At 39.8% G+C, this 116335-nt stretch overlaps 1 protein-coding gene across 49 annotated transcripts; it reads left to right on the top strand.

Annotated features, from left to right (window-relative positions):
- Positions 1–14080: 14080 nt before the first annotated feature.
- Positions 14081–109213, top strand: LOC120540417 (inter-alpha-trypsin inhibitor heavy chain H3-like). Of its 49 annotated transcripts, none has more exons than XM_039771156.1 (31): positions 14081–14110; positions 15278–15484; positions 15983–16143; positions 23506–23610; positions 23779–23941; positions 28080–28190; positions 29081–29209; positions 37012–37128; positions 37246–37414; positions 40441–40566; positions 42834–43015; positions 47664–47849; positions 50716–50855; positions 54860–55035; positions 57490–57576; positions 62361–62396; positions 66518–66541; positions 68067–68090; positions 74715–74738; positions 76279–76305; positions 89661–89693; positions 92662–92694; positions 93517–93549; positions 95688–95720; positions 97864–97893; positions 98557–98574; positions 101112–101216; positions 105246–105423; positions 106110–106258; positions 106384–106480; positions 108779–109213. In XM_039771156.1, exons 1-31 carry the CDS (start codon positions 14096–14098, stop codon positions 108909–108911), a joined length of 3051 nt encoding a protein of 1016 aa, XP_039627090.1. In that variant the 5' UTR covers positions 14081–14095; the 3' UTR covers positions 108912–109213. The 49 variants fall into 49 exon arrangements, with proteins under 49 accessions (XP_039627090.1, XP_039627089.1, XP_039627095.1 ...); XM_039771155.1 differs by having other exon boundaries at positions 97861–97893; XM_039771161.1 differs by lacking the exon at positions 66518–66541 and having other exon boundaries at positions 97861–97893.
- The last annotated feature ends 7122 nt before the right edge of the window (positions 109214–116335 follow it).

Here is a 116335-nt window from a genome sequence, read left to right as displayed (position 1 = left end):
CTCTGTGTCTGATTTAAAGTCCTCTTCAATTATTTTAGACAATAGTTCAGCTACGAATTTCACTGGGTTTGGACTTTAACGATTCTCAGGTAGACCTTTGATTCTAATATTATTCCTTCTGCATCCATCTTCCAAAGCAGCAAGTCTGTCTCCAAGTTTTTTGCATTCGGAAATCGCAGCTGTTGCTTTTCCATCAGTGTTAGATGCCAAATGTTTGGCTGTTTCAATTCGAGTCGTAAATATCTGCTTAACGTCTGCCAGCTGATCGGCAAATTCTCTCTGTTTAGACGCATTTTCCTGAATGTGTTCCTCAATTTTTCCCAGCATACCTTTAAAGGCTACATCAAAGTGATTTATATAGTACACATTTTTCCAAGTCTTTATTATCCAGCTGCAGCTCCTGCATCTCCAGCCGCAGCTTCTCGTTTGTCTTCTCGCTTGTCTTAAGCAAGCCATTTATTTCTTTCTTTATATTTTTCTGAATGTCTTTCTTGAGCTCATTTATGGCCATTGCCGTGGCCATTGTTGCGATCATTACCTTTAGTTCGGACAGATCCGTAGGTGAAGTGGCAAGCCCTATTACAGCCGATGCTTCAAGCTCACGAGGAGTAGATGAAAGCACGGACTGCAAGGCCATTTCTAGTTTCAAGTGATCTTCTGGAATCGGTGAGCTATCGTGACCTGCATCACTTGCACATTCGCTCCCATTTTCGCTCTCGACAGGAGATGATGCAGCGAAGCAGGGTCCTGGGGAGTCTATGCTTTAGCCTGTCTGTTCCACGTCAGTCTCTGAAAGGCTGTACTTTGCACTTGAACTTAGTGCCTGTCTAGACTTGGATTTAGCTTTAGATTTCTTTTCCGTTTCTGTCTGACCCCCTTTCTTGTTACTCATGTTTATATACTGTAGTAGAAACTCCTCGAGTTGGGTAAATACTGGATACCTCGGGATAATAAGAAATAAGAGAAAAAAATAAAGCCGCTGCTAACGGAGCTCTGCTTCCGACGTCCATCCCCCGTAATGGACGAGACCACTCCACTTTAATTAAAGGACAAGTGTCCATATGTTAGTGCATCAGAGTGTCAATCCGGTTGCCACTTCCCTGTTGTTTCAACAGATGGTGCATCTGTCACTCTAACAGATGGCACTTCACAATCATTAACACTGCTCTTATGAAGGAAAGAAGCACACATAGCAGGTCCTTTGCAGGGCTCAATTGCATAACCAAGCAGAAAAGAGTGTGCTGCGTGCGATCCAGTAACAGAAGCCAATAAATAAACATTCAACTCAACTTTTACTGTCATTCATCCACATACATAGTATATGGTTGGACGAAATTTAGTTAATTACAGTCCCCAGTGCATAGGCAAAACAACATACTTTTTTCCACACACCATTACCTTACCAAGACCAGTGCGACAGGACAATGTAACAAATCAAAAGAAGCAGGACAATATAGCTTGAACAATACTCAATATCCATAGTAAAGTGCAGAGTGTAAAGTGACAGTGCATCTTTGTGAGAATGTTACAGGGCTATGGTACTGGGTGACAGATGGCTGACAGTTTGGAGAAAGTAGATGCTGTAGGAGTTGGCTGTGCAAGTCCTAATGCTGCAGTATCTTCAACCTGACGGCTGGAGGTCAAACAGTATGTGTGACGAGTGAGAGACGCCTTCCACAATGGCAGAGGCTCTACGCAGACAGCGTGTCCGAGAAATATCCTGGATTGAGGAGAATGAGACCCCTGTGATCATCTCAGCTTCCGTCACTATGCTCTGTAGAATCTAGCACTCATGGTCTTTGCTGTTCCCAAACTACACAGTGATACAGTATGTCAGGACACTCTCCACAGTTCCTCCGTAAAAGGTGGTAAGAATAGGTTGTGGCGAGCCGATTTTGCTTCAGTCTCCACAGGAAAAAAAAAAAGACATTGCTGTGCCTTCTGGACAACAGAGTTGGTGTTGAATGTCCAGGAGTTCATCAGAAATATACACATCAACAAACTTGTTGCTACTGACTCTCCACAGCAGAGCCATCGATGAGCAGTGGGGAACAGTCAGCCAATGTTCTCCCGAAATCGACAAATATTTCTTTATGTATAAAACACAAGGAAGTAATCACAGGTGTCAAATTTATTTTCTGTGTCCCTGTGGCTCTGATGATCAGGTTTGACTCTTTTTTTCTTTTTGTGCAGTTTATTGACATTGGAGTGTTTTGCCAAAGGAGAACTCCTGAAGATTACTTGCGTGTGGAAATGTAGGGATTTAGGAATTCAGGTTTCTGCCCTAACCAGGTTCTTCACCTTAACCTGAATTTGTGTTTGCATGTAAATGCAGTCATTGCCCAAACCTTATGATAAAGCAGAAGCTGCAGAATTTTTGGAACAAACCTACAACTTTGCTTTCAGAGACGTCTAGAAAAAGGGGACAAAGCGTTTAAATTGCTTGGGCCTTTACTGATGACTGAATTGATTTGCACAAAAACAAATTTGATGTGAAACTCAATGTTTGCATAACAAAAAAAATTTGTGAAAGAAATTGCATTTCACTTCTAAGGAAAATCGAGCCATTAGAACATCAGTGTCATGTCTCTATGCTCCAGTTGTTCAAGGTTGTGTTTCTTCTCCTAATGTTGTGCCATTTCTTTATATTAATGTTTCTTTTGTCAGTTATGTACATTATTCTTTGTGTTTATTTCGTTATGTCCCACGTGTTTTGTGGGTGGGGCGTCCTGCCAATTACTAACCTCCATCCTAAATATTGACGGGCCTTCCGTAGTTTCTGGTGGTTCATTTCGAGCACGCTTAGGTAGTGGAGTGTCTTGTGTTTTGCTATGCCTTACTGCTTTTTGTACTTGCCTGGATTTTTGAACCTGCGCTCTGTTTTTGAATTCCCCTTATTTTTCTGTATTGGGACTTGGCTTGCGGTGAATTGCCTCCCCTTCTCAGTCAATTCCTTTCGTGCGGTTAGGAGCTTCTTGGATTACATAGTCTTTTGTTAAAATAAACCTTTATTTTGCAAAGAGACTTCTGGGCCTATTAGTTTCTAGTCTGGGTTTGGATGGTAATTCCCACCTAGAGGGCAAATTTTGAAAGTATTTTGGGACTTCCGAGTCACGACAATTAGAACAATTGAGACGAGAGCAGGCCATTCAGCCCAACAAAGCTCGCCAGTCCTGTTCATTTAATTCTTCTTAAATAACATCAAGTTGAGTTTTCAAAGTCCTTAAAGTCTTACTGTCTACCACACTATTTAGTAGCTTATTCCAAGTGTCGTCTATCGTTCTTTGTGTAAAGAAAAACTTCATTATGTTTGTGCGAAATTTACCCTTAACAAGTTTCCAACAACTGTGTCCCCGTGTTCTCGATGAACTAACTTTAAAGTCACAGTCTCGATCCCCTGGACTAATTCCCTTCATAATTTTAAACGTTCTTAATCTTCTTTTGTTTTAACTGAAAAGGCTCAGCTCTTGTAATACGAGATAGAAGATGTTTTGTCCACATTTGAATTCTGCTAGTGTCTGCCAGTCATTTAGAATTTAAATGAAGATCTCTAGGGAAAAGGAAAACGACAGGACTCATTTCTTGTTAAATGTAGACGTTTCTTCGAGTTGGCAGATGTGTTCTGGTAGTTCGATACCCACTTTGCCAATTGTGATAAAAAGATTGCCGATTACAATCCTAAAGATGTATCAGAGACCGAAAGGAAACGTTAAGCTTCATCTTGCTTGAGAGAGAGCATATCCTCGACCTCCTGCAGAAATCAACTTGGTGTTTGACAAGGAATGGTGGGAGAATAGGTGGTGACCTCCCATGTAGTGAGTTTTCCTGTCAAGCAGTGTGCGCGATGGTGTGGTTTAGCGTCTCTTCACATTGACAATTTGCAGCCTGCCTTGTTTTTAAAAAATGAAGGTGATATGAAGTACAGGTAGAAACAGAACAGATGACCACCTGCAGCACAGGCAAACACAGAACTGTCAACAGGGCTTTAAGAAGCAATAGTCCTTGTTTTCCACCCCAAAATACATTTAAGACTTCCAAAAAGACACTCTTTAGTGAGTTTTATGTTTTGCAATTGCTAAATCTCCTGCACAAATACATTTTCTTGTGTCAGTTTTGCAATTCAAAACTTGCCTGTTTTGCTCATCAGCTTGCTTAAATGACAAATTGGAGGGGTCGGAGTGATTCCCCTCTGCTTCCCATGTATCTGTGAGGGCTAGGCTGAGGGGGGCCAGGGCTCAAGGAAACAGTTTTGTTATAAAACATTACAAAACACCTGAGGTACACATCCATACTTGAATTTATTTTCTGATAACTTTATAGGGTCTTGGGCACTGAAGCCTAACCAGGCAGCACCAGAGCAGCCCTGGGCAAGTGCCATTCATTTAAGGGACACATTTGACAAAGCCAGCGTAGAGTCACCCATCGACTTAATCTGCAAATCCTTGGGAGGAAAGTGAAGTCCCTGAAGAAAGACCACGCAGATAAGAGAGGAACATGCAGACTCCATGCAGAAAGCCACCTGGTCATGATGTGAAACTGGGACTTTGGAGCTATGAAGCAGCAGCACAAACCATGGTTGAGGTTTACAAACACAGAGCACTTTCATCAAACATGAAAGAATACTAATGGAAGTCGAAATCTAAAGTGAAGAAGCAATCAGTCAAATGACAGCACCTTTGTCAACAGAACAAATACATGCAGACTACTGGGAATGCCATAACAATAATTACAGGGAAGGATACTTAGAAAGTAAGACCAAGAAAATTCTGAAAAATGCAGTACCACATAGCGTTCGAAACTGCGGTTTTAATGAATGTACTAAATTGAATTATGAAATGTCATGCACTAAGATGTAATAAAATTAGAAAACATATTTTACAACAACTTGCTTCTTTCACTTTTTCAATCTAATCTAATCGGCCATAATTTTCCCTCTCAGTCACCCCTATTTACAGTGTCATTTGCAGTCACTGTCCACCAGAGGGCACTGTCGTATTGTTACTGATTTACTCCAAGCAGAGCTTTAAAGAAATGATACTGGTGGCAGTGGGGAATATACAAGTAACAGGTAGAAAAGAATAAAATTAAAAATAAGCTGCCAATAGCCCTTGCACTGGTTTTGCTACACTAGTGCATGTCCCTTTGTACAATTTACTCTCACTTTATAGCTGGAGTCAGCGCTGGGCAAAGCTCATACAGTATAGGCTGTTGGGGGCAGTATGTGCCCCTTGATTTACCAGTGTTTGTAACACATGCCCCTTAATTTTCATAAATGGCACCCTACACTCCTAAAAATGCTGGTTCTTTAATGGCAGTTTATGGTTCTTTATTGGGTGGTGTGGTTCCTTGTGGCTTGATTGCTTGACAAAGCACCATTGCATTAAGAGACAAGCTCTTTGCATATGAAGTTGGTTCTTTGTGCTTTGACAAGCTTCCTAATCTGTAGAAAAAAAAAAACAACCCTGTAATCCTTAATGTATATTATGCTACCTACCAGGACGGAGTGGTGGCTCGGAGGCTAGCAAGGTTGCTGGTTCGAATCCTGTAAATGCCATAAGTGACTCTATTCCATTGGGCCCTTGAGCAAGGCCCTTAACCTGTGGGTATGACGTTACTCTACATCCAGCCCTTCAAGCAGGTCTTCAAACTTACAGGGAAAACTTGTGGCACTCCAGCCACTGTTAAAAACCTTGCATTGTACCAGTGTGGTGCTGAGGTGTCACCCTCTGCACTAGGGTCCCAATCCAGGTGGTGTGGTGGGCGCAGCAATGCATTATCAGTGCAGGCTCCCAACCTCACTAGCAGGACACTCACAGATTACAAAAATCGGGACTTAGCCCGTGTCATTGTAAGCAGCGAGAGTCCTTTTAAAATCGGGACTTGTTGGTATTTCGCATCTCTAATATCCTCCAGTCATGGTTATTTACTCTGCGGAGCCTGTTATGGATCTAGATAAAGAATGTGGATGGACCTTTTGGGATCCACAAATAGCTCCCCTATGGCATTGCTCTGAAGAACCATTCTGGCACTTTTATTTTTCAGAGTGTAGCCGGCCACATGCGTCCCCAAATGGACTGAGTGGCTCTGCTTGAAGTACTGTATTCAGTTCTGGGGGCTGCCAATTAGTTTATTTTATGTCAATCTATTTTTTTTAATTGATCCATCTATCCATCCATCCTCAAACCTCACACAGACACACCAGCAACCTGTGATCTCACATGCTTATTGTTTTTTAAACCACTGGGTTGCTGTTGTTGGGTATGTAAGTGGGTCTCGATGGGTCACCTAAGTGATCGACAGTGCTATGGCATATTTATTGCTGTTTGTACCTGTGCTCAGTTTAACAAAGGGATCCCCATTTTTACACTCACTCATTCAATTCACCAAAAGGCCTTCCACTCTCAAATTAAGAAGGTAAAAGTGGGTCGTGAGTCAGTAAAGGTTGGGAAACCCACCCTGTCCAAAACTATGGGTCACGACTCAAATTAGCCAAGTTCATTAAATTGTGAGCCGAGTGACACCTGAGTGATGGGCCATCCCCTCTTTTGAGTAGGATGTATTGTGGGAGTATTTGAAGCAGTGCATCATGGAGAACCTTGATTTCCATGGCACGAAAATATAACAAGTTAGTCAATGTGGTGTCACCTTCAGGTGTGCTCGGCGACTAAGGTAACTGATATGAACATTGGAGCATTTCACATTCTTTATTTTGTTAGTTTTTTTTTTTATTAAATACTTATGTAATGTGGACTCATATTCAAATGTAATAGCGATAGCAGAATATAATTACATGTGTTAGTAGATGACATTAAATAAGTGCATTTTACAATGTATCTCGTATAATGAGTTAAAAATGGAGCACAAAGAGGCTGGTGCCGGCTCAAAAGATTTCAAACACAGCAGAGTCCAATTCAAGTGATGTGAAAATGTCATCAGCTGATGTGTGTCAGTGGTGGAGGATTTGTAATGGACTATTGTTCAGATTTCCTAAACATAACATTTTTGAAAGGATATCTAATAGGGAAATACTCAATAATTAGCAATTGAAAAATATCTAATAATACAAAATGACTGATTCTGCCATAACATCATTATCAGTATTACTTTATTAAAAGAGAAAAAGAGCAGAAATAAGTAGATATTAAGTTTAAACACAGTAATTTGTAAAAATGACATAAATAAGTACAATCTTGGAAAGGAATTGATTTAATGTATAATGGGAATACATACGGTACTCGATGGGCAAGAAGATCAGGGCTGTTTATGTATTTCTGGGACTGAAAGATCAGGGTCTGGGTACCGGAGATTAGGGGCTTAAGCCACTGAACCCCCACCTCCCGACAACACTGTCCATTTCTGTTCATACCACTTAGGGCAGTTGTGCCTTTGCTGTGTTATCGATTAGTTCAGACACCACTTAGGTGCAGGTTGCTGATGTTGGTTCTTTACGTTTACTTATTTGTCTGACGCCTTTATCCAAGGTGACGTACAACATTTATGATACAATTGGTTACATTTCTTTTGGTTTTGCTAATTGGAGAACAGTTGAGTGAAGTGACTTGCTCAGGGTTACATTGATGTCAGTAGTGGGATTTGAACTCAAAACCTCAGGGTTTTGAAGGCCAACGCCTTAACCACTAAACCACACCGCCGTATTACAATAAAAATCTGCAGATAATATTATTCAATCAATTCAGCCTTATATGTGCTCACATAAGTGCTTTCTCCTTCCATTTGCTTCCAGAGAAATTACTTTTTTTTGGTCCTCCATTACCGTATATACTTGTGTATAAGTCGGGTCTTGAAACCCGAAACATCAGAAATAAAATCAGGCCCCGACTTGTACGCCCATTCAAAAATATGACATCTTTTTGCTTCTTCCTATCTCATACCAGTTTCTCCGACACAATGAATTTTGTTGCACCAGCGCAGTTTCTTTCGCTACTTCAACGATGTTTAATTTAAAACCGGTTTCATATTTTCTCTGATCAAACACTCCATCGTAGATAAGGGATGCTCTTACGATAAAGTGCAAATGTCATTTCAGAATAGTTCGGGTATTACCGTGTGGTCACGTAGGCACAATCCATAGGAAAAAAAGGCAGTGTGCTCCGTGGTTACTCTCTCAGGTGGGCATTAGCATATCATAATCTCTTGGACCAATAGCGTCAGTTTTCCGCATTTGGCTTATATAACCGACATTATAAAATACCGGAAATTATACGGTAAAATGAAGTCCCGACTTATCCACGGGAGAACTTAAATGTGAGTATATACGGTAGTTAACTTACCGAAAGTACAAGGTGAAGGTGCTGTTGTGTGAGCGGTTTGCATAAGGCATTCGAGTGGCTGTCAGACGAGTAAAATATACAAAATATACAAGTTCAAGTAACCACTCTCAAAGTAAAACTCACTCCTACTTGGAGTCGCACAGAAACGTTTCTCTGTATTAAAGTGCACACGTTTGCAAATTCAGTAGGAAATTTTGAAACATCTGAAAACTTTGTGCAGTGTGATCTGTTTGAGATATCTAAACAAAAATTGAACCGTCACATTGCCACATTTTAGCAAATAGAGCATACGAAGGGCTGGGTCATTTCATGTGGACAGACAGACATGCATGGGCTTTCACAATAGGCAGTTAATAAATACTTGCCACAATGTCACCTGTCCTCCCGCGGCCAGTGAAACAATCAAACTGAGATGACTGAGAAGCAAAGAGGAGAGACTGACCATCAAGCTTGTGAGGTGAAGGGACTGCAGTGCTTGAAATGTCAAAATGAACGAACAGAACAAGAATGTGCCTATTTCCGATTTGAATTAAAGATGAATAGGCTGGGGGTGTATATGTAGTGCCATGGAAATAATGTGAGCTAAAAGCAGTTTTGGTGGCCAAGGGCAACTCAGCGTGATCTTTGTTATAGGATACGTCAGTGGTTCTCAACCTGTGGGGCGGGCCCCACTAGGGGGACGTGCAGTAACAAAAAGGGGATGTGAAGATGTGAAAAAAAGAAAACAAAAATCAAAAATATGAAATAAACATCTGTTGAAACCAAAACAAATTAACTTCAACTACATTCTTATACTAGAACAATAAATATAGAGTTAGACAAATGTCGATAAAAGGTATAAAAGGTAGGTATAATAAAAATATGCATCTACATTTCAAAAAAATGTTGGGGGGGGGCGCGATTAAAACTGTTACGAAAACTCGGGTCGCAAATACTTAAAGGTTGAGAAACGCTGGCATACGTTATGCATGTAACAGAGGCACAAATAAGATTTTTGCGTTGTCTAACCTGATGAATTGCTCCTCATAACTCTGTTTTAAGGTAATACAATAAATTTCAATCTACCGGTAGTATGAAGGGCTGGTTTGGACCATTGAGAACAATGAACTCATCAGAAAGCATCAAAAGAGTGAGCCAAGCAGTAGACATTGAGCACGATGTTCGTCAGTAGCAATAAACATTCCAAACTGGATTCTTCACCAAATTGTTCATTCACATTAATCCTAATCCCCAATAAACAAATAACACATGCATTGTTTAGGAATAATTTACCTCCTTACATAGTTTATTGAATTATTTAATAAAAGCCAGGATATGCTTTGTGGACTAATTTTGAAAAATATATCACTATATTAATCGTGAAGCTTATTTGAAAAATGTTATTTGTGACCAGGTCAAATAAACTGTTGTGGAAGTAAAATGAGACTTAGGGCGCATAAAGAGTTTTGGTATGTTTTCTACACTAAAATGTAGTGTCTATCTTAGAAGTAGCATAAAGGGTTAATAAATGTCAGAATCCTGTTCAAGCAGATAAAGGTCAAGGGAACATCAAAGACAAGAATGTCCTAGGAGAAGGTTGATGTCATATACAGGATGTTCTAGCAGGTTTAAGATGCCCTGCACCCAGCAGACTGGACAGTTGTCACATACACAGAAATGTCAAGGGTAATGGCGGAACGTGAGATGTGTGAAGAACAAGAATGTAGAATAACAAGACTTTTTTTTTTGGAGTATTTAAGCTAGCTCTACTCTCTGCCCAAGATATATAACGTCTTTAAACCAATGAGATGGATATACTGTATAAGTTAATGAACCAATCAGAGTAAATGTTAAGATTAATACAGCACTATTCTGTAAATTCAATTGTCTATGCATTTGGCCATTTGACCACTTACTGCCAACCTCTGCCTGGGGCACTGTCCCTCAGTCGATTGTTGTACAGACCCATTGAACAAGCTTCCTCCTGCCTGGTTCCTGACTCAAAAAAGTCCTGGTTTGAGGACAACATTTCTTTCTTTAATATATTTCGAATTGAATATCTACTACACACCATTTCCATTGTTTTGTTTTAATTACGTTAGTCCTGATCAGGTGTCATGAGACAAGTGACTCAGTGAAGTGACCTTTCATTCTGTCCTTTAAAAACTTGTGTCACCACACTGCACCCCACCAACTTCTTCCTCTCACCCTCCCTAAAACTTACACCAACACATGTGCAGTGGCACTGGCTACCCCAGGAATTCATTTGCTGTTTTAAATGATAGTTGTCATTTAATTAGCACCTGGCTGTGCTTACCTGTGCATCCTGCCAAGTATAGGTATAGAAAGGTATAGAATACAATTAAAAATATTTAATATGATAGCATTGTGTGAGGGACAGCTGGGATGTCCTCAGCTGGGAGGGACCGGGGAGATAGCATGCACAGAGCATTGTTTCTCCTGGACTGTTAGATGGTAGCCCACCTGGGGGTTGCAGCAGATTCCCACAGGGGACCATGGGAATTGGAGTTCTTCGACTCAGCTCTGTTGGGTTCCATGGGTGCTGCCAGGTAGTGCTGCAGGGATTGGTGAGCTGTTCTTTGTTGGGCTCCCACTTCACTTGGATTTGCTTCCATACCACAGCTTTGGTAGGCTACACCAGAAGTGCTTCTGGGTGTAACAAAAAAGGAGCTGCCTGCCATACCTCCCAGAACCAGAGTCCGGAAGACGGAAGACAAAGCTTGCTTGGAGGAGTGGAGGAGGCAAAGAGAAAGAAGAAGACGACGGTATTCCAGAGCATTGCTGTTTGCATAATTTGTATTGTGGTTGTGGTGTGGGAAATGCTTATTGGAAAGGTTTCCCACAAAATAAATCTTCTTGTTCACTGTGATTTGTGTCAGAGCCTGTTTGTGCCAGGTGTTTGGGGAGATGGAGCGCCCCCTGGTGGCCACAATTAATATATTTAAGAAGGTAAGTTTAGTAAATTGAGAATTGCTGTGAAATTTTTAAATGATTAGCATAGATACTTAATTTTTTAAAAGTTTAATTTAAATAAAAAAAATTTCTTTATCAAATAATATTATCAAACACATGGCTACTTGGGTATCAGACTAATCCGAGGCCAGCTTCACTATTTATAGTGGCACAATTTAGGGGGAGGGGGGTGACTTTTTTTTTTTTTTAAACAGTACATGCCCTAAACACTTGGACTCAACACAACTGTTTGATTTTATTGTTTTATATTATTTTTGCATACTAATGAAGTTTGGTCTAAATGTATAATGACCCACATGTCGGGTCAGATCAGGCTGGTGAGCATGCACTGGCACAGCACATTGCCACACCTACTACATGACGAAACACTTTAGGGACAATCCCCCAGGCAGAAACATGGTCCAGTCCCACCCTCCAATAATGACCATCTATCTCCCACAGCTGGGTATTACATGGGCACCCCCTTGGCCTGGTCCAGCCACTCGGGTCCTCAACAATGAGGATCCTGCAAGCTGGATCACTTTTAGGGAATTGCGCCACATGGCCGTAGTGCCATAACTGACACTCCCTGACAGTGCAGTAATGTGCCTCTTTGGGAATCCATGAGCAACACAAAGTCAAACCAGTGGTACCCAAGGATTCTTCAAAGATACATAGTACCAAAGGAGTCCAGTCTTCATCTCAAGTCACTGGATAGCATCCATATCTCATAACAATATAGCAAGACAGGAAGCACCAGGACTCTAAAGCCTTGGACCTTTATCCTTTTGTAAAGATATTGGGAGCACCACACACCCCTTTCCAGCGACATCATGACCCGCATGCTCTCCCAATCTGTCTACTGACTTCATAGGAAGAGTCACCAGGGACATGAATGTCACTGCCAAGGTAAATAAACCTCTTGACAATGTTGACACTCTCTCTGCAGACAGACACACTGCTGATGGCCGTGCCCAAGAGGTCATTAAAGGCCTGGATCTTGGTTTTTACCAGGACAATCGCAAGCCCAGACACTCGGACTCCTCACTCAATCTCTCGAGAGCCCCAATCAGAGACTCCATTGACATCGCGAAGATCACAACATCGTCAGCAACGTCAAGATCAGTGAATCCTTCTTCACTAATTCTAATGTGACAGTTGACCCACATGTTGCGTTGTAAAATCTCAATTTGCAGCACACTCCGCAAAAGAATTAAAAAATTATTGTCACAATCACAAATGTAATTTTACACCCCTAAGGTTTAACCCTACTATTGAGGCACCACAGCCAAACTGACCAATCAAATTTCTTGGCAGGACACACACACACACACACACACACCTTGTGAAACACTATGGCTTGCTGTCTTAGGACATAAGTGACCTGCCTGTAAGTCACTTTAGCTGTGTTGCTTGTCATCAGTGCTTTGAATATTTGCAGTGTTAATCCCACTCTGATTTCAACCAAAACCACACAAATGTTAGATGACAAAAAGTTCATTAAACTTTACTTTAATGAAATGTTCCCCACTGATGCCTCCCCCACTTTGTCCTTCACTTTTTCCTTCTAACTTATGTAAACATTTCTGTTTACCGATACTTGATGGATATTTTCTTTTCCCAAAATACTGTAACAACCCCACTATTTACAGTTTTCACAATCTTTTTTTAATCATGACATTAATGAAAAGCCCAGATTTTGTCAGTATATGACAGCACAGTCCCCACTTCATTGCTGCTTTTGTGGTGCAGGACCAGTGAGAATTGCTGAACTGTGGTGCCAGATCACTAACAAAATGGGCTCTCCTGGACCAGTTTTATTTTTTACTGCCTTAACCAATTACTAAAGGAGTAGTAATCTGCCTCATATTACTATACAATTGCCAATATCTACTGTACATCCAACTAGAGAGAAATGGGGGTCAAAGGCCTGTATAGCAGGAAGGTGTGCTCTCGTAATTAATGGTCCAGCTGGATCCATACACACCAAACTGTACAAAGGTTTTCCATTCATTGACAAAACACACAAACGTGGGTCAAACACAGGAAAAAAGAATTGCAATCCCTATTTGTCTACTTGTCCAACTTACATAATAGTAAAAGCTCTCCCTCATCTCTTCTCGTTCATCTCTCAGGCAGTCCTGACCAGTTTAATCCTCTCCTGATTCAAAGGTCTACTGGTCTTAGAAAAATCTTAGAATGTCTTATATTTCCACCAAGGTCAATTATGGTTAATAAAATCTTGAAGTGACTAAACCACAGTGCCCTCCTGGGGAGCCTGAGGGTATTGCATCTCTGAGTCCTTAGCCCTAAAATAATGATCCTCTGTGGTTGTTTTCTAGCCTGTGATCAAATGTTGCCACCTAATGGCTGTAGAATGACATTATCATCTTTCTGTGTAAAACAGATTTGTTGTTTTTGTAATTATATGGAGATTAGCAGTGACCCAACCCATTATGATTTCTTGGTTTGTTTATTACAGTGGTGTAGTTGGCAGGATTTTCCAACCGGAGATGGGGAGACTAGTAAACCTCATGCATCTGGTGAGGTTCAGGCTTTGCGAGTTTAGGTGGGCAATCAGCAGACCCAATTTGCTGTGTTGGAGGCTCATCCTGCTGCATGGATGGCTCTCCATGAAGACCAATCATTTGTGCCCTCCCAGGTATTTGTGCTGCTCTGTCCCAATGAACATACAGTGTTACGTCATCACTGGGATTGTACTGATTGGGCACACATACTGGCCCCATTCCTAACAGTTGAGGCTCAGAGGGCTTATTACGACATTGGCTGGGAACTATGATCAGCTCAAGGTTGAGATTCTGATCTGATATTGTGCTACTGCAGACCAGCAGATGAGGCAGTGTCAGGTGTGGTGCTTAAGCCCCGAGAGGCTCTTGGGGAAACTCGGATGCTGGCTCAAACCATGGACCAAAAACCATTGAGGAGGTGTTGGAGTTAGTTTTATGCTCTTCCTGAATTTCTTCCCTGACAAGTCCACGGTCCACAGCTAATTGTGGCAAAATATGGAATTACAAAGTGAGGCTTTCGAGTGACTTCAGATGGTGAGGCAAGTCAAGTGTTTGGAACAGCCCAATGATCACCAGAAACCCCAAAAGGGTTGTGGCTCATGTATTGAGACACAGAATCCGTCACCCTGACAAATACCCACCTCTGTTGCACTGTTTCAAGAGCGGCGAGGTGGGTCACATCATCCCCAACTGTCCACATCTTGATGAACCGATGGACTGCAGCTGGTGCCAGAGAGGAAGGCATTGTTCTCTGACCTCTACTAACCCTCTCTCCCTTATGCGTACAGGTGTGGTAGTGGTTAACCCAATTAGGGGCCGTGCATTTATCGATTCTGGAAGTAACATTTCCATTGTTGATTGCCGGTATGTACTCTCACAACAGTGGGGCTCAGGAAGAACCAGTCTAACACGTACTGTATTCACCCGGTGGTATCATTCCACTGCACAGACACTGTTACTGTTATGCAGAACCTCCCCTACCCGGTCATACTGGGGTGGGATAGATCCAAATGAAGCAGTAGGATAGCACAACTTCCAAAGTCAAAAACAATGATTGTGGACAGGTAAATCCCATCCCAAGTTGTCTTCAAGCCGTATATTTCACTGTTTGTTTATTATAACATCTGTGCAATTGTTCAGTTTGTAAGAAGAATGTGGAGTACCTACAGGAAATTCAAGAGGATGAAGGATGATCACACAAAGTCCACAAATAAAGTATCTATAGTACATCAGGGGTCAACCCTGCCACTGCCGCTAATAGATAGTGGTGCTTGCCCCCATGTCATGCTGCCAGCCAAAGCAAAATCTTGTAGCATTGTTAAAAATGTATTTTTGATTTTGTAACACAATATCATTAATGCTTAACAATAGCATATCAGGTACTCTGACAAATACAGGCTGGTTTTAACTGTAGTTTAAAAGTTAAATGCTGTTAACTAAATAAACACTTTTTAACCATTGGGCAAGACTAAACATTCCAAAATCTTTTATTTTATTTACTTAAAGTTCGTTTGGGAAAGCAACTGGCAAATCATTAACTCCATTCTACATACAGGATTAAATAAAACCCCCTCAATTGCTGGCACTGTTTTCTTGTGGCATTTGGAAAGAAGACCCCAAGTAGTCATGAAGCTCATTTTTGGGATTCTACTTGTTGGTCTGTGGACTCTGAAAGCATCCGAATCTGCACGACCACGGAGGGACGTGAAGGAGGTAACTTTGGAAACTTTATTCCTGATATATTTTTATTGTATGCCAATTAAGTACAAAGAGTTTAGTAAGGCAGGTGAGTGGACTCCCAGTGACAACTTTCAGGCCTTTATCCTCTTCAGGAACCTCATCTCACACATCCAGAAAATAAAATCATTTTTATAAGCCGATGAAATGGGAAATAAAGGAAAAGATTGGAACCCAGGCATCAATAGCTACTGATGCCAATTGGGATTTTATAAGGTCTGACCAAATTTTCTAGTTTTTTATTTGCAACGTGAAAAGACCTTAAATAAAGTTGTCCCCTCCAGCAAAGTCTCCCACCATTGATGTAGATATGTCCCAACATCTTTCATGTTTGGGAAGCATCACTGGAAGTCTTCAGTTTTTAGGTATTGACTTCTGCTTACTGACTGGGATGTTGTCTTCTAGGTGATTTGTGAGCACCTTCATGACTGTTGCTTCTCCAATATTCTGTATTTATGTTCTGCACACCTTTAGGGTGATCTTGACATCTACAGCTTCAATGTGGACTGCAAAGTCACGTCTCGATATGCGTACACTGTGATGGTCAGCCGAGTAGCGAACCGAGCCACTGTGTCCAAAGAAGTCACCTTCGATGTGGAGCTTCCTAAAAGCGCCTTCATCAGCAACTTCAGCATGTGAGTACACGTTTTTGAGTTTGATTTCATTGCACCCTTCCAGGAGCTGTTTGGTGATGTCTGTGTGTTAAATGTACTAATGATGTTGGGTCATCGAAGAAAAACTGTCGGTTGATGAGCCCAGCCTTACAGGTGCTGTCTTTGTGATGGAATACTCCAAAAGAAAGTCAAGTGAAGTGGATGTGTCTGATTGATGACAGACCAGAGAGAGTTTAATGCGTCTGGAGAAGTTAACAACTAAAAGAGGGCTGCCAGTAGACAGCACAATGTCTCACTTCATTTATCCCCGCTGTTTTTCTCCATTGTATGTGGGTGGGCAAAAAGGTTAAATAACTAACTCGGCTGGCACATGTAGGCAGTGGTGTCTACTAAACTGGACATCTTGTGTAAATAACCATCTGCCTGTCTGCAGAAGGGGCTGAGTGTCACCTGTCACTTTGATCTCAGAGTTGCGCAACACAAACATTGACAGCTGAGTCCAGCATTTCAGAAGAGGGCACAGAGGGCTCTTCTGGTCTTATGAGAGGTCAGTTCTATTGATGCTTGAAACGCTTGTCAGCTTTAATAAGAGAATTGTACGCATACTCTAATTGGCTGATACATGGTAGCCGGGGTGCAAGGCCAGCACACTAATTGATGCCGCCATTCTGACCACCGTCAAACCTCCCGTATATCCTGACTAGGTAATTACTAATCCACTTACAGTACATATTATGATAATAGTTTCATGAAACAATACACAACATTTTTAGAATAGAAGACAAAAATTATTAACAACGAAATTATTCAATAAATACATAAAAATAAGTTGCAGGCTCTATTGCAGGCATAGAGCTGGACAGTTTGACATTTGTGGTAGAGCGACGGGCGCTGAGCAGGCTCCTGTCAATCATGGAGAATCCACTGAACAGGATCATCTCTAGACAGAGGAGCAGCTTCAGCGACAGACAGACTGCTGTCACCATCCTGCTCCACTGACAGACTGAGGAGATCGTTCCTCCCACACACCATGCGACTCTTCAGTTCCACCCGGGATAAACATTAACATTATACAAAGTTACGTGCATGCCCATTGTAGGGGGTGTGGCATTTAAAGGGCGCTCCAGCTGCCTCAACCCGACACGGAGGCACAACTCAAAGTACACAGGACTTTTAACTTTATTTTTCTCGTGGGAAACTCCTTCCTCCATTTCCCACAAGCCAAACAGAGTCCCCAAGCACAGCACAATGCACAATTCTTTTCTTCTTCTTCAATTTCTTTTCCCCTCCTCTCCTCCCAGCAAGCTTCACCTCCCTCCTCCCAACTCTGGCTCCCAGGGTAGTGTCTGCTGGCCCCTTTTATAAGGCACTCAGAAGTGCGCCAGGTGCTCGTTGATGCATTTCTGGCAGCACTTCTGGGTGTGGCGGAAGAACTGTCCATGAGGGCTCACCAGCAACTGCAGGTGCCCCTGGCGGCGCCTACAGATCCAAACAGAGCTATATCCATCTCCAATTCTCATGGAGACCTGCGGGAGCCCAAGGTACCACTGCAACCCAAGAGGGCTGCCACCTAGCGCTTCGGGGGAGGTAATGCTCTGTCCACCCTTCCTCCCTGGGTCCTTCCAGTGTGAAGGTGTCCCGGCCGGGCAGGGGCCCCGGCCATCCACCACAGGGTACATTTGCATAATATACATTTTTGGTCAGTGATACTTTTACAAATGAGCTTAAAAATGATAGTGAGAATGAGATTGTTTTCATTTAAAAATGCTGTTTTTAAATGAAAATGTAGCAGTATGGATCTAGAAGGAAAAAAGAGGCAGTAAGCAGAACTAGTTATAATAAAAACGATAATACGACTAAAAGGTATAAAAGAAAACTGATTATTTAAACAACACATATATAAAAAAAAAAAAAAATTGTACACATTTAAGTGAAAATTAATTGACCAAACTAACACACAAAGAGTAGCAAAAAAAATGTGGGGGCAGGACAAAAAATTAGTATACTAGTAAATAAGTGTGGCGGATGTGCTGCATAGCGATTCAGCTCCTCATCTGACAGCACTTCCTGTTGTAGTGGAAGTGCTGTCGACCATCATTCTGGAGCTGTCCAGGCCATAGACATATATAGGTAGATACCGCATTCACTGTGTTGCACAGTCCACACACAATATGTCAGCACATCCGCCATATTGCGAGTGGCAAAAGTGCCATTTAAACTAATACAGGTAGACGTGGAAACCGTTTTTTAATATGAAAAAACAATAACGTTTAAAACAGTATCGTTTACATACAACAGATTTTGGTGAATCGTTTAAATGCAATTATTTATATCCATTTATACACTAATAGTGGCAATTATTAAATACTACTACTACTAGTAATAATAATAATACTAATAATAATTATTAAATCATTCCTCCCGTATAAGTAACATTTCTCAGACTGCCTTCTTCCATCTCCGAATCATTTCTAGACTTTGTCCTGTTCTTACACAACACAGTACTGAAGTATTGGTTAATGCCCTAGTGACCTCACGTATAGATTACTGTAATGCTATTCTATCTCGCATACCACAAAAACGTATCCATCGCTTACAACTTCTTCAAAATTCTGCTGCCAGGATAATAACCTGCTGTTCTAAATCCACTGAACATACTACACCTATTCTCATTCAACTTCACTGACTCCCTGTTAACTACAGAATTCAATACTAAACACCGCTCTGAACATTTAAAGCTCTCCACAACCTCACTGATCTCCTCCAGACTGACACTCCTCTCGCTCACTCAGATCCTCATCTGCAGCTCTACTTTCTGTACCACACATCAAACTCTGTGCTATGGGAGCTCGAGCGTCTCTCATAGTGCTCCTCAACTATGGAATTCTCTTCTCTCTCATATAAGTCAGCTTGATTCAGTAACATTTTAAAACTACACTCAAAACTTATCTCTTCAAACTGGCATACAAATTGTGACTTTTGCACTGTTACTGCCTGTTATCTCTGTTTGTTTGCTATATATTGCTTTTTGATTTATCATTCTCTTGTTTTAATTTTACTAATGTTGTTTAATTTTATTGTAAGGTGACCTTGAGTGCTAAGAAAGGCGCCTATTAAATAAAATGTATTATTATTATTAATTATTGAGATGAAAACTTGACCAATGTCTGAAAGTCAAAATAGTAAGACTGCAACTGGCAGTCTGGTCTTTCTTTTAACAGTGAAATGATACACTCAATGACAAAAATAAACAATTTTATTGTACACAAACTGGCTTAATAATTTCTGAAAACATTTCACTCATTCCTCTCTCAATCTCTCTCTCTCTCGCACACACACACACAATGTGGTTACTTAAATATATACAGGATAAGATCTAAAATCCTTGAAACAGAACTGTTTCCGTGTGTTGCCACTCTGTAATTTGAGAGTATTCAGTCTGGCAATATGGTGCAGCCTTAGTTTGTGGAAGACAGACACAACTAAAGACATGAGCATAAAATGATGGTTGTCAATTTCAAAATGTGTTTCCTCAATGTGCTCCTTGAGAAACAAACACATCATCTGAACCAATCTCAGCCCGAACAAACTGATTGATCAAAGATGCACTGACAGCTTGCCCTAATGTCGACTGTCGGATAACACGCTCAGCTAATTTGACCACCTTGACTATACCCTATGAAAGAATCATCAAACCTCCTGTGTTTTTTAATGTGAGCAAGTGGTAGCTTTGATCATATGATGCCAGTACAGTATCTGGTACCAAACTAGCACGGCACACATTACAGGACAGCTTTCTCAAAATCCCGTCTAAGGGCTACCTGACCTCCCACTGCTTCCTGAGGTGGATTTATTTGGGAAACCTTCAAAGTTTGAGAAATGTTAACAGCTAACAACAATCTACATAGTTAGTGACTAAATATGTTTAGCCAAAACGTTGTTTGGAGGCTCACTTGAGCACATGAATGCATAGCTTTGCTAGCTTAGCCTGGCGTAGCTAAAGTTAAGATTATCCAGCCCGTTATATCCTAACTACAGGGTAACGGGGGGTCTGCCGGAGCCAATCCCAGCCAGCAAAGTATGCGAGGCAGAAAACAAACTCTGGGTAGGGTGCCAGCCCACCGCAGGGCTAAAGTTAAGATTATAAAATGGGATTTTCTAATGGCCAAATATAACCAAAACAATTGTTCAGCCTTACCTATGAAATGTAATCCCCCGGGATCTGGTTTGGAGCGTGCAGCGGTTTGTACAATCCCAAGCAGCACATGCGTGAGGCATCTTTATCCATTACTTCACTCCACAGCCGTGCCACTCGCAATATGGCGGCGACGTTGACGTTCGATACTGCTGGTCTTGCGGTGTCTAGTAATTCTATTTCTATGCCCAGGACTCTAAACAAATCCAAGTCATATTATTTGATCTACTGCTCTGTACTTGTCATATTTCTATTGCACTATTATATTGTATTGAGGATTACTTGTGTTTTGTTCTGTGTATTTTATTGTATTTACCCCCTTTTTTTGACACCCAATGCACACCAGCGTACCGGGAAAGGGATTTCTCTTTGAATTGCCTTTCCTAAGGTTTCTCAAATTTTTTCTCCTACAAGAGATTTTTTTGGGAGTTTTTCCTTGTCTTCTTAGAGAGTCAAGGCTGGGGGCCTGTTAAAGCCCATTAAGGCACTGGTGTGATTTTGGGCAATTCAAAAATAAATTGTATTGTATATGTCGTCAGAAAAATGCAAGTCTGCACGTGAACTGTCAGATTCTTTTCGTGGGAGATGCTGTTCCTTCTATAAGAATTTAAATACCGGATATTTAACATTTTTAAACTACAGCGGATTCAGGAAATACTCAGATGCCATCATTTGGGAAACCTTCAAAGTTTGAGAAATGTTAACAGTTAACAACAATCTACATAGTTAGTGACTAAATATGTTTAGCCAAAACGTTGTTTTGAGGCTCACTTGAGCACATGATTGCATAGCTTTGCTAGCTTAGCCTGGCGTAGCTAAAGTTAAGATTATAAAACGGGATTTTCTAAAGGCCAAATATAACAAAAACAATTGTTCAGCCTTACCTATGAAATGTAATCCCCAGGGGTCTGGTTTGGAGCGTACAGCGGTTTGTACAATCCCAAGCAGCACATTATTCATTACTTCACTCCACAGCAGTGCCACTCGCAATATGGCAGCGACGTTGATGTACGATGCTGCTGGTCATGCGCTGTCTAGTAATTCTATGTCTATGGTCCAGGCATCCCCTGGTGGTGGCCACTTCCTCCCACAGGGTTGAGCATCCCGGCTCTGTGGCCCCCATGCAACCTAAGAAGGCTGCCCTCTCACGTTCTGGGGAAAATACTGTCCCTCTCCCAGTCCTTCCCGTCTCCCGGCGTCCCGGTAGGGCAATGTCCCATATATATATTGTCACAAACTTGATCATGAGCCATAGCAAGGTTTTGGGAAGCCACCCGTATATTAATTTCCTGGCTGCAAAATTGCAAACAAATAGATGATAGCACTGATGTGCACAAATCAGAGTCCAACACAGAACTGAGGGAGTAGGGGAAAGGTAAAGGCTTTTAAGGGTGTGACAGATAGGGGGCACTGTTGTCCCCTTGAACCCTCAGACCAGATACCAGACACCAGATAAAAGTCCAAATGATTAATATAATAATAAAATACACAAAGCACCCATTCCACTCCACAATACTCAATAAACAATCAATAATCACTATCCTCCAACTCCCAGACGCGTTGTCAGCCTTCCTCCCAACTCAGCTCAATGCTCTGGGGTTTCCCACAATCCTTTATAGTCCTTGACCCAGAAGTGCTTCTGATCCCTCAGTCCATGTGATTACCCAGCACTTCCGGGTCAGGTGAAAACTCCTCTTTTTTTTCAGCCCGGAAGTACTTTATTTCTTTCATCCTTGTGACAGGGAAGTACTTCCGGGCTATACAGAGAATACACGTCCTTGAGCCCCCCTGCAGCATCCTCTGGTGGCCCCCATGGTATCCAGCAGGGCGGTGAAGGAAAACTCTAAGGTCCATGATGCCCTTCTGGAATTTGGGGCATCTCCACGCTGCAGGGAGGGCTTCACCTGGCGGCTTGGGGGTATTGGCCAGGACAAGCTGCCGGCCATAGTCCACAAGGTCAAAATAGGAGGTGACATCAAAGGGGCCGGGATCGGAAAGGTCGTCTTCACTAGGTTCACATCCGGAAGTGACATCACCAGGGCCAGGTGGAATTTCCCATAAATGGTCTGCAGGGAAGCGAGAAAACGAATCATTGCACTCTGCCACATACCGGTCAGATTCAGAATTGTCCTCGGTCAAGCTCTTTAGCTGCCTCCCATGAGTGGATATATATATATATATATATTATATTATATGAGACAATACAAATGCAATAATATACTCGAAGGTATACTCGAAAATGGGCGCAGAGGTAAACTGACTCCCCACTCCTAACGTCAGGCTTCCTCCTCCCCTCTGTCTTCGCTTTGAACTTATAAATCACTGATGCAAGCGAACTATGATTCTTAGTGCAATCAACCAGAATGTTCAAGCAAATGGATATGGCGGATTGGATGATGACTGACTGTTCAAGCAAATTCTAGAAAAAAACCCAATCTAAATCCGTTAAGTAGTTCTCTTATGAAAAGCAGACAGACAGACAGACGTATGTTGGATTTTATATAGTGAGAGATTATATACTAATTTTGGATGTTGTCCTATTTGTTTTTGTTACTCTTTACATATTAGTCTGCTCAATTTATTTTCACTTAAGTATGTACATTATCATATTCATTGTATTTAGAATTAAATAATAAATTCTCTTTTCAATATCTTTTGGTCTCATATTTTCTTATAATTACTGGTTCTGCTTAGTGCCCCCTTTTTCTCTCTTTGTCAGTATTTCTGTGAGCAATGAATTATTATTTGAGCAATGGTTTGTTAGTATATTGTAGCATGGATGTGACTGAGACTACTGAAGCATGTAGATATTTGGATGGCTTTCAGTCTTTCGTGTACCTAAAACCCAAAATATACTGTCATAGTTATCAACTGTAAATCCCTTGAAATGAGACTGGCTCATTAATTATGGTGAGCTGTTCTTCCTAAATATCACTTGCTGTAATTAACACGAAGGTATCTCCTGGTTGGCCCCAGGATGTATGGCTTCAAGGCTTATAGCATTCTGAGAAACAGAGCAGAGTCCGGTCAGCTGTTGGAAGTCATGAGACGCTCGTAACCTCTGCTGGTCTAAATATGGATACTTCTGGGTTTAGGAGCAGGGGTTGCTTTCAGGTACACAGCTAACAGGTACATCATACAAGTGGTGGGCTGAATCCATTGAAAGCTGTTTGTCTTTACCTCTGAAGGACAATGGAAGGAAAGACGTATGTGGGAGTGGTAAAGAAGAAGGAGGAAGCCAAGCAGCAGTATGACCGAGCTGTGGCGCGAGGAGAAAGTGCTGGCCTTGTCAGGTAGGTGTAAATTGAAATCGGGCAAGGAAAGGGTCCTTCCATTGTTTTGCTGTGTTTAATTGCTTTGTGGCATCATTCAGACTCTGTGAAACGTCTCCTCAAAGTGACACACAGCTTCAATGCACAGTACCCTGGATCATGTAATTGTTTACTCTTATCTGTTTGTAGGGTCTCTGGGAGGAAGCTGGAGGAGTTTAAAGTGTCTGTGACCGTTGCTGCACACAGCAAAGTAACATTTGAGCTCACCTATGAAGAGCTGCTGAAACGCAATTTAGGAAACTATGACATTGTCATAAAAGTCAGTCCCCAACAACTGGTGAAAAACTTCAAGGTACAGTACTTATTAAATTCTGTTTACATTGGTCTTTGGCAAGAAATTTGGCAGTGCATTGGAAAAATATGCATACATCACCACCAGTGTGTCTTTTACTGTCATGGTCTACTATCGGACGTCAACTTTCTGTTGTGCTCAGACTATAAAGGCTGACTCCAAAAGGGGAGCAGTTCCTGATATTTCTCCTTCATGGTAAGAGAAGGTAAAGAAGATGGATCAAAGACTTTGTAACATTCATTCCCTTTCCCATAATGCCACAGGAGAATTGTAGGAGACACATCAGGCAGATGCGTGTAACAACATGTAACTAAGGTTACATCCACTCTACCACATTTGTACTATTTGTACAAAACTGTCTTCGTCCACACCGTAGCTTTCACTTCATTTACAAAAGTATCAGGGTCCATACTGAAACACCTGAGACGCATGTGCTAGTGATCTTCATCTACACTGGGCATGTGCACATCGACGGCAAGCTCTGAGACGGGACCACACGTAGTGAAAAACTCGGAGACCTCTGAAAATCTGATCCCTGTGTGCTTTATGCACTTTCAAAAGTATCAGCACGTGCAGGGGCCTCTGGGAGGACATTCAAAGTATAGAAAAAGAAAGACAGCTGCAGCAAATTGCCACCGTGTCACGAAAATGCACTGATTGCATTTGAACAGAACAGTCTTTAGAACTGGCAATGGTAGTCTGTTCATTAAATAAAAACACAGCAAATGTAAAAGTTACACTGATTAGCTCGACGTTCGTTTAAGAGAGCATAAGCAGTCCACAGTGACCAGAGTCCATCTTGTACCAAACATTTGTAAAACTAACTCAATAGAGGAAATAAATAATGAAATTCGCACCCCCATGTGTCTGCCTCATTAGAACACTCTAGACGAGAACAGGCCATTCAGCCCAACAAAGCTCGCCATGTCCTATCTACTTATTTCTACCAGAAAAACATCAAGTCAAGTTCTGAAAGTTCCTAACATCTTACTGTCTACCACCCTACTTGGTAGCTTATTCCAAGTGTCTATCGCTCTTTGTGTAAAGAAAAACTTCCTAATGAATGAGCAAAATTTACCCTTAGCAAGTTTCCAACTGTGTCCCCGTGTTCTTGATGAACTCATTTTAAAATACAAGTCTCGATCCACTGGACTAATTCCCTTCATAATTTTAAACACTTCAATCATGTCACCTCTTAATCTTCTTTCGCTTAAACTGTAAAGGCTCAGTTCTTTTAATCTTTCCTAATAATTCAACACCTGTATCCCTGAATCAGCCTAGTCATTCTTCTCTGGACCTTTTCTAGTGCTGCTATGTTCTTTTTGTAGCCTGGAGACCAAAACTGCACACTGTACTCCAGATGAGGCCTCACCAGTGCATTATAAAGGTTGAGCAGAACCTCCTGTGACTTGTACTCCACAGATCGTGCTATATAACCTGACATTCTGTTTACCTTCTTAATGGCTTCTAAACACTTCCCTCAGATCCTTCTCCTTTGTAATTGTGCTGTTCTGCCACTGTTTATAATGTATGCTGTTCTACTTATGCCATTTATGTCATTTGTATGTGATGTTGTGTTATGTTATAAGCAGCTCCAATGCTATGATGTTCAATTACTGTACAAATAATTCTGATTCTGTTCACAACTCGGCTGTAGGTGCTTCCCACTACAGTTGTGCTTTGGTCACGGTGGCTTCTTGTTTATTACATTAATCTACATTCTTCATGAAGCCTTTGGCAGATGAGAAGTCTTCATTTTCATTGTTGGACATGTCCTACCAATCAGACCTCTTGTAAAGTCCCTGAGCTCTCACTTTAATTGCTTCACTAACTAAAGAAGGACATGTCTGACACTCTTGCTCTGTGCTGTCATTTCTTTAAAGACTGCTATATTGCCTGCTGGGTGTATATATGTGCTCTGACTAGCAACAATCCTAGGTGACTAAACTCAAGTAGGAGCCTCTCTTCCACTAAATGAAAAGAAATTTGCTAAATGAAGTGATATAAAAAAAAAAAATCTGAAGCCAGTCATTTTGTTCTACTAATTTATATTTAATTTAAATGCATCTGTTCAGTTTTGTTCTCATTTTCACAATATAGTTTTCTATGATTAGTCAATTGCTATAGAATTACAGTACATTTAAATACTTTACAATTCCATTTTATAAAATAAACCTCTCTGAGAAAATACCAAGGTTAGTGAACACTTGGCAATTAAATATTATATACAGTATAAAGAAGAATTCTGGCTTAACATGATGAACCAGATAGATAGATAGATACAGTGGTCCCTTGACTTACGAACTTAATTCGTTCGTGAGGGCTGGTTGTAACTCAAGTTGGTTGTAAGTCAAGACTATTTTTCCCATAAGAAATAATTGAAATACCCATAATGCGCTCTGAACCTCCCACAGCAACACTTACTTAACCTTTTCATAATAAAAAAGGGTTGTATAATGCACATAATTTACCAAAACACCAATAATTTTTCTAATGTACTAACCAAAAAGTTATAAAAAGTGCCTAGCCTACCAGAAATAACAATTTTATAATGTACTCACCATTTAATTTGACATCTTTGGGCTGCAGGAAGGGAGGAGGAGGAGAATGAAACGGAAGGTGGTTATTGTTTAGAAGGAGCCTCCTTATGCAAATCTTTTCTTTGTAAAATTGTCGAGATGGTGGATTTCGACATGCTGTACATATTAGCGAGATCAGTCACAAACGCCACTCTCATATTTCCGCATACAATTTCCTTCTTCATTTTGATTGTGATTGCTGTTTCTCAAGTTAATAATGACAGTGACAAGCTGGCCATGTTGTGAATTGCTGTAGTAATACATTCCAAAGCAAGCCGGTGCTGACTAAGCCTGATGACATCATCATGTGCCGCGCCAGCCCGCTAGCTAACATCCCTTAACAATCGCTTTCTTTACCTTCGTTACCTTCTCTTCCTTCCTTAGCAATTATGCGTCTTTCTTGCCATGGTCTTAGTGAATTATATATATAGATAAATCACTGCACTGACCGAAATTACGTCCACAAACACATGTATCTGGACTCCGACTGACGCTTACGAACGCTCTCGGCTGTTTGTTTAAAATCACACAAGCGGATACACGTGACCGCATTCGGGTCGTAACGCAAGATGTTGGTCTTAAATCAAAACACAAATTTTGGTCGTAAATCAAGTTGTTCGCATGTCAGGCCGGTCATATGTCAAAGGTCGACTGTAGATTGATAATGAAAGGTACTATATGAGATTGTTAGATAAATAGATAGATAGATAATGAAAGGCACTATGTGAGATAGATAGATAGACAGATACTTTATTCATCCCCTCAGAGAAATTCAGGTGTCCAGTAGCTCAAACATATCAGCAGAAATTGTTATAAATTATTAAAAAAAATAATTGCATGATTTTTAGTCAGAGGAAATGTCAACCTTGATGACTGCAGTGCTGAGCCCACCGCATGAAGATGTCAGATTGCACAATTAGAAATGGCAGGACATGACAAATTACACGACTTCGTAACGACTTTTCAGCCCTGTTTCATAGTTCCAAATTATTGTGAGCTCGCCTTTTTTCTGATAACCAGTGACATGCTGCTTATCCACACTGGTGCTTTTAGAATGATTTCCAGGTATGACAAGTTTAGTCGCTATCTCTGCCTTCTTTACTTTTTTCCATTCTTTCCTGGTGCATAAAACTTGAGACATCAGACGGTAAGCTGCTCTTCTGTTTGCAGGGTCTAAAACAGCCACGCTCCTTATTCCTCATCATTGCAGTAGATGCCTTGCACTTCTGGCTGTGTGCTGTTTGTATGTCAGCTCTCAGATACACAGAGACCACCCCTACAACTTAAGATAAAAACAGACCTATTTGATTTTGTCAGGATGAGGTGCAGTCTGCTTAGTTTAAGTTGCTGGGGATGTCAAATGATGCAACTGGCAGTCACAGGAGCAGATCGCAATTACATTCTGACTCACTAAATGTAAATCAAGTCTGCGATTTAAAATCTCTGGAAAAATCATGTAATGTGACAGGGCCTTTACTTTAAACTGCTGGTAATACTGTCATAAAAATTCCTTCCTTGAAAAATTCAAAAGCCGTAATTTTATTTTTATTTTTTTTCAGATTGATGTAGACATCTCAGAGTCCCAGGGAATCAGCTTTTTGGATGTTCAGGGGAAGTTCCTAACCCAGGAGTTAAATAATGCCATTCAGAAGACGGTCACTGAAGACAAGGTATGGCCCAGTCTTTATTTTCAGAGGTGATCAATCCAGATTTGAATCTGATTCTCTTGGTCAGCTATTGCGGGCTGTAAAAGATAAGGCAACACCCAGAGAAAGAGTTGAGGGGTCAAGTGGTGATCCCCATACACTGCAGAATAATAAACAGAACAATTAAATGAGCAGCATCCTTCCAGACGTGAGTCTATAAAAAGACTGTCATTCAGATGTAGTCTTGGCTATTATATGGATTCTTTCTTGCAAGGGTGGGGGTAGGCAGGTCTTCATGGATCATCAAATCTTCTGAGTTCCATTTGAAGTAGGAAATTGGAATGTCTGAGTTCCTAGTCGGAATTTTCAAATGGAACAGCCCCCTTAAGTCAGATTTCCAACCTGGAAACTCAGGGCTGGTCTGTTAAGCTTCAGTTTGTTCGACTTCAGATCATGACGTAAATCCAAAATGGTGACATACGCCACAAACTTTAGTGAAAGCTGTAATATGATGCTGTTTATCGGCACTTGTCTATTTGTGCCAGAAGTAACGGTGGAGTCTCCATCTTGAAGGACGGCCTTATTCTATTACCTGTAAGGTCTATTCTTGTTATTCATTGTTGTCGTCCTCTACTGGCATTTTCGTAACACTCCAAAATAAGACAGATGTGGAAAGCCTGCTTAAACAAAGTCAGTCATTGTTATTTTATTTCTTTTCATTCAGATCTGTTTAGACAAAGGAGAGAAAAATATTAAACACATGTTCTGCCTCAGTGTGTCTGGCTTGATCACTTCTGCAGCACATCATGAAGTTGGGATTCTTCTGAGTGGAGGGTTTTAATTGTAAACAATATACAATCTCTTGTGGAGAAAAGCTCCAGGAACAATTAGTAATGTGCTTTTTTAACTTCTAGGCTCATATTTCATTTGCTCCAACTATCGATCAACAACGAAAATGTCCAGAATGTCAAGAGTCTATTTTAGATGGAGAATTTATAATTAAATATGATGTGAAAAGAGAGACATCAATCGGCAATATTCAGGTAAGTCGTTTTGTCTTGTTTTATTGTAGTATTGATCCAATGACTAAAACATTTTCTCTTTTACACTTTGTTTGAGACATGAATCACACAGTACTGGGCATTTCTGAAATGGTAAACAGAAACAGGATCACAGATATCTGGTTAAACTGGGATTAGATTAAAGGCACAAACTTGCCAGTTATTTATTTCCTTCTGCTTTGCCTGCCTATTCTTTTAACTCTCTATCTCACTCTTTCCTAATCTAAATATATTTTGTGATCTTCTGCCATACTGAAGATCAAAAAGGGGGCAGGCCTATATAAAACACATACAAATTGAGGTCTAGGCCCCAGGAATAACCCTCTTCTTAGCAAGCTTATCCCCAGCTGAAGAGGCAGCCTTTCCAGTTTACACGGCCCCAAAAATAGGACGAAAACTAATAAATAATAAAAACCTCAAAATGTCCACAAAAATAGAGAAGATGAATCCTGTTAAAAACCTCCAACTCAAAAAGAACACAAACTTTTTAAATATTTAAAAATTCAAAAAGACTCCAAAACTATAATAGAAACAAAAATAGAGCAAAAACAGGTCCTTGAGATCCACATGAAGGAGACAGGTCTGATAACATATAATATTACTTGAGAATGTTGACATGCTAGAAAAATACAAATTAGAAAAATAAATGAATAACACCATATTAAATAAACTAAAACACGCTGAATAAAAACAAAAGCAAAATTAATAACATACTATTTAAAATTATATTTACATAATAACAAAAAGAAAAATAAACAATAAACTAACAGCCCCCAGTCTCAGGCCTCTTTCCTGTACTGTGTAACTCATCTCATAGCCTTAGTTTGTAGGAAGGCTACACAGAATTAACATTGGGTTTGATTTGTTGACTGCCGTCACTACATCACAGGGACTTGATAATGCTGAAAGAATATCCATTCAGGCATTGTAGTCGATGACTACATTTTGGAGGACCTGGCTTGGTAGGACTTCCCACTGCCTAAGGCAGGCATCATGTTTCTATGTCTACCATGCCAGGAAATGGGACATTTTAGCAGGAAACTTTTTTTTTAAAGATAACCACTAACCAAGAAGGGGGGAAAGGAAAAAGAAACGGCAAAGCAAAGGGCTCGGCTATCTTAGCGTAGGAAGACAGCAAAGGTGAACTTCATAGAGGGATGTCCGTTATTTGTGGGGTGGTCACCCAGACGTAAAGAAATGGTGTGGTGAATACCCGAGAAGATGTGTGGGTTTTGGTATATTGACCTGATGGATCCCCGAAAGATCCCATTGGTGAGTTGCACTCGCTCTCTCTTCCTTGGAATATCGAGAAAGCAGCCATGTCCATCTGCTGACTGTTTTTTCACATCATTCAGTGAGAACTTTAAGCCAGGATATTCATCGACATTTCACCCTAACTGTGTTTAATCATCCATCCATCCATTTTCCAACCCACTGAATCTGAACACAGGGCCACGGGGGTCTGCTGGAGCCAATCCCAGCCAACACAGGGCACAAGGCAGGAACCAATCTCAGGCAGGGTGCCACACACAAACACACCCACACACCAAGCACACACTAGGGCCAATTTAGAAATGCCAATCCACCTAACCTGCATGTCTTTGGATTGTGGGAGGAAACCCACGCAGGCACGGGGAGAACATGCAAACTCCAGGCAGAGAGGACCCAGGAAGCGAACCCGGGTCTCCTAACTGCGAGGCAGCAGCGCTACCACTGTGCTGCCCGTGTTTAATCATTTCTTTCTTATTTTTCTCTTTTTTATCTATTTTTGTCAATTTTGTCATTTGTATATCGGACCAGGAATTAGGGGTTTTTTTGCGGCATCCATGAGAAGTGGGATCACAAACCAATCACTGGTTTCTTGATTACAATGCACTTTCATATTTAATCAATTGTACCTATCATCTGGTTTTCTTTTGAGTATTGGCAGGAACAGAAGGGGGTAAGAAGGTTCAAGGACTGGATATTTTTAATGCTAGTATATCTTTAGGAAATCACCCACTTCTCTTACAGGTGGTGAAGTGTAGTGATTGTACCTTATATAATTTGATTGTTACAAGATTGGCTCACAGAATTTTCCTCCTCTTTCCTTTCCTTCTGCCTGGATGACCATATTTCATAATGTAGAGTTATGTTCCCCTGAAATCTTAATTATCTACAAACCCAATACCCTACTCCCTGTACTCCCTTGCCACAATTTCACATTTCATATCCCAGACAGTCTTCTGCACATATTCTGGTTCTGCTCTTCTGTTTTTGTTTTCATTTTGGACCTTTACATCTCACTCCTTGCCTTCTTTCCTCCTCTACTTTCCCCCACTACCAGCAGAACTTAAGTGTTTAGGCAGTCCTGCTGCTAAACATCTTCTTGCGTCATGATCAAAATTCCTCAAGAGTATCTTGAATTAATAAAACATTCATGAAAACCATTAGTGCTGGCCTGCCGCTGTTGAGTCTGCTGCTCATTGACACTTCTGTCAGTTCAGTGCTCCCTGGCTCAGGATGGGACGGAGGGTTTTGGGGAGTGTGTTCTGTACAATTCTGTTTCATTTGCTACAGTGGGAATTCTGAATAAACAATTGATCACAAAAATGAATAATTTGGGTAGATACCAGCAGATACATCCAGAAGCACAACTGAGAAATAAAATAACACGCTGTCTTAAGAAACAGCAATTAAATGAGAAGACAGAGCATGAAGAATCAAACAAAACTGCATGTGGCTTTTACAGCAATGGCAACAGACTCTAGCAAATATCTTGCTGAATTTTGCACTCTGCACTTTTCCTATACTTTTTATTTACTTTTTAACTTTCTTAAACTGGAAAAGCAAATCAAATATTTTAAAAGAATTTTAAAAGAAAAATAATGATCCCGACAGGGAAAGTGTTTCATCTGAAAACTGACATGCTGATTGCTTTGGATGCGTTCTACCATTAACACATCCTCAATGTCTGCATTCATTCATTAAATTGTAGAAAATTTTAAATTGTTGATTGTGCAGAGCTTTGCCACACAAATGATTCTTTTTTTCCCCCAAAATGTTTATCAAACAGCATTTTCATTTGTCTTCTGGCCTATTGAAAAGTGTATATGTTGTATGAGATCATTTCCTTAACAATATTTCCACCTCCATAACCATGCCAAAGAATCCAGTGCAGCTCGAAGTGTTTGAAGAAATTGTTATAATTCATAAATGAATACCCTGCCTACCAGATATGAGATGGCTTCCTCCCATTTCTGACCTAAAGAGCCATCTCTTTCTCTCAATTTCCATTTCTCTTTTTACCACGCTTCTTTTAACTTTACCTGTTTGTGGGACAAATCTTGTAATCGATATTTAACCCACTTCCTATTGTCCAAATGACTTGACATTTTGCACATTTAACTCACTTCCTTTGACAATACATGAATCAATAATCGATTCACTAATTGATCAATTAATCCATGTTAATTAAGAAATGAAATTTTCATATGAAGAATAGTTAAAGATTTCACCAATAGATGGCGCTAGTAATGGATAGAAATATTAAAGGAACTGTTAAAATATTGAATAGAAAATTATACTAAAACAAACCCAAGACTAAAAAGTTGAAAATAATATATATAAAAAAAATACTTCTTAAAAACCCAGCTTATATTAAGTCAAAATTTGTACTAAAAAGTAAAAGATAAGTCGCTCGTACATCACTCGTAAAATAAAAGTGTGGACAATTTTCATCAATCAATAAAATCTTAGCAGTTCTTTTATTTTACGAGTGATTTATGAGAGACGTATTTTTTACTTTTTAGTATACTTTTTAACTGAATATAAACATGGTCTTTAAAAGTATTTATATATATATATATATATATTTTATTGTAACTCTTGATTTTTTTCTTCTGTCCATTGATCCCTGGCAAAAGAAAACTTATTTTTTTTATTTTTATATTGTTTGTAACAAAATGGCTGTTGAATATTTTTCAAAACATAACATATTAATCTAAGCACAAAAAATTTTGCAGCATACATGAATGAGGCCTTTAGTTTCACAAATTTACAACTACCTTCTCCCCTAATCCTTGTTCTGGTGCTATTTAGTCTCTGGTTTGTGGCCTCATCCATGTTGATTGTGAAATGCATTGATGGTATTGTTGAATGTGATGTCACTTCACAAATACTATTCAAGATTGTCGTGCAGTAACATCAGTGCTTATACTTCCGATAAAACATCTAATAACCAAGCTCACTATCATGCCAGATATTTACATTTTAATTTATTTGCTTACCTAATGCTTTTATCCAGAGTCGCCTACAAAAGCTGACATAGTTCATTAAACATCAGTCTGACCACTGTTTAGGGACAAGAGTTACAGGACAAGGATCACCACAAGTAAAGAGTTCGGAACAAAATACAAGCAAATTACATTTCCTCAGATACATACAAGAACCTTTCATTATCAATTAGACAGAAATTCACCAGTAAAGAGAGTCTTCAGATGCTTCTTAAACACATTGAGGGAGTCAGAATGTTGAATGGAGGTGGGCAGCTACCTCATTCCACCAGCCAGGAGGTATACATGAAAAGAGTGTGGATTGAGGTTTAATGCCATGCAGAGGTGACACCACAGGATGCCACTCATCAGCAGACCTAAGCCGTCAAGAAGCAGTGTAAGACCTCGTGAGTGTCTCCATATGTAGGTGCTTACTTGTTAATAGTTTGAGGTGAGCATCAAAGATCTGAATTTAATACATGCAGCTACAGCAAGCCAATGTAGTGCTCTGAAAAGAGGAGTGAAACATGCCCACATCGACAAGTTGAACATCATAATCTCATAATTTTGCTTATCAAATGGCTAATAAAATATATTTATTGGCACCAAAACCAATAGCAGAAAATATAAGTGATGCAAAGAATTGCACAACCTGGCTGGGTTCATGCAGTCTTCATTCAGTCCCAGGTGATTGTTCCCAGATGGCCCAGTTCCTTAGTTACAGATTACATATCTATAATGAAAACTGAAAAGAAAGATTTTCTTTTTGTCCTAAAGGTAAGACATAAAATGATATACAAGTGACCATTTTTGCAACTGAGCTGAGCTCTTTATAATTAAAACTCTTTATAATTAATTAAAAGCTACATGAAAATGTACATTTCAGCAGCTCAAAGCTCCATTGATCCAATAAGCAGCAAATTAGCTGTGAGAACTGTTTTGAAAATAATCTAACAAAATGCAACCATACTCTCCTTCCCTTTTGCCCAAAATAAGTGCACATACTGTACCTGCTATGCATCATGGACAGTTTTTCAAAACACAAAAAATGATACAGAGCCATTATCCTACATGCTCAAGGTCAATTCCTATGGGAATCAAAAAGCTGCTTGAACCTGAAAACAGACTGACTTTACAAATTATTCAAAGGTTCCACTTCACTCTATAAGTATGTAAAATACTCGTAACTCTGCTTTGCCTTTTAGGTTTCCCAGAATACACTGTACTCGTGTTTAACAGGAACACGATTTTCAGACTTAGGCCTCTTATCTGACACCTGTCAACTGAAATTGTTGAAGAATTCCTCATACACACACCCAACAAGAAGTCATCAAATAGCAGCAAAGACCGCCTCCCCTACAATGTGTAGTAGGATTTTTAAAAATATAATTGCATTAGCTTACTATTGCATGAAAGTAGACTCACAATCACAATCATAACAACCCCAAAACTACTATGACTGGGAGTCCCAAAGCACGTACAGTATGTGCCAAAAGTGCTTTAGAAAATGAAAACTAGAGGTGGAAATTCCATCAAAAATCCCGAATAGATACAAAAACGGCCACAAAGAATTTGTATAAAACTAGGGGGCTCTGCTCCATGCTCGTTTCGCTCACCCACCCGGATAACCAGTTAACCGGATAAACAGTTTAACAAGATTGTTATTTTCATGGGAATTGTTATATATGCACAATTTTCACTCTTACTTTAAAACTTTTTCTCTCTAATAAATAAATCAACTTTTTCGAATGTTTGTCCATGCTCTTTCTTCTTCGCTTAGTTGTTGACGTGTCATCTAGAACGTATAAAATTATTGTCCTGATAAAATTTATAAGAACTGAGAGTGCAGGAAGTGTGTCTGACAAAAGCATTCACACGACTGAGGTTAGATGACCGTGGTCTTGTTTGAAAATTGTTGTAAGTAGGGAGTGACTTGAAAGAATCTCATGTTAAAAGTCTTTGTCTCACGGGACTTCATACTGTACCAACGTTTTTGGAATCTTTTAATTGTCGCTGGCAATACGAATTAGACGATCTACAAGTCTCTGATTTAAAGTTTATATCTGAACAATATATTCGATCTCTTTTCGCTGTTCCATTATTTCACAGAGTAATAATTTCCATTTGCGCTAATGCGATCTTTACTATCCTTTTTTTTAACACTTTCGAATTTTAGTACTTTCATTACCGCTAACCTGCTCTGAATGTGTACTGCGCCAACATTTTTGAATTCTTTATGACATTCTACTTTGTCATCTACTCTATGTCTTTTATTTCTGGCCCTGGGTGTGGTTAAATCTCTTGGCACAAAGTCTCGTCTCACGGGATATATAAGTGTCTCTCTGAGAAAATCACGTCTCGTCTCCTTCCAAGATTTTTTTTTATAATAGAGAGATAATTTTTTTTATCACAAATATGCTCTGTAAGTACATAAAGCTCTACGAAGCACACAAGATAAAAAGGAGTGGTCAGCAAGGGCAATCCAAAGCAAACAAGGCCCAAACCACAAATCAAAAAACAAAGCAAAAATAGTCAAAAATCCAAAGAATCAAAAAAGCAAACGCACAGCAAAAACACAAGTAACACTCAAGAACTCCCTAGCACATTTAAAATGAACCATCAGAAACAGTGGAAGACCCTCCAGATTTAGAAGGCAGAATGCAGTTCCTGGTGGTGATTGGCAGGTGGCCACCCACAAACCATATGGAGCATTACACAGGCATCGAAAATATGCAGAAAATAAACAAAAGTAATATTAATATACCTCAATGACTCAAAAGTAATAGAAAAAGACACAAAAACAAGACTTTAAACCTCAGCAAGGAGAGGAACCCTGGATGAGAGATTACAGAAACTGAGAAGTAGGCAAATTAGGTGATAATGGAAGCAGTAATCACATTGATAGTGACTTTACGTTTTAATAATATAACAACACATAACATTCTCAAGTCCAGGTCAGGGCTATCCTAGTAACATGACATTATAGGGCAGACATAAATGATTGTTTTCATTCTAACTAGTAATCATCTAACATTAAAATACATAACTGCAAATGTTTTAGTTGCTCCCTAAATAAGTCCAAGACATGAAACTATTTGCACTTTGCATAGCTCATTCTCCATTGCAGTGTTCGTGGATCAGTATAGTGAAGATATTTTGCCAACTGTATCATGCATAAAATAAAATACAGATGACTAGTCTGAAAGAAGTGCTAATTGACCAATCAAATTTTATATAAGGTTTCAATAGTACCTTTTAACACATTGCACAGAGAACACCCTTACTAGGTGATTCACAAGGACAGAACACTGCAGAAACAACAAACCTGGGCTGATGCAATCATGGAGGTAGGTGTTGCTCCAAAACCAGCTTCTAAGTCACTTGGCCATCTCCTTGCAGGTAATTTACAAGACGTGTCAGTCGTAGGTGATTCTCAATGTGCGCAAGATGAAATGACGCTCACAGCTGACAGCTATTTGGGTAACTTTCAGCATGTATGAATCTTCGTTTTATTATTATCTTCTGTTTCAGATTGTAAATGGCTACTTTGTTCACTATTTTGCACCAATCCATATGCCGAGGATCCCAAAGAATGTGGTGTTTGTCATTGATCGAAGTGGTTCCATGTATGGCAGGAAGATAAAACAGGTAACCTTAATAAATACAAATTTCTTTCCTTTAAAGAAGCAATTAAACCGCACGGGCCAAAGCTCTGATATGTGTTCTACATTTCTCCTCATCAGTTGTTTCCTTTTCATTTGCCAGACACGAGAGGCGCTGCTAAAAATCCTGCAAGATGTTAACGAGCAGGACAGTTTTGGTCTCATCACATTTGATCACTCAATTACTCCGTGGAAATATAAGTTGGTTAAAGCTACTCCGACGATGATAGCAGAAGCCAAAGAATTTGTAAAAACCATCAGAGACAGTGGAGGTAATGAGTAAAGAGATCATGAAAGAAAAAAGAGTTATTTAAAAACTATTATCCTACTGTTTCATTAATACACCAAAATAATGATAAGGTACAGGTCTGTGCATTTTGTGACATTTATGAGGGAGATGTCATTAGGTTGAATTATTTTACAGAAATCTGTGTTGGCAGCAATAATTAATTTACTTTTTAGGTGACAGTAAATGTTAATATTTGAGTTCTAACACCATTAAAGGTATGAATGGTGGGATGAAACTAGCAAAATGATAACAATAACCGATAATCTTTAATTGGATCAGGGCAGTGATGGAAGGCAGATAATCCCTTGATTTGTCGTGCAACCCACTTTCTAACATCCCCACTTTGCACGCAAGTAAATTTTTCCTTGAGCCATTTGAACTTATAGTGCCATTACATTTCATCCTCTACCGCTAAACCAGACTGTGTTTCAAGCAGGGCTTATTTAATGGTATTGCTACAACAACATATACTTGATAAAACACTTAGCTCACGATGAACAGATTCCAATCCAAACTAAGCCATTGTTACCTTTTTTACACAAATCTTTTAAAACTAATATTATTCAAAACCAGGGCTGCTAAAACAACTGTCTTCAGCTATCGACCCCCAAAGCATTTCGAAACCACAAACCCGGCAGAACAACATTCTTGTTTTCATTTTGAAATCCAAAAGTGTAATCTTTAAAAGATTCTTTGCAGAAGTCAAACAAATGTCCTCTAATATAATGACATGAGCCATCAATACTGTATATCCAGGCTCATTTTGGTTTAAAACTGTCATGGAATTCTAAAGTCCAGCCATTCCTGAAGAGTGATGTCTCTTGATTGCACCTGATTGTGTGTGAGAGTTCAAATGTTCTTCTAGTCACCACACCAAGTTTTCTTTTAAAGTTACTCTGCTCCCTGTCCCACATTGTTAACCTCAACATCTTCCTGGAGACCCAGTGTCAACCTTAATTGTTCAGAAACATGTTTAATATTATTTCATCAGCTTGGTACTTCAGAATTTTATGAGAACAGTTTATAAACAGGATTTTAACTGTTCTGATATGTTTCAGATGTCCTTTATGGAAAATGACATACATTGGGGAAAATAGAGATCTTGATTCACCATTAAGATGAAAGATTAAGGATTTACTTTATTGAAACCTTTGAGAATGTTCAATTCCTCAATTAGGTTCCCAGTTTGCCTATTTATTGTGATTGTGACAAAATAAATATTTTCTTATTTTTAAACATGTTAAAAAGGGTATGCATGCCGTAACTGTTGTGTGAATTGTGGGATTGGGTTAACTGTTTTGAAAATGGGAACATTAAAAAAAAAAAAAAAATGTATTTACTTCATCGATGAGACATGTCAGTCAGTCAATCAGTTGCAAGGCAGGAAAACCCCGGGCAGGGCACCAGCCCACCGCAGGACACACACTAGGGACAATTTAGGATCACCCATGCACCTAACCTGCATGTCTTTGGACTGTAAAAGGAAACTCACGCAGACACGGGGAGAACATGCAAACTCCACGCAGAGAGGACCCAGGAAGCGAACCCGAACCACCAGACCACTGTTTGTACAGGTAGCACATTCAGTCATAAACGGTGGGCACACAGGCGCATGACTCTGCGGCCATTTCAGCAGCTTGGACTGACTGCCGAGGATGTGCTTGTTAACAGAAGCGACTATCGGGCAAGTAAAAGAAAAAAATACAAGCTGAAGTGACCTCTCTCAAACTAAATTTGACACAGCAAACTAATCCATTTGTTGAAATGTTTCTGTTAGGGTTTAAGGAACAGTAATGTGAAAGAGAAACTTGGCAGGGCAGGATGTATTTAATTATTGGGCTGCTTGTTATTGACCATTTACATTAGCTATGGCCTCAAAGAATTAAAACGTTTGAGGAAAACAGCACACCATTTTGTCGAGATTTAATTCAGTAACATAGTGAATCTTTTGGTGGAGAGCAGCAGCTCTCTGGTCACCTTGTAAACTCCACACAAGTTTTGGGTCTTAAATCTCCAGTTATAAAACACAATTAAACACAATTCCTTTTCATATGCTACTGATTGGTCATGAGGGTATTCAGCTAAATCTGTGCATTTACATGCGGCCCATGTTCACATCTACCCAATTCTTTATCAGAACCCCCCAGCTCTCTTCTCCTCTCTCTCTGTCTCACTTGCAGTCACACAAGCACCTACCACAAGATGGCAACCTTGTTACAGTTTGCAGCCAACATGGCTGTGCATCTGAGTGTCCAGAGGATGAACCTGTAGTTCAGTAAATAAACTGTACACCTCTCTCCTGCCCTCACTAGGTCCATTCTTCAATGCCTTTTAGGATATTCTTTCAATGCTGCCTACACAAAGGACAATGAGTTCTAAAGTAATTGTTGTAGTGGCAAACACATCCTACAAGACAGTCGTCCAATCTGCATCTTCATTGTCCTATCTATCTATCTATCTATCTATCTATCTATCTATCTATCTATCTATCTATCTATCTATCTATCTATCTATCTATCTATCTATCTATCTATCTATCTATCTATCTATCTATCTATCTATCTATCTATCTATCTATCTATCTATCTATCTATCTATCTATCTATCTATCTATCTATCTATCTATCTATCTATCTAATGTACAGTAAGAAAATCCAGTGGTGTGATGGCCTCAGCCAAGCCGTTGACACAACTGCTGTCCTGACACTCTCAGTGTGATCCAGTGCATAAATGTTATGCCTTCACAAATGAACTCCTAAGCGGACTGCAAAGCTATTTTTCCCACTTTGTTCACAGACTAAACAGATATGACATATATTGCAAAGATTTGAAAGGAAATCCCTTATTGTTTATGGTACATAGTTAAGAAACCTTTTTTTGAAAATTGACTTTTTTTAGTGCAAGGACATCCATTTGCCAAGCTAAAGGTCTTTTCCTAATACTCTTAAACACTGTGGAACCTTTGTTTATATATCAATCCTGCCAACATGTTGCTCTGTTTGCCTTTAGCAACGAATATCAACGATGCAGTTCTGGAAGGCATACAGATGCTGAGAATTGCCAAGGAGGAGAGACAGGTGCCAAAAAGAAGCTTGTCCATCATCATCTTGTTGACCGATGGAGATCCCACCTCTGGTACGTGTTTACTCAGTGAAAAGCTGGAGAGGCAGACGAATCTACTGCCAGGTTGATTTATGAGAAAACCTCTAGTATATGCGGGAACTGATCAAATTACCGCAGACAACACTATGTGAAGTCGCACGTTGCCATACTGTTCCATTCTATGGTCCATCATGAGGCTATGTGAGTACAGTTTCTGCCATTTTCTAAAATTGAATGCAAGCTTGCTGTGGTAGAATAATGGTGAAAGTAACATTATGAAAATGCATAGTGAGGAAGAGTTGGTCACTTACAAAAATGATACATTGGGGGATCTGAATTCAATTGCGTGTAAAAATTCAAACTCATTGTGGTTATCCTAACACTAGCCAAATGACTTACTGTAAATACGGCAGAAGGAATTTGGGTAACCCGAATTGTTAAAGTCACCCAGACTTATTTACCTGAAAACTGGGAACAGGAACAGCTTTGCTAAGCCAAATGACTTAATATTAGCTTAACAAAACTGAACTATGTTTATCCAGGCTCAAACATACATCCATTATCCAACCCGCTATATCCTAACTACACGGTCACAGGGTTCTGCTGGAGCCAATCCCAGCCAACACAGGGCGCAAGGCAGGAAACAAACCCCGGGCAGGGTGCCAGCCCACCACAAACAGACTCAAACATTACATGATAATTTCCTATCAATTAAGTAAATCCAAAAAACAAGTCTTTGCTTTATTTTTACATTTTCATTAAACATCTGAGTCACCTGATCACTAACCACAATCATTATTAAATAGCCAGTTCCACCAAGGTTATTAATATGGCCTCCTGTCACCACAAGGACAAGAAAAGCCTGCTAGTGTGAAGTAGCATGTGCCGTTGGTGGGCACCCAAAAGTTCTCTCATAACCACACAGATCTCAGGCTCTTAAAACACTACCATTTATATTTTTCTGATATTAAATAAATGGGTGTAGATTGCTAAAAGTCTGCAATATTATTTTCAAAATGTGTGGTACCTTAATGCAAATGAACAAGACTTATGCCAATAAGGGATTTTATGCCACAAAAAAGAAACCATACTGATCAAATCTTCAGGATCATATCCCAGTATTCCAATTGTCTTTTACCCCTACGGAAAAAAAAACCCTTTGATTTTTGCAGCATTGCAGTGTTGGCATCCTATGCCAATGAGATGCATTTACTTTTTGTTAAACATAAATTTAACTTAATTGTTATGGTATACAAGCCAATTATGTCAATCGCACTAGAAACAGATAGCATAAAGCCTCCAAACATGCGCATGCACATGTTCGATTGAATCAACTTCACTTAGCTGTAAAATGACAAATTAAAAACATATTCAGTTTGAGTAAAGTCAGCCTAAAGTAAGTGTGGCACTGTCAATCCATTCATCTTGTTTTAATGTAAATTATATTTCTGAATGCAACACCCAAGAAATTTAAGTCAGTTGTACCGGAAAGAGGTACGTAAAGCCTGAAACTGTATTCATCTTGAGTAATGAACTTTGCTGAGTAAGGCTAACATATCTCCTGAGTGTTAAAGCAAACCTTTCCCTCTAAGTAGTCTGTGTGGCATACTGTACCTCCACTTACACGAGACGTGTTCTTGATGTTGTTACACAATGATAGATGTTGCTACCATATTGTTGTACCACATCGTTTCTCAACCTTTAAGTATTTGCGACCTGAGTTTTCATAACAGTTTTAATTGCGCCCCCTAACGTTTATTTTTGAAACCCTAATAAAATTTATTCCTATATTTTTTGCTGCCGATACACCGTTACAAGTTTTATTATACAGTACCTACTTAACTTGTATCGACATTTATCTAACTCTATATTTATTTTTCTAGTATCAGAATGTAGTTTAAGTTACTTTGTTTTGGTTTCAATAGATGTATTTTTCATATTTTAAATTCTTTTTTCTTTTTTTCACATCTTCGCGCCCCCTTTTTTGTTACTTCGCGCGCCACAGTTTGAGAACCGCCGTTGTACCACATATTCGGTACATTCTGCCTGCGTCCATAAGCTCTTTAGCTCACACAAGAGACCACTGAACACACGCTACATCACTTGAAGGCCTCCGTGTTTTGTTATGGGCATTGCTCACGATTTCTTTTAGTAGGGACAGCTGTTTTATGGCTTTTCTAGTATGATAGAACAGACTGTCCGTGATCTTTGTTTTCCCTTACAACTAAACAGTGTAATAATTCATATGACATGGGATTTTAATGTGACTAAGGATGCTCACCAATGATTTCTACCATCAGGCATCACCGACCTTAAACAAATCCAATCAAATGTAAAGGAAGCCATCAAAGAACAATTCACACTCTACTGTCTTGGTTTTGGCTTCGATGTAAATTATAACTTCCTGGAAAAAATGGCCTTGGAGAATGGAGGAGTCGCCCGGCGAATATATGAAGATTCTGATTCTGCCTTGCAACTCCAGGTAGGCATCTAAATGATTTGGTTTGAAGAGCTAAATCATCAGAACAGGGGAACTCTCTGTGGAAGTTAGATACAAAATGACTAATTTATTCCTAAGGACATTGGCATTCTTGTTTCTGCAGTTTGCGTATTTCTCAAAAATGTGTGAGTCCATAGCAGTGCACTGACCTGCTAAGTTTACTAGCACAAGAGAAAACTGTAAGCCATAATACAGTACATGAAATCCTGTTACTCTTCTTGGCTTTCTTTGCATGAACAATTTTAAGGTGGCACCTGTCAAATGATCACAAAAGATGTCCTGCTTATCTAAAAAGTCAAGAAAAAGTATTTATAGCTCTGAATTGTACAAAATAACCACATGCATGAGAAATAAAAAGTAATTAAGTCATAACTAGCTGCATATAAACATACGGCAAGTACAAAGGGTTAACTTTATGATATAGAAAAAAGTACACGTGGAAAATAAAAGAAAGCAACATTAATCCATCTCACCAGCCTCTTGATATCTTAAGAAGGACTAGAAGTAATGATAACGGACTCTTTTTTAATTCTACTTTTTACCTGCCTATATAGCATGTATACAATTAATATGTAGATGGTGTTATCTGAATGTTCTGATTTAAAGGTTGAAGGTTTCATATTTGTTTAATGCAAGTGTAGCTGTGTTTTCCCAAAATTACCAAAGTTCAGCAGCTCTAGCATACAAAATGGGATTCAGCAAAATCCTGACACGTCAAAATAATTCCACAGACAAAATTGATATAGGAAAAAAAGAAAAGCTCTTGTTAAGAGAAGTTCAGTTTAAAGCTTAAAATTCTTGTTTAATTTATTTAAGTTACAAATCACGTCTAAATATATCAGAATACTGTATGCTATTCCACTTCTGCGTTGAAAATGGGTCTTTTAAGTCCCAGTGCACTGGGACAAATTCTAAACAAGAACTGACTCAATTATCACGCTGATAGCAAGAACGTTCTCTCTCATACTAACTTACAGGGGGAAAAGACTATACCATTGTCTATGACTATGAAAGAAATTGATATTCTATTCAAATTAAGCAAACACTAACTCAAAGCTTTAACTTTCTAAGATTGGTCCTTACATCAAGTTTACACGTAACACATGACATTAGGCTGTCATCCGATAACAGACAAAAACAAAATCACTTAGAGACAAACAGGTCAAAAGTTCTGAAACATTTCCATCATTTAAAAAAAGCAATACCTTGTTAGCTGCTTCTACAAGCTGACAGTACATTTTGACCTAAAATAGTTACCCAATACATATGAAAAGCTCTACTCTTTGTATTTTTATTATATAAGATATTATTCCTTGTTGAAAAGCCATATGGGTCTAGGAAGAAAGGAATTTATGGATTGGTTTGTGTGGGTCTTTAAACTGTCTTTTCTCTCTTATTTACTGAAGTTACGTTTTGCATGTCTGCCATGAGCTGAGATGATTTCCAGTTTCTTTAACATTGCCCTCTGACACACACTTGGCCAAATCATCTGTGTTAGTTCCAATACTTTTGGCTGCATGCTTGGTAACTTATGGGAGCTTTTTAAAATTTGTACTTGTTAGGTAACAAAGCCAAGCAATAGAGCTAAAAGTGATGACTGACTGGATCACGATAAAACACTTTAAGTAGTCATGGCTTATGCAGGAGAAATAACAGCTGATTGTGTTTAGAAAGGATGTTTTGGTATTAATATTCTGTGATGCATGAGTCAGTATCTTGCACCCCAAAGACAAGGTTGAGTCTCAGTACTTTAGTAAAATCAGTTTTATTCAACTTGAAACAGGAACAGCAGGGTTATTTATTGTAGTGGCATCTACCATTCAACTGAACACAGACACAGCCAACAGGTAGGGTCAGGGCCAGTTCAGTTGCCAAGTTAGAATGTTCCCTGCATCACCCATTGGGCGACCGGCACTTTGCATGTGGCAGCGGCCAGCTTGTAGTTGTTTCTGTGGTGCTGCGAACCTGCGGTTGCCTCGGCAAAGGACAAGCAACCCTCGACAGACACGGCACTCGCTCTTCTGCATGTCATCCCATTGGGGAGGGTCTCAAAAGTGTTCAGAAGTCTCACAATTCCAAATAAGATTATTATCTAGGTGAATTCCTAACTATTTATATGAGTCACTATTTCTACCTCCTCCACAGAACGAGTGGTAAACTTACAGATTTCTGCCTCTTAAAGTCAACAGTCATTTGTTTAGTCTTTTTGACATTCAGAGTAAAGTAATTCTTTGTCCATCAATTTACTGAGCAGTGTACTTGGTTGCTGTCACTTCGAGTTATAAACTCTTCTGGCTACACATTTTGCTCCAGCTCTCTGCAGATTAATGAGATCAAACTGGGATACTTAACCATTTCATTTATGGAAATACCAGTAACCGCGTACTGCACGATAATGTGCAGTGAATCCACGTGACTTGAGCATTCCTAGTTTTCATCCTCTTTCTCTGTACGTTTATCATTTGTTTGCTCAGAGGTTGATGCGCTTGCTGCTTCCTGAGCAGCTCTTCTTTTCTCCACCCTAGTGGCCCACTGCTTCTCTTCTTTTGTTGGCATCTTTTTACGTTAAAAACTGATTAAGTTAGTATTTGTGTTGCAATTACTTAGTATGTTTATCTTAATTTTTCACTTAAGCTGGTACTTAAGTCTTCAATCTTCCTCAACAATGATTAAATATATGAAGAGGTAGGGGAAGTGGCCGCGAAGGTGTTAGAGAATGAGAACGATGCACGTATGCATGCGCCGCACAGCCGCCCTGCTGCGTGCCGCAAGAGTTCTACAATAAAATAAATAAAAAATAAAAAGAGTAATAAAAATCATCACCCGAAAGCGGATAGTAGACATCACGTAGTATATGTGTACCAAATATCAGGTCAATCGGTGAAACGGTTTGCGAGCGACAGGTGATTTAAAATCCTGGACAGGCAAACGAACAGCCACAGTAGCGTATAATATAAGAAGATTGGAGAATACATGGACTAGTTTAACACAACAAGCCTAATTTGAATGTGAATACATCACAGGCAGTAATGAACACATCTGTTTATCTTGAAACATGCACTTAATATACAGTGATCCCTCGCTATATTGCACTTCGACTTTCGCGGCTTTAATCCATCTCAGATTTTAAATGTAAGCATATCTAAGTATATATCATGGATTTTTTGCTGGTTCACGGATTTCTGAGGACAATGGGTCTTTTAATTTATGGTACATGCTTCCTCAGTTTGTTTGCCCAGTTGATTTCATACAAGGGACGCTATTGGCGGATGGCTGAGAAGCTACCCAATCAGAGAACGTATTATGTATTAAATAAAACTCCTCAATGATATACGATATGCTTCCCGCGCGGTGCTTCGCACACTTCAAAGCTCCAACAGCCCGTATTGATTTTTGATTGTTTGCTTTTCTCTGTCTCTCTCACTCTCTCTGACATTCTCTTCTTCTGACGGAGGGGGTGTGAGCAGAGGGGCTGTTTGCTTAGAAGATACAGACGCTCCTCTAAAAAATGCTGAAAGGCTACCTTCACATTGATCCCTTCATTGCGGCAGCTTTATCCCGGTGCTTCATTTACTTAAAAGCCCTATTGATTTTTGCTTGTTTACTCTCTCTCTCTCTCTCTCTCACATTCTCTGCTCCTGATGTGCACTCCTTTGAAGAGGAAAATATGTTTGCATTCTGTTAATTGTGAGAAAGAACTGTCACCTCTGTCTTGTCATGGAGCACAGTTTAAACTTTTGACTAAAGGATGTTATTTCATGTCTAGAGGGCTCTTATAATGTTTAATAAGGTTGTAAACATTTTTTTCTGTGCTCTAACTGCAAAAATATTAGATTTATAAATAAAGAATCCTACTTCGTGGAAATTCATTTATCTGTCTGGAGCGGATTAACCGTGATAAATGAGGGTTTACTATATAACTGTGCGGAGAATATTTATAAACAGTGTGGAGAGTTTCTAAGGGCTTAAAATATATAAAAATAACCATACAAACGTATGGTTTCTCCTTCGCGGATTTTCACCTATCGCGGGGGGTTCTGGAACGCAACCCCCGCGATCGAGGAGGGATTACTGTATTCTGAACATAATTAGGGTTAGTCTCACTTTAAAATGGCTGTGCAGCCTTATTTTCAAGTAAACTGGTTTCTAAAACCAGTGCTGCAAAGTTCCTTATTGTAAGGAAGTAAATCTCTTTACTCAGTCTGCATTTGTTTTACTGAATGTCTAGAGTGTCTAATAGCCAGCAGTAGCGGGAATTAAATATCATTTACAAATGTGTGTATAAATGAGGAATTTAAACATAGAAGGAAAAGGTTCAGAGTAAACTAACTGAAGCCTCTCTTAAAAGCACACAAGAAAACAACAAATACAGTTTTAATGAACATGAGGCATACTGTATGGAGAAAATGCATTTTTTCAGCAATCATTTTTGATGTTTGGTAGAATGCTTTACATCAGTGACTAGTATGAAAGGTACTATATAACAAATATTGATAACACATTAGAGATTATTATAGACAGTGTGACACACCAACACTTGGCAGAGGTTGTGAAATGTTTACTGTTCTGTGTATCAAGATGTACAAAAATGAGATGGTGTTGATTGCTGTACCGTCCTTTCTTCTTTCAGAACTTTTACGAAGAAGTGGCCAGCCCTTTGCTCACGGATGTGGAGTTGCAGTATCTTGATAATGAAGTTAACAGTGTAACACAATCCAAGTTCAAATTTTTTTACAATGGATCAGAAATTATAGTGGCTGGACAAATCACTGATAATAATCTGGATTTTCTGACAACTGACATCAAAGCTGAGTCTGTAAGTTTTCAGAGAAATTCTCAATTCAGTCATCTTTGGTTAATTATTTAATTGCTTTCAGAAACATTATATTTAAAATAAAACAAAACAAAACAAGAAATTTAAAAGTAAGGTGCTACAAGTACAGGAATTATAGAAATATGGAAAATCTACTATAAAGGCAATTATGTGAAAGATATGGCTGAGGGGCTATCACTGTTACACTTAATTTCAACGTGTTTTTATGTGAATCAGAATTAATAAGGAAAATTTAAGTGGTAAAAGATAGTATCATGAGAAAGCAGGATGAATAATGGTGGTGGCAATCCAATCAACTTGGAGGATGTAGCAAAGCCCCAGACATACCTACCAAAGACATTGTCTCAGGTTCATATAAAGTCATGTTATTTATTTGACAGAGTACACTTGCAAGCTTCCTCTAGTCAGCCCACCCCAGGACAATAGGAGGCAATACAATCTAGCACATTGCTTCCCCTTCTCCTTGGCAAGCTTTTTCCACCTCCTTCAGGACTACCAACTCTGCAGATGAGGCAGACCTGGCAATATTTTTGGTTTGACAGCACTGCACTCTTGAAGCAATTCCATATCAGGCAAAGAAACCATTAAGCAGAAACCTAGCTGCTCATTAGCTCACCTCCTTCAAAGAACACAACGTCCTTGATTGACAGAAATTCAAATCAAAGCAAGTAAAAGGGCAGGCAGGCCGTTCTTCTATGCTGAAATCAATGGTGGCCTTTCTTAAATATTAACTCCTTCAGTGTCTAAGACTAACTGAAACCTTTACTGTATCAACATGCACCAGGATATAATGTTTATTTTCATATATGCTCATGATTGTTTTTGAATACTAGGGGGCTCTACCTCCTGCTCGCTTCACTCGCGAACCCCTGGGTGGGTGCTACGCGCTAGCAACTTTGTGTCTCTGCCACTCGCGTACGGTAAAGCAGATGTACAATTGAAACAGACTGTTATTTTCATGTGATTTGTTACATATAAATAATAGACCTAACTGTTTTACATTACAGCGAGTAATTAACCATAGTAAAATGTAATAAATTGAAAGAAAATTTGTTTCATATTGCGATAGAGGTATTCGTTGTGTTATACATTTTCGTTCTGTTTGGCTTTGAAATTAACACGCAAATACATTTTAAGCTTACACTTTTACTGTAAAACTTCAGTAAAAACAATATTTGGAATTAACTTTTTGTCAATATCGCATTGAATTTTGATTCCGTGTTTTGGAGTTATATCGTGACAATGCAACATATAACTGCCCATGAGTGAATATCGTTTCTTTCTCACTAATAAATAAACCATCTTTTTTGAATGTTTGTCCCTGTGATTTATTAATTGTCATGGCAAAAGCTATTCTAACAGGAAACTGTAAATGTTGTAATACGAATGGCATATCAAGATCTTTGGTGTCTAATGTTATCCGTGGAATATGTATTACATTACCTTTCTTGTCGCCTGTTAAAATTGTCAGAAAATGTCAGAATTGTTCGATCAATTTTGAATACAACTAATCTTGTCCTATTGCATAGCCCATCACTCAGATATAAATTACGCAATAACATTAGGATACATCCTCCTTTCAACAGTAATTCAGCTGGTGGAAGACCGGACAGTGTTAAAGTTTGTAGATATTCTACGGGATATTGTAAGTTGATGTTTTCATCTTCCACATGATCACCACCATCTGTTTCAGCATAGTCTATTGATACGCATTTTAACCAATTTGTCGTGTAACCGATCAACAATTTTTGTATTAATTCATTGTACTTCATCGTTTCTCGGTGCTAGGATTGCCTGTGTACTCATTTCTTCTGTTGATAACCCATCAATAAGATTTGGACATAATAAGTCTTCTTTTATTGGGAACTTAAAGTGAGGAAAATGTAAAAATTTATAAGAGCTGAGAGCGCAGGAACTGTGTTTGACAAAAGTATTAACACCAATGAGAGGTGAGAGGACTGTGGGCGTGGTTGAATATGGTTGAGAGCAGGGCTGGACTTGGAAAAAAATCTCTTGGCGATAGTCTCGTCTCTTGTATAATTGAGAGATATTTAAGAATATACTTTTCTATAATAGCTTTCCACAGAAGTACATAGATAAGAGACTTGAGATTAAATGAAAGGAGATTTGTGGAAAGATGTTACTTAATGGAATCCAGACAGTAAGTGTTCATATCGAAAACTGATCTACAGAATGAATGCTCTTCTACTGGCACTTAAAGGGACAGTGCACTGCAATTATATGCTTCCAATCAAAAAAAAGAGCAATGCAATATTTATAGTGACAGGCAACTCAAGTGAATATATTGCGCCCATATTCTGCGCATGTAGAAAAACCTCTGATCTTAGTCATGTAATGATGTTGTCACTGATCGACTGACCCATGTGTAGGAAATGCAGAAAACAGAAGGTAAGGGCACAATGTTATATTTTCAACTGATTTGCTGTGTCTTTTTCGTGTGTTTTATAGAACTGACATTTTTTAGTTATTCATTTTTTTAAAGATTTCGATCTAAATGCCTTGCAAAGCTGTTTCTAACATTCAGTTCATGAAACACTGAATACGAGCAAATATTAATTGATGGCTAACATATATGGAATATGTAACAGGACTAATAAATTACACCAAAACATTTTTACCTGAAAAAAACACATGTTGCACGTTTTAGAAATCTAGAGATCAGTTTTCACCTAGCTCTGTGCTTTCTTACTTTTAAACTTGTTTCTTTATAGCATTGTCATAAAGCAGAGGTTTTCCAGAACAACATGCATGGCAGGCAACATGGTCAGGGTATTCAACTCCCATTTATATGGCAATTGACACTGACCGCAGATTTCTATCCCCACAGGTGGAGAGCGCTTTGATTATAACCACCAAATCCCCCATTGCCAACAAGGATACAATCAGCGAAAAGCAGGAGTACATTTTTGGAGATTACATTGAACGTCTGTGGGCCTACCTGACCATTCAGCAAAAACTCTCAAAAGCGTAAGAAACGTTTTACTGGTTCATGTCCTTGTCAAGATTACTTAATGGACATAGTCAGCTATAAAAGTATAATCCACTTCATCTAAAGTCCTTCAACACCAATTTTTCACATGGTAGTGTGTTTGTGAACCACCCTGGTCCCTCTCCCTTTGCCTGAATTCAGCTCAATTGTCTGACATAGGGGAGTGGGAATTTAGTGTGATTAAGCAACTGAGTGGGTGGGGAGGGGTTCCGTGAGATCACCAGAGCTTCAGAGTGTTAGATGAATCAAGCACAATCAGTTCTTTTCGTCCTTGGCGGATTGATCACGATCATAAGGACGGAGGATTGTGAGTTCGTCCAGGATCAGCAGCAATTCACCTGCAATGCTGCTACTGTGAATCAAGCCTGATCGTTGGAGCGTTGTGGGTTTTGGTGGGGGTGGTTTGTTGTATCCGAGTTTTGGGATGGTCATTGTTTTGTTCATCCCACCTGCAATGCTGCTACGGCCCCCCGGTTGGGAAGTGCTGGTATAGAAAATTGTTTTCCGTTGTTATTTTTTAATAGTGCTGCATCTCTCCAAAAAAAGAAATTTGTATTTTTGTAGGGCCAAAGAATAGGCCGTATCTACACAACATTCAACAGTATATTCTTACGATTATGAATTCTACCTTAACAAATACAGAAAAGGTATATGGATAGGCTGCTATCTCTAGAGATGACAGCTTGGAGTTGCTGTTTGATGTCAGCACTGAGTGTAAATGTGCACCTGTTTCAGCAGAGATGTTCACTAAAAGGCGGCACAGGTCCAGTATCCTAGGTTCAAATCCTATGCTATCTGCGTGGAGCTGGCATGTTCTTTCAGGCCATTATGGTTTATCTCTGGATACTTCAGTTCTGTTGGCAGTTGAAGCTGCTGCCAAATGTGGATGTAATTAACTAGGTTTACATCTAGATTAGCTTTTACCTTGAGCCCAGAGATGCTAGTGTAGTTTATGCCACCTCAAAAACCTGACCTGTACCAAGCCACTTTTAGATTTTGCTTTTAAAGGTAAAGTATAACAGTGCGATATGTCCACTTCCTAATCCATAATTGGTGTTTTAGCACTCTACTTTTTGAAAACCTAGCCCTGAATCTAGGAGGGCAGAGAACACTGATGGGCATTGTGGACAACTGTTTCAATATAATTGTCATTTAGATAAGATTATAACTGTTAGATTTCATTCTGTGATGGGCACTAAGGTGGGTTTCATTTGATGGCCCAGATATTATGCACTTCTGCCTAATTTTCAGGTCCACTTTACTCTTGGGCTACTTAATCAGAAGATAATTCTTGATTTTAATTAGATTTCATTGCTAGTTTGACGTCTTGTTTTTATTTATGAATTTAAAAACTGCTAGATATATGAAAATTAGCAAGCATTCTAGTGATAAGTTGATTCATTTGTGTAGATTATCCCTAGTAATTTAGTATTTGCCCCGATTTCTCAATTCTTATGTCAGTGTTATGTGGTGACTTCAGTATAACACATAAAAAGTGAGGCCTAAAAGTGATGATAAAATGAAAATGTGCTTCGGGCTATCTGTTGTATTGGTGACTGCTTTCATATCCGTCTTTTATTTCTCCTTGGAGGCCTACAACACCTATTTGAATTGCTTTTCACAATTCAAGTACTGGTTTGTAAAGGTGATTCTGTTTATGATCTGCAGGAGTCTCCAGGGTGGAATAAAACACAGGTGTGGTCAAGCAGGGAAGAAATCAGTGTCCATATTACTCTATGAAAGGGTAAAAAGAACTAAAATAAGTTTCCCATCTAACTAGTAGTATTAGTTAAAGAACAATAATTCATCAAACTTTTATAAATAAGTAAGACCTTGGAAAGGATTTCATTTATTGCATTAAGGAATCATGAATGGTACACATAGAGCAATTGTTCGTGTATGTCTAGGATTGAAAGATCAGAGGCTGGGCATCTGAAATCGGGGGGCTTAAGCCATTGGAGCCCACCACCTCCCAACACACACTGTCCATTTCTAAACCCGTCTTCTGTTTATATCAGTCAGGGCAGTTGCACCTTTCCCACATTATTAATTAATTCAAACACCGCTTTGCTGCAGGTTGATGACGTTGGTTATTTACAATAATACCCTGCAGATAATATTGTTTAATCAATTTAGTCTCGCATACACTTACATAATTGCTTTCCCCTTCCATTTATATCCAGAGAATGGACTTTTATGTCCTCTATTTGTTATGAAATCTAAAGCAGCAGGAAAAGGGTGTTGCCATGTGAGTTGTTTGCATGGGTGCTCTGCATGGCATTTGACTTGCTTCCATAGGACATCCGAGTGGCTTTCAGATGAGTTAAAGAAGAAAACATATACTAGTTAGTGAAGTGACTTTTTTTGGTTACCACAGTGAGTCAATTGTTAGGAATGACCTAGAAAATTATTATATAAGCTGTGCAAGCTTGTGCTGTAAAAAGCCCGGGTTCCTAGTAACTATTGAAATCGGCAGAAAAAAAATTGAAATGCAGAGTCGGCGGTTTTGTTGTGCTGACGTGCTCGCCTCCATTGTCTATCAGCAGCTAAATGAGTTTCTCTTTCCTCTCCAGTTTCGTTTTGCTGATGTGCTTATTTCGCTTGGATATTAGCAGCTAAATGTGTTTCTCTTTCCTCGACGGTTTTGTTTAGCGGATGTGCTCACCCCCTTGTCTATCAGCGGCTAAGCGAGTTTCTTTTTCCTCTCCAGTTTCGTTTTGCTGATGTGCTCATTTCGCTTGGATATTAGCAGCTAAACGTGTTTCTCTTTCCTCGCCGGTTTCGTTTAGCGGATGTGCTCACCCCTTGTCTATCAGCGGCTAAGCGAGTTGTGCCTCGCTTGTGTTTTAGCAGCTAAGCAAGTTTGTCTTCCCTTGGCGGTTTCACTTTGGCGACGGAGTTGCTTTATTTCAGCTTCATGCTGTAGATTCACACTTGTTTCTTCTTCTGACTCGTTAACTTGGGGCCGCCTTGCTGGCTTTATGAGCTTCATGCTGCAGCCTCGCACTTCTGGGTCGGACAGACAGACACATACAGTTCCACGCGTAGATGTTTATATATAAGATAGAAGATTACATTAGGGTAAAACTGAAACAGTAAGCTAATACCTAGTTGCAGTCACACAGAACATTTGTCCATTTTAAGGAGGACAAGTTTGCAAATTTTCCAGTGCCTTTCAATTAAAAATTTTGAAATTGTGAAGTGCACATCTCTTTTAGATATCTGAACGAAAATTGTCTCAACAAATTTTGTGGAAGAATACATGTGCCACATCTCAAAAGATGGGCCCATGGGATAGAGAGTTGTTTCAAGTGGACAGACAGGCAATCAGACAGACGGAAATGGGCTTTCGCAATCGGTGCATCACACATTATATTTGAATGCACCTAAAAATGATTTGGTCTAGTTACACCTCAGAATGATTTTTGTCCTCAATATAACATTTTCTGAGTCACATAATCATTTCTGAGTCGCAGTGTGGTCAACATCTACCATTGCAGCCTCAAGGGCAGGGCAGGATTCACGTGTGTACAGCGCAGCAGTCAATCACATGGCCCATCACAGCCCAGTGCATTGGATTTCTGAGACAGCATCCCTTATCACTTGCCACCCTTCTGAGCAGGGATATTTAAAATATTTGAAAACTACATGGGCCATGTACTTGGCAGCTTTAAGAAGACCACTAACACCGCTAGCTGATCATAAATCAAGGTAGCACGTGCTGTTTAACATTTGGTAAAAGATTTGAATTTCTTTCAGAGGTTTGACAGCTTCAGTAAATATCAGCTAACTTTCCAAGGCACAATTAATAGGCTGTACTAGCAGTATTTAAGGAATAATGGCTCCTCAAGAAAGGGAAATCTAAAGAGCTCTAAGGACATTAAATAAAATGTAATGCCCTCTATTTAAGGCATGAAATTGCTGTTTTATTTCAAAAGAACATGTCCATCTTGTTAAGTGTCTTTGTGCCGTCTAATTGCAGAGTCACTGCCAGCAAGGAAGATAAGAAAACACTTGAGGAAGAAGCCCTAAAACTTTCCCTTTCATACAACTTTGTGACTCCACTGACCTCAATGGTGGTGACAAAGCCCGAAGATGAAAGAAGAAATCAAAGTTTGGTGGCTGACAAACCTCAGGAGGGAGAGGCTCATGAAGACGGTAATCTTTTTTATCTCTAGAGCGTTATCTCTAGAGTTGTGTGAGTTATGTGTTAGTCTTTACAAACTTATCATTTCACTATTTGCTTGTATTATTTTAAATATCAGTACTAAAGTTAAATATTAGAGAAGCTGCATCTGTTGTCCTGGCTGGTTCCTGATAGTCACATTATTTCAGTGACTAAAATCCAGACACCCGTGTATAGAGCATAAACCAGCTCTTTAATTTTTTCTTTAAATCTTTGTGTGGCTCACAGTATATCATAGTCATGTTTTATGCACATCTGTATTTGTCTTCCTCTGCTTACATTTTAGCAATTTTGATATCATATGGCAATGCCATCATTTCAGAAAATCACAGTTTTGCTATAAAGCATGCGGTGTACCTTTCAGTGTGCCTCGTGTGTCACTCTCTATTTAAGAGTTTTGTTTTCATTAGCTTGATGTATAAACTATCCTTTGTATAAGGAACAGCAAACTCAAAGTGTATCAAAAATGTAGCATTTGTAGCCTGAAAGGCACCCTTGAGCCACCCACAGACCCAAAGAAGACCCATGCATGCCAAGAAATGTAAGGATAAGAACGATTCTACTATATGGTGAGGATAACTGAATGGGGAGAACATACCATATAATGATTGGGATAATAGTAAAAGACACAATATGACCCTAGCCATGAACTACTGTTAGGTGTCCCCAGGAAATTTTTTTCTGGAGTCCTAAACATCACATAGAAGCCCTAAGCTCCCTTTGATGACCCCAGGAGCTCCTACATTCTCAAACTTGACCACTTTTTCAAAGGCCACCAAAGCATCACCATTGAAGCTCAAGTGGACAGAACCATAAGGTACATAACCCAAAATGATCATCCTCTATAGTTTGACTTTCATTCTTTAAATTTCAATTTGGTTTTGTTATGATCTAGCAGAACTGGGACTGCTGTGAATACTTTTAATTGAAGGACTGGGAGATGAATGTGTAAATGTAGTGAAGCTGAGTCAAACTCAAAACCAAGACGGCAGTTTAGAAGAGTGCCGTCAATTTTGAATTTCTTCTTCTTCTTTATGTTTATGGTGATTTTGAATTTCTTTATAATATTTTGTCCACAAACTTGCCCCTATGATGACACTCTGCGTGACTTTTGACACTCTTTCAATTAGTTGCCACTATGATGCCGTCCAGAGATAAACCGGATGGCTTTGCAATAATGTAAATTAAAACAAATAGGAATCCAGTAAAAGATACATAGAAAATATTATAATTGTTAAGTTCTCAGACATTCAAAATAAAAAAAAGACCAAATCCAGAAAAAAATAATAAAGCTTAACAAGTATTAACAAGTATCCTTATATAAACTTAACAAAGAAATTATGAATACAAGCCTATTGGCTGTGTGAAAATGCCATTTTACCTTCTCGCCTTTAGTGCCTAAAAAAGTATTCACCCCATTTTTACATTTTATTATTATACAAGATTGATTCACATTGGGTTGATTTTGTCTTTTTTGACATTTGTTAACTGAAAAAAGATCTCTGCAAAGTGACCTTAACTAATTACAAATATAAAACAATACATAGTTTTTGGCATAAGTATTCGTCTCCTTCATATCAGTATTTAGTAGATGCAATGTTGGCAGCCATGATAGCCTTGAGTCTGTAAACACAGGGGTGCCTCTCTTTCTCAGCTTTGCACATCTGGAAACTGCCACTTTTCCCCTTTTCCCTTTGTCAGACTGCTCAAGCTTTGTCAGGTATTGTGGGAATCGTGAATGAACAACCTTTGTCAAGTTGAGACCTGGACTCTGTCTTGGCCACTGTCATTTACATTGTTTTTATTTTTAGTCATTCCTGTGTAGCTTTGACTTTTTACATGAGGTTGTTGTTTTGCTGGAAAACAAATCTTCTTCCAAGGCACAAGTTTCTTGAGGTCTGCATCAGGTTTTCCTCCAGGATTTCACGGTATTTTGCTGCAATGATTTCACCTTCTACCTTCACAAGCCTTCCAGGACCTAACTGCAGAGAAGTGTCCTGACAGCATGATGCTGCCACCACCATGCTTCATGGTGAGGGTGGTGTGTTTCTGATAACGTGCAGTGTTTGGATTACGCCAAACATGGTGTTTAGTCTGATTACCTAAAAAGGTCAATCTTGCTCTCATCAGACCACAGAACCTTCTTCCAGGTGACTTTAGAGTCTCACTCTGTAAGTGATGTCATAAAGCTGTGAGCGGTGAAGCACTCTGAGACACTGTTACTTGTAGCTCCTTCAGAGTTCTCAAAGGTCTCTTGGTGGCCTCCTTCACTGTTGCACAATCAGCTGTGCCGTCCCCTTTCCATTTATTAATGATTGATTTAGCTGAACTCCAAGGGATAATCAGTGGCAGGGACATTTTCTTGTCTCCATCCTCTGGCTATATTACAACATATTGTAAACGCTTTTCTTTTTTTTTTTTTGCAGAACGTGATTTTTCCTCTCACCGAATTGTTGGCAGTCATCGAACTTCGGGTTTACCTATGGGTCTCCCAGGTCTAAGTGGCCCTTCAGGTATAGTAAAAATGTTGCTCTCAATTGCATTACTAAACTGGATACTTGTAAATGAAATAGACAGTAACATATTTTAATTCTCAAAGCAATATACAACTGATAATCTCAATTGTCTTTCATGTACAGATCTTTTATGGTTTATAAGTGATTTAAAATGCAGGCAAAATAATATATTTTTACCTTTTCATTAGTGGCAATAAAATGTATTTCATTCAGAAATGCAAAAAAAAAAATCAGCACAAAAATGTCGAAAATGCAGTTTATCAAAACCTGACTCATAAATGATCTTTTAATACAGTAAAGTACAAGCAAGAAACATTCAAAGATCTAACAAGCTGCCTACAAAAAGTGTCTTTACCATCGTCACTAATGGCAGAATTTTTTAACAACTGCAAAACATCTGTTTTGAGAAAAGCACACATTCATCTCTTGCACTTGTTCATGTTCTCAGTTTTACCAGTGAATCCTGTAACAACTGAATGGTGTCATGCAGTCTGTAAAGCTTCTATCAAATAATATTAGTGACTTTGTGAAGTATTACCTCTGAGGTTTATTGGCTGAAAAGGCCTCAGCACTTGTTTTCTCTTAATAGCTTAACCAATGTGACTTACTTGCTAAATTCATATCACGATAACTGCAAGCTATTTCACAGGACTGCACAGCAAGAGAAATCAGAAGTGATTATTCGCTACAAAATAAATTTAAATTAAATAAGTAATAATTTTTAGGGGTTGTATGGTTGCATGTAGATTATTGTTGCTGTGTCCTGGTTTCAAATCTTCTTCCTTTTGCTGCATGTTCTACTCATGTCTACTGGCTTTTTCCCCACATCCACAGGGACATTTACTTTTGGTTGATTGGTGACTCTGAAATGGCCTCTTATGGGTATGTGCATTAGCAGGGTCTGCAATAGACTGGCCAGGGTGGTTCCTGCCTTGCACCAGTTGCTCACACGATAGGCTCTGGCCCCCTTTGACCCTAGTTTGAATTAAATGGGTTCAACAACGCTATGTTATGTTCATGCAGGGTCCTCAGCTTCCTTGTAATATCCCAGGTTCTCCTCCTCTAAACAGTGAGGGGTTCGTGCTGTTAGCAGACTCCATGTGTTCATGCTGGCTTATGGACAGTACATTCTTTATTAGTCCTTGTGTTTCTCCAATATGTTTACGATTAGGACCATTCTCTGCTTCTTCTGGATTATTTGAAAGGCTTGATGTTTAGAGATTAAAATCCGACAATCAGTAGGTAAAACCTGGAGGTTCTTCAGTTCTGCAGTACTGTCTTTTACTGTCAGTTATATTTGTAAAATGTCATTCAGGATTGGAAGAATCTAGAAGTTTCAGTTCTTATACACTTCCTCAGATGCACTTTGACTTATTATCAGTGATGTAACCTAAGGACTTTTGGGTGTCTCAGGTCTTTCATTATGAAGCACTACAGCCCAGGTGACCCAGCCTAGATTGACCAGGCCTCCGCTCCTTTCCAAGGAGAATTTACATTCTGCAGTTCAACCCTCCAGATCCACAGCCATCTTGAGGCCTTTTCAGCTGCCTTTGTGATGTTTCTTATGGGTCTTTGTCCTGTGCTATCCCTCTGGTGCCCAATTAGCAGAAAGGCCTGCAGAGGGAATTGGGCACAAACCCCTTCATCTTATTTCAATGAACATGCACTGTGCTTTCCATCCCAGTCTGCGGCACTCAAGAACCAAGTCTGCATATTTGGCGCTTTTTTGCTTATTGGCCTCCTCCATTTGATCTTCCCAAGGGACAGTCAATTCCTGCGTAACCACATGCTTTGATGCATCTCACACCAGAACAATGGCATCCTTTGGAGCAAATGCTTTCATTTGATAAGGCACTGCATCGCCTCTGTGAAAACAGAGAGGCCACAACCTCAGTAGAGGTGACCTATGAGCCTACTGGGAGAACCTGGGGACTGGCAGCTTAATTTTCCAGAAAACAATGCAGTGACCACCCTCAGGCCAGGCAACAATCACAAGTAAGAATTTCACTGTTTTCTGTGCAAGGCGTAATCATGACTCAAACATCAAAGGTCAAACTGTACACATGAGAATGGTCTCTTCTAGTTTGGTTTATCTCCTGTGTTGCAATGCATTATGGCATTCTGATCTCCCCAAAATATATATGTTTGGATGGTAAGAGAACATCAGAGTCCCTGGAGGAAATTTGTTATTTCCATTTGTTAATCTCTTGTATGTTCTCTATTTTCTATTATCTGACATTGTGTATTTATTCCTCAATTTCTTGTAGGCCCTCATTACCCTGCAGTTCAGAGTTATGGAAGTAAAAACACTAATTAAATTAATCTTCCTAAAGATAGAATGTATTAAATAACTTACAAGGTTAACCTTAGTAGGTTTTAGCTTACAAGCAAAGGTGACTACTAATCAAAATAAAGAAAATTGTAATCTGTTTGTTTGTTTGAAAATCACAGAAAAAATGGCAGTATCGTGAAATTTTGCATGTGCGCTTTGGAGAGAGGGGTTGTAAATGGAGGGGAGCAATCCAAAACATAGCCCAAATGCAGGGACTACAATTCCCATCATGCAGCAGCATAGCATTGATTTCTGATGGGAGAACACCGTTATCAATGCACATAAAGTTTTGTACCCGCCAAAGTGGGAGCTTATCTAAAAAAATTTCTTCTCAACTAATTTGGGTAGCAATTTCATTGTCTCTCTGGATTACAGATTTGTCTAACAGTACATTATTTTGTCTCATTGTGAGTTGTGCTTAGCCATATTGAATTTCCAAAAGAGAGTTTTTTCCTGTTTATTTTTATCTAGACCCTTTTTCAAGAAATATAAATGATGTTGTTTAACCCTAAAGGAGCAATGTTCCTTTCTTTCAACTGCCCAGTGACGTAGCTAGAGTTTGCCCGCTTGGGGTGGGGCGCGGCGCGGCTTCAATTTGCCACTCTCCAACATATCTAAATATGTTAACCTATTTAAATGGAGAATTAAAATGATGTATAGAGAAAAATTAAGATACATTTTTCATCTATTTATTCATATATTGAGAAACTGCAATAATTTTTCACATATAATAAGTACAGAAGCACTGATTAGCCGTGTTCGTATTATTAGTTTGATATAATTGTGCTGCAAAAACCAGAAGCAGTGTAGTGCACAAGTGATAGGTGGGGATATTTTCTGCACACAGCAAGAACGCATTCAGATTGATAATGAAACAAAATTATTAGTAGTATTGTCCTAGAAGTTATTATCAGTGTAATGTTTCTGTTTGTTATGGCCTCATAAATTTCAACTGCTGTGTCTGATGTTGTCACAGAAGTACAGTCTGAAAATTATTTTTGAAGCATTTGTGGACACAAATCAATGAATTTTACCTTTTATCATTCATGAGTGATATTTTTCTGAACCCTGCCACTTACACACAAATTGTACTGAACTTTTTGGCCAATAATGCCACCCCCAAAAATGTGTTGCCCGCCCCTAGCTACACCACTGCAACTGCCAATAAACTTTCCAAACTCAAAAACACTCCTTTTAGTGAGTATTGCAATTCCGAAATCACATGTGAAACAAAGTTTAGCCTCAGTTTTGTGCATTGAAAAGGTCAACAACTGTGCTCTCCAGTACATATCCATTTGTGATGCCAATACGTTTTAATCAAGTTTGAGTTAATTTTTAAAACTTTAGCGACTACCACCACTGGCGCTCTCTCCTGTAATGAGAAAAAGACCTGCGGCGGCGATGTCTGCGAATCACAAACCCTCCCAGCCACCCCAAGAATGTGTTTATTCAGTGAGCCATCCATCCTAGTATTGTGGGATTAAACATCTACTCATAAAAATCCCCGTAACCCTGGAAAATACAAAGAAGTAGCGCTCATGGTTTCAACACAGAAAAGAGTTGCCACATTTATAGAATCCAATCATATACAAAAAGATCAAATTCTTGACTCATGAGAGCAGATCAATTGATAAATAACTAATGTACAGTAGATGATGGATGGGACACTACCATTTCAGCCAGTATTCATGGAAGGGTCATCATTTAAAAATCACATGAATAATTTCCTTTCTTACCTTAAACCCTTTAAACAAATATACCTCAATAATTTAGATATTCAAAGATAAGCAACCTTTGTGTGTGTATTAGTTTTTCTATTTAGACTTCCTGGTGCTTGACCTTTGCTTTCAATTTAATTTCCTTAATATGATTGTTGGGTTTAGATTTGTGTAGAGATGAAATATAGAACTCATTTTTAGCTTTGATGTGCTCAAGTTAAGTTGCTCACCTATCCTGGAGCAAGGCTGCTCAGTTTCTACAACAGTATTTTGATGATTTCTTTTAACTTTTGTAAAGTTTTAAAGTTTTTGGATTCATCATTTGATTCACATTTTTTCCAATACTCTTTCTTTTCATTTCCCACAATGGCCTTTGTATCACCAATAGTTATGAAATGTTAAAAAAGCCCACAACATTCACAGTCTCAATAGAAAAGCTTTTTTTTTTTTTTGCTAAAACTGTATTGTGTACGTTATTTAAGGTCAACTTTATATTTGAATGAATGATTTTTTTAACATTTTATTGTTTTGTTTTTTTTAAATCAAATAGCATTCCATACAAGCAGGTCAAGTTTAACAAAACTAGGTTTGGAACAAATCAATCCCCACCCATGAGAAAGAGAGCTAGGCCAGCGGAGTAAAACTTTAATAATAGTAAAAATATGTAAATAAATAAATGAATAAAAATAAATAGAATATTTGAATTAATTTGAATTTTCTGTTCTTTTTAGGACATGTACCTTCAAGATCAAACGTTCACAGTTATGGTAAATATGGAATTTTCTTCTCATATGTTCAGCCAACTTTCTACTGTGCACTGTACCATTGTAAATGTTTACAATTACCGCAAAACATTTCACTAAATATAAAAGCTGAGTGTCAGAAATTAGTAACAATGCAGTCACTGTTGTTGGAAACTGATAAACTCCCGAAGTCAAAAATGTTAAAACTTCAGGAAAGGTAATCTGATTGTATTTAAATTTTTCCAGGTGTAAAATTGAAAAATAAAAGAAAATCAGGTGAATTACCCTGTTTTTAAATACTTTAATTATCACGTAAATAGAAGTAAGCAAAATGATGTCTCCAGCCAAATAGTCTTCTTCCTTTGGAATGAGTGACAGCCAACTGTTAGCAGCCATTCCAGTGAATTCAAAGAGCTACCAGTCTTCTGTCTCTCTCTGTCTGTCTTGTTACTGGTTTATCACTTATATGCTTTCGTGGATATTGAGTTTTTTGGTTTCATACTCAATTAAGAATCTTTAATTTTTAAACATTTGTGCTTTATAACTTTTATTTAGGATTATTTCTTGAAGTTTGCCACAGAAATTGTAACTTTTAATAATTTACGGGGCTCGCCAGACTTAAAAAATAAATAAATAAATAAATAAATAAATAAATAAAGTAACAGATTCTTGCGTGCCTATTGCAAAAATTTGCCTACCACCAAACTTGAGTTACTGGCTTCATAGCCTGCATTGGCCAAAATGGACCAAAGTGAACAAAAAAAAAATCAAGTGAAACCGTAAAAATCCTTCATGAATAATAACTAAATGAAGGTCCTTCAATATTAAAATTAACAACATATTCAATCAAGAGGAAAAACCAAAATCACAAGGTGTTCAGCAGGATATGCCAAAAGGGCAAACCTGGAAAAAAAAAAAACTAGCCTGTGCTCTAGAGTTTCATCCATCTATCCATCCATTATCCAACCCGCTATATCCCAACTACAGGGCCATAGGGATCTGCTGGAGCCAATCCCAGCCAACACAGGGCGCAAGACGGGAACAAACCCTTGGCAGTACGCCATCCCACCGCTGGGCACACACACACCCACCAAGCACACACAAGGGGCAATTTAGGATCGCCAATACGCCTAACCTGCATGTCTGTGGGAGGAAACTGGAGTACCCGGAGGAAACCCACGCAGACACGGGGAGAACTCCAGAGTTTCAAAATACCAAAAAACAAAGCCAAAGTCCATAAACCAACGATCAAAAGTTTAAGGCAAAATACAGAGACAAAAATGCAATAACCACATGGAGAGTTTAACAAACATAATCAAAAACCAATACCTCACTGCTGGTGGTGGAGATTTACAATCTTGTATGGCCCTGGGCAAAGTGTTATCCAATAATGTAGGAGAGAAAAAAGAAGAAGAATTAGGCATTAACTCCAACCCTTGGCTTGGGGTGGAATTACAACTAGATGGGCCCTCAAGTTGTCTCCCAATCGCACGTGTTTGACACTACCCTCACTGACTACATTACGTAATATTTGTTTGAGTGTCTGATTAAATTGCTCAACTACACCATCAGTCTGAACATGGTATTTAGATGATTTATGTGGAGTTACTCTGCAATTTCCCTGAATGTGTCCAAGGTAAAAGGCATCTTTTGATCGATGAGGACTTTTTTTGCGCATTGGCTTATCTCAAAGGGATAGCCACAGGATATTGTGTAAAATAATCGGGAATGACCAAAATGTATCTTGTGCTGAGGACTAAAATGGACCTATGATGTGTATTTCTATCAACTTGAAAGGTACTGTATATCTCGGAGAGGCTTCAGTACAAGAGGAGCTTGGCCCTTCCTAGGAATTTGTCGTAAATTGTTATTCTGGGTGTGAGGCACAAAAATGACAAACTTCCTAACTTATCCTGGGCCAATCAAACCAGAGGTTTGTCGGACCCAAGATGGTTACCTAAGAAGTGGGCGTGAACCAACTCTCATACCTGCAGCCGGTAGGCTTTTGGGACTAGCAACAGCAACCATACCTTTCCCTCATGTTCGGCAACACGATATAACAAGTCATTTTTTACTATGAAATGTGGCCCCTGGGGAATAGGATGTGTGGTACATTGCTGGCCTATCAAAACTACTGCATATTTTGCAAATTTCAGGGAATCACCATTTCACTGTTCCTATTTAAATGAATTTGACAAATGCCTCAACTAAAAGTATAATTCAAAAAGTGTGCCCAGAGTGACCTCCCTGGCCTGCAGCACCATAGCGACATCATCTGTGTGCAAATTCGGCACGTCTCTCACCTTCCATGGGGTAGATGCCTCTGTATTTCTTTGAGCCGGGATAGTAAATGTTGTGGGGCAAGTACTCCCCATCCATTGCAAGGCCCATCTTCACCACAAGTGAGTGTTTTGCTTTTCTGCTTTTATGATAGGACCAGTCCTGCCCAAGTATGACAGGATGGGGGGGGCGGAAGAATTCTGCATCACAGCAACTGTGAAGGTGCAAGTTTCCCCATGAAACATAATCACACAAGTGGTAGATCTGTTACTGTGTATACAAGTTAGACTGGTTCTTCCAGAGCCCCACTGTTGCAGAAGCACACACTGGTGAACAACAAAGGAAATCGGTGCAGTGACTTTATAGTCATTTACCACCACCGTACCTGAACATGGAGATTAAAGAAGGTTTACAAAAGTACCATACCTCTCTCTCTGGGCCCAGCTGCAGTCCATAGGTTTGTCTAACTGAAGGCAGCTGGAAATGATGTGCCTCATCTCCCTGCACTTGAAACAGCAGAGGCAAAGTGGGGTTCTCTCCTTAGGCTGGGTGGTAGGATCTATGTCGTGCTGGCTAGACTCATTTCTTTGGCCATGATCCAATCAAGGTTTACAACTGTTCTGAACTGTCAGCTTGCATGACCAGCTGGAGATTTTCGATGGTCTCACTCAGAGAGTTAATATTTTTCCACTCTTGTCTACTAGACAAGTTACTTCCTGGTTTCAGCTAACGCCTGTGCTTACCCCATAGTTCATAAACGTGCTAGCACACTGGTTGCTCTGGACCAAAATGCCACTTGAAGCACTGTTCAGCCTGCAGGTCCACAGTCACACCATAGCATGTGAGGATCTCTGATTTCATCCAATCGTAATCCGTGGCTACCCACTCAATGAGATTATAATAAGCCTTCTGAGCTTCACCTGACAGGAAAAGAGCCATTATAGTCCTTGCATTTTCAGTGATGTCTTACCACGATTCACTCAAAAATGAGGAGATATGTCTCAGCGTTATTCTTGGGATGAAGGGGTAACAACACCTGGGAGGGGTCCAATGCTCTTTCTTCACTGAACACAAGAATCTACCACCTGATTTCTCAGGAAATCTTAGCACTATTTCTAATTCAGTAACTTTTCACTACAGTCGCATAACCAGAAATGAATGTAAAAGGGGAAAAAAGAGGTATTACAGAAAGACTGAAAAAACGGCGAAGACTGGAACCTCCCTTACCATCATCCTATAATGGGAAACTTTCATTCTCTCCAAAACAAAATGGATGAACCTCAAGCATGTGAATGCTTTCAGGTGTGTACGTTATGGCATTTACAGAAACCTGGCTAAATGGAAATGATTTGGATGACCACTTGGATTTGGTGCACCAATTAATTTGGACAGAGACTTAGTTATTACGGGTAAGTCACATGGCAGAGGCATCTGCCTTTTTATAAGTAAACAATGGTGAAAAATGGTGATGGTCAGAGAAAAGGTGTGCACGAAGAATGTGGAACTTCTGTCTGTCTTGTTGCGCCCCATTTATTTGTTCAAAGAGTTACCACAAATTTCCATTATGATCGTGTATATTCACCCAAGGGCAGCAGAAAGCAAAGTTTCTTTAAATAAAGTTAAAAGTCTCAATAAGTATGTTGGAAAGCCCTGAATGATGTTTTAGTTTACAAGATGCTGCAAATAGGATCTTTATTTATTTCATTAAGTTAGTGAGGTGGCAATAACGGTTTCGACTGCAAACTGTGTCACTTTAGAAGAGAAAAAGCAAAGATAACTGGATAGGCCTGTGCTGCCACATTACTTCTCCTAAATCACAGGGAAAGTTGTAACAAGAAAGGTGTTCTACATTTTTTTCCTTCCAGGAGCTAAAGTACTGCTAAAGACACGTAAGTGATCTTGTCTCTTTTCTTTTATACTGGTTAATATTACAGTAGTTGTTTTTTTAAGAACTTCCATGTGTTTTGTTTGTTTGGGTTAAGGAAGGTACAAAGTATTTGGAAAGGTTAAGATATGGAGCTGGCTTTCGAAGCTGTTGACATGTTTTCTTTGTAATGATTCTCAGTTTGTTGTTGCTTCCCTGTACCTTCTGGTGTGAGATTTGTTCACCTAATGACTCCTGCACCTTCTGTTTTTTTCCAAGTTGACCTTCGTTCACTCGACATTGCACTGTATCCCTCTCTGGGGTGTTGTTTCTTTACCGTGGACCTCCAGCATACTCCTTTTGGCTCTCTTTGTACTCACGTCTTGGATGTTATAACAAGTACTATAACAAGTGCTACTGGTGTCATCTCTATCTTCTTTTAACCTGCACTTCCAGGAGTCTTATTTGGTTGCTCCATTATCCATTTCAGTATAGTTTTTTCAAGGAGTTGTTTAATTAATCAGTAAGCTTCACTGTGTTATCTTTTAATCTTCAGGATGTGGTAGGCAGTCTATGGGCTCCTGTTGCTAAGTGCTGTCACTCTGTCCTACTCTGACGAGTCCCAGTTAGTCCTGTTACTGTCTAACTAGACTGACATTGCCTGACTTTTCACCTAACCGCAATGGGGTAATCAGTCTGTCAATTAGTGCTTAATAGCAACTACTATGATATTTAAAACATTTAGCTAAACTATGGATGATTCTTACAGGAATAAAATAAAATATTTGGACATGAGCGTGAGTAGGCTTGCACCCTAGAAACCAAGTTACCTGAACTATTCTATAACATTTCAGTAATTATTTACTGCTCTGACGCTGCTCTTTCTGATCATAAAATTACGATTAGGATAACAATTGACGAGAAGAGTTCATAAGTACTGTACATACTCGCGAATAAGCTCTCCCACAGTTAAGTCGGGACTTGATTTTACTGTATAATTTCTGGTATTTTATAATGTTGGTCATATAAGTCAAATGCAGAAACTCACACTATTGGTCCAAGAGATTATGATATGCTAATGCCCAACTGAGAGTGTAACCATGGAACGCACAGCCTTTATTTTTTTATGTAGTGTGCCTACATGATCACATGGTAATACCCGAACTATTCCAAAGCAATGCTTGCACTGATTTGTGTTTTTTGTGTCTCACACCCTCATCCCTTAAATACGATGGAGCGTTCAATCAGTTTTAAATTAAACATCATTGAAGTAGCAAAAGAAATTGGTAACTGTGTGGCTGCAACAAAATTTGATGTGTCTAAGAAACTGATGCGAGATTAGAGTAGCCAAGAAGATGTTAAAAAAAAATTAAGAGTCGTATTTTTGAACGGACGTGTAAGTTGGGGTCTGATTTTATGATCAATTTTTCGGGTTTCAAGAACTTACTTCAGTTTAAAAGTAAAAAAGCAGAAATCACCAGACAGATTATGGCAACATTATGGCCCATTCCAAGTCTCAAGGAAGTTTGTTTTGTATTTTTTTATCACAGGTAATAGAAGGCCGCTAAACTCACGTAAGTGATCTTGTCTTTTTTTTTCCTACTGGTTAACATTACAGTAGATGCTTATTAAGACTTTTGATGTAAATTGCGACAAGTGAGGTATAAATGACTTGGAAAAAGTTGAGAGAGACAGAAAGGAAGTACTACCTAGCATTACCTTCTAGCTATTTTAGAAACTAGAGGGCTCTGCCCCCTGCTCGCTTCGATTGGCAACCCCCGGGCAGGCGCTATGCGCTAGCCACTGCGGATCTGCCGCTCGCTTATGGGGAAGTGGATGTACAGTTTAACTCTTTGAGGGCTGAATGTTTTTTTCAAAAAACAGTTTCTGAAAAGCAATGGTTTCACACAGAAATCAACATTAAATGTCTGTTGCTGCCAAGAATGTGAGGCAGACTTGCTGCCAGGCTGTCCTTGCATGGCTGGGGCGGCAGCCGCAGCAGCGGTCACAGTCGCAGTGCACTGCAATCTGGTTTCTACCTCTTACCATTGTTAAGTGGCAGTCTTCTTGGTAAACATTGCCATAGGCGTGTCAGTTACATGTTTAGTTAGGGACCAGTCAGCTGAAGCTGGAACCTCACATTCGTTTTCGATCACTTGTATCAAAATCGGAGTCCGGCAAGTCATAGTCCAGTTCAGAGATAATAGGTAAAACTTTGTCCATGGAGTATTTTGCTTTACGCATTCACTTTGATCTCTCACCATTATGTCAGTGCCATTTTTGCTCTTGTTTGCACCTTACTACTCACACGAGTACAGAAAATATCGGTCAAACCAATGAAGATAACTTTCCTTCTAGCAATGAGAGTCTAACTAAAACATAACGGTTTGTTTTGGCACAGTTTACAGTTGATTACCATTGTCAACTCCTCCTTTTGACAAAAGTCAACATCAGCCCTAAAAGAGTTAAACAGTTTATTTTCATGAGAATTCTTAGATATGCATAATAGAACTAACTACTTTACATTACAGCGAGTAATTAACCATTTAAAAAAATAGTAAAAACGTAATAAATTGAAAGGAAATTATGTTTCATGTTGTGTTAGAGGTATTCGTTGTGTTATACGTTTTCGTTCTGTTTGGCTTTGAAATTAACATGCAAATACTTTTTAAACATACACTTTTACTGTAAAACTTCAGTAAAAACAATTTTTTGAATGAACTTTTCACCAATATCACATAGAATTTTGATTCTCTGTTTGGACTTGCCTGTACATCGTGACAACGCAATGTATAACTGCCCGTGAGTGAATATTGTTTCTTTCTCTTGAATAAATAAACCAACTTTTTTGAATGTTTGTCCCTGTGATATGTTAATTGTCAAAGCAAAAGCTATTCTTACGGAACACTGTAAACATTTTAATATGAATGACATATCAAGATCTCCTTTGGTGTCTAATGTTATCCACTGAAGATATACTACATTACCTTTTTTGTCACCTGTTAAAATTTTACATGTCAGAATTTATCAACTAGTTTTGAATACAACTAATCTTGTCCTATTGCATAGCCCATCACACATACAGTTCGGTCCATAAATATTTGGACAGAGACCACTTTTTTCTAATTTTGGTTCTGTACATTACCACAATGAATTTTAAATGAAACAACTCAGATGCAGTTGAAGTGCAGACTTTCAGCTTTAATTCAGTGGGTTGAACAACAAGATTGCACAAAAATGTGAGGCAACTAAAGCATTTTTTTAATACAATCCCTTTATTTCAGGGGCTCAAAAGTAATTGGACAAATTAAATAACTGGAAATAAAATGTTCATTTCTAATACTTGGTTGAAAACCCTTTGCTGGCAATGACAGCCTGAAGTCTTGAACTCATGGACATCACCAGATGCTGGGTTACCTCCTTTTTAATGCTCTGCCAGGCCTTAACTGCAGCGGCTTTCAGTTGCTGTTTGTTTGTGGACCTTTCTGTCTGAAGTTTAGTCTTCAACAAGTGAAATGTATGCTCAATTGGGTTAAGATCAGGTGACTGACTTGGCCATTCAAGAATTTTCCACTTCTTTGCTTTAATAAACTCCTGGGTTGCTTTGGCTGTATGTTTTGGGTCATTGTCCATCTGTATCATGAAACGCCGCCCAGTCAATTTGACTGCATTTAGCTGGATTTGAGCAGACAGTATGTCTCTGAAAACCTCAGAATTCATTTGGCTGCTTCTGTCCTGTGTCACATCATCAATAAACACTAGTGTCCCAGTGCCACTGGCAGCCATGCACGCCCGAGCCATCACACTGCCTCCACCGTGTTTTACAGATGATGCGGTATGCTTTGGATAATGAGCTGTTCCATGCCTTCTCCATACTTTTTTTCTTGCCATCATTCTGGTAGAGGTTGATCTTGGTTTCATCTGTCAGAAGAATGTTTTTCCAGAACTGTGCTGGCTTTTTTAGATGTTCTTTAGCAAAGTCCAATCTAGCCTTTCTATTCTTGAGGGTTATGAGTGGCTTGTACCTTGCAGTGCACCCTCTGTATTTACTTTCATGCAGTCTTCTCTTTATGGTAGACCAGGATATCGATACGCCTACATCCTGGAGAGTGCTGCTCACTTGGTTGGCTGTTGTGAACGGGTTTCTTTTCACCATGGAAATGATTCTGCTATCATCCACCACTGTTGTCTTCCATGGACGTCCAGGTCTTTTTGCGTTGCTGAGTTCACAAGTGCTTGCTTTCTTTCTCAGGATGTACCAAACTGTAGATTTTGCCACTCGTAATATTGTAGCAATTTCTCAGATGGTTTTTTTCTGTTTTTGCAGCTTAAGGATGGCTTCTTTCACCTGTATGGAGAGCTCCTTTGACTGCATGTTGTCTGTTCACAGCAAAATCTTCCACATGCAAGCACCACACCTCAAATCAACTCCAGGCCTTTTATCTGCTTAATTGATAAGACATAACGACGGACTTGAACACACCTGCCCATGAAATACCTTTGAGTCAATCGTCCAATTACTTTTGAGCCCCTGAAATGAAGGGATTGTGTTAAAAAAATGCTTTAGTTGCCTCACATTTTTATGCAATCGTTTTTTTTCACCCCACTGAATTAAAGCTGAAAGTCTGCACTTCAACTGCATCTCAGTTGTTTCATTTAAAATTCATTGTGGTAATGTACAGAACCAAAATTAGAAAAAAGTCATTTCTGTCCAAATATTTTTGGACCGAACTGTATATAAATTACACAATAACATTACGATACATCCTTCTTTCAACAGTAATTCGGCCGGTTGAAGACCAAATGGTGTTAACGGTTGTAGATATTCTTTGTGATATTGTAAATTGATGTTTTCATCTTCCGCACCATCACCACCAACTGTTTCAGCATAGTCGCATAGTCTATTGATACGCATTTGGTCCAAGAGATTATGATATGCTAATGCCCACCTAAGAGAGTAACCACGGAACACACCGCCTTTATTTTTTTATGTAGTGTGCCTACATGACCACATGGTAATACCCGAACTATTCTACAGCAATACTTGCACTGATTTGTGTTTTTTGTGCCTCACACCCTCATACACCTTTATCATAAGAGCATCCCTTAAATACGATGGAGCATTCAATCAGAAGAAAATATGAAGCTGGTTTTAAATTAAACATCCTTGAAATAGCAAAAGAAATTGGTAACTGCGTTGCTGCAACAAAATTTGATGTGTCTAAGAAACTGATGCGAGATTGGAGTAGCCAAGAAGATGTTAAAAAAAAAAAAATTAAGTGTCGTATTTTTGAAAGGACATGTAAGTTGGGGTCTGATTTTATGATCAATTTTTCGGGTTTCAAGACACAGCTTATACGTGAGTATATACGGTAATTGCAGAATGACGGTATTTGAGATATCAGTGTTTTCGGTATCAGGGACCCTAAAACATTGATATCCGTGTAAAGATCCATCAGAAAGTCAACATTTTTTGACGAATCTAAAATGTTTGCTGCTCCCCCATAGACAACATGTTATTTTGGGCGCAAAGCAAAAATAAAAAGTCTTTCTCAAGGACTGAAAATAAAATTGAAAACAAAAAGAAGCCTTTCCTAAAAGTTGCGAGTTGTTGTAAAGCCAGAAGGCTTAACCTTTAATTGCAGTCAGACAACAACTGCAAACAGTTCCATCTATCCATTATCCAACCCACTGTATCCTAACTACCGGGTCACGGGGGGTCTGCTGGAGCCAATCCCAGTCAACACAGGGTGCAAAGCAGGAAACAAACCCCGGGCAGGGAGCCAGCCCACCGCAGACTGCAAACAGTTGTTGACCAAAATTCTGTTATTTTACCAAAGTCAAATCACTAAGATGAAAAGCAATTTGAAATAAAAGACCAGCAAGTTAAAATCAGAATAACAAAATCAAGATGACGTGACCACACTTGTTCACTGACCAAATCCGTATTGTGGACAAAGGGGCTCCTACACTGCACTGCAATTTATTAGCGACTAGCAAAATACCCGCGCTTCGCAGCAGCGAAGTACTGCTTTTAAATTTTTATTAAGAAGAAAAGTAAACCTTTTTAAACTGAGGGAAAATATACCAATAATTATTTGTTAAGGATCTCTTTGTATACCACGTTGTCAGTTTAGCACTCCGGTTGTAATATGACCAAGCTGTGCGAGCTTACTCTTTAGCATGCAATGTATAGTTGGCCATGAGAAAAGTAATCTTGCCTCAAATCAATGGCAACCTTTTGTAGGGTCTGTCCCTGAGACTTATTAATTGTCATCACAAAGCAGAGCCTTACTTGAAATTGGAGGCATTTGAATTGAAATGGAAGATCAGAGAATATAAAGGGGATGCGAGGAATAAAAACTCTCTCCCCTGAGCAACTGCCAGTAAAAATAGTTGCCTCAATAAGGTTCTTTTGCAGACATGTGACCTGAAGTCTTGTGCCATTACAAAGTCTCGGTGGCTGTAAGTTTTTCAGTAACATTAGAAAATTAGATAATTCAAAATTAGATTATGCTCAGTAGTGCCTGGAGGATTCAGAGTGTGGAGAAACTCTAGAGACAGCGTGTCTATTAACTTGTGGATATTTCTATGAGTATTTGGTGGTAGCATCACGAAGTTGTTTCCGCAAGACCGCATTAGTTGCAGAGCTCAGCTTGGAGTGAAATGAAGTGAATGAAATGAGGTGAATTGGAGGAGAGATGATGACGTGACTCCCCCACATGCCTTAACTCTCAATCCCTCCACAAACACACAAACACAGTCTCTCGGATCTCAACTCTCCTTTATATAAATCAGTAAAGGAGAGAGGACTAAACACTAAGGAAAAAGAACAGCAAGACCGCGTCAGCTGCGGAGCTCAGTGGAGCTCAGCTTGGAGCGAAATGAATAGAATGAAATGAGGTGAATGGGAGGGGAGATGATGACGTGACTCCCCCACCCTCCTTAACTCTCAATCCCTCCACAAACAAACAAACACAGTCTCTCGGATTGTGATGTCCACGGCTTTATTTAATGTTAGCTCAGACCCGGCGCTTAAAAGTTTCTCTCACACTTTTGCTGAGTTTGTGCCAAACACTATTCTATCCCTGACCATCTCATTTTCGTTTGCATAAGCACAGACCTTCACCAGCAATTTTAACTTAGTTACAAAGTGATCAAAAGTCTTGTTTATACCCTGCGTCCTCTCATTAAACTTTTATCTTGCGAATATCGTATTCGTCTTAGAGCGGCAGCGTGTCTATAAACTTAATTTAAACTTATGGTTTTCACCGTGTTTTGTTTCCGCAGTAGCTGCACTTATGAATATGCTTGTATGCGTCACTCGCTTCATATTCTTTTGCTGCCTTCTCAATTGTGTAATGTGTTTTTTGTTTAGTGCTCTTTGGAGCTCTTCCTTGTTCTCTACGTACTGCGTTCATAGTCAGTTCGCTTGAACTGCTTTCTTGTGTGATCTTGCGATGTCTACGGCTTTATTTGTTAGCTAAGACTCGGCACTTAAAAGTTTATCTCACACTTTTGCTGAGTTTGTGCCAAACACTAGACCATCTCATCTTCGTTTCCATAAGCACAGTCCTTCACCCGCGAATATTTACCTTATATGGGCAGGCGCTCAATTACGTGGGAGGCGTGATGATGTGGGACGCAACTCCGCATGACACGGCGATCGAGCAGCAGGCTATGGCCGTATATATGGTCGAAAGTAGGTTCCAGTTATGACTGTTACGCATAGAATTTTGAAATGAAACCTGCCTAACTTTTGTAAGTAATCTGTAAGGAATGAGCCAGCCAAGTTTCAGCCTTCCACCTACATGGGAAGTTGGAGAATTAGTGATGAGTCGGTGACGGCTTTGCCTTTTATTAGTATAGATTCTTTGTGATACGAGTCATGGAGAAGGTCCCTAGCTATTGGCAAGATCCACTAGCAATCTATTATTAGAATAATCCTTTGTTAGAATAAGTTTATTTAATTAAAGTGTTTAACTGGCTTGAAGTGTCTAGAATACTGGTTTAAATAGCGGGGGTGCTGAAAATGGGATCTTTATCCGATTCAAAAATGTATTTAAGTGGTAGTAATATTATCAACTGCAGCCTACTTCAGTTTAAAAGTAAAAAAGCAGAAATCGCCAGACAGATTATGGCAACATTATGGCCCATTCCAAGTCTCAAGGAAATTTGTTTTGTATTTTTTCTTACAGCTATTAAAATGCTGCAAAACTCACGTAAGTGATCTTATCTTTTTTTTTCCTACTGGTTAACATTACAGTAGATGCTTATAAAGACTTTTGACGTAATTTGTTTGTTTGTGACAAGTGAGGTACAAATGACTTGGAAAAAGCTGAGAGAGACAGAAAGGAAGTACTACCTAGCATTACCTTCTAGCTATTTTAGAAACTAGAGGGCTCTGCCCCCTGCTTGCTTTGCTCATCAACCCTCGGGCAGGCGCTATGCGCTAGCCACTTTGCGGATCTGCCGTTTGCTTATGGGGAAGTGGATGTACAATTTAAACAGTTTATTTTCATGAGAATTCTTACATATGCATAATAGAACTAACAGTTTTATAATACAGCAAGTAATTAACCATATTAAAAAATAGTAAAATGTAATAAACGAAATGTGTCTGACAAAAGCACTCGAACAAATGCGAGGTGAGAGGACCGTGGGCGTGGTTGAAAAGGGTTAAGCGGAGGGCGGGACTTGAAAAAAATCTCTTGGCAATAGTCTCATCTCAAGATTTTCTTTTATAATAGGGAGATGTTCAAATGGGCCCACCAAAACACAGGGAGTGGTCAAAATGTGTCAGTCAAGTTGTTATAGGCAGCAAAATAATACTGGAGAATTATTGTGAGAATATTGAAATGACCAGTGGGACTGGCTACATTAAAACCCCATAACGCTGTGTTAGGATGTAGCGGGTTGGACAATGACATGACATGACATAATAAATACAATTTTTTAATTGAAATTCAAAAGAAACAGCAAAATTGTAGTCATTATCAAACTCAACCTTATATTGTTTTGTTTCTTCATGGTACTCTAGCATTAAGATAACACTGAGTCTTTTATTTATAATTCAGAGTTCCCATGGCAGTCTTACTGCAATGTCAGCATTTAAAACAGTTTTGTGATAACGTTATATGTTGCTTCTTCATCAACCCGTATGAATAGCAGAGAAAACAAAATGGCGTTGACCAATGTGAACAATGTACAAAATGGTGTTGCTTACTGGAAAACATTCCACAATGTGGTGGTCAGTCATGCCATGAAAGTAACAAGAAATTTAAGAGCAGTAAAAATAAATAAAATTAAATGAAAACTCTGCCTTAAGAGCTTTGTACTTCATTTGTCAATTACTATGTGCACTGATCAAACCAGGCATTAATATGTACACCATCTGTGACTGTCAAAGATTCACTTCTAACTTAAATTTTGTTATGTATTTTGTATGTTTTTTTTGTTTCATTATTTTTTTTGTCCGTTTTTGCTTTTACATTAGTTTTCCATGCTTTTGTTGATCATTTTGTATTACTCCATTGTTTCCTTTTAGCCCAAGGTGGGTGGCTTTGTCAGTGTTGTTGTCATATATTTAAGCATTAAGCACTGAGTCAGTTAGAGAAGCACTCAAAGTCCATAGGCAAAGCTCAGAATGTTAGTTAAAGAGAAAGATGCTGTTTCAGGTTTGTGCTGCTACATTATTACTTGATACAATTACCAGATTATAATTAAACACAGTAATCATTATTTCTTTCTTTTATTCTACAGTAATCCCAAGACCAACTTTCAGAACAGGTATCCATGCCCCTTTTCCCCTACTGGTTAAAGCTATAGTAAATGTTTTCAAAGAACTTCTTTGAATGGTGTTTGTTCAGTCGAAGAGAGGTATAAAGACATTTGGAATGGTTTTGAGCGGCAGAGAGAAAATGATAGTAGCTGTAAGGAGGGTCAAAAACAGTTGTCAGAAAACACACAGTGGTCAAAATTTGTAAGTGTAAAGAACCTTTTACCGAAACCAAAAATATATTTAAAAATTACATTCCAAAAACTGTTATCATTACTAGACCAAACCTAATAAATCTTTTTAGATTAGATTAGATTAAATTAGGCCTACCCCACATTTGAAATGTTGCAGTACTAAGACATTGCATTGTTTTTCCTTTGCTATTCTAAGATTGGACGACAGTCTGAGTACATTGTCTACTTTTAAAATAGTGGCATGATGACATAATGCGTCATGTCTGTGTCAACCGTGTGACTACCAATTTGTGCTATTGCTGTCAAAAACATGGTGGTACAGAACTAACATGAGGGCAGGCTAAACTTTAAACTGAATAATAAACATTCACATAAAATTGAAATTAAAAATGCATTCTATTTACACATATATTATAGCACTGTTTACTGAAACAAATGAAAAAACAAAGAAAATCTTATTGGGAATTTGTATCTTTATATATAATATGCCACCGTGGCTGTCCGTTTGTCTGTCCATAATTTTAAATCACCTGTAGCTCACAAACCATTTGACCGGTTGACCTGAAAGTTGGTACACATATACTACGTGACGTCTACTTTCAGCTTTCGGGGTGATGATTGACTTCCAAGGTTATTTCTCTTTTTATTTTTATTTTATTTTATTGAAGAATCAACTCTTCGCAGCGGCCAGCAGGGCGGCTATGTGACACATGCATACAGGCGCCGTTCTCATTACCTACCACCTTCACCGTCACTTCCACTACCTATTCATATCTTAAATCATCTTTGAGGCAGATTGAAGATTTAAGTGCCAGCTTAAGTGAAAAATTAAAGAAAACATACTAAGTAATTGCAACACAAACACTGACTTAATCAGTTTTAACGTGAAAAGATGCCGACGAAAGAAGAAAAGAAGCGGGCCGCTAGGGTAGAGAAAAGAAGAGCTGCCCAGGAAGCAGCAAGCGCATCAACCTCTGAGAAAACGAATGCTAAATGTACAGAGAAAGAGGATGAAAACTAGGAATGCTACAGTCAAGTATATTCACTGCACGTTATCGTGCAGTGCGCTGTTACTGGTATATGTGATATTATAGATTCAAAGAGAGAAATTAGAAGCATCGATAATAACTATTTGAATAAAGTCATGAAAAACTATGTCATGGAATAGAATGAATAAAAAAAGATTTAGGAAAAATATAAAAATGCTATGGGGCTCAGCCGGGCACAGCCCGAAGAGGTAACGTGGGTTCCCCTTCTCATGGGCTCACCACCTATGGGAGGGGCCAAGGAGGTCGAGTGCAGTGTGAGTTGGGTGGTGGCCAAAGGCGGGGACCTAGGTGGTCCGATCCTCAGTTACAGAAGCTGGCTCTTGGGATGTGGAATGTCACCTCTCTGAAGGGGAAGGAGCCTGAGCTAGTGCGCAAGGTCGACAGGTTCTGGCTAGATATAGTCGGGCTCACCTCAACGCACAGCTTGGACTTTGGAACCAATCTCCTTCAGAGGGGTTGGACTCTCTACCACTCTGGACTTGCCACCGGTGAGAGGCTCCGAGTGGGTGTGGACATACTTATTGCCCCCCAACTTGGAGCCTGTACATTGTGGTTTACCTTGGTGGACGAGAGGGTAGCCTCCCTCCGCCTTTGGTTGGGGGGAAGGGTCCTGACTATTGTTTGTGCGTATGCGCTGAACAGCAGTTTGGAGTACCCACCCTTTTTGGAGTCCCTGGAGGGGGTGCTAGAGGGCATACCTTCTGGGGACTCCCTCTTACTGCTGGTAGACTTCAATGCTCACGTGGGCAATGACAGTGAGACCTGGAAGGGCGTGATTGGGAGGAATGCCCCCACCCCACCCCTGATCTGAACCCGGGCGGTGTTTTGTTATTGGACTTTTGTGCTCGTCACGGATTGTCCATACCAAACACCATGTTCACGCATAGAGGTGTTCATATGTGCACTTGGCACCTGGACACCCTAGGCCTCAGGTCGATGATCAACTTTGTGGTCGTGTTGTCGGACTTGCGGCCATATGTCTTGGACACTCGGGTGAAGAGAGGGGGGGACCTGTCAACTGCTCACCACCTGGTGGTGAGTTGGCTTCGATGGTGGGGGGTGCCAGTTAGGCCTGGTAGGCCCAAACGTGTAGTGAGGGTCTGCTGGGAACTCCCACCTCCGGCAGAACTTCGACCACGTCCCGAGGGAGGTGGGGGACATTGAGTCCAAATGGGCTATGTTCCGTGCCTCTATTGTTAAGGCGGCTGACCAGAGCTGTGGCCATAAGGTGGTCGGTGCCTGTCGTGGCGGCAATCCCCAGACCCGTTGGTGGACACCAGCGGTGAGGGATGCCGTCAAGCTGAAGAAGGAGTCCTACCGGACCCTTTTGTCCTGTGGGACTCTGGAGGCAGCTAATAGGTACCGATAGGCCAAGCGGAATGCGGCTTCGGTGGTTGCTGAGGCAAAAACTCGGGCATGGGAGGAGTTTGGAGAGGACATGGAGAACGACTTTCGGACGGCTTCGAGGAAATTCTAGTCCACTGTCCGGTGTCTCAGGAGGGGGAAGCAGTGCAGTGTCAACACCGTATATAGTGGGGATGGTGCACTGCTGACCTCGGCTCTGGGCGTTGTGGGTCGGTGGGGGGAGTACTTCAAAAACCTCCTCAATCCCACTAACATGCCTTCCAATGACGATGCAGAGCCTGGGGACTTGGAGGTGGGCTCCCCCATCTCTGGGGCTGAGGTCATCGAGGTGGTGTCACCGATTCTGTTCATAACTTTTATGGACAGAATTTCTAGGCGCAGCCAGGGTGTTGAGGGGGTCGGTTTGGTGGACTCAGGATTGGGTCACTGCTTTTTGCAGATGATGTTGTCCTGTTTGCTTCCTCAAGCTGTGATCTTCCGATCTCTCTGGATCAGTTCGCAACTGAGTATGAAGCAGCTGGGATGGGAATCAGCACCTCCAAATCCGAGACCATGGTCCTCAGCCGGAAAAGGGTGGAGTGCCCTCTCAGGGTTGGAGGTGAGATCCTGCCCCAAGTGGAGGAGTTCAAGTCTCTCAGGGTCTTGTTCACGAGTGAGGGAAGAATGGAGCGTGAGATTGACAGGTGGATCTGTGTGGCATACACAGTGATACAAGCTCTGCATCGGTCTGTCGTGGTGAAAAAGGAGCTGAGCCGTAAGGCAAAGCTCTCAATTTACCAGTCGATCTATGCTCCTACCCTCACCTATGGTCATGAGCTATGGGTAGTGACCAAAAGAACAAGATAGCGAATACAAGCGGCTGAAATGAGTTTCCTCCGCAGGGTGTCTGGGCTTTCCCTTAAAGACAGGGTGAGAAGCTCAGTCATCCGGGAGGGGCTCAGAGTAGAGCCGCTGCTCCTCCGCATCGAGAGGAGTCAGATGAGGTGGCTCGGGCATCTGATCAGGATGCCTCCTGGACGCCTCCCTGGTGAGGTGTTCTGGGCACGTCCAACCAGGAGGAGGCCCAGGGAAGACCCAGGACACGCTGGAGGGATTATGTCTCCCGGATGGCCTGGGAACGCCTTGGGATTCTCCCGGAAGAGCTAGAAGAAGTGGCCGGGGAGAGGGAAGTCTGGGCCTCTCTGCTCAAGCTGCCGCCCCCGTGACCCGACCTCGGATAAGCGGAAGAGGATGGATGGATAAAAATGCTAAAACAAAAAAATTAAAATGATTGTACTGTCATGAGATGGAAGGATGGTGGGCCACTAGGGAAGTTTAAAAGAATCAGGGGGTGAATGCTGTACAAATAAACATTCAAGGGATCAAAATCTGAAAGGAAGCTAATCAAACCTTAAAACCAAAGCATAATTAAAAAATTAAGAGTCCAAAGAATGGCAGAGTAAACGAGGATCAAATGCACACTAAAGCAAGTATCCACAATCTTGGACATAATGATGCATGCTGGCTTATAAGACATAAGACAGTAATACCTGGAAGATCATCGTGATATAGTAGCTGACAGTGCCGACACAAAAAACAACAACATAAAATTGAATCGAAATAACTTTGATTAAATGGCAAACTACAAACAAGCAGATCATAATTGTGGACTGTCCAATATCCAAAACACTGAAAAAAAGTTATTTTGATCACAACAAAATGTATTATTAACAGAAAATAATGACTAAAATCTACAAGATCATAGCAGTGATACACAATAAAAAGAAGCATAAAAATTGTTTATATGTGGTGGTGTTCACTCACAAAAAAGACATATAACTTAGACAATGATCATAAAAACAAAATGGGTAAGTAATTAGATCATAAAAAAGTGATATAAAACGCATGAAAGTGAAACACAAAAATAAATATCTAACCAAATATTAAACAAATATGAAATAAAAAAACATGAACAGCCAAAAAGTATTTTACTATAACATATCCAACAATCCCTTACGCATGCAGAACCTCAAGAGCAGACACTTCCTATGGAATATTAGCACCAATAAGACTTAATACGAGTCAGGATTAAAGTGGAACTGTGATGAAAGAAAAAATAAAGAAAGTAAAAACATAATAAAAAAATAGGAATGATTACCACAAAACTAAAAACACACACAATCCATTCCTTACAGTTCAACTTACAACGTCCACCTTAGTAAAGCAAACCAGCTGTGTAGCTAAATCCCAGTTATAGCTTAGGGCATCTGAGTATGACTGCAGTCAATGAAAAAAATGTCAAAAACAGTGAAAAGAGCGCATGTTAGAAAACAATCGAGTGTTTTTTTCAGATACTCAAGCCTAGGCCATGTGTTTTCAGAATGTACTAAATTAATCATTTTGGACCAAAATCTTTACATACTTTACTTCTCAAACAGCCCTGGCGTTGCAATCACTCCAAATCTATTAATGCCGATATCTGAAGTACTGCCTCATGCTTCTAAAGAGCAAAGAGAGAAATAGATCATAATAGCCGATAATACACTACTAGCACAAAGACATATCTTGGTAGGATCCCAACCACCTTCTACGTTCTGTGTTATCTAAAATTAAAAAAATCAATCATTACTAGTTTAGAATAAGCATGCTGGGCTTGTGATTAACTCTGTAATGTCATTAACTGTTTCATTAGCTTTTAAAAAAAAAACAAGATAGAAGGAATTTGTTTCTTTCCTTCCATTTTGCCCTAGTCTCTCTTCTTTTTCTCTTTCTTTTGGGTGTGAGTTTTTCTTTGCTTTCATCTTTTTATCTGCTGTTGTTTTTCCTTTTTATTTTTAGCTTTCCTTTATTTTCATTGTAATTTGAAGTAAATGGTTGTATCTGGTATGTTGTTATTATATGTTTGATCTGTTGAAGAAAAAGAAAAAGAAATACTCAAGCCAAAGCCAACGCAGACAGGCTGCTATAGATTACTCATACGGCTTAGTGAGCAAACAGGAACTACTCTTTATGGCAAATGAAACAGTCCACAGTGACAGTATGTGTTGTTTCCATGCTTTAGGATACAGTATACACTCATACGAATGTTGACTATACGAGTGAGGCACGCCAACTGAGACCGAGCACGGGAAACAATTACCCACAATCCCGCAGTGAGAGAGAACCACCATCTGCTCCGTTGTGATCACTTAACACTCGGCAGACAAAGAGGATACTGTCGGGTTTTCAAGAGACCGAAACTTTATTCGAATACAGGCAGAACAAATACAAGTCTCTATCAGGAGAGATCCGGGCGCACTGTCAAAACCAGTCACCACAGCTCTGCCTCTTGATCAAAAGAATACAAAAATCTTCCTCCTCAAAGGGATGTGGTGGCTCGGGAGCCCCTACTGGAGCAAAGGATGTCCTGGGGGAAGAGAGACAAGGCCGTGAGACACTAGGATAGCCATGGTATGGTCTTTTAAATGTTTGAAGCCCCGCGCAAGATGCAGATCATGTGGCGTGGCAGCAAGCAGTAGGCTAGCAGCTGATCCTGCAAAGAGGAGATGAAAAGCTGTGTTTGTTTCCCATTGTATCACTGTTTAAGAGGGGCTTTCGGAGGAGCGGTCACATCCCCTTGGCCCACATTTACCGTATTCACAATACATACTACTCACATTGAAAGACCTCGCTCACTTATCAAGTTAGAATTTATTAAAAATTTTTGCTCGTCTTGCAAAACACTTGCAGACGAGATTTTACTCGCAATCCAAGGTTTTGCTGTATAAACTTTGACAATGATAACAGAAACAGTCAGTCAGTCATTATCCAACCCGCTACATCCCAGCACAGGGTCACGGGCATCTGCTGGAGCCAATCCCAGCCAACAAAGGGCGCAAGGCAGGAAACAATCCCAGGCAGGATGCCAGCCCACCACAGGGCACACACACCAAGGACAATTTAGGATCACCAATGCACCTAACCTGCATGTCTTTGGACTGTGGGAGGAAACCCTCACAGACACAGGGAGAAAATGCAAACTCCACGCTGGGAGGACCCGGCAAGCAAACTCAGGTCTCCTTAGTGCAAGACAGCAGCACTACCACTGCGCCACTGTGCCGCCCCATAACAGAAACAAAAAAGCACAAAATTAGATAATAAAAAGTGAAATACAAAAAGAAATGAATGTGGAACACACAAATATAAATCTAACCATATAACCAAATGAAAAGAACAGTCACAAAGTATTTAATAACAATTAAAAAGTATTTAACATAAATATGATATCTGAAGATTAAAAAACTAACATGTATAGAACAAACTGACGGTAGCCATGAAGTGTCATGAGATGGACACTCAGACATGGTGAAAAGGGGGATGAGGCCTACAAGAGACCCATAAAACAGTCCAGTACCTTCATTGCTCTTTAAACCACCCAACTGCAGCCAGCAGGATGTGACCTATACAGGCCCCAAAATGAAGAACTGGCTTCAACAGTTTAAAAATGCAAAGAAAGTCCCAAAATATACCAAATGTCTAATAAGGGAGAGAAACACCTTAAACTACGGCTCGTATAGACAATTCAGAACAAAAAACTCAAATTGAGAGTTGTGACAGATTGGGGTTTTCTCGCCTCCTTTTACCCTCAGACCACACGTCAGACACCAGATAAAAGTCTAATAATAGGATTTATCTATACTAATAAAAGGCAAAGCCCTCACTGATTGACTGACTGACTCACTCCCTGACTCATCACTAATTCTCCAACTTCCCGTGTAGGTAGAAGGCTGAAATTTGGCAGGCTCATTCCTTACAGCTTACTTACAAAAGTTGGGCAGGTTTCATTTCGAAATTCTACGCGTAATGGTCATAACTGGAAGCTATTTTTCTTCATATAATGTAATGGAGTTGAGCTGGATGGCCGTGGGGGGGGGCGGAGTTTCATGTGACATCATCACGCCTCCTACGTAAGGACATAGAGAACAAGAAAGACCTCCAAACAGCGCTGAACAAAAAACTCCATTTCACAATTGAGAAGGCAGAAAAAGATTATGAAGCAAGTGATGCATACAAGCGTATTCATAGATACAAGCATATTCATAAGTACAGCTACTGCGGAAACAAAGCACGGCATGAACTGTAAGTTTATATTAAATTAAGTTCATAGACAGGCTGCCGCTGGCGTTTGTAATTTAGTGCCTGCTCATATAAGGCCGTCCGTCAGCGGCAATCCAATAGAAACACTGCCGCTAAATATTCACGGGTGAAGGACTGTGCTTATGCAGAGGAAGATGAGATTGTCAGGGTGGTGTTTAGCACAAACTCAGCGAAACTGCAAGAGAAAGTTTTCAAAGGCAGCAAAAAAATATGAAGCGTCTGATACATACAAGCATATTCATAAGTGCAGCTACTGCGGAAACAAAGCACACGGTGGAAAAAGTCAATGTCCCGCTAAACGAAGACAGTGTAAAAAAAAACCTGTGCATGCAGTGTGTCACGTCTCAGATAAAGAGGAAGACGAGCTGTTTATTGATGCAGTAAGAAACAAATCGATGAATGAAACCTGTCATCTTTACAACGATTGACAAACACGGAATGTAACTTGAACAGAACACATCCTCTAAATACGAACCTGATTGAAAGAAATAATGATAATCAAATCCTTGATGACAGCAACACTCATAACACTCACAAAACAATTACTGTATATTGACAATCATGTTACGTTATTTTTAAAATGTTCCCTTTTCTTTTTCATAACTTCTTTAACACACTACTTCTCCGCTGCGAAGCGCAGGTATATATATATATATGTACAGTATATATACATATATATATATATACCCCGATCTACATACGCTCAAATAGATAAACCACACGCCGTGGCGCAATGGTAGAGCCTTCGCCTCTAGCGCCGACGACCGAGGTTTGATTCCCGAGAGGGGGTGCACTGAGTATATACTGCGCGCATTTTATTCATTTTACCTTCGCATCCCCTTGGTTTGAGACGTATGAAAAAATATACAGTTAACGCAGAAAGACAGATCACCAATTGAAGCTTCATTAATAATGGATACTTTATTCGCCATCAATGATTGTTTTGGTAAAGCCATACTCAGTGTATTCATTAGATGAACGGTAAAAAAGTAAGAGCGAGGGGAGGATGACTTATTGAGGCACGCAGGCAAAACCACAATAGCACGCGGGCTCGATGTACTGTACTGTAGTGCGCGTCAACTCGATCTGAATTGCGCGATCACATTCGAAAAAATATATCTTTTCAAGTTCTATTTAGTCCATATGTGTCAAACTCAAGGCCATGAGGCCACATCCGGCCTGGCGTGTAATTATATCCGGCCTGCGAGATCATTTTATATACTGTATTATTGTTATTAATGGCCCGGGGATATGAAGCGCCGGTAACACAATAAACTACAGATCCCATAATGCAGCGCTTCAGCTGCCTTGCTGAACACTTACCACGTTAATCAATATATATCTGACAGCAACACTCATCACTCACAACAGTGACAAAACAATTACATTGACAATCATGTTATGTTATTTTCAAAATGTTTCCTTTTCTTTTTCATTACTTCTTTAACACACTACTTCTCCGCTGTGAAGCGCGGGTATTTTGCAAGTTATAATAGTCCTTGACCCGGAAGTGTTTGTCCCTCAGTCCGTGTGACTTTCTATCACTTCCGGGTCAGGTAAAAACTTCTCTTTTTGTTCAGCCCGGAAGTATATCATTTCTTCCATTCCCGTGACGTGGAAATACTTCTGGGCTATACAGAAAATATAAATCCCTGGGCCTCCCTGCAGCGACTCCTGGCGGCCCCCATGGTATCCAGCAGGGCTGTGTATTACGACTCCACTGTCCATAATTCCCTGCTGGCACTTGGGGAACCTCTATGTTGCAAGGAGGGCTCCATCTAGCGGCCTGGGGGTATTGGCCGGGATGAATGGCCAGGCATATCTCACAGTACTCAAGTGACTAATCATGATGATTTGCAGCGGCCAGTCCAGTCCAGTCAATTTCTGGGAGAACCTTGGGGGAATATTATATAACAAAGGATTTCTATTCCATGTCCTCCCAGGACAACTTTGCCATCCATGTCCCGGTCGGCAGCATTCATAGCACAGCCGCCTTCCTCCAGTGTGTATCCCTCTGCGAGTCTGAAAACAGTCTGGAAACTTCCGATCCGCCCCTTTGTCCACTGAGGAGGGTTCCACGGCCGCCCCTGAGCTCTCAGCTCTCTGCTCAACTTTGTTAGGAGACCCCTTCTTTATTCTTGGGACCTTCTTTTTTATCTGGGGCTTGTCCACAGTGTGGGTCTCTCTATTAGAGAAAGAGAGCCCTTTCACTGTCTGCACGCCCTTTGATTTATTAACAACACGGGTCGGGATCTTTAGGACCGAATCACTCCGAGAGACAACACCATCCAACTGCTCCAGCTCGACCGGCACTTCCCTCAGCCACTCTGTAAATGTTCCAGCCTCTCTTGTAGGGCATGCATCCACTTGGCATCCACTATGGATTAAACGCGGGCCCGTGTCACTTTGCATCCCTATTTCATTATATACGGTACCGGCTTTACCTACCTCTACCGTCAAATCAATCTCAACGGGAGACTCCCAACGAAATCGCCGTAAGAATTCATCTAGCTTTCTTAAAGGCACTTCAGCCGCTGCTCCCAGCTCCCCAACAATCTTCTTTATTGTTGTCACAACCTGTAAGAAATTGTGCACAGGCTGAAGCAACCTTTCCAGCTCGCGCAAGTCCAAAAAGTTACTTAATTCAGCCGGAGGCAGGCTCAAGCTATCACTAGTCTTACCCTTCGGCTGTGAGCCAATAAGCATGCCCGCTCCTGGCACATGCTCAGACAGGTCCTGCAAGGGAGCCTGGGATTTGGAGTTCTTTTTGGAGGACCGCGGTGCCGCTTTTGGCTGACTGCGATCCGTCTGTATCAATTTATCGACGGACCGATCAGTCATTTACTCGACCACCTTACCTTTTTGTAGGGAGAGCGGTGCTTCGCTCGCCTCCCCTTTCCCCTTCGGAAAAACCAAGTCCGTCTCTTCTTGGGCGAAGCCACAAACAGCTGGACACGGAACGTCACCTTCCTGGAATTCCTCGTGGTAGGTCACGTGTCCCTCGCCGGCACCCATAATGCATAATCCTTTGGTTTACTCGTTTGCCTGAACAAGAGCACGCCATCGCCTTCGGGTTTGTCTTCTGCCTCCCGCAGAGCCTTCAGATGGACATCTGGGAGGTACATACACGGGACAACATGTTTTAATTTCAAAAGATTCTCAAGCACATTCCCGGCACATACATCGTCAGAGACGTCCTCCTTACAGAAATCTCTCCCAAAACGCGTAGCCGCTCCATGGCTCGTCATGAGCGCAGGCAATGTCTAGCGCTAGACCTCCACTGTTGCTGGCGCTCTGCTTTGTCGTCTTCTTCCCCATGATGGACTTGATAAAGGTGAGGTTTGGCGATTTTTCTCTGCCTGTCATGACGCTGCCTTCTTAGGGTTCTGTCCACAGTAAAACTATTTTTAAATACAGGTCCTCTGCCAAACCGATGGCCAAAGAATCCTGCCGGCTGCGCCAACTGTGACAGATTGGGGTTTTCTCGCCCCCTTTTACCCTCAGACCACACGTCAGACACCAGATAAAAGTCCAATAATAGGATTTATTATAATAATAAAGTGCACAAAGCACCCACCTCTCCACAATACTCAAACAAATACACAATAATCAATAAACCAATCCTCCACTCCCAGACGCTTAGCCACCCTGCCTCCCAACTCAGCTCGTCCGTCTGGGATTTCCCACAGTCCTTTATAGTCCTTGACCCGGAAGTGTTTGTCCCTCAGTCCGTGTGACTTTCTATCACTTCCGGGTCAGGTAAAAACTTCTCTTTTTCTTCAGCCCGGAAGTATATCATTTCTTCCATTCCCGTGACGTGGAAATGCTTCCGGGCTATTCGGAAAATATAAATCCCTGGGCCTCCCTGCAGTGACTCCTGGCGACCCCCATGGTATCCAGCAGGGCTGTGTATTACGACTCCACTGTCCATAATTCCCTGCTGGCATTTGGGGCACCTCTATGCTGCAAGGAGGGCTCCATCTAGCAGCCTGGGGGTATTGGCCGGGATGAATGGCTGGGCATATCTCACAGAGTTTATTTGCTATAGTAGGCTACATTAGCCATTTGGTTTGTTTTTTTTTTTTTGGCTTATTCTGGTTAAATCTGGATCTATAATTTGCATTCAGCACAAGTGATCAAAAATGTGCTTTTAAATTGAAAAGCCATTATGTCTACATTTCTTTCTGATTGTGGCAGAAAACTACACTCCAAACTTTCTTTCTAACCAAATCATAAGTACTAGAACTAAAACTGAAAAAATATATATGAAATAAAATAAGATAGCAATGTTTTTGCATTGTTGTCCACATATACCGCAACTCCTCAAGAGCAGTTGTGGCATTGTATGAGGAAGTGGGGAGTGGCAGAGAAGTACGTAAGAGTTGTACAGGATATGTACGAGGGAAATGTGACAGTGATGAGGTCTGCGGTAGGAGCGATGGCAAGCATTCAAGGTGGAGGTGGGATTACATCAGGGATCGGCTCTGAGCACTTTCTTATTTGCAATGGTGATGGACAGGCTAACAGGTGAGATTGATGATGATGATATTTGCTGATGACATCGTGATCTGTAGCGATAGTAGGGAGCAGGTTGAGGAGACCCTGAAGAGGTGGAGATATGCTCTAGAGAGGAGAGGAATGAAGGTCAGTAGGACCACCAAGACAGAATACATGTGTGTAAATGAGAAGGAGGTCAGTGGAATGGTGAGGATGCAGGGAGTAGAGTTGGGGAAGGTGGAGGAGTTTAAATATTTGGGATCAATAGTACAGAGTAATGGGGATTGTGGAAGAGAAGTGGAAAAGAGAGTGCAGGCAGGGCGGAATGGGTGGAGAAGAGTGTCAGGAGTGATTTGTGACAGACGGGTATCAGCAAGAGTGAAAGGGAAGGTCTACAGGACGGTAGTGAGACCAGCTGTGTTATATGGATTGGAGACGGTGGCACTGACCAGAAAGCAGGAGACAGAGCTGGAGGTGGCAGAGTTAAAGATGCTAAGATGTGCATTTGGTGTGATGAGGATGGACAGGATTAGAATTAAGCACATTAGCTCAAGTTGGATAGTTGGGAGACAAAGTCAGAGAGGTGAGATTGCGTTGGTTTGGAAATGTGCAGAGGAGAAATGCTGAGTATATTGGGAGAAGGATGCTAATGGTAGAGTTGCCAGGGAAGAGGAAAAAAGGAAGGCCTAAGAGAAGGTTTATGTATGTGGTGAGAGAGGACATGCAAGTGATGGTGTAACAGAAGAAGATGTAGAGGACAGAAAGATATGGAAGAAGATGATCAACTGTGGCGACCCCTAATGGGAGTAACCAAAAGAAGAAGAAGAAAAAGCAATGTCTTTGTGGAATTAAATCTAAAGTAAAATTACAGCATTAAGACTAACTAAAACTACCCTGAATCAGAAATAATATAGAAATAAAAACTCATATAAAAAGCAAAACTATAATAACCTGTCAAAGAACCCAAGAATAAGTGGGGTGGATTTTGATCGCTTTACGGCAGAAACTCTAAAGACAAAGCAATAAATGCTAGTGAAAATGAAAGATGGCGAGTCCAGCTTGAGCTGCTTCATTATTAATTACTTCTCCATGGTTATAATAAAGCACAGTAAACAGTTTGTTTTTGTTTTTCTTTTCCTGCTACAGCATACTTGTTACCACGGCCAACGTTCGAATCAGGTATGTATGTCTCTTTTTCATGCCAGTTAAAGCTACAGTAGAGGTTTTATAAGAACTTCTGTGTAGTATTGTCTGTTTGGGACAAGAGGGGTACAAATGGACTTGAAATGGTTGTGAGTGAGAGAGAGGAAGTTAGTTTGTTCTTTTAAGGATGTTTTAAAGGAATTGCCAGGAAACAGGAGGTGGTCAAAATATGTACAATATGAGAAACGAACCTTTCACAAAAACTAAGAACATATTTCGCAAACAATAGCTTTCTAAGTAATTGTCATCATTACTAACCTAAACCTAATAATTCCTCGTACAATTGAGATGCTCTCACACAAAGTTATTGGTCTTTACTTTCTGAATTGAATTTTAGATGCCAGGGTGAACCTTCCACCAACATTTAAAATGAGAGTGTGATGACATCCACCATCTGACTGGCAACAGGCGTCATTACTGTCAACCACATGACTTGACAGACCTAATAATAAAGGCAGACTACACAGAGTAAAAATATAAAAATAGTAATGCTAAATTGCAAGAAGTGACAGTAATACACAAAACTAATCTTATATAAGAATTGTTTATATGGCGAATAAGGCTTAAGTCCATGTGACTTTCTATCACTTCCGGGTCAGGTAAAAACTTCTCTTTTTCTTCAGCCCGGAAGTATATCATTTCTTCCATTCCCGTGACGTGGAAATACTACCGGGCTATACAGAAAATATAAATCCCTGGGCCTCCCTGCAGCGACTCCTGGCGGCCCCCATGGTATCCAGCAGGGCTGTGTATTACGACTCCACTGTCCATAATTCCCTGCTGGCATTTGGGGCACCTCTATGCTGCAAGGAGGGCTCCATCTAGCAGCCTGGGGGTATTGGCCGGGATGAATGGCCAGGCATATCTCATAGAGTTTATTTGCAAAATTAGGAAGAATAAGAAAAGCAAAAAATGCAAAATGCTTTAAAGGCTAAAAAGAAGCAAAAAACAATTTGCATAAAAAGTCAATCCATAGCAACTAAGTCCCAGAACACAAGCCACAAGCAGAATCCTATAAATGAGCTAAAACAGCTCAAAGAATAACAATCCTTGCAGAACTCCAAATAAAAGTTCAACGTCCCACTGTAACTGGGATTCTCTTTCTTGACTTTTTATACTAGGGATGCTTGCAATGAGTATTTTATGACAGTGGCCATGAAAACAAAAATAAACTAGTTAAAAAACAAAAAAAAATAGTCCGAAACCGGAAGTCAATAAGCATTGTAACCATGGCTGCTTCTGTTGACTCCAAATTAATCATGCCATCTGCTGCATGAATAAATGTTACGATGGGACTGTAGAAATGGGATCTGTGCAATAGAGAAAGACATGTGCCTCTCCTTTACATATTTGCTATAGTAGGCTACATTAGCCATTTGGTTTGTTTTTTTTTTGGCTTATTCTGGTTAAATCTGGATCTATAATTTGCATTCAGCACAAGTGATCAAAAATGTGCTTTTAAATTGAAAAGCCATTATGTCTACATTTCTTTCTGATTGTGGCAGAAAACTACACTCCAAACTTTCTTTCTAACCAAATTATAAGTACTAGAACTAAAACTGAAAAAATATATATGAAATAAAATAAGATAGCAATGTTTTTGCATTGTTGTCCGCATATACCGCAACTCCTCAAGAGCAGTTGTGGCATTGTATGAGGAAGTGGGGAGTGGCAGAGAAGTACGTAAGAGTTGTACAGGATATGTACGAGGGAAATGTGACAGTGATGAGGTCTGCGGTAGGAGCGATGGCAAGCATTCAAGGTGGAGGTGGGATTACAGCAGGGATCGGCTCTGAGCACTTTATTATTTGCAATGGTGATGGACAGGCTAACAGGCGAGATTGATAATGATGATATTTGCTGATGACATCGTGATCTGTAGCGATAGTAGGGAGCAGGTTGAGGAGACCCTGAAGAGGTGGAGATATGCTCTAGAGAGGAGAGGAATGAAGGTCAGTAGGACCACCAAGACAGAATACATGTGTGTAAATGAGAAGGAGGTCAGTGGAATGGTGAGGATGCAGGGAGTAGAATTGGGGAAGGTGGAGGAGTTTAAATATTTGGGATCAATAGTACAGAGTAATGGGGATTGTGGAAGAGAAATGGAAAAGAGAGTGCAGGCAGGGCGGAATGGGTGGAGAAGAGTGTCAGGAGTGATTTGTGACAGACGGGTATCAGCAAGAGTGAAAGGGAAGGTCTACAGGACGGTAGTGAGACCAGCTGTGTTATATGGATTAGAGATGGTGGCAATGACCAGAAAGCAGGAGACAGAGCTGGAGGTGGCAGAGTTAAAGATGCTAAGATGTGCATTTGGTGTGATGAGGATGGACAGGATTAGAAATGAGCACATTAGCTCAAGTTGGATGGTTGGGAGACAAAGTCAGAGAGGTGAGATTGCGTTGGTTTGGAAATGTGCAGAGGAGAAATGCTGAGTATATTGGGAGAAGGATGCTAAGGGTAGAGCTGCCAGGGAAGAGGAAAAAAGGAAGGCCTAAGAGAAGGTTTATGTATGTGGTGAGAGAGGAAATGCAGGTGAGGGTGTAAAAGAAGAAGATGCAGAGGACAGAAATATATGGAAGAAGATGATCAACTGTGGCGACCTCTAATGGGAGTAACCAAAAGAAGAAGAAGAAAAAGCAATGTCTTTGTGGAATTAAATCTAAAGTAAAATTACAGCATGAAGACTAAATAAAATTATCAGAAATAATATAGAAATAAAAACTCATATAAATAGCAAAACTATAATAACCTCTCAAAGAACCCAAGAATAAGTGGGGTGGATTTTGATCGCTTTACGGCACAAACTCTAAAGACAAAGCAATAAATGCTAGTGAAAATGAAAGATGGCGAGTCCGGCTTGAGCTGCTTCATTATTAATTACTACTCCCTGGTTATAATAAAGCACAGTAAACAGTTTGTTTTTGTTTTTCTTTTCCTGCTACAGAAGACTCGTTAATACGGCCAACGTTCGAATCAGGTATGTATTTTTCTTTTTCATACCAGTTAAAGCTACAGTAGAGGTTTTATAAGAACTTCTGTGTAGTATTGTCTGTTTGGGACAAGAGGGGTACAAATGGACTTGAAATGGTTGTGAGAGAGAGGAAGTTAGTTTGTTCTTTTAAGGATGTTTTAAAGGAATTGCCAGGAAACAGGAGGTGGTCAAAATATGTACAATATGAGAAACGAACCTTTCACAAAAACTAAGAACATATTTCGCAAACAATAGCTTTCTAAGTAATTGTCATCATTACTAACCTAAACCTAATAAGATAGCAATGTTTTTGCATTGTTGTCCGCATATACCGCAACTCCTCAAGAGCAGTTGTGGCATTGTATGAGGAAGTGGGGAGTGGCAGAGAAGTACGTAAGAGTTGTACAGGATATGTACGAGGGAAATGTGACAGTGATGAGGTCTGCGGTAGGAGCGATGGCAAGCATTCAAGGTGGAGGTGGGATTACAGCAGGGATCGGCTCTGAGCAAAAAGCAATGTCTTTGTGGAATTAAATCTAAAGTAAAATTACAGCATGAAGACTAACTAAAACTACCCTGAATCAGAAATAATATAGAAATAAAAACTCATATAAAAAGCAAAACTATAATAACCTCTCAAAGAACCCAAGAATAAGTGGGGTGGATTTTGATCGCTTTACGGCACAAACTCTAAAGACAAAGCAATAAATGCTAGTGAAAATTAAAATTGGCGAGTCCGGCTTGAGCTGCTTCATTATTAATTACTACTCCCTGGTTATAATAAAGCACAGTAAACAGTTTGTTTTTGTTTTTCTTTTCCTGCTACAGAAGACTCGTTAATACGGCCAACGTTCGAATCAGGTATGTATTTTTCTTTTTCATACCAGTTAAAGCTACAGTAGAGGTTTTATAAGAACTTCTGTGTAGTATTGTCTGTTTGGGACAAGAGGGGTACAAATGGACTTGAAATGGTTGTGAGTAAGAGAGAGGAAGTTAGTTTGTTCTTTTAAGGATGTTTTAAAGGAATTGCCAGGAAACAGGAGGTGGTCAAAATATGTACAATATGAGAAACGAACCTTTCACAAAAACTAAGAACATATTTCGCAAACAATAGCTTTCTAAGTAATTGTCATCATTACTAACCTAAACCTAATAATTCCTCATACAATTGAGATGCTCTCACACAAAGTTATTGGTCTTTACTTTCTGAATCGAATTTTAGATGCCAGGGTGAACCTTCCACCAACATTTAAAATGAGAGTGTGATGACATCCACCATCTGACTGGCAACAGGCGTCATTACTGTCAACCACATGACTTGACAGACCTAATAATAAAGGCAGACTACACAGAGTAAAAATATAAAAATAGTAATGCTGAATTGCAAGAAGTGACAGTAATACACAAAACTAATCTTATATAAGAATTGTTTATATGGCGAATAAGGCTTAAGTCCATGTGACTTTCTATCACTTCCGGGTCAGGTAAAAACTTCTCTTTTTCTTCAGCCCGGAAGTATATCATTTCTTCCATTCCCGTGACGTGGAAATACTTCCGGGCTAAACGGAAAATATAAATCCCTGGGCCTCCCTGCAGCGACTCCTGGCGGCCCCCATGGTATCCAGCAGGGCTGTGTATTACGACTCCACTGTCCATAATTCCCTGCTGGCATTTGGGGCACCTTTATGCTGCAAGGAGGGCTCCATCTAGCAGCCTGGGGGTATTGGCCGGGATGAATGGCCAGGCATATCTCACAGAGTTTATTTGCAAAATTAGGAAGAATAAGAAAAGCAAAAAATGCAAAATGCTTTAAAGGCTAAAAAGAAGCAAAAAACTATTTGCATAAAAGTCAATCCATAGCAACTAAGTCCCAGAACACAAGCCACAAGCAGAATCCTATAAATGAGCTAAAACAGCTCAAAGAATAACAATCCTTGCAGAACTCCAAATAAAAGTTCAACGTCCCACTGTAACTGGGATTCTCTTTCTTGACTTTTTATACTAGGGATGCTAGCAATGAGTATTTTATGACAGTGGCCATGAAAACAAAAATAAACTAGTTAAAAAACAAAAAAAAATAGTCCGAAACCGGAAGTCAATAAGCATTGTAACCATTGCTGCTTCTGTTGACTCCAAATTAATCATGCCATCTGCTGCATGAATAAATGTTACGATGGGACTGTAGAAATGGGATCTGTGCAATAGAGAAAGACATGTGCCTCTCCTTTACATATTTGCTATAGTAGGCTACATTAGCCATTTGGTTTGTTTTTTTGGCTTATTCTGGTTAAATCTGGATCTATAATTTGCATTCAGCACAAGTGATCAAAAATGTGCTTTTAAATTGAAAAGCCATTATGTCTACATTTCTTTCTGATTGTGGCAGAAAACTACACTCCAAACTTTCTTTCTAACCAAATCATAAGTACTAGAACTAAAACTGAAAAAATATATATGAAATAAAATAAGATAGCAATGTTTTTGCATTGTTGTCCGCATATACCGCAACTCCTCAAGAGCAGTTGTGGCATTGTATGAGGAAGTGGGGAGTGGCAGAGAAGTACGTAAGAGTTGTACAGGATATGTACGAGGGAAATGTGACAGTGATGAGGTCTGCGGTAGGAGCGATGGCAAGCATTCAAGGTGGAGGTGGGATTACAGCAGGGATCGGCTCTGAGCAAAAAGCAATGTCTTTGTGGAATTAAATCTAAAGTAAAATTACAGCATGAAGACTAACTAAAACTACCCTGAATCAGAAATAATATAGAAATAAAAACTCATATAAAAAGCAAAACTATAATAACCTCTCAAAGAACCCAAGAATAAGTGGGGTGGATTTTGATCGCTTTACGGCACAAACTCTAAAGACAAAGCAATAAATGCTAGTGAAAATTAAAATTGGCGAGTCCGGCTTGAGCTGCTTCATTATTAATTACTTCTCCCTGGTTATAATAAAGCACAGTAAACAGTTTGTTTTTGTTTTTCTTTTCCTGCTACAGCATACTTGTTACCACGGCCAACGTTCTCATCAGGTATGTATGTCTCTTTTTCATACCAGTTAAGCTACAGTAGAGGTTTTATAAGAACTTCTGTGTAGTATTGTCTGTTTGGGACAAGAGGGGTACAAATGGACTTGAAATGGTTGTGAGTGAGAGAGAGGAAGTTAGTTTGTTCTTTTAAGGATGTTTTAAAGGAATTGCCAGGAAACAAGAGGTGGTCAAAATATGTACAATATGAGAAACGAACCTTTCACAAAAACTAAGAACATATTTCGCAAACAATAGCTTTCTAAGTAATTGTCATCATTACTAACCTAAACCTAATAATTCCTCGTACAATTGAGATGCTCTCACACAAAGTTATTGGTCTTTACTTTCTGAATTGAATTTTAGATGCCAGGGTGAACCTTCCACCAACATTTAAAATGAGAGTGTGATGACATCCACCATCTGACTGGCAACAGGCGTCATTACTGTCAACCACATGACTTGACAGACCTAATAATAAAGGCAGACTACACAGAGTAAAAATATAAAAATAGTAATGCTAAATTGCAAGAAGTGACAGTAATACACAAAACTAATCTTATATAAGAATTGTTTATATGGCGAATAAGGCTTAAGTCCATGTGACTTTCTATTACTTCCGGGTCAGGTAAAAACTTCTCTTTTTCTTCAGCCCGGAAGTATATCATTTCTTCCATTCCCGTGACGTGGAAATACTACCGGGCTATACAGAAAATATAAATCCCTGGGCCTCCCTGCAGCGACTCCTGGCGGCCCCCATGGTATCCAGCAGGGCTGTGTATTACGACTCCACTGTCCATAATTCCCTGCTGGCATTTGGGGCACCTCTATGCTGCAAGGAGGGCTCCATCTAGCAGCCTGGGGGTATTGGCCGGGATGAATGGCCAGGCATATCTCACAGAGTTTATTTGCAAAATTAGGAAGAATAAGAAAAGCAAAAAATGCAAAATGCTTTAAAGGCTAAAAAGAAGCAAAAAACAATTTGCATAAAAAGTCAATCCATAGCAACTAAGTCCCAGAACACAAGCCACAAGCAGAATCCTATAAATGAGCTAAAACAGCTCAAAGAATAACAATCCTTGCAGAACTCCAAATAAAAGTTCAACGTCCCACTGTAACTGGGTTTCTCTTTCTTGACTTTTTATACTAGGGATGCTAGCAATGAGTATTTTATGACAGTGGCCATGAAAACAAAAATAAACTAGTTAAAAAACAAAAAAAAATAGTCCGAACCAGGAAGTCAATAAGCATTGTAACCATTGCTGCTTCTGTTGACTCCAAATTAATCATGCCATCTGCTGCATGAATAAATGTTACGATGGGACTGTAGAAATGGGATCTGTGCAATAGAGAAAGACATGTGCCTCTCCTTTACATATTTGCTATAGTAGGCTACATTAGCCATTTGGTTTTTTTTTTTTTGGCTTATTCTGGTTAAATCTGGATCTATAATTTGCATTCAGCAGAAGTGATCAAAAATGTGCTTTTAAATTGAAAAGCCATTATGTCTACATTTCTTTCTGATTGTGGCAGAAAACTACACTCCAAACTTTCTTTCTAACCAAATCATAAGTACTAGAACTAAAACTGAAAAAATATATATGAAATAAAATAAGATAGCAATGTTTTTGCATTGTTGTCCGCATATACCGCAACTCCTCAAGAGCAGTTGTGGCATTGTATGAGGAAGTGGGGAGTGGCAGAGAAGTACGTAAGAGTTGTACAGGATATGTACGAGGGAAATGTGACAGTGATGAGGTCTGCGGTAGGAGCGATGGCAAGCATTCAAGGTGGAGGTGGGATTACAGCAGGGATCGGCTCTGAGCAAAAAGCAATGTCTTTGTGGAATTAAATCTAAAGTAAAATTACAGCATGAAGACTAACTAAAACTACCCTGAATCAGAAATAAGATAGAAATAAAAACTCATATAAAAAGCAAAACTATAATAACCTCTCAAAGAACCCAAGAATAAGTGGGGTGGATTTTGATCGCTTTACGGCACAAACTCTAAAGACAAAGCAATAAATGCTAGTGAAAATGAAAATTGGCGAGTCCGGCTTGAGCTGCTTCATTATTAATTACTTCTCCCTGGTTATAATAAAGCACAGTAAACAGTTTGTTTTTGTTTTTCTTTTCCTGCTACAGCAGACTTGTTACCACGGCCAACGTTCTCATCAGGTATGTATGTCTCTTTTTCATACCAGTTAAGCTACAGTAGAGGTTTTATAAGAACTTCTGTGTAGTATTGTCTGTTTGGGACAAGAGGGGTACAAATGGACTTGAAATGGTTGTGAGTGAGAGAGAGGAAGTTAGTTTGTTCTTTTAAGGATGTTTTAAAGGAATTGCCAGGAAACAAGAGGTGGTCAAAATATGTACAATATGAGAAACGAACCTTTCACAAAAACTAAGAACATATTTCGCAAACAATAGCTTTCTAAGTAATTGTCATCATTACTAACCTAAACCTAATAATTCCTCGTACAATTGAGATGCTCTCACACAAAGTTAATGGTCTTTACTTTCTGAATCAAATTTTAGATGCCAGGGTGAACCTTCCACCAACATTTAAAATGAGAGTGTGATGACATCCACCATCTGACTGGCAACAGGCGTCATTACTGTCAACCACATGACTTGACAGACCTAATAATAAAGGCAGACTACACAGAGTAAAAATATAAAAATAGTAATGCTAAACTGCAAGAAGTGACAGTAATACACAAAACTAATCTTATATAAGAATTGTTTATATGGCGAATATGGCTTGAGCTGCTGTGTTATTACTACTCCCAGGTCATAGCTGAACACAGTAATTACTTTTTGTTTTGTTTTATTTTACAGTACGTGTGAAAACACAAGGTATGTATATTACAGCAGATGTTTCACAAGATGTTCTACATGACATTTGATAGGGCTTTTTATGTAAACGGAAATGAGTATTTATGGCAGGTGAACTGGTGAAGAACACCTATTTCTACAGACAAAGCAAAAAATTGATTTATTAGTAGAAAATTGAGATTTCAAATCTGATTAGTGCTGTTATATCATGAAGTAGCTGAAAGACCCAGCGTTGCCCAGGATGAAAGTAAAGTTTGTTTTCTTTTTTTTATTATTGTTTGAGAAAAATACAAAAAAAAACACAACTTTAAAAATAAAAATAAATTAACAAGTAATGAAGACTCACTAATGTGCTTGTCTTGGAGTCTTGTATGTATTTTATCATCCAGTTGACGCTCAGAACCGGCCAACTCTATTTCATTTCAAAAGCAGCAGGGGTGCGGTGGTGCTCACACATAAAGAATGCTGGCAGTCACCTCCAGTTTGCTCTCTGGTGGTTGTTCCGAGTGTCAACTGGATGATGACATGCATATATGACCGCAAGATCACCCCCCACCTTACCCAGAAGGGGGTGCGGCTTGGATTGATTTCACCCTGCAGTATTTGTAGTCGACCAATGAGAAACATGTGTACCAAGTTTCACGAAAATCGCTCCAGCCTTTCAGAAGTGATGTTATAACATACATACATACATATACACACACATACAGTACATACTATTGACTTTTATATATAGAGATATCTCCAGCTGAAAAAGAAATACACAGTTGAATTGTGCACAGTTGCACTGTGGGGCTTCAGCCTAACTTGGCCACTGTCAATGAAAAGCTTGGACTTGGTGTTTATCGTTAAATTTCTCTGGAAAATCTGTTTTACTCCCACACATTTAAGACTTGATTATCAGGCTGATAAGCAAATTTAAATTGCTGTGATATAAGTGAGTGTGGCTGTGCACATGAGAAGTCCCTGAAATGGGATGTCTTCATATGCAGAATAGATTCCTGCTTTACAGCCAGTGTGGCTGCCATGAGCTTCTTGTAAGTCTTCAGTGGACAAAGTAAGCTTAGAAAATGGATAAGTGGGTGGAAGTAACTCCAGTCAAGTTTATAGTACTATAATCATTAAATCTTAACTTGCATGTCGTCAGAACGGTTGACAATATTACAATGCAAGAAACAAAAACATAAATAAATAAGAAGTATACGTAGGCTCTTTTAGGTTTGGAGAATTTCATATTTTCAATGTTTAATGCTGGAGCTTTAATTTTATATACAAATTTGAATTTTTCCACTTTGTTTGAGAAGGTTTTACATTTTTTTCATTTTAAATTTAACTACATTGTATCACTACTTTCAAAGCAGCTACAGGTAGATAATAGTTGCTATGGAATTCTGCCTTATTCCGGGACCAAAGGATCCAAAGGATATAAAAGGCTATTGCTAATTTATCCCTGTTGTCCAACTTGCAGGGAAAACTCGGGAGTTGGTGGTGGCAGGATTGGCACTCCAGCCACTGTTTTATAAAAAAAAAAAACTCCCACTGTTTAGTGTGGTGCTGAGGGGTCACCCATTGCATGGCTGCCCTTGGATCCTAATCATTGTGTGGTGGGTGTGGCAATATGTTGTAATCAGCACGTTCCCAACATTCCTCCTCCTCCTCCTCCTTAGGTAGCTTGATATCCTTAGATTATGAGACCGTGACATGCTGGCCCTTTTTATGGGCTCTCCTGTAACTTACACTGAAGTGGAATTCCAGAATACTTATTTGAAACAACTTTAGGAGATCTACAAGCAGGAGGACTGTTGGAACAAAAGCTCACTGGGTAGAGTAACGTGGTCCGAGTCCTCGGTATGATACTGCTGCCCACTATAGTTTTGTTCAAGGAGTGTCTCCATTTTAAGCAGGAACTCCAATTGTAGCTTTACTTTTTCACTGATTACATCAAATACAAGTAACAGATTAGTTATGTTTTCATCCTTAAAGTAGAAATGGAAGACGTTACTTATGTAGGTTCTGCAGGTTTTATTTATTTTTGTTTCAAAGTTTATTGTTTTCTCATGACTTTTTTTTGTGCCTAAGTGGGTGGTTTTCTGTCACATGCTTTGATTTTCACCTCTATGAGGTGTTTTTGTTTCAAAGTTTCAAAGTCATATTAAGCATTGTTCTAACAAAGCAGAGAATTTGATGCAAGCCCAGAAGTCAGATATCACATTTGCATTGAGATTCTTGAACTTTGTAGACACCTTGGGTAAGTTTTGAGAAGAGCAAATACATTTTTGAATATGAAGAAAATCAAAACTGTGAACTAAAATATAGACGAAGGCCAGGGAGTGTGGCAGCAACAGGGCTGAACAACAACAACAACATTTATTTACATAGCACATTTTCATACAAAATGTAGCTCAAAGTGCATTACATACTGAAGCACCTTAATTTGTAGTCAAGTTAACTCGTGCTTTAAACCATCTGGATCCTGACTACTTTGCTAACACATAGAAGAGAATTCTAATTAAAACAGGACACTTATTTATTTTTAAATGATTTTTTTTTCCCCACAGATCCCAAATTCATAATTCCAGTAGGAACCAAGATGCATTCACTGTGTTTTAAAGTTTCTGTGTCTGCTGGCACCATTTTGCAGTTGGTTCATGATCCAGACTCAGGTATTCTTTGTTTACTCTTCCTTGAATGTTATACTTAATCCGTTTTCAGTTCTGTTTATTACTCTTTCAAGGTTTAATGTTTCTTTAGGCCCAGAACGGGGTGAGGTTCATCTGTGTAATTCTTGGAGATCGTGCTGAGTCTCACTTACATACAGGCACCATAGATATATTTGATACAGCAGTATGTTTGCTGCACTTTTCACGTTAGCTGATTATCACATCCCAACTCAAACACTTACTTGCAGCTATGGGTTGACCCTTTGATGCTATATACTGACAGTTCAAAAAAAATATTCACAGCATACCCTGCAGACCGAGCTTAGATACACTTATGTTAATGTAAAGTCCTAAACATCTTAAAGCTTCTCCACTGTAGTAGCCCACTTTATTTTATGATCGGTATGAACTGCTGAGACCTACCAGGACTCTTAACTTTCAACTAATCTTCATTTTATATTAACTATTGTTTTATAAGACACTTAACACTCTAGGCCTCGTCATAAAGAAATGTGTAACATTTGGACTCAGGGTGCACGGCCAAGAGTTTTTGCACTTTTTACCTTCCATGTGTCTCAAGTTTTATAGTGGAATGATTGTTGGTAGTAAATAGGCTGTAAATATTAGAGGAATATTATATAGTCACCTAGACTTTCACCAGGAAAGCAGATGGGAAGATGAGATGAGATTATAGTTATTTCAATGCTACTTCTGTTTCATTATCTTCAATTACATTGGACAAGATTTTGCTTTCTGAACACCTTTAGGTGTATCTTATGGATTTTGCCCATCTATAAATCACAAACTGATTTATTGAAATTGGCTATTTTTGTGATTTCCTCTCATATAATAAGTATGCTTGTACAACACAACTACTACAGCTGGAACATCTCTGATGATTAGTGATGATCGGCAAAATTTGCCAAAGCATTTTTCCCAGTGAATATACTGCAACGGCGCTGGACAAGTCACATCAGCCAGCGAAGAATCACCAAAAGAACGAGATGGCATTATATTATCAATAGGAGGAAAACCTATAAAAATGGAAACTCTGCACAGCTGCATGTGCATTGTCCAACTAGTGAGGCAAAAAGGCAAGCAGTCCTTTTAAGAATAGTGAGCCACCTCAAAAGAGCCATGTAAAGAGCAGAGAATCTATCCACTGAGGCGCTCAATACTGATGCTACATTGGTGTCAGAGTGCTTTGGAGACCTAAAATGAACCTACTTGGTTATTCAGAGGAGGTGCTGGAGAGACCTTAGGCACAGATCCATAATCTGGAGTGCCACCTCTAAAGTTCCACTCCCTGCTTCTTGATCTGCTGTCCATTAGCCCGGAATGCATGAACATCAGTGGAGCTTCAGGCTCATGGAGCTGAAGAAAAGTGTGGCAGATTGAGTTGACAAATGAGCTGTGAGAAGCAGGGCTGGTGGTAAAATTGCACAGGCCAAGGACAACGCAGGTCATAGAGGTGTTGTGAAGTAGAGGTGAAGGGAGAGTCCCAAAGTTGAGATGAAGACCTGGAATGCAGTTTGTAGTACCAGTTCAGTAAGAAAAACAGTAAAGAGACTGGTGCATCTGCATCTCCACACAAGGAGGTTTAACTGCTTGCCTACACCTGACCAACATTCAACACTACTGTTGCATTGCTGACAGCACAGCACTTAACATCCCAATTATGCCACCTGCCAGTACAGCATGCAACATCCCTGCTGTGCCATCTGACAACACAGTGCTCCCGATCCTTGCTGATGTGCTCTTGTCACAGGCTGCATGACCAAAGCAGGAGAGAAGACCACCCCTCTGTATTGACAAGATTGTGCACCGTTGCAAGTGATCACTGGGGACAGCGACTTTGAAGGGGTGGCTGTGCAACAGTGCTGGATAGCTGCCAGGATTGACTCACCAAAAGAACAAATTGGCATTACATCAGCACTAGCAAGAGGACCTATAAAAATGGTAACTTTCCACAGTCGCAAATGCATTTTCCAACTAGTGTGGCAAAAATGCAAGAAGTCCTTTTAAAGATAGCTAGCCACCTCAAAGAGCCATGTAGAGAGCACTGTATCCAGCCATTGTGGCACTCATTGCAGACGCTACACTACTATGTTCACTGGTGACCTTTTTTGCTGAAAATTGTACTGGAAATTCAACATAATTAGCTCGTCTGCCTCACAGCTCGTCACATTTTTGCCCACAATAATTGGTCCAGTATCGTTGGTAGACAGTTTCTCACACCCTGTTTACTTCAATGCATTTCGCTGAGTTTGGTAAAGTTTCCAAAACTTTTCATGATTTTATCAAACTCGAGGCAAAGCTAATTCAGTGGGGTTTACTGCTCACCAGTGGTGATCTAATGGCACTGTCACTAGGAATGCAGCTCAAATACACCAAGAAGTGTTGTTTTACTTCACAGTAAGACAGCCGTGCTGTGGAGTCTCATTATGGTAAAAGGAGCAAGCAGGGCAGAAGAGTGTGGTGCCCTGTCAAGCCCAACAAAAACATTTTGCCTCCTCTTCACACAAAATGTGAAGTGAAAAAAAAAATTGTGAAAGTAATGGACAAGGCAGGTGAAGAATTACGATATTTGAGACAAATGTTTCTATGAAAAACTGATGGCAAGAGTAAGGAAGGCACTGTTGTTAGTCCGCAAATCAGAAACGTCATCAACGGCAAGCAGTTCAAAGATCTGCAGAGATCGAGAGGAAAACACGTGGAGCACCAAACTACGTCCAGCTGGTTAACAGCAAGTTTCAAACATACAAAATCATGAATTGCAACAGATTGTAGAAGATAAGGCATTCAAACTTAGACTTCTTCCCTGCTAATCTTGGTAAAGTCTGTGACGAATATTCAGAATCAGGACAAGCAGAATCCATCACTGTTGTCTGACTATTGTTGGATTCAGAAATGTGGCACCAAAATATTTGTAGCTCAACTGAAGTAATGTAATGTGTCAATATCACTAAGAAATTAAACACACCAAATTCAAAAAAAGTTAATTTTATGTTTCCCTAATTTTCTATGCGATACACTCAATCTAAAATTATATCATAACCAACAAATTATTTTCAGGAAGCAATACTTCAGAAAAAAGGCCCAGGGTTTTTATAGTTTTATTAGGTACTGCAAAAAGATCTGCAATTAATTAATAAATAAATGATATGCAAACACATAAAGTATAAAACGTCTGCAAGAATCCTTTCAGTGTTACAAAGCAGACAGAAACATGAAATTGCCAGCTTTACAGAGTGCGCAATTAAAAACACTAAATTTGATTATGATAAATAAACATGCAAAATTTGTCAATTTAAAGAAATTTCTTACTAGTCAGTCATACCTGGTGGCATGGATCGTGGACTATCTTACAGACAGACCTCAGTATGTGCGTCTCGGGAACTGCAGGTCTGACATTGTGGTCAGCAACACAGGAGCGCCGCAGGGGACTGTACTTTCTCCGGTCCTATTCAGCCGACATACATCAGACTTCCAATATGACTCGGAGTCCTGCCTCGTGCAAAAGTTCACTGACGACACTGCTATCGTGGGCTGCATCAGGAATGGGCAGGAGGAGGAGTATAGGAACCTATACCTCTATCTATCTATCTATCTATCTATCTATCTATCTATCTATCTATCTATCTATCTATCTATCTATCTAGTTAGGCTTTCATGAATGATTCTCAACATGAAGTGTTTCTGAATGGTAAAAAAATAGTATCAGCCATTTAGTCAATCATTTGTAAATGGTTATAAACAATTTAACGACATTTAGGACTATTTTGATGTACATGACACAGGAGCGCCGTTCATAGTCTTTTAAGCATTATATGATGTTTCTTTGTGACTTTTTAATGAAACATTCCAATTTATTGGAATGTTAATTTCCGTGGCTACTCACTGCTGCTCATCTTAAGCACGCAATAAATCAACAACATTCGCATGGAAAGTCCCTGCAGTTTTGATGGTTCTGCTTCTTGATGATGATTGTTACAAATGTGAACTTTTTTTATCCTCTCCTCGTTAATGCAGGTATTACAATTAATGGCAAGACGGATGACGCAGGGAAAATTATGTTCCAGGCATTTTCCATTAGGTACAAAGATCAGTACAAAGTCACAGTGGGGTTAGAGAACATTACTTTACACACTGCAAAAGATTCATCTGATCGAAGCTGGTCATGGCAGAGTGTACTGCATTCATCAGATAAGTAAGTGACATGTTCACTCTTTGAGATGCTGTAGCGTGTTTCCCCTCAGACAGCTGCGTCACTTATGATATTACTGCTTGTCTAGTGAGCTGAATTCACAGGATTGTTACACAGCTATCACATTTTTTACATCTTTATTATGTTTATTTCCCTCTATTCTGATATACTAGTACTGTAACACTTTAATAGAGTTTTTAAACCAGTTTTCTTCTTCCATATTAATGTCCAATATATGTTATTGATTATTTAAAACATTTACTGAAAACAAAACTAGATTCTGCGTTTACAAAAGAGAGAAGTTGATTACACTAATATCATTGCTCCTTTACCCTTTTGTGTTTTATTTTAATTATCCTCTATTCATAAATGTGTGTGTTAGTCTGACCTTAATAACAGAAATGTGGTGAAAAAGAATAACTTGAAATGAAATGAATCAAGCTGAGCATTGATAAAGAAGGCCGACGCTCACCTCTGCGATTTTTCTCTTGTCATCTTATCAACACATCATTGTTTAGCCTTTATTTTGAAAAGCAACATTTTATAGCAAATACTATAATATAAAACTCGTAAACACACTCAGTCTAATTCAGAATCAGGTAAAAGGCAGGGACCCCCAGAACAGGGCACCAGGTAATCATAGAGCACTATCAATGTCGCTTCTCAAAAACTATTTTTATTTTTTTTAGGATTACTTTGGCATTGATGAAAAAAAATGTGCTGCAGATTATTTTGGACAATCAAGTCATTAAAATTGTGTTACACAAATCTCCTGGAAAGTTTCTGTGGCTCAACGTTCTGCTTGATAACATATCAAGCAGCTCATCAGGACTGTTGGGTATGTCGCACACGTAGGCTGCTGCTTCTGATGTCATGTAAACCATGAAAGTCTCTTTGAAAACAGAAAGTCTGAGTTATTTGTTGAACACATCTGTTCATTAAGCACTGGTCTTGTGTTAACAGGTCAGTTTGCCAAAGGAGTATCATATGTAAAGAAAATGGTCTCACTAAACAACCCCTCACGCATTGAGCTTCAAGGACGTGATCTGCAAGTGATCAGGTAAAAATGAAATATGCTTTGAACAGAAGAACTCTTGGCTAACATACTGTATAGGGTGGCATTGTACTCAAAGGCCGGGTTTATACTTCACGTGACGCGTGCTCCAGCGGACACTACTGCTATGCAAGCGTTGTACTGTTTATATTTGTGCATGCACTTTACGTAAATCTGGAAGATTCCACCAAGTGGCAGGGCGAGATATCACCACGGTGAGAAAACATTCGGCTTCGTTGTGTTGTGAATTGCCTGAAACATCCATTAAATTCCAAGGAAACTTTGCCATAATGTCTATGAAAAGGATGTTTAATGATTACATCCTTCAATCCAGGGATGCACCCATTCCAGCAAGCATCAGGCTAGAGACAGAAACTAAAACATCGCAAGGTGAACACAAGCACACACATACACAAGCATCACTTTAGCGTCACCAAATCCCTAAATTGATATATTTTTGGATGGGCACTGGAGCACACTGCAAACTCCAGGCAGAAAACACAAGGGACGCGACTCCCTGCGAGGCACCAACGCTACCGCTCAGCCGCTGTGTAGCTCCAATATATGTGATTATTAGCAGTATTCATTATTTAAATGAAGGTAATGATTTATCTGTGAAATGTATCATACATACTTTAATGCATTTCATTATGAAAGTGATATCAAGTATAAATCTAAGGATTCTAAAAGGTGCAGAGTGCTGGAATATCATAAATGTAATGTGTTCTGTGTGGAGATTGCCGCTTGCCGCTGCTGTCCGGTCAGGAGGAAGCCCCAGAAGCACATAGCGATTAACAACTGGGTCACTTCTAAGCTGATGTTTATGACGGTCTACTTTAACAATAAAATAAACTGTGAGATTCAACTGGACACTTGGAGATTTAAGCCGAAATTTCCCCTTTAATTACAAAATACACCTTTTCAATGCGTCCCTAACTTTTTTTTGTCTGTGGTTCAAATACGCTACTGTATATTCTGATGCCGCTGTGAAGGTGCAATAAATAATAATACGGCACAGAAGATGGTATGTGAGACCTTTAAAATGTATTGTGTCATTACGATGGGGAATATGCAACGCTTATTTCTATGTTGGCATTTTGCTTCACCTCATCGAACCATTCATCAAACATAGAAGCACACACATCAATCCTGTATAGGGTTGCCAGATTAGAAAATTAGAAATACTCTCTCTATATTACTATACAGTATATATAAATTTACACATGCCACCTACATACCCCGACCAATATATTATATAAAAATAGAGACATGCTGATACAGAACTGCACAGCAGTGTGGCTGGAGAGCACAACGGTGAGAGTGTCGCTGTCCTCAGCCAACCATAGCAACTGAACAAGCTGCAAACAGGCAGCAAACACGAGTTTCCTTTTTACATTTGGGTTATTTTCATCAAGAGAATCTGAGAAAAGAAAGTATAATTACTTATAAAGTTACAACTAAGTACCATAAGAAGGTATTAAACATATATTTTTATTAAGAAATTTGAAAATGAACTAAATACGGGACATTTGGGTGTCCCTGAAAGGTCAGTACGGGACAGACGACAAAATTATCAAATATGGGACATGTCTCGTATATAAGGGACGTCTGGCAACCCTAATCCTGTAGGATCCCAGAGCAGCTTTCTGCCACATGTAGATAGTAAGCGAGACTCGGACGTCAAGTTATGACTTTATCACACTGCACCCCGTGACTTTTTGCTGGTACTGCAGCTCACTCAAGCGTCGTGTTAATTTCTGAGGATGTCCTCAGAGGATGCGTCAAATGAACAACGGGAACGCGTGACAGCCATGATGTGTGAGAGTACACGTTAAGAGCGTGAAGTATAAACTGGACCTTAGAGTGGCAGGGGGACATCTTCACTTCTAAACTGGGACAACTTTTGTATATAACTGCCATGTTTTCACTGTGGATTTCCAGCCACTTTCTACAGATTTAGTCTCTGATTGAAGATTTCAAATTCTCTGTGTGTTTCTGGGTGTAACTGTGTTTGTGTCCCATCCAAAGCCGGCTCTTATGTCTGCTGCAGCCTGGATTACCATCACTAGCACAGAGCTGTCCCAGGTGTAGTTAAGGCTTTGGCCTTCAAACCCTGAGGTTGTGGGTTCAAACCCCATGGTGTGACCATGAGCAAGTCACTAAACCTGCCTGTGCTCCACCTGAGGAATAAAATGTGTCTAAAAATGTCAACTAAATAAGAAAATATAAGAATAAATGAGCGAAAGAACAATGATTGCATTGTCAACCCTGTGTGGTAACCATTGATTTATTTATTTTTTGCAGTAAACTGGAAACTGATTATGGCATCTCCTCAAAAACAAAGGTCAGATGCTTTGTGGTCGATAATAATGGTGATGGTTTAATTAATGGCCCACTCTCCAGCTACATAATGACAGACTTGTTTGAAGAGCCCTGAGCACTCTCTTTGTCTGCTGAACGATAAATGAAATCTCTTCTTCTGTTTATTTGCCATGCTGTTCATTTTTTCTTAACACCTACTGATATAAGAAGTATGCTTCTTAAATATAGAGAATGTTTTGTTTAATCCACAATAAAATGGCTGCCACATTGTATAAAGTGACATATCCATTAAATGAGAAATTAAAAGTGCTATGTAATGTATTCAATAGGGTTAAAATAAAATGTGTATGTATTTGTCCCTAAACATTGCATAAAATCAATAAAAAGATGCAACCAATTAGTATTTTCAACTTTAAATAACTGCGTAATAAGCTGAAAACATTAATCATGTGCATGTGGATGTAAGGAATGTTTTCAAAACTTCTGGCAGCAAACTTGTTCTCTTGCTAAAATCATCTTGTACGTAAGTGTCTGGCATTTATGAAACACTTGTGGAACGTGTTTGGAGGGTCACATTGGTCATCTTTGTTCACTGTTTATTAACAAAAAAATCACTGTGATAAACCCCAATTTTTATTTTCATTTCCATTAGTTTGCAGCTTGTGTCCTGTGGGGTTCATGAGCAAAGATGCGAACCAAAATTAATGCCAAGGAGGTCAAATATATAGGGCCTATAAAAACGTTTCTTCTGGAGGATTGTTACACAACATTAAATTGTCCATCCATCCATCCATTATCCAACCCGCTATATCCTAACTACAAGGTCACAGGGGTCTGCTGGAGCCAATCCCAGCTAACACAGGGCACATAGGCAGGAAACAAACCCCAGGCAGTGTGCCAGCCCATCGCAGACATTAAATTGTGATGGGTTTAATTTGGCTTCTTTGGTATTGATCAACAGAAAAAGATCCTTTAATTTCAAAATGAAAGCAGATTTCTGCAATGTCGTCAAAAGGAATTACAAATATAAGGACAAGATCATTAAAGTAAGTTATTCACCCCCTTGAAGTCAGTGTTTAGTAGCTACCCTGTTGACAGCCATGATGGATGGGCTTGAGTCTGTGTGAGTGTGCAGATCTCTCTCTGTTAGCTCTGACATTTTTCCCCATTTTTGTTTGCCAAGCTGCTCAAGCTCCATCAGGCTGTATGGTGATCCTGAGTTAGCAGCCTTTGTCACGTCAATCCAACAAGTTCAACTGAGTGCTGGACTCCAGAACATTTACATTGTTATTTTGAAGCCATCCATGTGTAGTTTTGGCTTTACGCTTGTAGCTGTCAGCTTGCTGGAATACAAATATTCTCCCAAGGTTCTTTTTTTTTGTGCAGACTGGCAGAGGATTTCCCCAGATTTTGCTGTCTTGTTTTACCACGGTCTTTCGGACCTAACAGTGTGATGCTGCCACCACCATGCTTTAGGACAGCGGTTCTTAAACCGTGGGGCGCGCCACTGAAGCTGTACAAAGGGGGCGTCGAATAAATGAACAAGATATCAAAATAAGTTTTTTACATTTTTATTTCAAATTTAAATGTGCAAGCATATAATCACAACAAATGCATTATAACTAAAATTAAAATAAAAGATTTCTAAGGCATAGATCTAATGACTAATATGTGCCTGCTTTAAAGTACACAGCCTGTCCAGGTTTGGTTTGACACTCTGAGCTCCTTTTCTATTTGAAGTTTGTTTCTATGACGAGCGGCGCCGCTGCTGCTGCTTTTATAGTCGCGTATTTTCAATCCAGAAAGTTCGAGACGTATCGGTATCTGTCGTGAACATTCAGGTAACAGTAGATCAGGTGATAATACGGCGCGACTGCACCACATTGGCAGCGTATCCAATATTGCCAAATTGAGTTCAATAATTTACTGCGTATTGGGTTATTTTCATGATACAACTAACAGCGGTATAATATTTGTCGGACGAAAATACGTTCGTCTCACACAGATTGACTTAATCGGTGTCCTCGTTTACGAGATTTTTAAAAATTAAAACATATTTAATCGTTTCATTACATAAAAAAATAATTGAATAAAAATAAATAATTTATTCTTTGTTTTTGGTACTAGAATTACTACCAAAAACCACACAAGGAATTTTAACAGTTATTAAAGCACTTTAAAAAAAAATAAATTGCAAATATTTCATCGAAGTCAGCTGAACACATGCAAATCTTATGGAAGTAAAAATGATAGGATACCGCAACACCATACGAGTATCATACCTTTGTTGGTTGTATCAGGGGTTATTCTCATCTATCTTATATTATGCAGGGGACACAGAATTATTCCAGGTAGAAAAGGGGAAACAAGAAAGTTTGAGAAACGCTGCTTTAGGATGAGGATGGTATGTTTTCGATAATTTGCAGTGTTTGGCTTAATTCAAACCTGTCAATTTACTATTTCCGAATTCCCATCACACCGCCTTAGCTGTATTGTTTTCAAGTCCCCTCACATAAGCGATCACACTTTGCTGTTGCTTATGTCTGTGTTTTAATACCAAATTAGTCAATGAATTGGACTGCTGGTAACTGCAGAAATTAATCACAACTGGATGCAGCATTTCATTCGCTGGGGTATCATTCAAACAATAAACGTTACTTTGGTTTCATAAAATTCAATAAACGATGCTAATTTAGAATTGTCTGGTTTGTTTTTAGAATGTCATGTGTGGGAGAAATGTAACATCTCTCTATTATATATATAAAAAAAAAAATCTTGGATACGATACGTGATTTTGTCGAACATACTTTCACGTCCCGCAACACGAGACTTTGTGCCAAGACATTACACCACGTCCGGGGCCAGAAAAAAAAAAGAAGAGAAGATGACAAAGTAGAACGTCGTAAAGAATTCAAAAATGTTGGCGCGATTCACTCGCAGAGCAGGTTAGAGATATACTAATGGAAGTACGAAAATTCGAAAGTCTCGCATTAGTGCAAACAAATGGAAATTATTATTCGGTGAAATAACGGAACAGTGAAAAGAGAACGAATATATTGTTCGGATTTAAACTTTAACGCGGAGACTTGTAGATCGTCTAATTTGTGTTGCCATCAGGGAAAAAAAGTTTTGTTTCTTCCCAATGAAGAGGCGTGTCCGTGAGAATTGAAAGATTTATTGTTTGGTGAAAGTGAAATGGCGCAAGAGAAAATTTCAAGCCCCACGTGACAAGAGCTTTGGAAAAGTCCTGCCCACATAACCACGCATACGGTTCAATTATGTCTCATTTGTGTGAATGCTATTGTCAGACACATTTCTTGTAAAAAGAAAGAAACGATATTCACTCATAGGCAATTATACTTTGCATTGTCAAGATGTAATTCTAAACACGGAATCAAAATTCAATGCAATAATGATGAAAAGGTAAAAGCGAAAAGAGATTGAATATATGGATATAGGAGCTGTGACAGAAGTGCGCCGCGCGAGATGAAGATCACGCGGCAGGACAGCAACAGCAAGCCAGCAGCTGGTCGAGCAAAGAGCAGGTACAAAAAAACCTGCTTGTGTTTCCCATTGTATCACTGTTTAAGAGAGGGTTTCGGAGGAGCAACCACATCTCCTTGGGGTGCGTTCAGCCCCCGTCTTCACAACGTGAGCGGCGCATAGCGCAGGCCGGTTGGAAAGCGGAGCAAGCAGGGTGCAAAGTCCCCTAGTATCCTAAAAGTTGGTAAGTGTGAGAATAGACAAGTGGAGTAGTGACAGAGGTGTAACATATAAGTGTAGTGTGCAGGAAAAGAATCTGATAAAAGGGGACTTATGTCTCCAAAAGCTTTTCCCATGACAAAACACTATGGAAATTAATATTTCATTCATACCAGTGTAAATGTATAAGAGATAACTTAACACAAGCAGGTTTGTTGTGTACTATCACTGGAAGTGTTGGCAGCAATCCTGAGGACAATCCAAAGGTCTGGATATATTCCTGCAAACTGGTTTTCAAGAATAAACGTCAGCAGCACAAATAATGGCAAACCAGGCAAGTTCTTCAACTGCTGTGCAAGTTTGCTTGCTGTCGTGTCTGGTTAATGTGCTGTAGCAGTGCTACTTAAAATTGCCTACAACTCCCAGCAGTCCTGACAGCATTAAGTAATTGGGCAGATTTTGAAGGCACAGGTTTTGCTGGGAAGAAAGATAACTAAGTGGGCTTTACAAAAAGGAGCCAAAAAGACATGGAGGGGATTACGATCATCTGTCTATATTTGTTTCTACGCATCACATATGCTGTTGGATTACAACTCAGTCACCATGGATTACAGTTTCTATCTGAATGTATCTGCAGTCCTGTGCCTGCTTGTATGTGTGATTTTGTCTTGGCTGGACATGTCTTCGTGTGGAAGGCACTCTAAACCACACCAGATCTTCATGCTACAACAGGAACCTGGTAGGACAAAATTTTACATTTCGTTTGCAGGTGATGTTCACAGGGGTTTTCTTTCCACACTCCATTGTCATCTCCACTGGCTGTACTGGACTGTGCTGGGACTTTATTGTTACTGTTAAGTGTTTACTGACTAGCGTTTACTGTTTGGTTTGGTTTCATGTATGTAATGTATATAAATAATTATCTCTGGCAGGGGATCGGGAGGGCACTTCAGTATGCATTTTTTTAAAATAATTGCTCTTTCCTTCTTTATTTGTGAAATACAGTATATACTTTATTATATCTTTAATTTTTGTTGAGTCATGGAGCCACTTATCAGTGTCTCTGCTTCTGTGTGTGCATGCTGGGTGAAGGCTGGGTGTGTTCCTGGGGTCCCCATGATAAAATAAACAAATCACTGTCTTTAGGCCGTGTGAATCTTGGCGTCCTCATGACAGTTACAGTGCTACAAATATATAGTTTTTGTTATTTACTCTATTTAATTTATAGATGTATCAATTTTATTGTAAATCATGTAAAACGACAAGCTTTGTGTTGTAACTATTTGTATGTTCGTGTGCATTTAAAGAAATGAGAGGCACATGTCATTCCGCTGAGCTGTGCAGTGGAAGAGCTTGACAAATGAACTCCTTGACAGTCACCTCTCTGCCATCTTGGGCTCCCTGTGGTAAAACGAATTCACGGGGTGTTTTATTGATGACATTTTTTTTTTTACACATAACCTCTCCAGCTCCTCCAGAGTGCAGCTGCTCGACTGTCTGTCTGTTCCTCATTTCACTCCCTCTACTCCCAGCGGTGATCCCTTTGTCCGTTAATCAGGTAAACCTTTTAAGGCGCCGTAGGCTTTTACAGTCACAGTGAGGTCATCGGCTGATGTGTTCTTTGCAATTCTCTCAGTGTGGTGCCCGAGTGAATCCCCTTCGTCCTTCTTTAGAGAGCCTGGAGACCTTAGGGTGCCAAAGCTGCGAGTCCTCAGGTTCAGACGCCAGCTTTTGTGCTGTTAAGCTTCTTGGGTTTTGGAGGGAAAAGAGGCGATGAAGTGATCCCGTGCTCCTGCCTTCAGACTGATTGCCTGCTGTCACCTACCCTTTACTATTAAATAAACAGTCAGCACAGTTGTGGATGGACGGAGGGTCCTTAGGGTGCTTGCAACGCAGCCATCTACTCCTTTAGTGAAAAGGCAGCTTAAATTAGGTTTGCCAAGGAGGTCCTCGCAGGTGCAGGACTTCTCCCAAAAATGAACTGATGTCTCGTCATTAAGCTGCACCCCAACCAAAAGTAAATTCCCAGTGGCCATCCTCCTTGTGATGAACGCTTCCTTGCTGCACTTCTGACTCTCTAGCGCCCCTTCAGGAAGCTATCCAGCAGCCGGTCGCCTTTCTCAGACAGCCAGTAGCCAGCCATGGCCGCAATGGCCCCGATGAAGATTGCCGTGAATACCATGTCGCCTTTTGCTGCAAGCGTTGCCAGCGCACAGATGACAACTCCAAAGAACATTTGCTGCAGGACGAGCACCTCATCGTCTGTGATGTCATCAAAAAGTCCTTTCTCTAGGGAGGCTGGAGCGGGGGAAAGAAGAAAAGGAAAAGAGGAAGAGGAGCGCTGCTAAAGGCCGATTTCAGTCAAAGTCTAACCATCCGTAAAATGCGCTGACATTAAAACGTGCATTAACTGTTTGCACCCCGGCACAGTGAACAGTTCTCCCCGCTGATCTATAATGTCATCCACCGATTGGATGGTGACGGGGACTTATTTGCGTATTTTTTGAGGATACAATAAATAGGATTATGGGTAAATTATTTAATGCCAATTCTAATACTTCAGGCTTCATTTAACTTTATTCGTTTTATTTTGGAGATCGAATTTTAACTTACAGTATTTATGATTTATGGGTAGAGGAACCCGGTGGTAACGTTGCTGCCTTTCAATAAGGAGACCGGGGTCCGCGTTTCAGATGTTCGTTTCGTGTGGTGTTTGCATGTTTTCTACATGTCCTCGTAGATTTCTTCAGGGTGCTCCCATTCCACACAGCCCCCCAACAGTTTAAAGTCACACAGGTTAGTTAGACTGCCATTGCTACACTGGCCCTACGTGTGTGCACCACGTGATGGACTGGCATATCCTGTCTAGCTGTTGTTCACACCTTGTGCCCAATGACTGCTCAGATAGGTTCCAGCTCCACAGCAGCCCCACCCAGAATAAGCAGGGCTTCGAAGATGGATGATTTAAGGGGCTGCATAGGGGGCACAGTCCCAACAGACCACTTTAAAGGGCTCGTGTAGGTGGTCAAATGTTAAATCAGTCTTCAGTAGTATGTGAAAAATAATGTAAAACATGATAATTGGGTTAACGGGAAGTCAGACAAATGTATCTAGTCAGGGTCTGTATTATATGTCGCCCCTCCAAATTATGCAGCCCTATGTGTAAAACCATCATTTATGTTTTGTAAAATATTAAGCATTGTAATTAAATGCCCTAAGTATGAAATACACTCAGCACGATACTTTTATAAACCATCAAAACCTCAACACTGATGAGTTTACACTGACGGACATTTCATGTTAATTAACCATCAGGAAAGAAAAACACTTGCAGGCAGGCTAGACTGAGAGGTCAAACTTGGGAAAATCACGACGGGGCAAACAAAACGTCTACAGGATGCATGGGAGCACTGCAGCCAAACTAATTACAGATGTTACATTTTTTATGGCATAATTATTTTCATGCTCTAATATTATTTGAAGCATATTCTGTTCAGGTGGAAACGACTCAAGATCAGAAATTTTCTACACCGTTTCTTTTTTATTCTCCGTCAGTATCTCTTCTCTTCTTATTCCATCAACTAGATAGGAATTTAAATTTAGAAGGTTTGAAGATTTTCCTTTGTAGCGGGGCTACATAATAATAGCATGTTCTGTGTCTGTGCTGAGTGCGTTTTGTTTTCATCGTCCCGTTTACTGTCCGTTATATGTGCGTCAGTTAATGTTGTCCCCGTAAGCGAAGGATGATGGCGAGAGACCGCAGCTCCGACACGGAAATCACCTGTTGGATCCGCCGGCTACATCCGGGATATTTTGCATTTAAAAAGAGGAGCGAAT

This window comes from Polypterus senegalus, chromosome 12 (assembly GCF_016835505.1).
Source record: "Polypterus senegalus isolate Bchr_013 chromosome 12, ASM1683550v1, whole genome shotgun sequence".
In the NCBI taxonomy this organism is placed as follows: domain Eukaryota; kingdom Metazoa; phylum Chordata; class Cladistia; order Polypteriformes; family Polypteridae; genus Polypterus; species Polypterus senegalus.
This window is presented reverse-complemented; position numbering and strand designations above follow the sequence as displayed.

Bases quoted from the DNA above. Each gene is read 5' to 3' on its own strand.
- LOC120540417 (XM_039771155.1), top strand. The intron at 43,016-47,663 runs GTAGGCATCTAA...TTCTTCTTTCAG, and splicing joins ATTCTGCCTTGCAACTCCAG to AACTTTTACGAAGAAGTGGC. The intron at 68,091-74,714 runs GTAAGTGATCTT...TTTTTCTTACAG, and splicing joins TAGAAGGCCGCTAAACTCAC to CTATTAAAATGCTGCAAAAC.